At 36.4% G+C, this 144,179-nt stretch overlaps 1 protein-coding gene across 1 annotated transcript; it reads right to left on the reverse strand.

The window, feature by feature from the left end:
- Positions 1–35,658: 35,658 nt before the first annotated feature.
- On the reverse strand, positions 35,659–36,528 carry LOC121139842 (ubiquitin-conjugating enzyme E2 2-like). The gene is made up of 2 exons (XM_040743848.1): positions 36,338–36,528; positions 35,659–36,210 (listed from the first exon to the last, which is right to left on the reverse strand). Exon 2 carries the CDS (start codon positions 36,160–36,162, stop codon positions 35,710–35,712), a length of 453 nt encoding a protein of 150 aa, XP_040599782.1. The 5' UTR covers positions 36,163–36,210; positions 36,338–36,528; the 3' UTR covers positions 35,659–35,709.
- Positions 36,529–144,179: the final 107,651 nt, after the last annotated feature.

The raw sequence follows: 144,179 nt of genomic DNA on the forward strand, positions 1-144,179 counted from the left end.
GGAAGGATATACATTTATAAGATGAAAATGAAATTTTTCAACACTGTTGTAGAATTGCTCACTATTGCACCAAGCAGATATATGGTGGAAAAAAATAAGCCATGAATACTGGAAATCAGATTTAAAAGATTTATATGTCTTTTTCTCATAAAATAAATATGTAGATATTAAAAATAGTGATTATTATTCCTTCAAGTGGAGCCTTACTACACTGAAGTTTGTTTTTCAATGTTGCTTTTAAAATGTTTGTCAGATTTCTAGATACTTCTGAAGTACTATTTCAAAAACTGTAATTCTCTATATCAGTAAATACAGAGAACCAGAGCAAGTAAATACAAAATTCTGAAATTTGTGTACTGATAACTGAATTACTTAACAAAATAGTAAAGTTTAAAAGAATTAATAGGCTATAATATGTTCATGTACTGAAAATAATTTTAACTTTCCTCCTACTCCCCTAAATATAACCAGAAGACACAAGTAAAGTAAGATTGGGGGTTGGGGCAGAGATAGAAACAAAGGCAAAAAGAGAAAGAGAAACAAAGAAGTGATCCTTCTAAGTAGTTCACTTAACTTGGTAATGATTTGCCTTTTACCTATGTTGACAAAGAGCCCTTGAATATTTTTGGTCACTTAGTAGATCAAAGAGCAGAAAGACAACACAGAAACTCAAATGTCAAATGTCTGATTTTCTCTTCACATATGTATTTCAAAATAAAAACAGGCTTTCCAAGTAGAGGAATTTGGTGAGTTTCATGTGTGCTGCAGCTCCACTGTTTTAAGCTTTTGTTTAGATTGGATCCAAATGCTTCATTGACAGACAAGGGGCACATCCAAATAGTTACTTCTGGATAAAGTTATTTACACTGAAGTTTGACCCACAAGGGCAACAGAACAGGAAAGTTCCTTGGATAATACTAGCAGACAGCTAACTCTATTTTGCTCCAGATCATTTAGATTAAAAACAAAAAACAAAACGAACTTTATGAAAACTTCAAAGCCTCTTTCCCTCAGCATGTATGCTAATTTCCATGAAATAGGAATCTGAAGCCTACACTTTTTAATCTTAAAAGGTGAGGATACAATCTAAGCATTTAGTCTTTATCTCAGAGGCCTTCAATAAATCCCAACATACCATTATCTATAATAGGCAAAAAGGATCACCTAGTGGGAAGAAACTGAACCACTACTATATCCTAAGGTCAGTTTTTACAAGTTGAATTTTGAGGTTAGAATGAAAGGAGGACTGATTATGTTTAGTCAGCCATCAACATACTCATAAAATATGAATATGTGCCTATAACAGGTATATTCAAGCTAGTGCTTATTCCCATTCCCTTGCATCCTACAGTTCAGAAAGTGTTCAGATTGTAAGAACATTTTCTTGTTTCCCCCTTCTTCAAATTAGAAACAAATTGAGTTTACTACATGTTTTAAAGCAAAATATTTAACGAAATTTTTGGAAGATATGGTACTTTATATTTATGTACCCTCAGGTATATAATTGTTTTTACTCCTTGGTGCAATATGGGATTTTTAGAAGAAAGCAGCACTAAGCATGGGATATAAAATGAAATATCATTGTAGACTGTATCTTAATAAAATAGAGTGTCAGCTAAGCTAGAGCCCATTTGAGAGGGACAAATTTCTTTAAAATGATTTTCAATACAATGATTTCCTTGTACATGAAAAGAATTACCATCTTGTAACTGAGTATCATCTCATAAATTGTAACATAACCTTTCTGTGTATATATCCTATGTCTCCCTTTAAAGAAGTAGAATTTTCCTTATTCAAGTGAAAAAAAACACACAGAATTTTGAAGGACAGACCTCCCTAAAACACATTGCACATGATCTCTCATACCGCTGCAGTTAATAAACACTGCTTTTTGTGTCATATACGTGATTCAAATCTTTGTAAAAAGTAAGTGTATTTTAACAGTTGTCAATAATTCTAATGAGTACCTCCTTACTGAACACAAACCTATAATTTGGTAGTAGGAGATATGCTAATATTGTAAGCCATAGTGTTCCTTTTCTTTACCTGTGGCAGCAACAACCTTTGAATTGCAGCTGTGCCATTAATCTGGATCATTGCTCATTTTAGCAAGAAAATTATTATTTATAGACAGAAAGGGACATAATACTAATATGAAGTTCAATCAGAGACAAATAAATCTTATTAAATAGGGTAATTTGACAGTAACTTTCTTTGTGAAGATATAAGGTGTAAAGAAAGTGTAATATATATCTGAAGCAAGAGGAAGTGGGAAAGCAGAATATGGCAAGTGGTTGTAAGTTCATTGCCTTTTCCTTACAGTGTAGTTCTCGGACAAGTGTTCCTGGAAAATGACGTAGGAGTGAGTATGAACACTATTGCTTGAACATGTACTACATGATTTTATTTTTTTTACTTAAAGTCAAATGAGAATGTTCAACTAAGCCAGTACAGATGATGTATTGGAGACAACAAAGTCTTTAGGAAGAATGAATTACCAATCTGTATTCACTTGAGAAATTCAACTTTCCTTTCTGTTCTTCCCTCAAAACATCCTATTGGCCATTTGAAGTATCTCTGGGAAATCTATCAAAATTTGAGATTATTTTTCTCTTTCTTAAGGGAGTTTAAAATAAACAAAGAAGTTATATCTAAACGCTTTGTACATTAAAAAAGGACACACAACTTGCTGCCATTTTCCCTCTTTATATCAGTTTCATTTTAGTGATATGAAGCATAGTAGACTGGGGTTGCAGAGTAGAGAATGGGGAAGTAAAAAGTATCAACTAGAAGAAATTATATTTAAAATTGCCATAATGGAACTTAGCGCTTTTTATGCTAATGAGCACATAAAGCATAAGGCATAATGAAGGTATTGGATTTCATTTATTTACAAAGATAGGAGAGTATATTAATTTAAATTCTAGTTGCAAATGCAAGGTTTTCACTATATAAAAATCACAAAAAGCAAACATATAAAGAGAAATAATTTGCTTACTTAGAATAAAACAGATTTCTGAGTGCTTTTTGCCTAAAGTAAAATTAAAAGCAAAACTTCTTAGAATGCTAGTCATCAAAATATCAACATTGAGTTTACTCTTTATGGTTGACACTTGAATTTTCTGAATATTGTACAACATATCAGTAAAAGAAAACAATCACTTTTAAATCCTGATTCTATTATTATATATTCATTTGGTTGTAGGAGACAGGCTAATATTGCAAACCAGAGCATTCATTTCCTTTACCTGTGGCAGCAATAACCTTTGAATTATAGCCGTGTTGTTAGACTGGATCATAATTCATTTTACCATGAAAATTATTATCTATAGGCGCAAAGGAGAGAAATATAAATTCATTTATTTATTTGAAAAAATGTTTTTGGATATTCACCTGTGCATGCTACTATTTAGGTGTTATGTGCAACTTGAAGTTGAAAATAGCATAGTTTTTTAACTTGAAGACCCCAAAACATTTCTAAATGCTTTAAAAACAAAAAGCAAAACAAACAAAAAAAGAACTGCCATACATTGATATATGTGATGAGATGGTTTGGTATGATAAATACAATGGTACACAAACTGTGGATGTTACAAGAAAAAAAGTTTAATTTTTATTTTCTAAGTATAGAGAAGAAATGGAAAATTCCTTTCCTCTTTTCTTTTTTAATGAGAGTTCTGATCAAAATACTGTGCTTACAAAGATTCAGTTTCTTGCCCTATTTGTGGCACTGCATTAAACTAGCCAGGAGTCTGAAAGCAAACAGGCCACTTAGGAAGTAATTGTCATGTGAGGCATCAGAATGACAATGGTGCTGCCAGTGTACAAACACTGAGAAAGGAAAGTCAGCCAATTCCAGTGACTGCTGCAGCTGCCTCTTGAAACTGGAGCAAGGAAAGTATGCAGTGTTAGCTGGCCACGGAGGGAAGTGAAAGGAAGCATTTTCTGAAGTTAACGTTAAAGCTGGTAATATTGTCTTTGATAATAGCGGCAGAAAAATTGAGTGTCTCTCTAGATGCATTGGTGCTAGTGTTGAGTTTCAGTTTTAGTAGGAAAGTTTAGGAGAAAGAAAAAAATCCCCAGATTTCAGAATTTCTGTAATTTGGCTATGCGTTTTGACAAAGGAACCTAGGGATTAGAGGCCCCTAGCCATATTTTGAGACCTATCACCAGCCACTTCTCTGTGCCTCCTTTTCTCTGTCAGCAGGCTGAGTGCAACCATATTTGTCTCCCAGGGATATTCTCTGTGAGGTGGGGCAAGTGATTAGGCCTCCGGGGAAGGAAGTGGACATAGAAATCCTAGCTTCATTATGTTCTGCTCAATAATAACCGACTCACAGGGAAACAACAGCAATGGTTGAAACATCTTAGAAGCTGTGCCTAGAAGAAACACAATAAGACACTTTTGTGATGAAAACAAAATTGGTCTTTTGAGGAGAGAGGGAAGACTAAAATAGAAAGTGCTCCTTAGTACCTTTTTGGTCATTTTGAGGTCTGAAACAATGAATGCGTGCCTTTAAGTACGCCCTTTCCCTTTCATTCTTTAAGCTCATTAGAACATAGAGTATGAGTGAAAGCATATTCTGAGGGGTACCTGGAACAGAGGAAATGAAAAGGGGCAAAATTTAATTAGATGATCTTTCACTTTTGCAAAGTCTGCTTGCATTTTCCCCTGGAACACAATTGTACTAACCTTGCTCTCTAGAATTCTAGAGAATTCTGTTTTTAATTTTCTTAAAGTGATACAAAGGAAAAAAAAGTATTTGCTTTTAGACTACTATCTTAACTTTACATTAAATTTCCTGTGGGAAACAATAATATTTTTTAAACACTGAAAGGAATTGCTCATGTTGGAGTTTTTCCCACTTTCCTTTTAGCACTCTTTCTCTCTCTCTCTCTCTCTCTCTCTCTCTCTATATATATATATATATATATATATATATATATATATATGCTGATTTTTACAAAAGAAAAATAAACACAAAAATCATACATTCAATCAAGAGAATAAATATATTTACAGTTATGATCCAAAAGATCATCTAGTGCTTTAACTGAAGTATTTATTCCTTTTTCAAAGAGATTACATAATTAAACATATCCAGTCCCTTCCAACAGATCTCCATAAAGCACATCAATCCATTCAGACTGGTTCCAGTTTCCCAAGACGCCTAAAAGACCATGATTTCTGAATATGTGTTGTCATGTGAAAGCAACTGAAAAACCCAGATCAATTCTCTCTCCTCCGCGCGTCTCCTCTGGTACAGAGGAGAAAACAAGAAGGCGGCAAGTTATACTTTCATAACTAGTTTATCAGGTCACGTCACAGTTTAAAACCCAAAGGAAATCCACAACAGAAATTGCAGAACGCTAAAGCACAGTCACATTAAAAAGCAAAGGAATTGAGGGTCTATAATAATGAAAGTGAAAAGGGAGTGCGACTGAAGATCCCATATGAGGAGGTATATCAGAAACTTTACGACTGGAAGCATTAATATTATAACTTGCACCAAAGATCTAGACAGTGAAAATAGACCAAATTTTTGAAAGTGTTAAATATATGAAAATATTGAGGTAGAAACTTTTCAACAACAATAAAAATGTCTCTAGATACTGCATCAAGTTTTGCTTTTTTTTGAAGTCAGCAATAAAAGTAAACAAACTCATCCTAATAAATGCAAAACAGGAAGGCTGAGATCAGCTTTCAGAAGAGAACTTTAATCCAGTCGATTGGACTAGAGTTTAAGAACAAAAAGTCATTCAGACCTTTGCTGTTCGGGTTGTGAACTGATTTTATAAATTAAATGAAAATGCCTCAAAATTCAAAAGGAAAATGAAATGTATATCTGAGATGTATGTGATCATGGTCAAAGTCATTTCTCTAGCTACAACCTCGCTCTCACCAAAATATGCCTTATTTTATTTTTCTGAGAGAGCATCACACATGCAGTTGACAATAAGTAGCTTTTTGTGTGTTGTTATTTTGTAGTTAACTGGTCACAATGAGTTCTGATTACAGGGCTACAATGGTTAAGCAGCCATGGTGTCAGTTTTGGAGACTTGGGAAGTGAGACTCACCTATTACAATCACACTGTGCTCTCTATCTATAAATAACTTCCAGGGTTGAAGCTATTTAGTGGTATTCCAAAATCACTTCCTTTCCTTTATTCTTTCACTTAACAAACCATAAAATTAATACAACCAGTTTTAAAAGTGACCAAGTTGTCTAATGTTCTAGACTTTTTAGCTTTGATTTAAAAGTATCATAGGATTTCTGGAGTTTACCATCCTAGTGCCTCTGTTTCTGAAGTAGCAGAGTGTTAAATAGAATGCTTGTGGTCATGAAATAACTGAAGTCTGCAGCTGAAGACTGTTTATTTTAGAAAGCGAGATGATTCTGTGTAGAGCAAAGTAGCTCTACATTGTTGTATCAGAATGGACTTACTTTGGAGATATTTTACTTAAGCCAGGGGAATGTGGTCCAGTTCCTTACAAATAGTTTTCACAGACTCCCTGGCATTTGAAATCCTGAGCATGTGCCTAAACACACACATGACTGTGCATACATTTGTGCATTTGGTAATGCAGCAGAGTATGCTGAGGAAAAACAATCTAGGTTCAACTGGGAGCCAGAAAATCCTTCGGTAATACCGAGAATTAAGGACAAATGACACACACACTCCCATTTACAGTCCAGAGGTCTCTACTGACTTATCAACATTGTTCCAGCCAAGAACCAGGTACAGCAAAGGGGCTACTCATTTGAGAGCTTTATTTATCTTACTTTGGCAAGTTATAGGACACACAGGGCAGAGCTCCACTAGGGCAGGGATGTGTGACAACATTTTATAAAACACATTGCACGGGGATCCTTTGCTCACATTTGGCTAGTTCCTACAGAACCTTATTTCTTCCCTATAATCTATGCTTCTTATTTCCAGTTGCTTCTCCAATAATTGCGGTTAACAGTTACTTTTCCTAAGGACATATTGGTTATTAAGCAGGGTTTCTGCAGAAGATAATGTGAACATGGCAGCACTGCAACTCTAAAACCCTCAGGTATTTGTTCTGTAGCTGTTATTCACGCGTGCTTTTGCTCATAGCACACACTCCATAAATATAGCCTGTCTAATGGCTGATCATGACTCGAGGCTGTTTCTGTTTAGCACAGTTTTTCTTAACCAAAGCAGATTGCCACACTCGTGGAGTAAAGAAGATCTCAACATATTCCTGACAGCTTGAGGTGACTTGGTGACAAAGCTAATTTAAGCTCCCATAGATTAGTTGTAAGGTGGTAGTCATGTCACTGCAGGTACAATTTCTACTAAAAGATATCATACAATACACATGGCTCCAAATTTATGCTTGGTTTCCTATTTGACATGTTTCTAACACAGGGCACTTATTCAGCGATTTAATCTTTATGCGTTTGACCAGCAAGTCTAGCAAAGCAAAATGACTTCTATTAACTTTTATTCTCTGCTGCATTGGGCCTTATCTAATAATATTGGTTGAAATTTTCCTAATTTCATCTTTCCTATCTAAGATTTTAAAAATCCAAAGTATGGATACGTTAAAAGTAAGTATACACAGGCCAGAACTATTGCTTGGTGAATAGGGGTGCTTAATAGCAAACTTGATGATATGAATTTAGTCCCTGAACTCCATAAAAAGGAATAAGGGAACCAATTCCTTCACATTCTCCTCTGATCTCCACACCCCCACGATCTCTCTCTCTCTCTCTCTCTCTCTCTCTCTCTCTCTCTCTCTCTCTCTCTCTCACACACACACACACACACACACACACACACACAAACACACACACAGATAACAAATTAAGAAATGAATCTAGGATTGGCACTGTAGCACAGTGGCTAATGATTTGCCCAGCATTTATGAGTCCCAGGGTCAAAGTTTCCAGAATTACAAGAATTTTAGAGAAAGCTGAAGACACCCGCAAAACAAATTGTTCTACCTATGTTCTGACATCTATCCATTCATCCATCCATCCATCTAGTGTAGTATCTATCACCCAATCCCAGGTGTTAGACAGCAGTATAAGATGCTTCAAATGATCCTTCTATGTTCTAGGAAGTAAGTTAGCTCTGATCTTTTCAAAAAGAGTTGTCTTATATTACTATCAAAGAGGGTACCTGATGAAATCATTCTGTACCTCCATGACAGCTCAATTATCATGTATCCAGAAGGAATGTGAAATAAAAAGCACAAGGACATGTATGTGGAAGCCTCAAGCCATCTGAGAATTTCTGTGTACACAAGAACTATATTTGATACAAACAGATTCCTCACAAGGGCATTAGACCAGATCATAAAATATCATTGTATAGATTTTGAGGGAGTGCTGAAAAAGTAAAGGCCACACTGATAGATGGGATGAAACACAATAAATAATTTATTTAACTGTCATTAGAATAGGTTATATGTTCAGGGAATATGATTTCATCCAAATAGAAGAGGCTTGGCTTGGACTCCTGACTGCCTGTATTTAGTCATTTTCTTCTTGGGCACACAAGGGGTAGTCAATCCAAATTACCCTTCCTATACAACTCTCTCCTTGTCTACTGCTTTTTGTTTGCCTATTCATTCCTTGTACAAAGCCTAGCCTATAGAAGGAGTGGCTTGGGGGCGCCCCGAGGCATCTCACAACAATGGCTTTGAGTCCTCCATTTAACTCTTCAACTGATTAATATTCTGTGTAGCCAGAAGCCAGCCTGACTCAGGGCCTTGGCTTAAAGAGCAGATGGATTATGGCCACTGCTCCTCAATTGATTCATTATTTAGGCCATTAATTTTCTTCTCACCAAAAACATCTGGCGTCTGATGCTTGGGGATAAACTGATATTAGCTGCAAGCAAGTTTAATAACAGGTTCATCATCTATGATTGCAGGTTAAAACCACAGACAAGTTCAGAAAGCATGTATTTCAAAGGAAAGGACACTGTATAAACTACTTCATTTGGGGGCAATATAAGAGAAGGAATTCAGTTTATGCTGTTATTTTTTTGTAATATTCTGTCTACTCTTTGGCATTTTGACATTGTGGGTCATTGTGTCTGAAAACTTAGACATGTAATAGAAATGTAAAGTTGATTAGTAAACTGTCACTCCTACCTTAAATCCCCCCCTAGGACCATGTGATAAAATAATAGACAAATACAATCACTTTAGGTTACAGGATTGTTAAGGATAATTTGAATAGGACTTATATTTGTATCTCATGATTTCCATGTTTATTAGCCATATGTCTCCACTTTCAGATATTAGTAACTCACATTTTTTTTACCAACCAAATTCTTGCCAAATACTTAAGTGGATGCCCATTGAAAATATATTAGCCTCTCTTTAACGTCCTCTGAAACGAAAACTTCTATTTTTAAATGTATGTTTCCAACAGCTTTATCCCACCAAAAACCTACTTAAGGGAAAGAGTTCTACTATTCATCATTTACAGCTTTAAAATAAATGTGTCCTGTCTCCAATAAGAAATTTGCTGCCACACGCTAATATTTCACTGGGAGATGAAATGTTTCTGGCAAAGGTGTTATTAAAGGTATACAATATGCACACAGTGTGTCGGATACATACACATGTATATGTATGTATTTTCTGTCACCGGATACTTCCTGCCACCCCTGAGAACTTACGTACATGGGTGGCTGGCTACTCTGCTTCTGTGTCTTTCAGCAGGCAGGTGTTTGGCACCAATCTATAAGAAGGCAAATGCCCAGATTGGTTGCCAAAAACAAACAGTTGTGTGGGTGGGCCTAGCATGACATTCACAACAGGCATCTGGCTTGGACCATCCCTGTGGGCTATAGCTTCAACATGTTTTCTCCCACTACTCCTCTGTCCCATGCAATGCTTGCTGGAAAGCTGCCCAAAGGTGAATTTTCCAAGAGGGGTGAATGAGCCTGCATGGATCAGCCTCAGGTTTGTAAACCAGCACGCCCTCCAACTCCTAATTCATCAGAAGCTAGGCGGCGGTGACAAGAGCCATTTACTAAGCTCGTGAAGTCTGTATAGAAATGACTGGTTATTTTAACGTGTCTGAAACCCAAGCACATAGAAAATTTATTTAAATGTATTCTAAAGCAAATAAACTCTTCTCTCAATTTTCTTTGAACCATCCTTAAAGGGATCCTGCCTCTTCTCTCTTTATATTTCTCTTCCTCTCTTCTCGGCAATGTTGTTATATATGGGTTTTCTTTGCAAGGAAGAAAAAACAGCATCTGATTACGTATAACACAGAAAAATGGGCAAGAGCAGGGAAGGAAGGAAACCAAGCCAATCTTTCATGACTACAGTTCAAAACAAACCAAAACCACTTTATGAGGCATTTTATTAATTGGGATGGTCAAGGTAATTTCTGAGGTAAAAGTTCAGTTAGCACCTCATCCACACATTCAGGGACTGTTGCTAATGTTGCAGAGTTGATAAACCGCCCTAGAGCTGTAGGGAAGTGCAGTTTTTGGCATTGTAATTTCACAGACTAGTCCAGCTACAATAAAATATCTTTTTTTTACAAAGGAAGGTTGTTATTTCTTTATTCTGCCAAATAATTTAATGACATCTTTTAATAGCTTAACTTGGTACAACAAAGATTATTTTAGCTCCAAATTAAGACATAATGGCGATAGTTTCAGAAGGAAAAATCTGTTTACTGGTATACTATTAGTCATTTCATTGTTCTTATTTTCTGTGGCACACATACCCAGTACAGGCATGAGGAACTTCTGGCACATACATTATCTGAATTTTGAAGAATACCACAGGAAACCTCTGTCCCAAAGTTTATGTCTCTCTTTAGGGTCTTTTATTAAGGACTCAATTCTTGGTGCCTCCAATAAGCACACTGCTTTTAAAAATATTTTTATCATGTATAAGCATATTTACCACCCCTTCTCCAAATCCCCCATAACCATTTTCTTATCCCTTCCTATAATTTGGAGATTTCTTTTTTTCTTTCCCTGTGGAGTCAGGCTAGTTTTGGGAGCAGAGCTGGTCCTATACATAGGATCAACTTCACCAGGGTCACATCATTAAAACAAGATGGCTCTCCCTTTCCCAGAAGCTATCGAACATCAGTGGCTTCTCAGCTGGTAGTGGGAATTTTTTGCACACCCTATGCTAGATTTTTGTCGGGTTAGACTTTTCACAGATCTTGTACATGATGTCACAACTGCTCTGAGTTCATTCACACAAGTGCTGTGTTATATGTAGAAAATACTGTATGTTTGGTGGTATTGACTCAACTCTGGCTCTTACAATCTTTCTGCTTCCTTCTGCTTTCATGAAGCCCACATGAGACAGGCATAAAATTCCTTCAAAGTCAGCAAATTTTACTTGACAATTGAGGAAAAATTGAAGAAGTACCAGTTGTAGATAAAGGTGGCTATAACCAGCCTCAGAATATTGAACATAGTCTTATAGAAGAAAACCTTTAAGCCTTTCCATGCTCCAGCTAAATTTATTGGGCTTTAACATCCTCAGTTATATTCTAAGGATTATGGATGGGCTACTAATTTCCAAGTGCAATGGTAAGCAGATTGTTTTAAATGCTATCTTCTCTCTGAAGTGAAACTTAACATAGAAATGAACATATTAGTCACATCAATATTGCTAGTTAAAATACTAACCATTCTGTAGTATTATTTGCTAAATATGACAAATTTAGTAGTATGTCAATATATTAAAGAATGTACACTTCAGTATCTGACAGATTCTGCTTCAAACTGTAGTTATGACATGCAATAGTTACAAAACCTTGGTAAAATCACTAACGTTTCTCAGGCTGTGTGTTTAACTATAAATGTAGATGGTGATGTTTAGATCACTGAGCTGTCTAAAAACCTGTTAGGTCATCCATGTCAATTGATTAGTCTAAATCACAAAATGTTGTTAATGTTTGCCTTTTGGAGAGCTGTCATTATGCGCAAGTTAGGACCCTCGACTTTGCCTAAGTTTCTGAAGTTAAATTAGTGAAGGAATAATTTCCTCTTGAAAGGAGCTTTCCTCTGACATTGGAGGTCTACAAATAATTATAGATTTGCAAATGTAATGTGTATTTGTACATTGCTCATTTACAGCCCCAGTGATCTATCTCTTCTCATCCTGTCATCAAGCGTTTACTATATGAGATTTCAGAATCACTTAAGGTTCTGTGAGCTTTAATTTCTCTAAACTGTAGTGTAGCTCTCCCTTATACATCCATAACATTTCGTAGGTCCCCATCACCACTTGTACCAGTCAATCAGGGCTGCCATAATATATATCACAGAGTGATACCACAGGCAATTCAGACGAATTCATTTTCTCAAATTTCTGGATTCTAGAAGTCCAATAACAAGGTTTCCCAAGGTTGGTTGCTCTTGAATCCTCTCTTTTTGACTTGCAGACCCCATTGTGTTCTCCCTCCGAACCTAATATGCAAAAACAAAATAAGACTCAAAGTCTCAGGAATTTCAGTCCATGATTAGCTAATTGATTACTGTTTAGGATATAGCAAGAGAGAATATTATGATATCGAGTATGTACATTAGCAAGCCATTTACCTCATGGCAACCAATAAACAGAGACAGCGTTATAAAGCAAATCTCATGACACCCCCCTTTGACACACTTTCTCCAACTAGATGCCAACTCCTACTTTCTACCACCTCACAGTAATGACATTAAACGATGAATGCATCAATGGTTAATAAATTCACATTCTGAGGTATAGAGTGTTTGGATATTAACATAAGAATTGAAAGATGATAAAAATCACCACATATTAATCACCCAAATTATAAAGCACTGATATATGCTTCCCATTGCTCAGAAGAGCAGTGCATAATTTAGAGGTAAAAGAAGGTTTTTCAACTTTTTTGGTTTTGAAAAAAAATAGTTGTTGTCTCTCCAAATACAATACCTTTATCCTTGAATAAAAAGCTGGGATTGACATGTGAAACAAGCTTGTTTGTAATTTAAATTAAAAAAATTCTAATGTTGCAAAAATATAATCTAAGGCTAAAGAAACCACATTGGATTTGTTCTAGGATGTCATTAACCAAGTCATGTATTCTTACTCTTATTTAAAATTAATTCTACTGTCAGAGTTGTTTAAGTTACAAAAAGTAGATTGGAAGCCAGAAAGTTCCCATGGCATGCATATATTCATAGATAGAAATTTCATCTCCATCCCCCCATATCTTCTCTTGTTCCTATTCTTCACTTTATTCCATTAACCTCTGGGAAATCAATGATATTTTTTTACTCTCTCCATTGTTTTGACTACTCAATAGTTGGAGTCAGTCAGTATGTATCCTATTCATATTAGCTACTTTCATTTAATAACATTTAATTTACCTTCACATTGTTTCACAATTTGACAAGACTTAACTTCTTTTAAATGTTGAATAGCAGCTCACCACCAGAATGTAGTACATTTTGTCTAACCAATAGCCTACTGAGATAACTTATGGCTGTTTCCAAGTTTTGAAGAATAAATACCGCAGAGAGTAATTATTGGCTCATATGACAAAACTATTCTTAGTTATGTATAAGAAATTGAAAAATGTTTGTCATATAAAATTATTTTATAATTAATAAATAATTGGAATAGAAAGATAACATGAAATTAAAAGCACTATATTCAAGATGTATATATGACATATTACTCTGTAGTATGAAATCATTGTTTTAAACAGTGGCAGGGCAAAACATTATATCCATGTCATATAGGCATATAATACAACAAATAGTCTTTTATTTGCCTAATAAAAAGCCCTTATAATAATTACAGGTATGACAAGGTAATAAATTTTTTTGTGAGAAAGTAAGTTAAAAATTAAATTTATATTGACGTGAGTTAGCTATTTTTTTACTGTTTTTCAATATAGTAATATAATTATATCACTTTCTCCTTCCTTTTGCTCACTCCAAACCTTCCTATATACTCTTATCCTCTTTCTAGCTCTCTTTCAAATTCATGGCATCTTTTAACATTAAATGTTGTTGCATGCATGTATAACCTGATCAATCTGTTCAATGTTACTTTTATATATTATATTTTTGGGGATGACCACTTGATAATGGATAACCAATTGGGGTGTTCGTCCAACTTAGTTTTGTGGGCTTTACCTATCTGCTTTAGTATGGGTATCATCACTGTTTAGCTAAAGTTGATGCAGCCATGTTGGTGAGACATTACCAGTGTAGTTTCTGACATAAATAGGAGACACAGTCTGTCAGCAAAACCCTTTATTTATCCTTTGTTTTTTTAATTATTTTAATTTTAAATAACTTGTTTTATATGTAAATCCCAGTTCCCTCTTCCTCCCCTCCTCCCGCACCCTCCCACCATCCCCCCAGCCTCCCACCCTATTGCCAATTCCTTCCACATAGGGGAAAAATCCTTTGTTTTTTTTAAAAAGTCTTTCTACTCCCTCTTTTATAAAGTTCCCTGACCCTTGAGTGTGGGAAGTTGTTTTGTTGATGTATCCACTTGGGCTGTGTTTCACAACTCTGCATTTTAACTGGTTTTGACTTTCTGCAATAATTTCCACATATTAAAAAGAGAAGTTTCTTTTATGAGGTGTGAGGATTTCCCTTATCTGTGGGTATAAGGACAAATATTTACAGCGTAGTTAGAGAATATGTTGCTTTGTTAAGGTGGTAGTTGTAGGTTCTCCCCCAAGATCTATGAGTGCACTAGCCTTAGGTAATTAACTAGGTTTTTCCAGTAACAAGAATAATTTCCCTCTTGTGGAATGAGTCTTAAATTCAATCAGATTGCTGTTGTTTAGTGCCAAGGTATACCTGTCACTACTGCACCCTTTTGTTGTGGCTCATAGGCATTCTGGCTCGCTTAGGACTGTTGGTTGGTCCCCTCCTTTGGAAATTTGCATGACACCTCCTGCTGGCATGAAAGATGTCAATTTTAATTAGCCATGTAAAAATATTTTCAAGCTAATTAAAAAATATGTAAATACTTTTAATTTTTAGTTTTACACAAATGAAGTCACTTTACTAAGGTAGTACTTTATTTTGAGACTAAAGTGGGACTGACTATGAGACCTTTGTCACTCCATTTTATCTTGTGTCAAAGGTAACTTGTGATTTTACTATTATGAGAGAACTCAATTACCAAGAATTAAGAGACTTAGCAGATGCTCATATTCTAAATTAATACAAGTTTTAGAAAAGGTGTGGGAATATGATTTCCCATGGATTTCGCCCCTAAGGAAACTCAAATATATCCCTAAAACTTGCCTTACTTACTTTTGTAGAAAATTGAATTATTTTATGCAAAACACAAAGGAGCAGTGATACTTTAATTTGATGTAAAATTTTATTCACTACTGTGCTTGGTGTCTCTGTCAGAGTTTTCAGTGTATGATTGAAACACTATAAATAATATCAGTTTTAAACTCAGAAAAACAAAAGGCTTGTAGTAGCAATATTTTGTGAACTGAATTCTTTCTTTAAAATTTCTAGTTCTTTATGAGAAGATTCCTATTAGAGACATTAATTAGCATATCAATTTTCCCAGATAAAATATTTAGAGCAAACTGGAATTAGATCACCATTGGGAAAATAATGGTGGTCCTAGCATTTTTATTATTGATATAAAATAGGCCACAATGATGACCTAACTAGATGATAAAGCAATTATCATTAGTTGACTATCACCTGTGTGAAGGATGTGCCATTGAATATTTACAATCATTTGTTAATGAAACCGATACATGTATCCATTCAGTGCATAGGTAAAGGGCATAAATATTGTTTTTCACCTCAAAATGCTGTTTTTTATTTGTTTTTGAGCAAACACACATGTGGATGCACACGTACCATACAGTCAGAAATACTCACAAACATTCATACTGTCACACAGACACATCATTAAAGAATTTATGTATTTAGCTCTAAAACACTGACTATAGTGGAAAAAAGCCAGCTACTTAATAGTCTATAGCTTCTGAAATATTGAATCAAAAATATATAAGTACATGAAATTCTGTCTAATCTGTTATTGTTGGAATAGGGTACATGCGAGCACTAAAACAATCTAAATTTCTACCACTTGGCTCAAACCTGGTCAAAAGTACCAACCAATACTTATCAATAGCTTTGGAATCATAACTGACTATGTTTGTCAAAACAACCAAAGCAGTTATGTGTTTTACATTAGCTAGTTGCCATTATTTTAACCCCGTCTTATGTTTTTCAAAATTTTATTTAATTATTTTCATGTGTGCCGGTGCTTTGTTTGCATGTATGTACATGTACCACATGTGTGCCTGACTTCTGCAGAGGTAACAAAAAAAAGCATTGGTATTGGATCCCCTTGAACTATTCCAAGCTACAGATGCTCATGAGCTTCCCTTTGGGTGCTTGGAATAGAACTCAGTTCCTCTAGAAGACTAGCCACTGCACTTAACCACTGAACCAGCTCTTCAGGCCCTAATGCCATTTTCTTAATTGGTGAAATTAGAGATAATTTGCAAAAATTAATGATCCTTCATTATTTTGCTTTACCTTGAGCAAGAATTTCTGTCTAGGTAATATTTTTCTATGGAACCTGTCTTACTCAGCAGTGATGCAGAAAAAGAAACTGAATTAAGGAATAGCTGTAATTTTTCCTCTCAATTCTAAAATTTACATAATATCTTATTTTTCCAAGTCACTGGATCTATTTCCTCTTCTATACACACTACTTATTGTAATAATTCCAAGCCCACGGGGCCATTGTAAGTGGATGAATAAAGATTTATCTTTCTGACAAAGTTTCTGAGCCGCATTTGAACTAACTTCTAAATTAGGTTTAGTGTTTTATCAGATCAATTAAATTCAGAATTAATAACAGGCTTGTAACAATTTACAAGTCTACAGAGGGGCCTAGAACATTGACTCATATTTTCCAGTTTAATAATTTCTTTTACTCATTGCTGCTTTCTTCTTTCACCAAGCATTAACATTATACATATTACTCAGCATCATGCAGAACTTGTAATCTCTTGGAGTACATACCCGTCGAATACAAATTAAAAGGCTGGAAGTTTAATTGTATAAAATTTCTCATTCCTGCCTTTCTCCTTAAATTATATTGACCACTGCTCTGTTTGAATAGGGACTAGATATGAGCTCCAGGTCTCATTAATCCTACTGTCTGTGACCCTGGAAAATCCATGAGATGTTAGTTTCTTCATCCATACAGTCTACAATTCTATCACTTATTTCAATCATGCATGTGTGCACATATGTAGACACAGTTTTCATTTTTCTGTTTGTAATTTTATGTTTCGAATTAAAGTTAAACACTTAGATACACTTAGGAAATAATAAGAAGCCTTTAGGCAAGTAAAGTGAAATGTACCTTTGGACACTGCTCATTAGCTAACAAATGAGTGCCCACTTTGACCCTCCAGGTCTGGATAAGCTCGTTTCAGATTTAGAAAAATAAGTGAAATTTTTGAGCTAAAAATTGGTCCTCTCATAGTTGTCTATTGCAAAGCCTCCTGAAGATCAAAGATCAACATTTTAGTTTTTGTTTCATTAAGGGCAACATGCACTGTTTGACTTTTTACTTTAATAATAACTAGTCTCATTTCCCTCAGACATCATTATTGTGAAAGGTTCTGTAGAAAACAGAAAGCTCTAACAAAGCTTCCATTAAATCAAACAGCAATAAACAAACAGAACCAATTGACACGTCAGAGCTATGGAATGTGTTTTATCTCTTACAATTTTCTCCTGTGTGCCTGCACTAGTGCAGTACTTAGGTACAAACCAATTGATCAGCAGGGAGCTGTTACCTTAATTATAAAACGAAACAACTTTGCTAATGTAGCCTAAAAGCCTTGTTAGTTCATATTCCATACGTGTAGCTCTGAATGAGCTCCAAATACAAATCATTATAGGGCTACTGTCGCCTGCTTGTGATTTGATGGCTTGAAACAGACCATACTTATTTAAGCATTCTGGTTTTATTCCTTCATTTTATTTATTTATTTGGAACCTCTGCCTTTGCCCTTGGGGTGGAGAGAGAGTGCTAACAAACCCTGGGTCCCAAGCAGCATGCACTTCTGAATAGTTCATTCATGGGGAACCATTTGTTTGAGGAGGCCTTTTGTCTGATTATTGGCCCTCACCGTTAGGGCTCAGGCAGAGATGTGATGAGCCTTGCAGGAAAAATTAAAGAAGATGTAAACAGTAAATGCAGACATTTTGCAACATAGCTAAAAATAAATTGCACTACAGGCAATTATGCAAGTTTTACTGGATACATTAAAAAGACATTAAATGCACAGCTGTTTTAAGTGTCTTTTAAGCTGATAAATTAACTGTCTAATAAATTGTAAGATTTGTCAGCTAATAATGCTATTTTATCTGCTTTAACATATGCCTTCCTAGTTCATGAAGCATTATTGTAAGTGCCAAAAGGAGATAATGTGCATTTTACAGTGTTATGTCTTAAGTGGAATGGATCATTGGCCATGAAGAAGTGTGTTAATAAATCTCCTAGGCTTTGTTAATTGCACTCAATGAAGTGTCACTGTTAAAACACAAAAGATGTGATAGAGAAAGCTGAACATAATGTCTTTTAGTTTTACAATTAACAGTTCACTAGGCAAATCGACCAAAAAGACCATAATTTGTTGAAGCCTTATTAACTTACATTTTCCTAGTCAAGGTCATAATTGTGGATGGCTTAAAGCTATCTTTTAATGCTTATTGTGAAGAGTAACCTTGCTGGGGAGAAGAGATGTTTTTCTTCTGAATGGCACAAGATGCTGGCCAGGTTCAAGAAAAAGTAATGCAGCATTCTGTTAAGCAATCGTCTTTCAAAATCATTCATCACTAAGCATCTATATTTATCTTACCCTTATGAAAATATTATTTTGAATTATTTGTCTCAAAATTATAAGCGGAGGAGAGTATATCCTTTATTATAAAATCAAAAGACACTACATTCAAGGTCATTAAAAATTCAAGGAACAATGATAATGGAATAATTTCTGGTCTGTGAACTTGACTTAACTTTTTCTCTGTTAAACACACCCAGCAGCCCCTAGTATACACAACACGAGAACTAAACATTAAAATCTCTTTCCATTAACTTTTGGGAAACTTACAATGAGAGACAGATTGTTTTTATATCAGAACAACAACTATTCCCTTTCCCTTTATTGCTATAAATACATACCCTTGATCAAATGCCAGTCATCTTGCAAGTCTACCCTTATAGAAGCATGAGTTGCATCTTTACTAAAAAATATCTCAACAAAACCCTGCAAAACTACATTTTTTACTGAATGATACTTCAATTTAGGGGCAAGTATTTGATTCTTTGTGTTTGTGTTTATATAAAATTCACCAAAGTCTTAAGTTTGGGGCAATTCAAGAATCTCAACAATAGACTCTGCTTTACTCAATTTAAGTAGCTGGAAATTGAAACAATAAGATCTTTCACACTATGTAATGATAATAAGAGTCAAAGAGGTAATTCGTGAGAAAGTGCTTTAAAATAGTAAATTACCACAGTTACTTTTACTTATGTGTTGTATAAATCATATAGTCTGTGTATACAAAGTATTTTTACACCTTCCTTCTCCATATCCACAACAATCTTTGAGAAAGACATAGCAGGTAGCTCAGAGAAAATATATTGCCTTCGATTTTAGAAATGGTAATTCTGTAACAACATATGATAGAGCTTTTCCACTGGTTATTTGTTATATGGTTATATAATCACGGTGGAAATACAATAGAGACAACTAAGCTCACAGAAGTCAAGGCCACTCAACAAGTCCAGGTGGAAAACCACTATTCCAAAGATATATGTCATAGAGAATAATAAAATAAAAATCCCTTTTTGAATGTGAAACTGTCTTCCATCAGTCTAAATGTTAATTCACATAATCACACTACTTCCTTTACATCATACAGAAAGAAACTCAGAATGAAACAGGTCAAATGTTAGAGACAATTGTAAGATTTTTAACAGCCATGTTGATGTTTCAGCTAGGAGGGATGAAACAACTTTAGTGAAAGAGGTTCAACTCTTTTGTGCCACATTCAGTGTACTATTTAAACAGCTCTGCCTCTGATAGCTTCGTTTTATGGCTGGACCACCCCAAAGAAGTGGGAAGTCCCAATTATCCTCACCACCAGTCTTTTCTTTGACAGAGCATGAATGGGATGATTTGATCTTAAGTGGAGATTATGCACTAGGCAATGCTGAGTAGTCTTCAAATGAGCCTCATTAAGGAAAACCAGACTGTTTGACAGATTTTTTTTCCTTAAAAACTTTTAGACCAGAGTTACTTCTGAATCACTGTTTCTACCTGGCATTAGAAACTGCAAGGAAAGAAATATTATTAACTCTCTTATTGTTGTCTTTCTATGCCTATGTAAGAAAAGAAAAATATACATGAATAGTGTCCAATTTATGTGAGATTTCTATGTTCGAAACTGTTGGACATACAACTATAAAAATTAGAAGTGCTTGAAATTGTAGAAATAGTAAAGCAAATTTAAAAAGTAGTTAGAATGTTGGTACCAAAATAAGAATTTTTAAGAAATTAAATAAAAGAGGAAATGAAAGAGGAGGAAAAAAGGAATGGAAAATTATAGCATCTAATTTAGAGAAATAAGAAATGTAGCAATTTAGACACCATCTATATGACTGGGATTCTAATAAACCATGTAACTTTCATAGTAAATGATTTTAAATTCCCAAGACTTTTTTTTTCATCATCATCATCAGAAGAAGTGGCAGTAGCAGCAGTAGAGGACATAATAAGTAGTAGGTGCTAATCTAAGCATTTGTTTGTATCAGCTTATTTAATCTTGACAGTAACCTAATTATCAAATTATGTATCATTCCACATAATAAAATGAAAAATGAAGTACAGTGAAAGTTTAAGTACCTTCTAGATCATAAAGCCAATGATTTTCAGAGATAGGTTCTTTTACAGTAGAGCTCAAGATCTTACTGCACAACATATTATCATACTGCTGTCTTCCAACGGGAGATTGAAATTTTCTGTCCTCAATTTGAGTATTTTGATTGCTTACTCAAGTTCTTATTGCAATAAAAGTTGAATTATTACATGAAAGAGGTAGCATGGCTAATTTTAGTGGAATGGACCAAAGAGGATCAAAACCTCAAGGAAATATATCAACAGTATAATCCAGAAAGGAAAACAATATGATTTGACTTTGAAGAAATATACTTGCCCTTAACAGACAGAAATATTCCAGAAAAAAGTAAGTAAAATGCTACTCTACTCAGACTAATCCTGGAGGGTAAATGGGTAAGAAATCCTGTTAGAAAAAAATGATAGATGTTAGATTATGGAGAAATATAAGTGCTTTGAATTCTGTTTTCAGATAGTGGAAGAAATCTCATGTGAAGTATCAATAAGACCGATAATACTATGTAGGTCAACTGACAGACCTTGGAATTGATCTCCTGGTAATTTAGTGTGTTTCTTTTAATAAAATGTTTTTATTAATTCTTTGGCAATTTCATACATTCATGTATTATATTTTGATCAAATATTCACCTATTCTTCCCCCTAACTTTTCCCAGATCCGCACCTAAACTCTTCTTGTATGTTCTTTGCTAATGAAAGTATATTAGCAAAGACTAAGAAAAATGTAGAGAAGACTCTTGTTTAAGAAGCTCAATAATCATCTCAAAATAGCTCTTCTTTTGAGTCTATTCATAACTTCATTGGGCTCAGACACTCACAGATGGTTGGCTGTGTTTTAGGCAAATCGTGAATATAATCTTCTTTGTTTGCTATTTCCATTGATGAGACATCCTACCAATACATCTATTTGCCAAGCCAACCTCATCTACCATTCCTTTATTACTAAGAACTGGAATACACTTGTAGACATTATGTTTCAGTCTTTTGATCTTTGTTTCCTGATCTTTTATTCTCATGTTCTCTAATGTTTCAGGAAATTAGATATTAATCCAGGAATTGCAGATACAATGGATAAGTGATTTCACCCTATTTCGTCTATATACTAAATGGTTCAAGGGATGGAAGGTGACTCAGAATGGAATAAAATATCTCTGCTTATTTGAAGTCCTGGAAAGGAAAGTGAGTTGTGTTATAAGGAGACTTTTTTTCATATATTTCTTCAAGCATATTCCCTAAACCAATGAATCCTAAACATGGTAAGTCCACAGGAAAAGTGAAAATAGGAAGGAAAATTTTGTGAAATCTTCTTTATCAATAGGAATATATAAGATAGCATAACTTAATCTTTCTGGGATATTAATATCTTTATAAATTGATGATAGCTAAATTACTTTCATCTGAATAATATCACAGGAAAGTTTTCCCCAAAATTTTCTACAGTGTGGTGAAATAGGAATGATTATTATTATTTTTTAAACGGGAAAATAATTTAAAGTCCCAATTTTTTAAATAAGTGATCTTATATCTTATATACTTTGGGTTAGGGATAAAATCATAGGGGAAATAAAACAAAGAAGGTCATATATTATACTCAGACTCACCTTTAAATGGTGTTTTATAAAAATAATTTTAAATTATAAATGGATATTTACACAATTACTGCTAACAGTCAGTTCCATGCTAGGCAATTTATACATGCAATCTTCTAAAATCATTTGAAAAATAACTATTAGGAGGGAGTTATCACCCAAGTATTATGGATATAGGAACTAAGACTCTTATTAGAGATTACTGATTTGAATCAGATGGCATCATCAGGAAACTGTAGAGGTATGATGTTAGGGGAAATTTATTTGAATATAGTTTTCTCATGAAAGTCATCATCTGAATGTCATACTAGTCCTATACAATGATCTATTTGCTTTTAAGTTCTGTATTTTATAATGATTTTCTCTTTTCAAACATTTGTTAAATTTATGTGTAACATTCACTTATTGATTCAAATGTTCAGTTACGTAAGCTGCAACATAGATAAATTTGTGTTAAAAGAGATAAGTTGCATAATGTGTAGCTAAATATGTTACTTGATGTATAACATATATGATGCAAATCAAAGAACACAAAAGGGACTTAAATTAAAGACAAGTCTCTTGTTTGTTAAAGACTGCCATGCCTGGGCTCATTGGCATTTCAAAGACATTCAAAATGAAATCAGCTCGTCATCACTCATCTAAATGATACTCTCTTATTTTATTCATACAGCTGTATGTATAGATGTAAATATATACATGTATACATATACATATGACTATATAATAAGTTTGTGTATTCTTTTAAGTCTATATAGATATGAAAATTTTCATTACTATAAATTTAACTATAAATAGGTAATGTGATACAATGTATATGAATACATTAAAGTAGCTATGACAGAAGGCAAAGTTCCTAGAAATGTGATTTACAGGACTTGCGTTATAGGCATTTTGTTATTTTGGTAGATAGTATTAAATTGTTCTGTTCTCAAAATATTTGTATGCCACATCAAAATACCTGCTTCACCACAATATTTTTAACATAACATGTAATAAAAAGTTTTAAATAACGACAGTATCTTAGGGGAAATGAGCTCTACTTAATGTATTTTTTGTTATTTCTCTGTTTTTTGAGACAAGGTTTCTCTGTGTATCCCTGGCTACCCTGCAAATCGCTCTGTAGGCCAAGTTGGTCTTGAACTCAGGGATTCTTCCTTCTCTTCCTCCCAAGTGCTGAGATTAAGGGTGTATGCCACCACACCTGGATATTCTCTCCCAATTTTGATTTGTACATATATTGATATTAGTGATACTGTACCTCATTTCATATGTTATATACTAATTTTAATTTTTCTGTACACAATCTATAAATATGATTTGCATATTCTATTTTTCTCTTTAATTTTTTATTTTGATTTTTATAATTCTTCTTGAGTAGGAAATCATTGTCTTTTGTAGGTATTCTATATTTACTTGTAATTTTTATTTTCTCTTTAGTCTGTTAATTTTCAGTATAGATTATTGTTAAAAAGTTTTATAAAGTCACAGTTACCTCATACTAAATGTTTATTGTTTTTTAAGTTATTTCAGTACTTGTAATCACTCCAAAATATAAGTATTGTGTTTCCTTCTAGGAACATTATATATCTTGAAAAAGACAAGTTCTTGGATGAACTATGACAAAATCACAAACTTGGATGTGGGAGAATTATTATCTGAGTTATTTCAAACCTTCAGCAAAGAATTTAAGAAGACAATTATAAAAAGGCATTCATGATAGATCAAACCTACTTTAGTCACTTATCAAAGACACGATTAATATTTGATAACATAGAACCACAGGGTAGACAAAGCAACCTTAGATTCAAGTCATGAACATGAAAATAGAGTGACAAAGAAAATGCAAGTGTACACATATAATCAGGAATATTGATATAATAAGTTAAAGCGTGTATTAACTGAGAATGTCCTTTGTGGTGTGGGATTCTGTATGGACACTGGACAAAGAGTATCAGATGGTGGAGTTTCTGTCATGCTCAAACCAGTTTAGTTCCTCATAAAGAAGTTCACCTCCCTGAAAGAACTGTTTTTCAGAGATAAAAGATGTAGGCTTTCATATTAAATGATTATTACAGGAAAAAATGCATTTTTTCCTTCTGTTAAACCCTAAAGGGCTTGGCTGTGTTTGCAGAAATGACCAATTATGACTTAAACAGATATCCATCTGTAATACAATGAATGAATGAGAGATTGAAATTGACTAAGTGATGTTCAACATTTTTGCCAAACAAAAGGCTTTGATAAAACATAGATGCATCTTTATTTATCTGGGAAATTGAAATATTACTTTCAGTAGATGAACACAAACCAATTTTCAGGCAATGCAATTGGTCCACAAGAGATTCAATTTCAGGAATGTGAGGAATGCTGCTTTATTTGGAATGCCAGGTGGTTCCTCTAAAAGCTCTTTTGTTAAGGATGGTAAATGACACACATTTCTTTCTTTTTTCCCCCATCTTATTAGGATTAAGATGAAAGCTCCTGTTTACCTATACAATTTGCCTTGTTACCAGACATTTTGAGGATTCTTTTCATGGTCACCAGATGATACCAAAGGACCTGAGGTATTCTCTTGGGCTTCTTAGTCCTAATAGTAAAATAATTTTAAAATGGACTCAAGCAGAACCTGAAAGGCAATCTTATTAAAGTGTAAAGAAAAACCCAGAGCAGAAAAGCTGTAAAAATCAGTATATAGCAAGAGGTAGAGAATGAAAAATAAACAGGGAATAAAGCTATGATGTTTAAGAAGAGTAAGGAAGTTCAAAGGACTAGAAAAACAGTTAAGTAGTGGCCAGCATCTGAATGGAGAGAGAGGAAATATTGCTCAGATGGGCAGACCCAATAAGTCTCATTGCTGCTCTGTCTGCTTTTAGGGACTGCATTGGCGAGCATGACTTCTGGAAAGAAGAATGGTTAGCTCATTCAAGGGATAATTATTGGATTTATCCATTCTGTTTGGATGAAGGTGAACCTGCTTACCTTGGAGTTGATACTGCCTTCCTGAGAAATGATCTCTAGACAATGTGATTGGCTCAGCCAGGCCAGAGATTTTATCATTTACATAACTAGTTTTACCCATAAGGTCTTTACTGTAGCCATACCAATTTCAGTGGTGATGATGGTCAGCAAATATGAATGATGTAGATAGTAACTACTAGAAAAAATCTGAATTATCTGAAAACTGAAATTCTAATTGATAACATATTTGCAATCCCTTTTTCTCATTGGTTAAAAACCTGTTTGACTTTAAATTAGTCATAGGAAAGTAATTGGACCACACACGAACAATAATAACAGATAAATCAATGGCTAATATATGTTATAATGGCTATTTTTCTTTAAATCTAGGAACCTAGGCAATGTTAGCTAAGCACTTTGCTGCTTGCCTCAAGATATGTTGTCACTCTTGTGTTCTACAAATATTTATTACTATTGTTTTGATTAGTAAGTTGCAGTGAAGTAGACTCCTAATTGAACAAAATTGCTGAGTTAATGACACTCTTGGTAATTGAATAGTGTATGTAGACTAGACTGGCCTTGAACTCACAGAGATCTTTTTGTCTGTGTCTCCCGAGTGCTAGGATTGAAGGCATGTGCCACTACCAACCGGCAAGTTTCTAAATTTTTCTGATGCACTATATTCCTCATTTGTTGATTAACTATACCTAATTCATGGAGATTTTCAATGTATTTAATGTGAAAATATAGGAAAATTGCCAAAATTACTCATGTGCATTCAGCAAATGCTATGCATTATTATGTTTATTATTTCATCAATGATATGAAGTGAGCATGTTTATCCCTGTGATTAACATGCAGCAGAAATATTGCTGATAGGAAGAAAAAATTAAGTTATGGAAAGTCTTTCAGTAGTCATCCAGTTTTAAAAACTTAAAATCAGAAAGTCCATGTGATTAAGAGAACTAACTATTAAGAATGAAATATACTCATTTCTAGCTCTGTAAACTTGGAAAAGTCACTTATAGTTTTTGAACATAATACATTGTATGAAATAAAAGATATTTAAAAAAGATTTTTGACACTTAGGTTTGAATTTAAAAGTACTCTGTTATTATCAAGATACAACTTGGTCTTTGTATCTTGTCATTGTGTAATCTTTGTAAATGCCCTTAAGTGCAAAACACATAATTCTGTAATATTATCAGCCTTCTATAAAAGGGTCTTCTTGAAATGGTTGATCAGTCCCTGTAATGTCAGTCCATGGCCTGTATCAATTTTAACACATATATTAGGGATTATTATTCCTGGAGCACTGTTTACCTAAAGATGTACTTCATAAAATATCTGAAATTCTTTACAAAGAACTTTGTAATATTTAAGTTATAGTAAATCACTTTCCTGATAACTACCATGGAGTAAAATATCTTAAACTGTCACATAATATTTTCACATATTTATGGGGTACAATATGATAACTCATTTCAGTCATAAAATGTATGATAGTCAAAATAATTAATATTTTTATTTCTTCAAATATTTATTATTTATATAGATTATAAATATTCATATTCTTCTGGGTCTTTTAAATACTTAGCATGCATTATTGTAGACTATTGTTATTCTACTTTGATGTGGCTCTGTAAAAGAATAGGCATTTTTAAAAGCAACTCAAAGTATATACAGATACTCCTTGTAGCCCAAGATTCCTTCACAAGATCCATAGAACTTCCAATGAAAATCAAAAGCCAAAAATATTCCACCACCTTTAAAAAGATCACTAATCCAGTAATAACATGCCATCAATCTTAATAATCTAGTGTTCAGTACCTATCTGTTCTTTATAACAGAGAATTTGTTTCATACTTGTCTCTGCATTCTTTCTACCATTTTGTAAAGGTTTTATTTCTTAAAGATAAAAAACACTAAGTTGTTTGTAACAAAATCTGTAATGTTAATAGTCACAAGTTTTGCAAAAACTGTAAACAATCATCTCTCTTTTAGTAAGACTGTCTTTGTGTGGTGTGCCTTGTGGTGTTGTTTGGACATATTATGTTAACTTTGATTCCATGTATACACTTTAGTGTAATATTGTGTCAGAAACTTTTTGGAATTGCTAATAACATATTCTTTTAAATTATTCACCACTGATACCACAAATGAGATACCAATAAGTGAGAGTACTTGGAGAATGTTGGAAAATGATGCTCAAATAAGTTAAGCAAGCCCTATCCAAGAAGGAGCTTGCATGTATTTCAAAAGTTTAGACTATCTTCTAAGTGACAAGGAGCCACTAAATGAATTTTGTAAAGACAGTGGAATGTCATTTACTATTTTCTTTAAAAAATTGAGGATTTTTGGGTAGTAGATCAGTATTATCCCTGGCATACAAATTGAATTTGGATGCTCATCCCACAATGAGGGATGCTTTCTCTGCCTGGACACTTGGGGGAGGGTCTAAGCCCTGCCCTGGATGAAATGACAGACTCTGGAGATACTCCATGGAGGGCCTCACCCTCCATGGGGAATGGAGTGGGGATTGGGTGGGGGTATAGGGGGACTGGTGGGTGGGCAGAGGAGGACAGGAGGGAGAGGGAGCTGGGATTGACATGTTAAATTTTTTGAGGATGAAATGACGAAAGAAGCTGTTTGAGATTAAGATATCCAAAAATTTTCATGAAAGACAACTTCTTTTGCCTATCTTCAAACCTGAAGATGATTATTGTGTAGATTTGTGAGATCTGTTGATAAAACATCTGTCTTTATGAACAATTAAATAGAAACATAAGTAATTCATAAATCATTGAAGTATTAAAATAAAATATTGCTTTTCTTGCCTCTTCCAAAATCCTGAGTTTCATACTTTATATTCTATTGATTCTATGTTACATGTATCATTAAAATTTCTAATTAGATTTTCATTAATTTCAAGAGAAACCACTCATAGTTGAAACAATAACCAGCATTGTAAAAGTAGCTATGAGTTTTCAAGTAGTAGATTGAAGTGAACCATTGTTTTCTTTTTTTAATTTTTATTATTTATTTTTAAGTTTAAATTTAGATTAGAAACAAGGTTGCTTCACAAGTAGTTCCAGGTCCCTCTCCGTTTCCCTCCCCTCCTCCTGTGCCCATCCCCCAACCCCCCCAATATCCCCTCATTTCCTCAGGAAGGGTGAGGTCCTCTTTGGGGGTGTCCACAGTCTGTCATTTCATCCAGGGCAGGGCCTAGACCCTCCCCCAAGAATTCAGGGTGAGAGTGCATCTCACATTGTTGCATGGGAGTCCAAAGTCCATGTGTATACTCTGGTTGAATACTCATCTACTGCCCAAGGCTCAATAGATTACCTAGGCCTCCTCACTGACACCCACAGTCAGGGGATCTTGATCAGTCCCATGCTGGATTCCCAGGCATCAGCCTGGGATTCAAGAGTTCATTGTTGTCTTTTATATAATAAAATTATAGTGAATAAGATATCAGTAGGTTAATTGTCTCAGAAATGTATAGTATATGAATTTTTACTATGGTAAGTTGATGATATGAGTTATATAGTTTTATGAGCACTCTTTTTAAATCATTAGCAGTCATGTGTTTCATAAATTAGAACCAGATATTTAGTTGAATTGTATATGATATAATAAGGTTATTGTGGGCCTTATAAAATATACCATGTAATTAGATGAATCTTTATACCTTATAATGTGATTTTCATCTAACAAATGGAATATTTTATAATTTAAGAAATGAATGCTAACATATGATGAAAATGAAAGTAACATGATGTTGTTCGAATGTATTCTCATCAAGAATACAGAGTTGGAGATGTGCCTTAGTGGCCACACACATGCTGAGTCTATGTAGGACATTCACATTGCTTGACCAAGAGTGAACACAAAATAATCTTTACAAAATAGATTGGATCATATTTACAGATGGAATTTTTATTTTAAATATATATTTTTATTTAGAAGCACTCCTATTTGCATATACATCCCCCCATTCCCTCACCCTCCCATCCTCCCATGCTCCCTACTAGCCCCCCAACCCACTCCCCAACCTACTCCCCAGGGATGGTGAGGCCCTCCATGGGGGATCATCAAAATCCTTCACATCATTTGGGGGAGGGCCCAGGCCCTCTTTCTTGTATCTGGGCTGCAATAGTATCCCTCTACAGGGAATGGGCTCCTAAAGTCCATTTATTCTCTAGGAATAAACATTGATTCCACTGTTTGAAATTGTATAGAATGCCCTGGTCTCCCAGCTGGATGGAATGTTTTTACGATTATTAAATGTTTTTCTTTTTGTAATGTGATTATTCTTATAAGATTACTTTTAAAAGTTTTATTGTTTGAGAATTTCATATACACATATGTGTTTGAAATAAATTCACCCCAGTTTCCTCCTCTCCAACTCCTTCTATATCCAAAGTAATATTTTTCCTACCCAGCTTCATTTACTCCTTTCCTATACTCAAGGAGTTCACTTAGTGCTGACAGTATATGCATGGGCATAATGGCCATCCACTGGAGAATGGGAAACCTGCCAAGGATCATATATGAAGAAAATGGACTTTCCCACCTCAAGCAACAATGAAGTGCCAATAGTTCTTCATCTAAAGATAGTACCTGATGACTCTTTTCCCCATTAATATTTGTATTTTGACTGGGTTGATCCTGTGTAGGTGTTGTAAATATAACACAGGCATTTTAAGTACATGTAGCATTGTCCCTGTCATGTCTGGAAAACATTGTTTACATAAGTTCTGTACTATTTATATCTCTTAAAAATTTCTGCCTTTTCTTTAGTGATAATTCCTGGTCATTGAGGGGAATAGGTATGTTATAGACATCCCATTTAGAGATGAATATTCTGAATTCTCTTATTCTATACACTTTGACTAATCTGAATCTCTGGATTAATTACCATCTATGGCTAAAAGATATTTCTCAAGGTTGAGAGTGGTGGTAACCTATGTGTAGAATGTCTCTTTTAGTGAAGTCCATTTAAATTAGGAGAAAATATTTTCTTTATTTGAAAATATTTAGTATGTTTAAATATTAAATAATCAGAACAATTTTCATAATATTATTAGTAAAAGCAGTTTAATGCAAATAAGAATGGACAAAATAAAAACTTAATTTCATTTTCCACAAAAGTTCATGGATTATAGGCTGGAGTGATGGCTCAGTGCTTAAGAATATTGATCTTCCCATGGATTGATTCCCAGTACTCAAATGGCAGTTAGTAACCCCCTGTAACTCCATTTCTAAGGAGATCTGACAGATCTGGTCTCCATGGTGTACTATACACACATGGTACACAGATACACATCAGACAAAACACTCTTACCTATAAATTTTTAAAGTCTATAAATTGTGTTTTATTTAAATATTTTCTGTTGTTTCTTTACTTTTGTATTGAATTTTATGTGTTGTCAAAAATTAAACAAAAATTTACCAGAATATAGTTGGAATTGATATAATGTATAAGAATTAAGCTAAAATGAATATGCTCTATGAAGCACCTCTTATAGGAGGCCTAGAAATTAGTGTGTTTAAGTTCTCATTTCTCTAAGTGACCATTTACTGTAATTTCTAAGGAAACTGGGGTTGTTTCTTGAGGTTATTATCCTAGCTAATAAAAGAATTTGGTAATATAGTTAGAAGTAAGTCAATGGCAATTTTATTAGAATTTAAAAGAAAAATTCCAAAGTGGCAAGATATAAATTTTGGCAGATACCTGGAGGAGGAAGATGGCAAAAATAAAGACTAAGAGTTATAGAAATTTGAATTAAGCTGTCATGAGGGTCATTCATGTGGGGAACAAACTGAATGACAGGGAGGAAATCTTTAGAGAAAGAGTGAAGCCCAAAGTGTTAGGAAACAGATGTTTAGAAAGAAGATGGATAGATGAAAAAAATCATGTCTCTGAATCATTTAATAAAGTAAACAAATTTACTGTGATGGTATAATGTCATTCATAGACTTATGTATTGAATACTTATTCTCCAATCGATGGTTTTGTTTTTGAAGCTTATGGGATTGATGTGAAGCCTTGCCAAAGGAAGCACCTGTCTGGGGGTAGGATTTCAGGGATTATGGCCTCACTCCACTTTGATTCTCTCTTCTTTCTGTTTACAGTTGAACATGTGATATCTTGGCTAACAAATTTAGCCAACAGCCTCCATGCTTTCACCACCATTATAAACTCTTGCTCTGGTACCATAAAGCCAAAATAGATTCTTTGTTTTGTAAGTTGTTTTTGGTCATGGACTTTCACCAAAAACAGAAAAGTGCCTAATACAGACCTTGGTACCAGAAGTGGGTGTTGCTGTGAAGAACCCAACCATGCTGTGTTTGGAAGGAATGTGGAAGATTTTTGGAAATTAATTGAAGGTTTTAAACAGAATTTAAAGTGCCATTCTACTAGAAACTTGGAAGTCAGGAGTGCTGAGAGCAATGCGGAAAGTAGATACCTATCTAAAGGAGATTCAGAGGGAAGAAAGGACTGTAACAGCAGCTGGGTAGAGGCTGCTTCATTGTTATTTTGGCAATAAATCTGGCTGCCTTAGGTTGCTGTCCTAAGATATTGACTGAGACTAAATTTAAAACCGGTATTAAATATGAAATTTACATTTTATTTAAATTTCTCTGTGGAGGAAATTTCAAGACAGTATGACATTGAAAAATTGGTGTGACAATTACTAATAATTCTTATGCAGGACTATAATGAAAAAGAACAATTGGGGCAGAAAGAAACAGAAAATTTACACTTTGGAGAGAAAAGAGTACTGCTGGAAAGTTTAATGATATATTCAAGGCTTGTAAAAGAAAGCCTATAATTGTTAAGGGGATTACCCCATTAAGGGACAGTCTCCTGCTTTGTACTGGAACAATAAGAAGGATACTGTTAAGAGCTCTTCAGGGAGTCTGGATCAGTCCCATGCTGGCCTCTCAGCCATCAGTTTGGGGTCCAAGATCTCCCCCTTGTTCAGGTCAGCTGTTTCTCTGGGTTTCACCAGCCCAGTCTTGATCCCTTTGCTCATCACTCCTCCTTTGTCCCTGGGTTCCAGGAGTTCAGTTCAGAGTTTAGCTGTGGGTGTCTGCCTCTGTTCCATCTGTCATTGGATGGAGGTTCTAGGATGGTATGTAAGGTAGTCGTAAAAGTCATTATCAGTGAGGTGCATTTAAAGTAGTCTCCCCCCTGTTGCTTAGTTTGCTAGTTGGTGTCATCCTTGTAGATCTCTGGAGATCTCACTAGTGCCAGATCTCCCCTCAAACCTAGAATGACTCCCTCAATTATAGTATTTCACAACCTGCTGTCCTCTTTACTTCCCCCAACTCAAACTTCCTGCTCCCCCATGTCCTACTCTCTGCTCCTCTTCTCCCCCTCACTTCTTCCTGGCTCCCTCTCCCCTCCCCCATGCTCCCAATTAGCTCAGGAGATCTTGCCTCATTCCACCTTCTCTGGAGTGCCATGCATATCTCTCTTAGGGAGCTTCCTGCATCCCAGGCTCTCTGGCAGTGGGATTGTGGGCTGGGACTCCCCTGATCCATGTCTAAAATCCATATATGAGTGAATACATACCTTGTTTATCTTTTTGTGACTGGGTTACCTCACTCACAATGGTTTCTTCTAGTGCCATCCATTTGCCAGCAAATTTCAAGATTCTATTGTTTTATTTTCTGCTGAATAGTACTCCTTTTCGTAAATGTACAACATTGTTTCTATCCGCTCATCAGTTGAGGAGCATCTAGGTTGCTTCCAGGTTCTGGCTACTACAAATATGGCTGCTATAAAAACAGTGGAACAGATGTCCTTGTTGTATTAATGTGCATCTTTTGGGTATTTGCCTAAGTGTAGAATTGCTGGGTATTTTGGTAGACTGTTTCCCATTTCCTGAGGAAGCTCGATACTGATTTCCATAGTGACTTTATGAGATGGCACTCCCACCAGCTGTGGAGGAGCGTTCTCCTTTCTCCACATACTCTCCAGCATAAGCTGTTATTGGTGGTTTTGATTTTAGCCATTCTGACAGAAATAAGATGGTATCTTAGAGTTGTTTTGATTTGCATTTCCCTGATTGCTAGGGATGTTGAGCATTTTCTTAAGTGTCTCTCTGCCATTTTAGAATCCACTAAGAATTCTCTATTTAGTTCTGTTGACCACTATTTAATTGGATGCTTTGGTGCTTTGGAGACTTGCTTCTTGAGTTCTTTGTAGATTTTGGAGAACAACCCTCTGTTAGAAGTGGTGTTAATGAATATCTTTCCCGTTCTGTGGCCTGCCTTTTTGTCTTGTTGACTGAGTTCTTTACCTTACAGAAGTTTCTCAGTTTCAGGAGGTCCCATTTACTATCAATCTCCATTTCTGTGCTACTGGTGTTATTTTCAGGAAGCAGTCTCCTGTACTAATTCATTAACAGGTGCCCCCCCTTTCTCTTCAAAGAGTTTCAATGTGACTAGATTTATGTTGAGGTCTTTAATCCATTTGGAATTAAGTGTTGTGCATGGACATAGACATAGATCTATCTGCAGTTCTCTACTTGCCAGCATCCAATTATGCTAGCACCAATTGTTGAAGATGCCTTCTTTCATCCATTGTATAATTTTAGCTTCTTTGTCAAATCCAAGAGTTCATACTTGTGTGAGTTAATATTGGGGTTTTCGATTCTATTCCATTTGTCTATTTGTCTATATTTGTACCAACACCAAGCTGTTTTCAGAACTATAGCTCTATAATAGAGCTTGAAGTCAAGGATGGTGATGCCTCAGGATGTTGCCTTGTTGAACAGGGATGTTTTGGCTATACTGGTTGCATTTGTTTTTCCATATAAATTTTAGAATTGTTCTTTGGAAGTCTGTGAAGAGTTGTGCTGGGATTTCAATGGAGATTGCATTGAATCTGTAGATTTCTCTTGGCAAGACTGCCAATTTTACTATGTTGATCCTGCCTATCCAAGAGCATGGGAGATCTTTGCAATTTCTAGTGTCTTCTATAATTTCTTTCTTTAAAGACTCAAAGTTCTTGCAATACATGTGTTTCACTTGTTTGGTTAGGGTGACCCAAGGCATTCTATGTTGTTTGTGGCAATTGTAAAGGGTGATGTTTCTCCGATTTCTTTCTCAGACCTTTTAACATCTGTACACAGTAGAGCTATTGATTCTCTTGAGTTGATCTAGTATCCTGCCACTTTGTTGAGGTATTTATCAGCTCTAGGAATTCCCTGGTACAGTTTTTAGTGTCACTTAAGTAAACTGTAATATCATCTGGAAATAGTGAAAGTTTAACCTCTTCCTTTCCAATTTTTATCCCCTTGATCTCCTTTTGTTGTCTTAGTGCTCTGGCCAGAAATTCAAGTACAATATTGAAGAGGTATGAAGAGAGTGTACAGCCTTGTCTTGTTCCTGATCTTAGAGGAATCACATTGAGTTTCTGTCCATTTAGTTTGATGATGGCTTTTGGTTGCTATATATAACTTTTATAATATATAAGTATATTCCTATTATCCCAGTCTCTCCAAGACCTTCATTATGAAGTGGTGTTGGGTTTTGTCAAATATTTCCCAGCATCTGGTGAGATGATCATGTATTTTTTGTTTCTCTACTTGTTTATATTGTGGATTACATTGACGGAATTTCGTATTTTGAACCATTCCTGCATCCCTGGGATGAAATCTACTTGATTATGGTGGATAAGTTTTCTCAAAACGAAAACAAAAAAAAAAAACTTTCCTCCATTAGTGGTTGGTGGTACTGCTTGCCATTAGATCTTAATGTCAGCACAGTTTTGTCTTGCTTTAATTCCCAGATCTAATTTAAAGATTGTTTAGGAAAATCTAACCTGAAACTGATCTGATACTTTTCCCAGATCCTCAACTCTCATGCTCTCCAGCATGTTGCAGCAAGCCCTTCTTACTCGCAGCCCGCCTTCCCACATTTCATCCATCTTTCCTCCTCACCCTCATTCCCAAACTCCCGTCCATTTATCCTTCCTCACTTTCCAAGTCCCCCAAACCCAATCCATGAGCCATTCAACCTTCCCCACATCCAGCCCACCTGCAAACCCCACTCCTAGTTTCCCTAGTCTGGAAACTGTACAGTGTTCATCTAGAAAAGACTGTAGAGGGATACTTCAATCAAAGTAATAAATAAAACACAACAGATAAAGAAAACCACAAGGTTTATTATTATGATTATGGAGTTACATGTTGAAATTACATGGCATATCTTTGGGTCCACTCCCGAGCTAATTTATTATACTCCTCTAAATCTGTGTGGTAAACTGTCGCAACTTCGGGATCCAGAGGATCGTCTGGGTTTGGATCGCATAGTAGAGAGCAAATAGAAAGTAGTACATTGGAAATTGTGAGTGCTGGTGACCACTTAGAATTCAAGATGTCGAGGCAGATGCTCCCCTTTTTGCTTATGTTGGGGTGAAAGATTCGGGTAATGAAAGAAATTTGGGGGGGCTGGTAGGGGTAATTGAATGGGAAGTGGATTGAGAGGAAAAATACCCCTCCCTCGTAGGGGCTGTCTTCTGGACCCATTATAGTTGCTTGCCAATGGAGAAGGTCATCTGCAACCGGCCCTGCAGAACACTGGGCCGGGGGATCTTGATTCATGGCAGACAACTCCTTCCGAATTCTCTTAAGTGCAACCTTCTCCATAGTAGGTTGAACTATCTTCTGTGGCAGCTTGTGACGACTCTGTGGAGCCTAGGATAGAGAGAGAGATGAGAAGATGATATATGATTAGGCTGAGTCAAGTTATTAAGGCATAATTCAGAGACGGAAGAGGCAGGCGGAGAGCCAAGGGCTGGAGACCTTAGCTCCTCAATTCTACCTGAAGATTTTGGGTCAGGATCTGGAAAATCCGGTGGAGTTGCTGGGAGGCTGTGATCCCAGGCGGCAGAACAACCTCTAGGAGGCACAACTCCGCAGAGCATTCAAGAACAGGAGCACTCAGCGGCCTCCTGCTGGCGATATTGCGGGAGAACAGACTTGAATGTCTGGATAGCTGTCCCAGAGTACACTGTGAGGTCATAAAGAACCAAATGATGAGTGATAGACACGTGGGGTCAGCGTGGGGTCAACGTGGGGTCATGTGGGTGGAGCTTGGATGGTCAATAAAGAGTCACTATTGGGTCAGCATGGGTGTTAACTTTAGAAAATTTGCTAGAGGAGCATAAGCAAGCAAGTAAAAATGACTGAAGCTGGCAGTGCCTCAGGGCCTCTCTCAGCTTTTCCTCTTTGAGCTGATAAATAGAGTCACAGTGAATGTCTTCAACTCATTCAGAATAAATCAATCAATTCCCCCCGACTCATTACAATGGCTTTTTAATTTTTATATTTAAGTTGAACACACTATGGTCCCTAATTTTATATATTTTCTAAGGATGGTACTCTCTAGTGTAAAGAGCTTTGGGGAATTTAATATTGAGATAACCCTTTATGAAGTAACTATTGGTTATATTTTTATAAATTTTAATATAAATTAAAGTCCACAAAAATTCAGCTTTGAAATTCAAAACATAAGTTTCAATGAAAGTTTGACAGCAAAGGGAGAGGGAAAAATAAGGTAATGCTTTTAATAGCATTTGAAAGCAATGAATTTAATGCCAATATAGTTATAACTAATAATATAACACTGCATCTCAATTATAAATAATTGAATGATTAATATCTCTTAATTTTTATAAAGTCTTCCTGTAAAGGGTCTATTATAGGGCATATTCGTTTATGTACTCTTTTTGATTCTGGAATATTCTCATATTTGTCTGATTGCCTTCCACTGGTACTTATGAAGAGTGCATTGCAATCCCGTAACTAGTTACTTCTCAGTTGTAAGGACATTGGCATTGATAATGAACTAAGACAATTTGGAAATGAGGAATCAGTTCAGTGTTTAGCTGTAGGTGACTGCCTCTGCTTCCATCTGTCACTGTATGGAGGTTCTAGGATGGTATATGAGATAGTTGTAAAAATCATTATCAGGGAGGGGAATTTAAGGTAGTCTCTCCACTATTGCTTAGTTTGCCAGTGGTGTCATCCTTGTAGATCACTGGAAATCTCACTAGTGCCAGATCTCCCCTCAAACCTAGAATGACTCCCTCAATTATAGTATCTCTCAACCTGCTGTCCTCTTTACTTCCCCCAACTCAAACTTCCAGCTCCCCCATGTCCTCCTCTCTGCTCCTCTTCTCCCCCTCTCTTCTTCCTGGCTCCCTCTCCCCTCCCCCATGCTCCCAATTAGCTCAGGAGATCTTGCCTCATTCCACCTTCTCTGGAGTGCCATGCATATCTCTCTTAGGGAGCTTCCTGCATCCCAGGCTCTCTGGCAGTGGGATTGTGGGCGGGGACTACCCTGATCCATGTCTAAAATCCATATATGAGTGAGTACATACCGTGTTTGTCTTTTTGTGACTAGGTTACCTCACTCAGGATGGTTACTTCTAATGCCATCCATTTGCCAGCAAATTTCAAGATTCCATTGTTTTTTTCCGCTGAGTAGTACTCCATTTTCTCTATCCACTCTTCAGTTGAGGAGCATCTAGGTTGCTTCCAGGTTCTGGCTACTACAAATATGGCTGCTATAAAAATAGTGGAACAGACGTCCTTGTTGTATAAATGTGCATCTTGAATGTGGGTGTCAGTGAGGAGACCTAGGCAATCCGTGGGTCTTTGGGTAGTAGGTAAGTATTTATCACTGGCACACAAATGGATTTTGGGTGCCCGTCCCACAATGAGGGATGCTCTCTCAATCTGGACACTTGAAGGATGCCCTGGGCCCTCCCCAGAATGAAATCTTAGACTCTATAGATCACCCATGGAGGGCCTTGCCTTCTCTGGGGAATGGCATGGGGATTGGGTGGGGGACTGGTGGGGCTGGAAGTAGAGTGGGCATGGAGGGGAGGGAGAGGGAGCTGAGACTGACATGGGAAACAAGTTTGTTTCTAATTTAAATATATAATAAAAATGTTTTTTAAAAAAGAGCCCTTCAAAGACCCCACCAAGGTAAACCTCCGGCACTGGAGAGAGAGCCTAAGAAGTTCTCCTGTTCATAATAAATCAAACAAACTTGACACATGTGTGATTTAAAGGGGTGGCAGCCATATTTGGCAACTCGCACAGAACTTGATTGTACAGTGAAAAAATGAAGAGATTTCATTGAGTCTTAGAAGAAAATATGGACTTTTAAACGGTGTTGAAAATGTTAATGATTATGAGGACTTTTAAATTTGAACTAAGTTCTATCCATGTGGTACTGGCTTTTGAGACATGAGAACTGTAATGTTGAGGTGATCATGGATTCTTCCTTCATGGTTTCAAAGAACCACCAAGACCAAGGAACACATGTGAAGAGTGTATATGTGTGAAGGATCTTAGAGGGTCAGTGATGGAGAGAGGTCATTGTGTGAAGCTTTGAAAGTGAAGTGAAGGTTTTAGCAAAGAATCCAAGATTTTGGGGATGTCTGATCTGAGAGACATCTGACTAGGGGGGCTGTTTATTTGGGGTAAAACTCTTTCAAGAGAGGGATATATGCTGAAGACAGCAAAGCTGGAAGGGATGAACCATCTATGCTCTTTGAAAATAAAATTCTAGACATTGAAAATATAGTTACACTTACACCAAATACTGTATGTAGCTACATAGTTAATGGGATGCCCCCATTTCTTCCCTTTTGGAATGGGATTGATACTATTGACATTGCATTGTGAAAGCATGGAACTTGGTTTTACAAGGGGACAAAATTAGATTTCCTTGAGTCTTAGACCAGAATATGTACTTTTAAATGATGCTGATGAAAATGTTAAATATTTTGGAGACTTTTACAACTGAGTAAAATGGATTTTACATAAGCTTATGGTAGCCAGGCAGTTGAATGCACTAGCTTGACTAAGAAAATATCCCTTTAGGTTCAGGCATTTGAACACCTGGTCCCACCATTTGATAGTTGTCTTAGTTATGGTTTCTATTTATGTGAAGATACACCATGAACACAAGAACTCTTGGAAAGGGAAACATTTAATTGTGATGGCTCACTTACAGATCAGAGGTTTAGTGCATTATCATCATGGCAAGAAGCATGGCCGCATGCAAGAAGACATGGCCCTGGAGCCAAAAACCCCTACATCTTGATCCAAAGACAACAAGAAGCAAACTGACATTGGGTGTAGCTTTGGCATATGTGAGACTTCGATGTCTACCTCCATAGTGACACACTTCCTCCAACAAGGCTACATCTTCAAATAGTGCTATTCCCTTTGGGGGACATTTTCTTTCAAACCACCACAATGACACTGTCTAGGTAGGATATAGGTAGGTGCATCCTTTCTGGCAAAAGAATGTTAATGGGAACAGTTTTAAGAGTTAATAGACTCACCTGACTTCTGGTTCTCTCTTGACTTCATGTTTGCTGTTGGATATGATCTCTCTACTTCCTGCTACAACTTCCTGGCACCATGCCACCCCGGCCATTATAGAAACATAAGTTGTGTTATTTCTTTAACTAGAATTTTAAGTACCATATTGAATAAGTATAAAAAGTGTAGACATTCTTGTATTTTCCTGATCTTAGTGAAAATCAGTTGACTTTCTCTCAATTTAAATTAATGTTGGCTGTGGAGTTACTGGAAATCACTTTTATTATGTTGAGGTATGCTCCTTGCATCCCTAGTCTCTCCAGTACTTTTATTATGAATGGATGTTGGATTTTGCCAAAGGTTTTTTTATGTGTATAATGAGATGATCATGGGGTTTTGTCTTTCAGTCTGTTTTTGTGGTACATTACATATTTATTGTATTACTTATGTTGTATCATCTCTACATCTTTGTGATGACACCTAGTTAATATTGCAGATGATTTTCTTTGATATATTCTGTCATTTGGTTTGGAAGTATTATTGCGGATTTTTCCATCTAGGTCCATAAGAGGCATTGGTCTATTATTTTTTTGTTCCATTGGGTGTTTGTGTTGTATCAGGGTAATTTATTTATATAAACTCTACTTTCTATAAGTTTTTTTTGGTCATGGTGTTTTGTTACAGTAGCTGAAAATCAACTAATTAATTTAATGAAGCTGTGTAACCATGAGTCTGTAAGCAATTATACAGAGAGCATGCAATCTGCATAGAAAAATCCCATTATTTCATTAAGTGAATATCTACTACTCCTATGTCTTTAGCATGGCCTAAGGTGGAGCTGTCTTCCTGAGGGGCATCCCTTATCTAGGTGACTGACCTCCCTAAAAAGTAAATACAACCTGTGCTCTTTACGCAACAGAAATGCATTACTTGAGACTTTGCCGCCCATATTGTATCTCATAAACATTTAACACATCAGTATCAGTAACAATCCTTTAAGTTGGTATCTAAAATTAAAGCTTTATACTTTTCCTTTATCATACAAAATTAAAGTGTGAACAATACAAATATTAATTATATTTCAACTGACATAATATTATAGTGATATGAAAACCAAAAATTGTGTGTGTGAATTCAAGTGTAGTATTTATATAAATATATACTGTATAATAAAATGTCAGCTTCTAAAACATCAAACACCCTTGTTCTACAACTAAATAAATTATTCTTTGATACATTTGTATAAATATTTAGTTTTTCAATCATATATGTGATGTATAAATTTATTGTTCACTAATTTAAACATTTCATTTTCAGTTTCTCAACATAATGATTATTTATTTTAATAAACATTCTCCATTTTACATTCATCAAGAAATTTCAAAATAATATATAAAAATATAATTGTAATTTTTTTGCTATTTTCTATGACACAAACTAAACATTGAACACATTTTAATAATGAGCTTGACGACTACCTTATAAGCCATCCTAGAACCTTCATCCAGTGGCTGATGGAAGCAGAGTCAGACACCCACAGCTAAACACTGAACTGAACCCATGGAACCCAGTTGCAGAAAGTGAGGAGTGATAACCAAAGGGGTCAAGACTGTGCTGATGAAATCCACAGACAGCTGACCCAATAAGGGGGAGCTCTTGGGCCCCAGACTGATGGTTGAGAGGCCATCATGGGACTGATCCAGACCCCCTGAATGTGTGTGTCAGTGAGGAGGCCTAGGCAATATATGGGTCCTTGGGTAGTAGACCAGTGTTTTTCCCTGGCATACAAATGGACTTTGGGTTCCCATCCCACACTGAGAGATGCTATCTCAGCCTGGACACATGGGGGAGGGCCTAGACCCTGCCCTGGATGAAATTACAGACTCTGAAGATCCCTCATGGAGGGCCACATCCTCCCTGGGAAATAGAGAGGGGATTGGGGGGTGGCTGGGATAGTTGGTGGGAGTGTGGGGGAGGGGAGGGAGAGAGAGCTGGGATTGATATGTGAAGCAAGCTTGTTTCTAATTTAAATAAAAATTGTTTCTAAAAAGAAATTGATGGCAACATTATTTTTTCTTTTTATTAAAAATAGTTTTCTCATATAATATATCCTAATTACAATTTCTCCTCCCTCTACTACTCCCTTCCTTCCACCACCTAGATCCACTCTTAATCTGTGTTTCATTAGTAAACATATAGGCCTACTATTTGGCTGTGGGTCTCTGTATCTGCTCCCATCAGTCGCTGGAGGAAGCCTCTATGATGACAATTGAGCTAGACATCTATCGGCAGAAGAGTGGGCGGGAGGATAGGAGGAGTCAGAACAGTTGAGGACACCAGGAAAACATGGCCCACAGAATCAAATAAGAAAGGCTTGGAGGGGCTCACAGAGCCTGAAGTGGCAACTACAGAACCAGCATGGGTCAGCTCTAGGCCTTCTGCATACATACACTTCTAAAATTCATTTCATTTTAGTACTTATATGTATATGAAATCATGTTGTCTGTGTGGGTGACTCAGATCCACCTACCTTCCTTCAGCTGGGTTTATGTGAGGTTGTGAGGAACTGGCGTTGGTGCTGTAAATCAAATTCTGATGTTCTGGAAGAGCAGTAGGCATTTTTAAAACCAAGACATCTCTCTAGTCCCTATTTACTGCCCTTTGTTCAACCATTTTCATCTTAGTTCCAGGGGTTGTATATATATATACAAGTGTCATTTTGTGTTATTTTAATTGAATTCTTACTTTCTCAGTCATAATATCTTTCTTAGCCCAAGATGATATTGAGGATTGGTTGTAAAACATGCAGTAAAAATGACAAAATACATTGGTTTTTAATATAGACTACAAAATTAATTTAGTATAGATTGTTCTTCATTTGAATGATTCTTGGTGCAAAATGAAAGGTTATACTGATACTTTCTTCTGAGTGGGAGAAGATGTAGCATTATTTAAATTGGGATTATGTTTCTGGAAACTTCCTAGTGCTATAATAGGATATGATAGTGATTTTACTGGACTACTGTAGAATACTAAAGACTTGAGGATTTCTTTAGCAATTTTATTTTTCACATTCAGTTTTGGAATTTCATGAATGGAATTTTCTTCATTTTTTTCATGGCCATGCTGCTGATCTGATTATTGTACATGATTGTTTCCATATTGACTACTTAGATCTCTAATTCATTGTTCACATATAAATTACGATGTAAGAGTTTCATCTGAACTATTCGAACTGTGAAATTGATAAAAAATAATGTCACCATTCAATTTCTTTGTTTTGGTCAAAATTTATATTAAATAAAATTCTGTTGTGTCTTATCTTATTAATGTATACATTGTATACAATTTGACATAATTTGAGGGAAATCGTATATTTAAGTAAATAAGCAAACAGAATTAAAATCTCTGAACATGATTATGAATTCTTAAATATTTGTTAAATATACAAAGAAAAATATACTTTATTATTTATGACAACCAATGTTATTCATTCAAAATTATTTACATAAGGTTGAATTATGTAATATCCTAAAAATTCATTTTGACTTTTAAGTAAATATCTTTGCATTTGAATATTCTTATATTTAGCTACTCAAAAGGATCAACCTTTTGGATCATGAAAAAAATACATTCAATACCATAAAGTAATTGATACCATTTTATGTAAAAAAGTCTGTAACATTCATAACATCTGTGAAAAATGATGTGAAAAGCTATTCAACTTACCCTATCACTATCAGAGAAAATTTGTAGGAATCGTCCCCACAGGTCCAAAATGATAGCCATCTCAACAATGATACAAAATGGGGAGGTTGTTTCACATGGAACTATTTTTTCTTTATTTAATCACCAAGGATCATTTTATCTATGTGCTCTGAAACAGATTTCCTCTCAGATATTATTGGTCACAAAATAATGCTATGACTATTCACTCACTTTTTTGTTCATAGTAGTTTTCATTTTTTTTCTTTGCAAGAGAAATGATATCTTCTCTTAAACACTCTGCCCTCCACCCCAGAAGAAATGTTATACATTAAGCATCAAGGTTCTATTACAAAGGATAATTATGAAAACTAAACCATTGCTGTTATATGATCAATCATGTCTATTATTGATAATTCTAAAGTGGGTCCCCAAAATGGCAGTGCTGTTGACATTGTTCTAAACAAAAGGGACTCTTACAGGATAATCAGATGGATTATTATTGTGTAAACAGAAGCCTAAATTCAGCATTCATTAGGATTCTTGTAAGACAGTTGTGCTGGTTTAAATAAGAATAGCCTCTATAGGCTCATATATATGAATACTTAGTTATCATGAAATGCTACTATTTGAAAAGTATTAAAAGGATTAGGAGGTGTGGCCTTCTTGAAGGAAGTATATCCTTGGAGGTGGGCTTTCAGGTTTCAAAAGCCCATGAAAGACCCAGCATTGCTTACTCTCTTGGGCTCATTCTCTGCCTGTAGATATAGCTCTCAGATTTGCCTGAATGTCACCATGCTCCCCACCATGATGATGATATACTATACTTCTGAAGCAGTAAGTAAACACCAATTAAATGTTTTCCTTTATAAGGTGGCATATGTCTTTATTCCCAGCTTCAGGAGAGAATTTCCTTGGTCATGGTGTCTCTTCACAGCAATAGAAAAGTGACTAAGTTAGTGCCTTTCTGTTTTACTCAACTTTAATCCTTCCAAAAGGAAAACAACAACCATATGCATGGAAAGGGCATCTAGTTCCAGTCTGTCTGAACAGCCTATACCAGCTCAAATACTTCATTTTTAATGATGGTCATACAACATCTGCTGGCTTTTAAGCCAGTTTGCCTTTTTATTCCCCTTCTCTGATGTTAGATAACCTTGGCAGTTTGATCTTTAATAAATCTTTCTACAGTCCAATTCTGTGGTTTCATTGTCCCCTTTCTTACATTTGGTCCTAGCGCTAGAGAGCTATTAGCCTTCACTAGAGCAATCTCCTTAGTATGAGACAAAACCATCAATATATACCCAGATTCTAAATTTGAATTTCACATCCTAAACCAGCATGCTGCTACTTGGAAGAGGTGCTTCCTCACCATCAAAGGTATATCTATTATTAATGGGCCTCTAATTCTAAAGCTTCTAGAAGCATCATATCTTATCAAGCAGGCAGAAGTTGTTCATTGTCAATCAGGCCCCTATTAATGACATAGCTTTGGAAACTGTTTTTGATGATATGACTGCTAAGGTCATCTAATACCTCTACCCTTCTTCCTCTGTTATCCTCTTGTTCCTTCAAGCTTAACTCCTACCTATTCTGTGTCCCAATGACAGGCTTTCCAAACTATAGGAACTTTTACAGGCCTTCGGGGCTACCTTTTTCTGAAGTACAGGTACTGTCTCCCTGATGCTCAAGCAAAGCTCTTCCTGATGGCCTTTCACATTGGTTCTCAACCTATATACTGCTTCTTTGAACTTCTCTTCTTCTACGTGAGATTTTCTAACTTTCTTAAAGCTATCACCCAGGGAGATTCCATCTGCACTCAAAACTCAGTATAGTGGATCTTGCAACCCCTCCTTCTTTGTATCTACACCAATTGTGGTATAATCTGGGGGAAGACTGACAGATAAACTTCACACAAATGCCTCTAAAGGAGAAATACAAATGTCTTCTTACTATGTCAGACAATTTCTTAGAATGGGCAGAATCTTCTGCTACTATGGCCAAGATTGTAGAAGTGGTCTATTCCCATCTCATTAATGTTGTTTTACCAAGATTGGGACTTCCTAGACTCACACAATTGGATAATGGTCCATCATTCATCTCTAAAGTCACTCTATAAGCAGATAATTTTTTCCTCAGGACTTCTGGCCCCAAAATAAACACATGGAGACTGAATATTAATTATAAGTGCTCAGTCAGTAGCTCAGGCTTGTTAATAGCTAACTCTTACCTTTTAAATTAACCAAGCAATATTAATCTACATTCTGTCATGTGGCATTACCTCTGTTTCATCTTACACCTCCTGCTTCCTATCTATGTCTGGCTGGTGACTCCTGTGACTCTGCCTTCCTTCTTTCCAGCATTCTTTCTGCACTGAAAATTCTGATTATCCATAGGCCAATCATTTTTTATTAACAATAACAGCAATACTTATTTACAGTCTGCAAAGATTGTTCCACAGCATTTAAATCCTTTTTGTCTAATTAAATAGGATAGTTTTAACTTTAGCATCATAAAATTATATAAAACAAAAAGAATTATCAAGTAAGAATTACAGTTACAAAATCTATTCCATTTGTATTTGGCAAAATTAGAGAAAATACTCTATTATCTATATTATTTTTGTAAATCTAATGTTTTATACCTAATTTACCTTTTATCACAATCAAAGAAATCTGTAAGTGCAATTATTTAGTCTTTAATTCTCTCAAAGCCCCCAGAAGTGTGTAATGTTACCTAATGACAGGGACATCTGACTGACTAGACAGTCACCCAAAGTTCTTCTGTAACACTGGAGCACCCACCTTTGTTTTATCAATAAATCAAAATCCATACCCATTTAAAATATTTTGAGATCAATGGTTGAGTTTTGGATTAAAGTAGATTCAATAATCTACACTTTTATTTAGTCATATCTATATCATACTCCCTTTTTTCCTTTAGAAAGAGATCTTTGAATTTAACTCTTTTGATTAGCCTTTTAAAAAATATGACCAATAGCAGCTTGCAATCAACCTTTCTTAGGTGATAATAAACATCCACAACCCATCTTTTAGGAATCATCTTATCGAGCATCACTTCTGCTTTAAGGTATTTCTAATCTTTCAAATAATGATGGGAGGCAATTTCTAACAAACCAAGCCCAAATTAAGCAACGCTAAGAATAGTCTGTTGTATCTGATGGAATGTCTTAAGCAAATCAATATTTATAGACCACTAATGTATATGTTTTCAATTAAACATTTATATCATTGTCTCCAAAGCTTTTCTACTTTTAAATTACTTTAAAGAATAACAATGCATGTCAGTATATGCTACTAATCTTAAAAAGTATTTATTTCAATAGAATAAAAATATACTGAACTAATTTTCAATCATATTTATGTTATGCTATGTGTTTTTGCAGCTTACATAAACTTATAACACACTTTCAAAGTTGTGACTGGAAAAAACCTTCTCAGTTATTTTCTCCTAGATGTTTCTACATTTTCCTTATCTCTCTGTATTAGATAAAAACCAGAGATATATGGAGAAAGGGGATTTTCTGAATTTTCCGTGTAGACTAATTTCAGTAAGTATCAAAGTGAAAAGAGGAATTTTGGAAATTCAACACCAAATTAATGCAAATCATTTTCTGCATTAACAAAATAAAATGTAGTGATTTCTTCACATTAGATTTGTACTTGAAGAGGATCAGGTTTTTATATTACAAGATAGGAAAACACATATGGTTATATATCTAAGCATGACATGTCCATATACACACAACACAGAGAAACATATTTCTGCAGAGTATATGTAAAATGACTAAATTAAATTTTTATTTATTATTATTTGAGAGGACACATGCCACTGTATGTATGCAGAGGTCAGAATGCAATTTTTAGGAGTCATTTCTGTTATATCCTTTAAATTTTCTGTTGTTTCTTTCAGTTATGTGGCTTGAGCTGGTGGTCATTACGCATGTAAAAGCCTTTATTTGCTGACTTGTCTCACTGTCCCCAAATACCTAAATTTCAAATAAAGTCAATTTAATATCTGATAGAATGTCCAGGTTTTTTTCTGATTTTACTCTAGAAACAATCTTCCAAAACATCTGCTCATCAAATAGTTGTAAATACTAGTACACAAGTTATTTTTACTTAAAAGAAACTAGTCTAAACTTCAGCATGACTCTTGGTAAGAAAAAAGAAAAAGTAAAGTCTTTCTTAAAAGAAAAAAATCCTACAAATTATTCATTGATACAGGAATAACATGTAAATCATGAGAAGAATGAACAGTGATTTCCCTAAAACTTCTGGGGGAAATTTCTAATAAATTTTAGCTCATGCAATAGCATTTTTGAAAAGAAAAATCCGTGACACCCTTTCTATATTCTGTAAAAATGAAACATGTATGCTTGAACCCATCTTTTAAAAATGGATATTATTTTCCTCAATTCCAGAACAGTGTGTTAATGGAATTGATTTTCAACTGTATTCTGAGTGAAGGAAAATGAAAGTATAGATAAGAGTACCATGTCAGGGATTCAATGTGATAACATAACAAGTACAAACATACTGTTTAGTGCCTAGTCAATACATCATTCTTTTGTTTCACTTGTAAGCTTGCTTTAGTTGAGAAGAGTTTATTTTACAAAATTATCAGCAGTTATTTAGCCACTAAGTGAATGAATGGAAGGAGCATATAACCTGAAATTTTATTAGCAGAGTTGTGCAAAGAGAGCCAAGATAATTCTTTTGAAGGCCAAGATATATATTATTTTCTCTCCACCTGCCCTCTATGCTGCTAGCATCTTTAAAATTCAGACAGTTTCCCACAGGAGGTAAAGTTGTTTCTTTTAACTGCACTAGAACATGTCAGAGATTCCCTAAATCAGGCATCATTAAATCCACTTAAGGAATTCAGAAACCCTAGATTCTTCAATTGGAAAAAATGGGTATCATGACTGTGTTTCTCCAGTAAGGAAGAGGAATAAAGATTCCTTGTTTGTTCCTTTGTTTTAATGATTATTACAAACTGCAAGGCACTATAAGGTACCCACAGATCACAGTCGTCTGTGTTTGGAGGTCTTCTTGGAGCATTTGCCCTCTCTATGTCATTAAAGGGAAATACTTTTCTAATTTTTTCCTTTCTTTTTTACTATTTCACACACACACACACACACACACATACACACACACAATTTTGTGACTGTATTCACCCTACCCCCCATTATCCTCTTGTATCACCTTCTCTCTAAGTTTCTTCTTTCCTCTTCCTCTTCCTCCTCCTCTTCCTCTTCCTCTTCCTCCTCCTCCTCCTTCTTCTTCTTCCCAATTTGCCCCCAAGTGGCTACATCCTTTAAGCAAACCACAACAAAAATGAATGATCAATAGATTCTTAGCATGGAATAGTACCTCATAACACCTTCTCTATCTATGGTGGAATCTTGAAGAACCAATCTTATGTAGGTGTCCATAGGTTCTTTGTGTTTGTGATTGAAACAGGTAGATTATATCTCTATTGTCTCTAACGTTTAACATTAAGAACTACTTACCACATAAGTCGATAAAAGGCTTAGTTTAAAATCAAGCCTCTGGCAAAAAAATTGTCTCTGATCAAATAACTTGAAAGCTACTGAGGACACAAAGAACTAACTTCACATTAAATCATTTTTATGTATACCTGTAATATAAAAGTATACTGACATGATTGCACCTTTAGATAGGCTTCCATAAGGATGTTAATTTAAAAATAATATTTTTGGATAACTAACATTATCCTCACAGACACTCTTGTAAAAGAAACTAAATGTATTGGCAGTATATATTTCCTTCTCCTGCTTTATCTTCTGTGAAAAATATGTAGGTGAAACTCGTTTAAAGAAAAGCAGAGTTATCTAGTTTCTGTGCCATATTATACGAGTTTAACTCTAATACTTTTGCTTATTTTAAAGCCTGCAACATGTTAATTGAGTAACTTATTGTCAAATTAGGAATAGGGAATAATAAAATCGGCTCATTAAAATAATTTCAAAATGTAGAAAATTGTGGCAATCCCTGGTCATGATAAACCATCATTCAACTTACCCCTGGTGTCCTTGTCTTAGTCTACACTTGCTCCTCCCTAACTCTTCTTCCAAAACAGGAATCCTGCAGCTATTGATGACAACTTTATCATTTACTTTTCTTTAGACACAGAGTCATCCTCCCTCTTGACTGCTATTGTAACCACTTAGCATTCTGAACCACTTCATGGCCTGAAGTCAAATTTCTGCCAAAAATTCTTCTATGATCAAATCGTTTCACATAGTCTTTTCTCTAAATTCATGTAGTAATGATCATCTCAATTCTATTTTCACTTTTAATACAATATCATGCTTTGAAGTACTGGTTTATATTCATGAATTTCTCAGTAGTGTTAATATATATTTGTCGTGTTCAGCCATATGTGGCTTTAAGTGCATTAGGATTTGTGCTTGTATTTGTAAGTTTCTCTGTGTTCAGCATTACCTATCTCAGGACCTGGGGTCTGAATGCAGTAAATTTGTCATAAATGGTTATGCAAAAATTCTTATGTTTTAATACATAAAGATGCTTAAGTGCCTTGATTTTTATATAATAACATTTTAGCTAATATAAATGTTACTTTTTGTAATTTTTCAACTTCTTTCAGCAGTGATGTTGGTAGAAAATCTATATGCAACTTGCCAGAGAGTATTTACAATCTATTTATTCACATATGTTCTTGTATATTACCCCAGAAGTGTTGACACTGGAGAACTTGAAATACATATTTCTACTGCACATTCTAATTTACCTAAGCAGGAGCATATGTAAAAATATAACATATGGTGGTTATGAACTAGAAGAATTTTTGCTTACAGTTCCATTGTTTTCTTATTCCACTGGGAATTTAAGAAAATATTATATGGTTTCATATAAATCAAAGATTTCCTCACAATTGGCATTCCCTGCTTATCCTCAGTTTTAACTAACACAATGAGCTCTTCTTCCTGGCGTGCTGTGCCTAAACTATAGAATTTTGGGACTTAGAAAGAAGCAATCATGTCCAAGCTTTTGTAAGAATGCATAATAGAAGACACCAAACCATCTGTGGTAGCTGCTTCCTAAAGATTTCTTCAGACTATGCACTGCATCCCAGTATGCTGAATTCCTTTGGATAACTTATAATGGCAATACAACTCATGATGAATTTAATTCTATTAAAACATTGATGGAATTATTTTCCACTGTGCAATTAATGGAAATCAACCATGAAAGTAAAATGTGAATCTTTTGAAATATTTCTTTGTGTTGGAAGCTAATTAACTGACAAAAGTTTTAGGGGATAGTAGATGAGACTGTGAGAATCACTTGTAAAATGGCTGATATATAAGACTTCTTTCCCTGTTGTATTATTCTTAGCTCTGCTCTAAGATATCAGTTTGAGTGAGAAGGGGAAATTGCATGTTAAAACTTATCAGTTTATACAAGCTTTCTAAAGTATTCTAAACATTCACTTCAGCCCTGTGTGTCTAGCCTCTTGTTCACAGATCATAGTAGCATCCTTCCAAAATTCCCATGGTGGAATAAACACATTTACTCTTTCTGTACATTTATTATTTTGTTAATTAGAAAAATACTAACAAGCTAATTCACATTATGGAAATATTTAACTAGGGTAATATATTGTGGAGTATGAAAAGACCATTTTCAAAATAAATATTTACATAGAATATATGAGAAAAGAAGCTTGAAAAAGGAAAATAGCCCATGTGCACATAATTCTATGTTATTCTGTTTTTTATTTGTCTTGTTTTATTATTGATTATTATTAATTGTTACTGTTTCACTTATATGTTATGTTTCATGATAGTTAAATACAAATAAGATGACCATAGAATCAACAGAATAAGGCACTAAAAGTGAAAGTGGAATTAAATTATGTAAAATTGAGCAAAGTTTTGGAACTGAAGAAATATAAGAAGTCATTTGTAATGACTTAATTTATCAAAATTTCAAAAACCTTTCTAAAACTCTTGTATTTTTTATCTTCACAAAAGACTTATAATTACAACAGGAGTCATGGTTGAATACAATCTGTACACAAAAAGTATTTTAAACAAAATATGGCAGTATGATGTAAGCATAATAAGATAAATGGTGCTCTTGATTAGGCATCTGCTTTACTTGCCCATATCCAATGCATATGTTCTTGATATTCTTGAATCTCACCTGTCTTCCTTGCAAAACAAGGATATTAATCACTAAATTTTTATAGGACCTACAACTTGATAGGAGAACAATAAAGGATAATTATTGCTAGCTACTTGCAACTAGAAGAGTGAACTCCTTCCTTTTCTCCCATGATGTTCTGTTATTATTTTATTGGTAGACTTATCATTTTTATACTTATCAGATATTTTCCCCTCTTAAAGATAATCTAGTGCTTCATTTATATTTCTAGCCTGCAGCATATCACTTGGCATATTGGGATGTCCAGTAAAGATTTTTTTACCAATATAATATTTTTATTGATTGATTGGAAATTTCACATAATTCACCCTGATCACATTCATTTCCCAGTCCTCCCAGGTCCAACCCCCTACTCTTGTGATATTCTCCAAAACAAAATCAGAAGGAGAAGGAAACGAGAAGAAGAAGAAGAAGAAGAAGAAGAAGAAGAAGAAGAAGAAGAAGAAGAAGAAGAAGAAGAAGAAGAAGAAATGCCAAGTCAACGTTTACAGAAATGCAAATGCAAGAATTATTCCCAAGTACTTCCAGAATATGTCTGTTCATACTTAGCCTTGGAACTGTAGTCTGGTATATTGGATGTCAAGTCACAAAAATTTGGGTACAAATAGACAGTAATAGAAAAAATATTGTATTATCCATATGGTTAAAATTGCAGGAAACTGTAAGTATTTTATGTTATACCTAAATTGTGCTAAAATAAATTAAAAAACACAAAGAAAAACCGTCAGACTAGGTTCCCAGAGAGGGTGCTCACATTCTGCGCACTGCTAAGTTATTTAGGACAAAGTACGAGGGAAAGAGAGATAATTTATGTAAAGTATTTTAGCAGAATTCGTGAGTCATACCAAGGTTTCCATAAATATTGCCAGAGCAAGGGAAGGGAAGTGGGAGAAAAGGGGAAAGGGAGGGGCATTGGGTGAAGGAGAGAGAGAGAGAGAGAGAGAGAGAGAGAGAGAGAGAGAGAGAGAGAGAGAGAGAGAGAGAGAGAGAGAGAGAGGGAGAGAACTAGAGCAAGCTAGGAATTTTATAACAGTGGCAGTAGGAGTTCAATCCCAATTGGTTCCTGGGGGGTGTCATTGCTAATTCTTTCTAGCTCTGTCTTCCTTAAAGGAATTCTAACAGAAAGTGGAAAAAACACATTATAATATGGAGAATAATCATTATTAAAATAATGATCGTGATCATCAGTTATTGAGGATTCATCAACTTTTGAGTTGATGATGAAAGTCTTTCATCTGGGAGAGGCTCCAGCTAGCCCTGGATTCTTGAACTCCTGATTCTCATGTACCTGCAAATCCAACTGACAATGAGTTTTAGAAAAGCTAGCAAATTGACTAATTTTTATTAATTAAATACAGTTAGGAAATACGTACTTTGGGAATTTTTACAGTTTGAAGACGATGAGGTATAATTCTGCAAGGAAATATGTCAACAGTCTCAGAAGTGTTTTCACATAAACATAATTTTAAAAACACAAGTCTCACATTGAGAGTGAGCTTTTGTACTGTGTGTAAAAATATGATCATTACCCAATTCATATTTTTATTCTTTATTTTTAGTTTTCATCTTTTTCAAGGAAGCATTCTCTTGAAAGAGACAATGTTGAAGATAATTTGTGGTAGCTGGCTCTTAAATTGCACCCTAGCTTAATATTTCTTTTTATGGAACTATATTCTTTAGCATCCACAAGAGAAAAAACTAGAAAATTCTAACAAAATCGCAATTGTAGTCCAGTGTATATGAAAAAATGAAATGATCATTTAATATAATTTTCAACCATAAAATCAAATTAAACACCTTTCAGTTATGAGGTATTCATTCTTTATTCATGAAGTACATAACTGCAATTGATTACTTCTCTGTGTAATTCTGTAGATGTTCACAACAGTAAAATCTTAACATCAGGCCTATTCGTATAAGTGACTTCTGCCTCCCTCTCTATCTTTTCTTAACACAGTTATTTAATTCCTAAATAGTTTGCAAAGCATCTTAAACTCATTCTTAGGTTTATCTTTATTGTCTTTCAAGAAAATATAAGAACATGCTAAACACTGTGTGGCAAAAGAGGCAACCTGACTTTTGGAAGGAATATTGTTGAAACTCTGAATTCACATAGTACTTTCACATTCTGCTAGAGGTCTATTGAGGTTGGATCTCTCTTTTGCTTTGATATGCAAATGGAGATATTACTTTCTCCCGGGGGACCCTGAAGATTTGCCAAAACACATAAGAGTAGATGCCCTTCAGGGTGGAAGCCAAGCTTTCTCGAAGAGCAGTCAAAGCCAAGTTTGTTTTGTGACTGCACAAAAAATACTTCTATTAATAGTTTTTATTTCCAATATAAATGTTTATATATTTACTCAGTTACTCATCTTGGTTAGCCAATAGTTAGAAAACAATTCTTTTCCTGTTTTTTTTTCTGGTTAATATATTATAAACTTACAGCCTGCTTCAAAGATGCTGTTGATGTTTCTTCTGACATATTTCATAAAACAACACCTGTTCCTTAATTAAAGGTGACTTTAGCAACTACATACATATTTGTACATACATATATATGTACACACACACATATATATTATTTTAAATTATGTGTATGTGTGAGTTCATTTATGTGAGAGTGCATGGCTGTGGAAGCCTAAAATTGATGTCAGATCCCCTGGAGCTGAAGCTACAGGCAGCTGTGAGCTGCCCTACATGGGTGTTGGAGAATGAACTCAGGTCGTCTGAAAGAGCAGAATATTCTCTTACCTGCCAAGCCATCTCTGTAGCTCCAATATATACATGTTTTCTCTTCTGGATTAATTTGTAGTTCTTCCTGCTTACATGGTACACAACATATAAAGGTGCTAGTATATAGTTCCAGTGCTTTTATTATTGTCTTATGTCAATGCTATCTGTTTTTTAACTTGATAGCTCCTATTGTAGATTAAATTCTATTTGCTTAGTGGTTTTGATGATTAATTGATGTTTACTTAATTATTTAATTGGCGATATTGATAACTTTATTAATAGTTTTTACTTCCGTGAGAAATGTAAATATATATATATATACATATATATCTTTTTGTAGAAATAAAAACTAAAAGTATCCATTGCTTATCCCTTTTCCTTCCTAGTTTCTTTCCCTATTTATGTCTTTTTTCCCTCTTCTCCTTTATTCATTTTCATTTCATTTCATATGCTTCCTTTTCTCTCTTGGTCTTTCAGCTTTTGATAATTTTCTCCATTGTTTGAATTATAAAAGCCACTTTTGATTTGTGCAATCATTTTGCTCAAAAAATACAATGCTCACAGACGTTCAAAAAGTACACTCATAAAGTCATGAAACAATGCAGATAACATTTCAGACCTAAATATATTTTGCTTACAACGCTTTGAAGAAATAAACAACCCTTTGTTGATTAGATAGTGGTATTATCAAAATTAGAAAAAAAATAGGGCAAATGCTATTCCCTTAGATTTATTTCTTTTCTTTCTTTTTTCAAAGTTTTATTTCATAAATGAAGCCTATAACTTAAAAATGTCCTTTAAACAAGGGAAAACATTGTATTTTCGCTAGAATACCTTCTCAAATATAACACAAGGTAATTCAAAACTTATTATGCAAAATTATGAAATATGTTAGCTTATAAAATGTATATTAATAGTCTATAAGAGTGTCACACAGCATTACCTGGCTTATGCCAATTGATAGCCAGGTGAGTTCATCTCTAGACATTAATAAGCAATGAAAAGTTAACTGAAAAATAGAGGCTTGAAGGATAACAGACAGAAACTTATTTGTCTAGCATTATTTTCTGTTGCCTCCTTTCTCCTCTTTCAATTACAAAGGCTGAGCTTCAGTGTCATGAGAATAATTGCTTTAACATACTGATTGAAAAAGGTAAGTGTTTGTTTATAAAAATTACAAATCAAAAGCAAATTGCAAGTACTTAAAATATATAGACTTTAGGAAAGTACAAAGATTCTTGCTGAGAGGAGTTGGCATCCAGAAACATCTGGAAATTTAGATTTGGGGTTCATTTCCACAAGCACAACATTTTCTGTGGCTCAATTTCATTTATGTTTATTTTTTTAAATAAATTCAGACTCTTGGGAGTTTGCCAAATGTTCTATGGCTTTGAAAAATAAAGTAGCTGTATTACAAGAAATGGTAATTTATTCTATATTAGCATATAAGGACTCACAAGTAAGACAATATTAAAATAAAACTTTAACGTTGGAAAAATGTATTTTATACCAAATTTCAGTAACTATAAGAGTTATAAATACTATCAAAGCTAAGAAAATGAACTTGTCAAATAGATGCAATAAAATCTAGCAATGAATGGGGAAAAGTAACTTTTTATATTTCTGAAATGTTTATTCTTATATTAAACATACTAAAACATTAACTGTCACATTTGTGAGATAATCATTTAGACTGAATGTGTCTTTTCAACAGTATCTACATGGTATTCTAAACTCTTCCAATCATGTGTAAGCATTCAGTATCTTGTTTCTTCTCTACATTCTAGTTCCCAGTGCCAAGGATTTAAAAAATAAAAGCCACTTTTATGCATTATAGGTTTTATATTGGAATCATCACACACTGAATTTGATTGCTACCACATTAATTTCCAATCACATGCTCCATTCATTTAAAGTGTCAGGGGATTTTAAAATGTGCTTTCTATGGATTAGTTTACTTACATTGCTGCCTAGAGAGGATTCATTAATTTAACAAATACATTCCTTATATATTTATTGAGCACCAGACACTAGCCATTGAAACCATATTTAAATAGATATACAAAATATTATATAAAAATTCCAAGATCTTAGCAAATCATTAGAATTATCTCTTCGATATTTAAACATGTTTTTTACACAATATATTACAATAAGTGATTCTCCTCAGGGATTTAGTTTTATTATTTTTGTTACTTGAGGGGCTGAATAAGAACTGTGTTTCTGAAAAGTAAACATTCACCCAATAGTGGGTCTTAAAGTGAATTTCAGGAAAAAAGATTGGCATTTTCATGAAGTAGAATACAATAGAAAATGGAACAGTGATACTTAAGAATATGTAGGTTTGTGAGACAATTATTATTTTCTCTATGAAAAACTGATACAGATGAGACATACAGCCAATCTTTTTGTAGAATTTTGGGAATTCTCTACAGTTATTTCCATACTGGCTGCATTGGTTTTCAATCCCACCAGAAGTGAATAAATATAGTGTCCCCACACACTCACCAGTATTATTGTCAGTTATTTTTTTGATCTTTGCCATTTTGACTAAAATGAAACCAAATCTCCCCAAAATTTTAATTTGCATTTCAGTAATACCTAATACTTTTAGCTACTTTTATATTTTATTTGAAAATTCTCTGTTTAGATCCCTAGCCCATTTTTAAATGAGTCATTTGTTTCTTAATTTCTATTGTTTGAATGTTAGTCCTCTACAGGTATATACCTGGGAAAAATTCTCTTCCACTTTGCTAGTTTTCTTCTTCTTCTTCTTCTTCTTCTTCTTCTTCTTCTTCTTCTTCTTCTTCTTCTTCTTCTTCTTCTTCTTCTTCTTCTTCTTCTTCTTCTTCTTCTCCTTCTTCTTCTTCTTCTCCTCCTCCTCTTCCTCCTTTTTCTAGCATAAATGCATTGCTGTTTTGATTTCTTACCTCTGTCATGTCATACTCATATGGCAATGTATTATTAAGAATATAATAAATATTTATTGCCTACAAGAAAAACAATTTCCAAGTGTGACATTAACAGTTTGGTCAGTCAGGAGGGATGGGGTTGCAGATTTATTTTTATTGTATTTTAATTTCAAATTTTCTCCTTTCCCTTTTCTTCCTCCAAACCCTTCTATACACCCCTCCTTGATTTCTTTCAAACTCATGGTCTATTTTTCTATCAATTGTTTTGTATGTATAAATGTTTTTGTGTACATACATGTATATATTTCTAAATAAAACCCATAGAATGTATATAATATGAGCTGTGTGTATGTTTTTAGGACTGGCCATTTTGGCATTGGACAAAATAAATTGATGTATTCTTCCCCGGGAAAGGCCACTTCTCCTGTTCCCAGTCAACTTTCAGTTAACAGTAGTCTTTTGTGTAGGGTTGAGGTCTCATGGGCATTTCCTACTCCAGTTTGTCATCTTCATCTGGGTCCTTCTTGTTCAGTAAGATTTTTTGTTACTTCATTGTTTTCTTAGATGTACAAATACTTTTTAGATTTATGAGGTTGCATTTGTGAATTGTTGAACTTAATTCCTGGGAAAATAGAGCCCAATTTAAAGTATCCTTTCCTACACTTATCTGTCTTTTGTAATGTACTGACTTTTTTCTCTTCTTGCAATTTCTGTGTTTTAGCATTCATATTGAGGACATTTATCCATGGAGTTATTTGGTGTGTAGAGTGATAGATATGGGTCTGATTGTATTCTTCTACATATCAAGCACTATCTTGAAAAGCAGTGGGGATAGTAGATATATCTGTCTTGTATCTGATTTTAATGGTATTGTTTTGTTTAACTCCATTTAAGATGATTCTGACTGTGAGTTTGTCATATAGAGCCTTCATTATGTTTAGATACGTTTCCTCCAGTCCTATTCATTCAGGATTTTTTATTATGAAAGTTGGAATTTTTAAAGGTCTTTTTATATCTATTGAGATTATGATGTGAATTTTGCCTTTGAGTCCATGTGGATCATCTTTTTATGTATATCTGTATTTGTTTTGCAAGTAATATTTTATTGAAAAAATAAGTCTATGTTCATCAGGTATATTGGCCTTAGTTTCCCTTTTTTTGTAGGTATGTTTTTACCTGGTTTTAGTATTAGAGTAATACTGGATTTATAGAAGAACATTAGGTGTTCTTCTGTTTCTAATTCTTAGAACAATTTAAGAAGGGGCAAAAGTACATCTTCTTGGAAAATATGGTAGAATTGTGCTCTCAATTTATCTGGGCATGAGAAGTTTTTAGTTAGAAGGCTTGTTTAAATAGCCATTTAAGAATCCAGTATTCTCCGTAAGGATGGTTTAGAGGACATGAATTCTTCTAGCTTGTTTGTAGTATGGGGCATTTTCCTTTCTTCTTCAACTATGGGACATAGTTTGGCTGGGTACAGTTGTCTAGGTTGGCACCTGTGGTACTTTAGAATTTGAAGTACAGGACTCCACATTCTTCAGGATTTCACAATTTACAGAGAGAAATAATCTGCTGTTCTTGTAGTGTTTTCTTTACATGTGACTTGTGACTTCCCTCTTGCACCCTTTCATTCTGTATATTTAGTGTTTTTTTTTTTGGTTTTACGAGACAGGGTTTCTCTGTTTTGGAGGCTGTCAGTCCAGCCTGGCCTCGAACTCACAGAGATCCGCCTGCCTCTGCCTCCTGAGTGCTGGGATTAAAGGCGTGCGCCACCAACGCCCGGCTATTTAGTGTTTTAACAATTATTATATGCCATATATCTTTTTTTCCTAGCCCACTCTGTTTGGTGTAAGTTTCTTACATCTGTATAGGTATGGCTTTTCTCAATTTGGAGTTTTCTTCCCAAGGAAAGCCAAAACTAGGGATGTTGTGGCTATGGAGACCTTCCATAGAAAGTAGTGTACAAGCTGCATGTCTGCAGCTAGGACTGGAAGCATAGTGATGGTACTGTTAGTCCTAAGAGATTCAACAAGGAAAGCAGGTGGATGATCTACGCCTCTAGAGCTTGACTAAACTTTCTAAATTTGACTAACTTATTATTTTCTCTATACCTCAGTCTTTAATTATGGACAAAAGTTTGAATAAAAGATTAGGAGAACTGGTAAACTATAGATAAAAAGCCATTGAGTTGGAAGGTGCAAGTTAGATTTTGCATAGCCCATAGCTCTTAATATTAATTTATAGTTTTCCAATTTACCTAATTTAAGTGTTTAAGTACTTTTAAAAATCAGGGAAATGACAGACTCTAGATATCCCCTATGTGGAATGAATTGGCAATAGGGTGGGATGCTGGGGGTGATAGGGAGTGCGGGAGTAGGGGAGGGAGAGGGAACTGGGATTGACATGTAAAACAAGCTATTTAAAATTAAAATAAAAAGTGATAATAAAAAATCATAGCCAAGAATTTTAATCAACATGAATTTAAGTCATTATATTTTGAAAGTTTAAAAAATCCCATTTTATTGGCTAGAGCTAATGTTCTTTCTTTAATCACAACTTTGTTTTCTTAAGCTAATACTGTCAGTGGTTGCTTTCTTGGTAGACAGAGTAGTCCTTAAGAGTGGAGGAAAAGTAAGCCTTTAGTTTGTTTTAGAAAATAACAGTACTTTTATGGCAGGACATAATAGAAGGAAAGAGTTGTTGAGTGCAGACTGAGGTGAAGTTAATCCATACAGCTAAAAGATGTGTGTGAGGGTAAATTTCCCAGTGAAACATTACTGTGTGTGGAATAATTGACTATTTCATAAAATTAAGAACATCTCTAGTGTTTGGTTGCTCCTATTTGGAAATATTCATTAGAGCACCATGGGCTCACAATTAGTTTACAAATGGGAATTATAGGGTCCTCCCAGAATTTTAAATTTTCTAATAGATCGACAAAAGGTAGTATGGTCCCAGGAGCCCCTTTCCCACTGATAGGTAGCCATTATGAGGGCTTAAAAGATGATCTTGACTATTGTGTGCCAAGTATCAGTTGTCATGGCTACGTGAACTTAGAAGATTATATTTCATAGACCTTCTTATTCGCTTCCTGCTTTTACATTATTTCTGATTTTCTGTAATTTTCCTGGGCTTTGAATGGTGTGGTATAAATATTTTGTTTAGAACTGATCTCTCAGTCACCCTTTATTCTCAGTGTTTTATACAGTTGTGTGTCCCTGAATTCACCAATGTTCACTGCAAAGAAAAGCTACTCTGAATACAATTGTTTGTGGATATAAACACAGACATTCGAAGGCAGTTTAATATTATGGCAAATTGCATAATCAGCTGTATTATATTCACCTCTATGACCTACATCTCTTTAGACCTGTGTTTTGGACCATTTTTGTGAATTATTCCATTCAATTACTGCCTTCCTATTAAATCTGAATTAGTAATCTTCTCTTTCTCTTGTACTGGCATTAGAACTGTTGATATTCCTGGTTCTGAAATATTAGTCTAAAATTAAATAATCATATCAGCAGTTTATGTCCCTGAATTGTGCACAGCATACCATGAGTCATGTTAGTCTTTGTAACAGTGTAAGTCTGTGTGTTAGTGTATGTTTGTGTTTTCCGTTGTTTCTATTTCTCCAAAAAATCCCAAGGAAACATTCTTGATAGTTGTGCATAAAAGTATTTTCTAAGGCAAAGGATGAATTCTTTCATTTGCCTTATTCTACATTTAAAAGGGGAGATAAGTCAAATAGATTACTCTGTATTTGGGAGGCAATAATATTATCATATAAATGGATTAGTCCAACTAATTTAACAGAAGATGGAGAAAATCCACAGTTTTAGTGAAGCAAAGGACAAGAGTGTACTCTGCAATGAGTTTAGACTTCTGTGCAAGCTAATCTTTGTACTCAGCCATAAAATTTACCACATCCAACGGCCCTTAAAGTGTCCTTTGGAAAAAGACAAGCTATTTTTTGAATCACAGAAAAAATCTTTAGTTTAGCAGTATCATTATTCATGTGAATTTCTACCATCCTTGACAGATAATTATTCTTCACTTGAGTAAAAGATTCAAGGTGATATACAGTCTTCAGAGAAATTGAATGCATAACTATGAGCAATCCCATTGCTATAAGATCTTAGGGTTTTTTGTTCCATGAACAGAGTATTTTTGATACACAAAAGCATAAAATTTGACACAGTAACACTTCATCATCAAACACAAGTGGTATACACAAACTCAGGTTCAATGTGTCTTCACAGGAAGAAATAAATGATACTGCAAATTTATACAAATACAGTCTTATCTCTCTTGCAATATCACAATCTTTTCTAATTCACCTGTACACCTTCATGGAGTGTCCCTTATGATGAGCAAACTTAGAAAGAAAAACATCATATGTGGTTTCATGTTTGCTTTTTGCTTTACTTTTGTGGGACATATATATATTTCTCATATTGTTAACTTTCATAGGGACACGTTAAATAAATATATAATGCACATTGACATTGTGGGACATATATTCATTTCTCATGTTACTAACATTCATAGGGACATTTCAAATAAATATATAATGTACATTGGCCTTGTTTTGCCTATACGTTTTCTACTTTCATTTTTCTCTCCCTGATGTATCCCCGTTAGACCACTTTTTCAATTACTAATCATGTACAATTTGCAGTTCTCCAAGACCACTAAGACAAAACTAGGACAAAATCATATGTTTATTTATAATATAATGAGATTCAGTTTTGTAAATGTCTGTTGCTTATGCGGCTCTTTTGAAAATGTATTAATGCATAATGCATAATGATACTGCAAATTTATACAAATACAGTCTTATCTGTCTTGCAATATCACAATCCTTTCTAGTTCACCTGTACAGCTTCATGGAGTGTTCCTTATGATGAGCAAACTTAGAAAGAAAAACATCAGACTGCATACTCATACACAAAGACACTCACACACACACACATACATACACATTGTGGGTGCACTTGTGTGTGGGCGCATGTCTGCACCTGCACATGTATGCATGTGGAAGTCAGAGGACAGTTTCTAAGCATCAGTTCCTCTTCCCGCCAAACTCTGGTTTTAAGGTTCTGAGGAAATCAACTGCATCAGCTTCTTTATCTTCTGTTGTCACTTGTGTGATTCTTGAATACAAACTTACAGATAACTATATGCTATAATGTCAAATGTTTGGACAGACCTCTAGACAGTTTCATCTGTTTTCACATCAGGTATACACATGTGGTTCATAAAATAATATATTTCAAAAATAAGATAAAACATTTGTCTTTTGGTGTTAGATTTAATTCACCTAATATGGTAATCTCTGGTTGCATAATATTTTCTATAATCAATACAATTTTATTCTTCTTTATTGCTGAAACACAGACATTCATATAACCTTTCCCTTATAGATTTATCTGTTGTTGAATAAGTTGATTCATAATTTAGCTATTGTCTGTTTGTGGTTTAGAGACAGGATCTTAATAGGTAGCTTTGAGTGTCCCGGAACTCACTATGTAGACTAGGCTAGCCTTGAACTCACAAAGATCCTCCTGCCTCTGCCTCCTGAGTGCTGGGGTTAAAGCTTTTCACACCAGCATACACAGCAATTAGCTAATGTCAATAGTGTGAAAATAAATAAGGATATGGCAGTGTCTCTGTGATATTGTGACTTGAAGTCTTTTTGACAGGTACTTAATAGTAGCATTTCTGATCAAATGGTATATATTTTTGGAAGAACCTTTGTGCTAATTGCTATGGTGACTGAATTAATTTGTAGCCTAACCAACAGTCTAAGCGTTGTATTTTCTCCACATCCTTTCTAACATTTGCTGTTACATGTTTGCTGAATGATGCTACTTTTCTGATTTTTGTTTTATAGGCCTGGCAGGCCTCCTCGTTCTCAGCCTCACATTTGCTGAGGTAACAGGCATGAGCTACCACATCTTAAGTACATATACCTGTGAAATGGACCAGGAAAGCAATATGATGATCAATTTTGTCAGCTTACCTAGGTGATAGCAACTAGTTGTTCAATTATGTATTTCATGTTGAAGTTATTCTGACAATGCTGATAGCCTACAGGCAAATTAACTTTAAAGGAGATAATCCTCATTACAATATTAATACAAGCAATTAATATCCTTTAAATTGAAAGTACTTAAGAACAAAACTAAAGTTGTTTTGTTTTTCTAATTACGATTGTATCAAACTCAGGTCTTATGATTGCTAGTTTAGCACACTGTCATTAAGCAACATACCACCTCCCAGTTGAAATTTCTCAGAGAGGAAATTCTCTTTCAGGTATACAATATAAATTCTTATTTGCTCCACAAATGGCAATTTTTAATTTTTATTAATATAAATTATGTCTTAGAAACATACATGTATGTCACATGTCAATCCCAGGTCCCTCTCCCAATCCTCCTCTCTTGTCCATCCACCAGACCTCCCCCAGGTCCCCACCCAATCCTCACATCATTCCTCAGGGAGGTTGAGGTCCTCCTTGGGGGGATCTCCATAGCCTGTTATTTCATTCAGTGTCTTCCCCATGTGTCCAGGCTGAGAGAGCATCCCTCCATGTGGAATGAACTCCCAAAGTTCATTCCTTCACCATGGTAAACACTGATCTACTACACAAGACCCCAGAGATTTCTGAGGTCTCCTCACTGACACTACATTCATGGAGTCTGGATTAGTCCCCTGTTGGTCTCTCAGCCATCAGTCTGGGGTTCAAGAGCTCCTCCTTATCTGGTTAGCTGTCTTTGTGGGTTTCACCAGCACTGTCTTGATGCCATTGCTCACCACTCCTCCATGTCTGTCACTGGGTTCCAGGAGTTCACTTCAGTGTTCAGCTGTGAGTATCTGTCTCTGCTTCCATCAGTTACTGGAAGAAGGTTCTAAGATGGAGGGGCTGTTAATGTAGCCTCTGCACTACTGCTTAGTTTGCCAGTTGGTGTTATCCTTGTAGATCTCTGGAAATCTCACTAGTGTCAGCTCTCTCCTCAAACCTATAATGATCTATTATGGTATCTCTCATCTAGCTCTCCTCTATTCTTACCTCGACTCAACCTTCCTGTATCCCCATGCCTTCTTCTACCCTCCTCTTTGTTTTTCTTTTTTTATTATTTATTTTTAAGTTTAAATTTAGATTAGAAACCAGGTTGCTTCACAAGTCAGTTCCAGGTCCCTCTCCCTTTCCCTCCCCTCCAGTGTCTTACCCCCAACTCCACTCCCATTATCCCCTCATTTCCCCAGAGAGGGTGAGGCCCTCCATGGGGGTGTCCATAGTCTGTCATTTCATCCAGGACAGAACCTAGACCTTCCCCCAAGAGTTCAGGGTGAGAGTGCATCTCACATTGTTAGATGGGAGTCCAAAGTCCATGTGTATACTCTGGATGAATACTGATCTACTGCCCAAGTCTCAATAGATTACCTAGGCCTCCTCACTGACACCCCCATTCATGCTGGATTCCCAGGCATCAGTTAACCCTTTTCAGGTCAGCTGTTTCTGGGGTTAAACCAGGCCAGTCTTATTCGCTTGGTCATCAGTAATCCCTCTCTGTTACTGGCTTTCTTGAGTTCAGCTCAGTGCTTAGCCATGGGAGTCTGTCTCTTCTTCAATCAGCTTGAGGTCAGGGATGGTGATGCCTCCGGGCATTGCCTTGTTGAACAGGGTTGTTTTGGCTATCCTGGGTCTTTCGTTTTTTCATACAAAGTTGATTATTGTTCTTTCAAGGTCTGTGAAGAATTGTGCTGGGATTTTAATGGGGATTGTATTGAATCTGTAGATTGCTTTTTGGCAGGATTGCCATTTTTACTACATTAATCCTTCGTATCCAAGAGCATGGGAGATCTTTCCAGTTTCTGAGGGCTTCTTTAATTTCTTTCTTTAAAGACTCAAATTTCTTGCAATACAGGTCTTTCACTTGTTTGGTTAGTGTTACCCCAAGGTATTTCATGTTGTTTGTGGCAATTGTAAAGTTTCATGTTTCTCTGATTTCTTTCTCAGCCCTTTTATCATCTGTATATAGTAGGGCTACTGATTTTCTTGAGTTGATCTTGTAGCCTGCCACTTTGCTGAAGGTGTTAATCAGCTGTAAGAGTTCCCTGGTAGAGTTCTTTGGGTCATTGATGTAAACTATCATATGGTCTGCAAACAGTGAAAGTTTGACCTCTTCCTTCCCAATTTGTATCCCCTTGATCCCCCTTTGTTGTCGTATGGCAATAGCTAGAACTTCAAGTACAATGTTGAAAAGGTATGGAGAGAGTGGAAAGCCTTGTTTTGTTCCTGATTTTAGAGGAATTGCATTGAGTTTCTGTCCATTTAGTTTGATGTTGGCTGTTGGTTTACTGTATATAGTTGTTATTATGTTTAAGTTTGTTCCTGTTATCCCAGATCTCTCCAAGACCTTTATCATGAAGGGGTGTTAGATTTTTGTCAAAGGCTTTTTCAGCATCTAGTGAGATGATCATGTGATTTTTGTTTTTCAGCTTGTTTATATGGTGGATTACGTTGATGGATTTTCATATGTTGAAACCATCCCTGCATCCCTGGGATGAAACCTACTTCATCTTGGTGAATGATTGTTTGATGTGTTCTTGGATCTGATTTGCCAGTATTTTATTGAGTATTTTTGCATCAATGTTCATGAGGGATATTGGCCTTAAGTTCTCTTTCTTAGTTGTGTCTTTGTGTGGCTTGGGGATCCAGGTTATTGAAGCCTCATAGAAAGAGTTTGGCAAAGACCCTTCTGCTTCTATTATGTGGAATACTTTGAGAAAAATTGGTATAAGCTGCTCTTTGAATTTCTGGTAGAATTCTGCACTGAGGCTATCTGGACCTGGGCTTTTTTTGGTTGGGAGGCTTTTGATGACTGCTTCTATTTCCATAGGGGTTATAGGTCTATTTAAATTGTTTATCTGTTCTTGATTTAATTTTGGCAAGTGTTAGTTATCCAGGAAGTCGTCCATTTCCTTCAAATTTTTGAATTTTGTGGAGTACAGGTTTCAAAGTATGACCTGATGATTCTCTGAATTTCCTCAGTGTCCGTTGTTATGTCCCCCTTTTCGTTTCTGATAGACAAAGGGTCTATCTTGTTGATTTTCTCAAAGAACCAACTCTTCGTTGCATTGATTCTTTGTATTGTTTTCCTAGTTTCTACTTTATTGATTACAGCCCTCAATTTGATTATTTCCTGGCATCTACTCCTCCTGGGGGAGTTTGCTTCTTTGTGTTCTAGAGCTTTCAGCTGGGCTGTTAATTCTCTAGTATAACTATTCTCTAGTTTCTTCATGTGGGCACTTAGTGCTATGAACTTCCCCGTAGCACTGCTTTCAAAGTGTCCCATAGGTTTGGGTATGTTGTGTCTTCATTCTCATTGAATTCTAGGAAGTCTTTAATTTCTTTTTTATTTCTTCTTTGACCCACGAATGGTGTAGTTGTGCATTATTCAATTTCCATGAGTTTGTAGGTTTTCTGCAATTAGTGTTGTTGAATTCTACCTTTAAAGCATGGTGGTCTGATAAGATACATGGAGTTTTTTCCAATTGTTTTGTACCTGTTGAGGTTTGCTATGTTGCCAAGTATGTGTTCGATTTTTGAGAAGATTCCACGTGGCACTGAGAGGACTGTATATTCTTTTGTGTTTGGGTGGAGTTTTCTATAGATGTTTGTTAAACACAATTGTGTCATAACTTCTATTAGGTCCTTTGTTTCCTTGTTTAATTTCTGTCTTGTGGTCCTGTCTATTGGTGAGTGCGGGTGGTGAAGTCTCCTACTGCAGGTGTGTGAGATTTTATATGGCTTTGTATTTGGGCCATAGACGCTCAGAATTGAGACATCATCTTGGTGGATTTCTCCTGTGATGAGTATGAAGTGACTTCTTTCTTCTCTTTTGATTGATTGTAGTTTAAAGTCTAATTTCTTAGGATCACTACCCCCGCTTGTTTCTTGGGTCCATTTGATTGGAAAATCTTTTCCCAACCCTTAACTCTGAAGTTTCTTCTGTCTTTGAAGCTGCGGTGTGTTTCTTGTATGCAGCAGAAGGATGGATTCTGCCTTCAAATCCATTCTGTTAGCCTGTGTCTTTTTATAGATGAGTTAAGACCATTAATATTGAGGGATATTAATGATCATTGATTGCTCATCCTTGTTTGTTTTGTAATAGTTGATGGTCGTGTAATTATATGTTGGTTTCCACCTCTTTTCTTTTGGCTGTTGGTAAAGTGGGATTATCTATTGCCTATGTTTTTCTGGTTATAGTTAACTTCCTTGGGTTGGAGTTTTCCTTCCAGAATTTTCTGTAGGGCCTTGGATAATGGATATGTATTGTTTAAATCTGTTTTTACATGAAATATCTTGTTTTCTCCATCTATATTGATTGAAAGCTTTGCTGGGTATAGCAGTCTTGACTGGTATCTGTGATCTCTTAATGTTGGTAGAATATCTATCCAGGTCCTTCTGGCTTTCAGAGTTTCCATGGAGAAGTCAGGTGTAATTCTGATGGGTTTGCCTTTATATATTACCAGGCCTTTTCCCCTAGCTTCTCTTAATTTCTTTCTTTATTCTGTATGTTTGGAGTCTGATTATTATGTGTCAAGGGGAGTTTTTTGTGGTCTGCTCTATTTGGTGCTCTGTAAGCTTCTTGTGTCTTCAATGGCATGTGTTTCTTTAGGTTAGGAAAGTTTTCTATGATTTTGTTGAATATGTTTTCTGCTCCTTTGAGGTGGGTTTCTTCACCTTATTCTATATCTATTATTCTTCTGTTTGGTCTTTTCATGGTGTCCCATATTTCCTGGATATTTTGTGTTAGGGATATGTTGGACTTAAGATATTCTTTGGTAGATGAATCTAATTCTCCTAGTATATATTCAACACCTGAGATTCTCTCTTCCATCTCTTGTATTCTGTTGGTTATACTTGGATCTGTAATACCTGACAATTTTCCCAGCTTTTCTATTTCCATAATTCTTTCATTGTGTGTTTTTTTAGTTTCTATTTCAGATTTCAGCCCCCTTGAAGTGTTTGAATTGTTTCTTACAATTTTTGCTTTGTCTTTTTTTCCATTTGTTGCATTTTTGGATTGTTTTTTCTTCCATCTCTTTAAGGGATATTCTCATATCCTCTTTGAGGGCCTCTTTCATTTTCATGAATTTGTTTGTAAATGCCATTCTCTTCTGCTTCATTTGTGTTGGCGTGTTCCAGTCTTGCTGGTGTAGGATCTCTGGACTCTGGCGTTGTCATTGGTTTTTCTGTTGCTCCTTGTGTATGTATATTGTTTGCTTCCCATCTGTTCTTGCAGTGGGTTTCAGAAGGTGCCTCTTCCTCTCCTGGTGGGTGTGGGACCAGGGTTCCTTTCTGGTGGGTGTAGGCAAGTCCAGTGCTCTGGTAGCTCTCTACTTCGGGTCTTGTGGGTGGAGAACTGGACTAGGATGCTGGGGTACTTTAGAATTATTAACACTAAGTGGTCTTGAACTGGCACCAACTCTTAATACACAATGTTACAGACATACACTGTTACAGACTTCTTGTTTTTTGGTTTTGGTGTTTAGAGATAGGGTTCCTCTCAACAGCCCTGGATACCTTGGAACTAACTGTTTATACCAGGCTGGCCTTGAACTCAGAGATTCACCTGCATCTGTCTCCTGAGTGCTAGCATGAAAGGCATGCGTTGCTACTGCTTAGCTAGTAGTCTTTGTGAAACGGTTAAGGGGATGGACTAGAAATCCATTGGCGTCTCCCCAGGTAGGTTTAGATCCTGCTGACTATGAAAGGCTATATTCTGTAAAAGGAGTCCTTAATTAGTCTAGATAATAAAAGACTGGAATCAGATATAAAGGGAAATGCTGAGAGATCAGAGAGAAGGAGCAAGCCACGGCACACCTTACCTCCTAAGCATCTCCACAGAGAAGAGAACAATTTCCTGTTTGTGCCTGATTATATTCTGATTGTTCCCAGCTACATCACTTCCTGCCTGTCTGTACAGACTTCCAGACCGCTATGGTTAGCTAGTGGCAGTTTCTGTCCAGCTATCTCACTTCCTGGAATCTCATGACTACTCCTCTCTGCGTATACTTCCTAGATTTCTCATCATATTCCTAGTCCCACCTATCTTGCTGCTCTATTGGCCACAGTGCTTTACTCATCAACCAATAAGACAGACATATACACAGATAAACATTTCCCATCATCTCTTCTTTTCTGTCTAAATAAAAAGGTTTTAACTTTAACATAGTAAAATTATATATAACAAAACATTTATCAAATAAGAACTATAGTACACAATATTTAGTCCATTAACATTTAGCAAGATTTAAAGAAAATATTCCATCATCTAGCCTGTCTTTTTGAGTCTAAAGTCTTATATGTAACTTATCTTTCATCATAACCAAGGAAAACTATAACCTCAATTATATGACTTCAACTCCATCAAAGACCACACAAGGATAATATATAAAGTCTATAATTGACAGAGACATCTTGCTACCTGGCCATTCATCCGAAGTTGTTCTGTAATGTCAGGGCATCCATCATTAGCCTACAGGCCTAGTGTGTCTGGCAGACTTCTCAACAAAGCAGGAAATTTTAAACTGTCTTCTCGCATTGGCAATTTGTCAGTCATTTTTCTCTGTGTCCTGCAGAATGTCTGGCAGACTGTTCCATGAAGCAGGAACCCTTCATGACTGTTCATCTTGTTTTGCAAGTTCAGCAGTCACTTTCTTGTGGGTCCTATATGTCCACTTTGTACAGCATACAGTGAAACAGTCTAGGTAAGAGTGGCTTCTTTTCCAAATGGCTAGTCTCTTAGTATCGAAAACAAATTCCGTAATGAGTTTCTTTGATGCCCATCTTTCTCTCAGACATAATTGGTGTTTCCAGGAACAGCTGTGTCTCACTGTCTTGAAAAAACCCCAAATAAGTTTAAATGCTATATTCTGTAGGTCTTTTAAAGGTTTGAAACTTATGTATCCATCTCAAATGCATCTCTGTATAGCTAGTGGAAGTTTCTGTCCAGCTATATCACTTCCTAGGATCACATGACAACTCCTCTCTGCCTACACTTTTCAGAATCTGCCTGATACACCAGTCCCACCTATCATGCTGCCCTATTGGCCACAGTGCTTCATTCATCAGCCAATAACACAAACTTATACACAGAAAAATCATTCCCCATCATTCTTCAGACTTTATTTTTTAAATAGCCAATTCCTACACTTTTTGCCCCTATTCCAGCTTGAAATACAGTGAGATGATATTTGAGTGTTATTTGTAGTAATTGATCCATGACAATTTCAAAATTCAAATGGTTTTTTACTGGTACACTTTTGAAGACACCAAGTAGTCAAAACTACACAAATTATTTTTTCTTCTTATTTTCTTTTTTCATCTCTCTTTTTTATTTAAATGAGAAAAAAGCTTGCTTCGCATATCAATTCCAGCTCCCTCTCCCTCCCTCCTCCCCGACCTCTACCAACCCTCCCAATCCCCCACCCAAACCACACTCCAAACCCCAAGGTGTGTAAAGCCCTCCATGGGGGATCTCCAGAGTCTGGTGTATCATGCAGGGCAGAGCCTAGGCCCTCCCCCATGTGTCCAAGCTGAGACAGCATTCTTCGATGTGGAATGGGCTCCCAAAGTGAATTCATATGCCAGGGATAAATACTGATTTACTACCCATGGTTCCATAGATTGCCGAGGCTCCTCAATGACACCCAAATATAGGGGGTCTGGGTCAGTCCCATGCTGGTCTCTCAGCCATCAGTTCGGGATCCATAGTTCCCCATTGTTAAGGTTAGCTGTTTCTTTGGGATTCACCAGTCCAGTCTTGACCCCTTTGCTCATCACTCCACCCTCTCTGCAACTGGGTTCCAGGAGTTCAGCTCAGTTTTTAAATTGTCTGTGTCTGCCTCTACTTCCATCAGCCACTGGATGGAGCTTCTAGGATGGCATATAAGGTAGTCATCAATCTCAGTACTGGGCAGTGGTAATTAAGGTAGTCTTTCCACTATTGCTTACATTGCCAACTGGTGTCATCCTTGTAGATCTCTGGACATTTCCCTAGTGCTAGATTTTTCTTTACACCTATATTTTCTCCCTCTATTTTGTTATCTCTTGTCTTGCTCTCCTGTATTCTTCCCCTGACTCAACCTTCCTGCTCCCTCATGTCCTCCTCTCCCTTTGTCTTCTCCTATTCTCTTTCTCCTAGTTCCCTCTGCCCTGACCACATGCTACCAGTTTGCTCAGGAGATCTTGTCACTTTCCCCTTCCCCAGGGGACCATGTATGTTTATCTTAGGTCCTCGTTTCCTAGCTTCTCTTCTGTATTGTAAGATGGTAATCCTTTGCTCGATGTCTAAAATCCATATATGAGTGAGTACATACCATGTTTGTGTTTTTGTTACTGGTATACCTCACTCAGGATGATTTCTTCTAGTTCCATCCATTTGCCTATGAATTTTAAGATGAGCATTGTGACAACAAAGATATCTGTTCCACTATGTTCATAGCAGCATTATTTTTAATAGCCAGAACCTGGAAGCAACCTAGATACCCCTCAACTGAAGAATGGAAAAAGAAAATGTGGTACATTTATACAGTGGAGTATTACTCAGCAGAAAAAAACGATGGAATCTTGAAATTCATAGACAAATGGATGGATCTAGAAGAAACCATCCTGAGCAAGGGATCCCAGTCGATTTTAGAGAAGGTCCCCTGTGGTGCTGAGAAGAAGGCATATTCTTTTGTGTTTAGATGGAATGTTCTATAGATGTCTGTTAAAACCAAATTTGTCATAACTTCTGTTAATTCCTTTGTTTATTTGTTAGGTTTCTGTCTGGTGGTCCTGTCTAGTGGTAAGAGGGGGTGTTAAAATCTCCCACTATAACTGTGTGAGAATTTATATGTGACTTGAGTTTTAGTAATGTTTCTTTTATGAATGTGGTTCCTTTGCATTTGGGGCATAGTTGTTCAGAACTGAGACTTCTTCCTGATGGATTTTTCCTGTGATGAATATGAAATTACCTCATTCATCTCTTTTGATTGATTTTAGTTTGAGGTCTAATTTGTTAGATATTAGAATTGCTACACCAGCTTGTTTCTTGGGTCCATTTGATTGGAAAATCTTATCCCGACCCTATATTCTGAGGTAATTTCTGTCTTTGAATTTGACATGTGTTTCTTGTGTGAAGCAGAAGGGTGGATTCTGTCTTTGTATCCATTCTGTTAGCCTGTGTCTTTTTATAGGCAAATTAAGATCATTAATATTGAAGGAGATTAAGGACTATTGAGTGCTAATTGTTTTTGTGTTTGATTTGTTGGTGGTGGTGTTATTGTTTATGGATTTACCCTGCTTTTTCTTTTGGCTTTTGGTAAATTTGGATTGTCCTTTGCCTATGTTTTTGTGAGCATAATTACCTTCCTTAGGTTGAAGTTTTCCTTCCAGTACTTTCTGTAGGGCTGGATTAGTGAATATGTATTGTTTAAATCTGGTTTTGTCATGGAATATCTTGTTTTCTCCATCTATATTGACTGAAAGCTTTGATGCTTATGGTAGTCTGGGCTGGCATCCATGTTCTCTTAGTGTTGGTATAATATCTATCCAGGACTTTCTGACATTCAGAGTTTTCATGGAGAAGTCATGTGTGATTTTGATTGGTTCGCCTTTGTATGTTACATGTCCTTTTTCCTTTGCTGCTTTTAATATTCTTTCTTTACTCTGCATATTTGGGGTTTTAATTATTATGTGCCGAGGGAACTTTTTTTGTGGTCCACTGTATTTGGTGTTCTGTAGGCTTATTATACTTTCATTGGCATGTCTTTCTTTAGGTTGGAACAGTTTTCTTCTATGACTTTGTTGAGTGTTTTCTGCACTTTTGAGCTAGTTTTCTCCATGTTCTTCTATACCTATTATTCTTGGGTTTGACCTTTTCACAGTGTCCCATATTTCCTCTATATTTTGTGTTAACGATTTGTTGGACTTAACATTTTCTTTGGTAGATGAATCTATTTCTCCTAGTGTATCTTCAACACCTGAGATTCTCTCTTCCAACTCTTGCATTCTGTTGTTTATGTGTTGTTTATGCTTGCATCTGTAGTTCCTGATTACTTACCCACCTTTTCTAATTCCAGAATTCCTTTAGACTGTGTTTTTTAATTGTCTCTATTCCAGTCTTCAAACCTTGCACTGTTTGAAATGTTTCTTGCAATTTTTTTCCATTTCTTTAAAGGATTTTCTCATTTCCTCTTTTAGGGTTTCTATCATCTTCATGAAGTTGTTTTTAAGGTCGTTATCTTCTGCTTCATCTGTGTTAGGATATTCAGGTCTTCCTGGAGTAGAGTCCCTAGACTCTAGTGGCATCATATTGGTTTTTCTGTTGTTGAATATGTTCTTATTTTTTATATTGTCATATTCCCATCCCTTCTTCCAGTGGGTACAGGTGGGGTCTCTTCCTCTCCTGGTGGTTATGTGTCCAAGTTTCTCTTCCAGTGAATGCAAGCAGGTTCAATACTCCGATGGGTCTCATGGAGGATATATCTGACACACTCCCTCTCCCAGAGGGTCAGTTGTGAGGAGCCGCCCTCGCTATCGCTATTGCCGTTAGAAGATGGCGCTGACATCCACTGTCAGTTGGAGTTAACTGTCGCTGTCAGTTGGAGTTAACTGTCGCTGTCAGTTGGAGTTAACTGTCGCTGTCAGTTGGAGTTAACTGTCGCTGTCAGTTGGAGTTAACTGTCGCTGTCAGTTAGAGTTAACTGTCGCTGTCAGTTGGAGTTAACTGTCGCTGTCAGTTGGAGTTAACCGTTTAAACTGTGCCTCTCCCGTGACGTCATCTGGGGTGATGTGCAAACCACCAATCCCGGCTCTACACATCTCACTCGGAGCTCCTAGGCTTATATAAGGGGCTGGGTTTCTTAGCTTGGGGTCTCCCTCTAAGAAGCTGATCATCTATCTCTCAAGATGCATTAAAGCTTTACTGCAGAAGGATCCGAGTGTTCTGCGTCGTTCTTGCTGGCGAGACGGTAGCGCGGGACATCTGGTGCCGAAACCCGGGAACTCTTCAACATCGCCGGCGCCGCGGGAGACCCCTCGGAAAACGGGGCGGATTCAGAACTGCAGGGACGTAGGTTCAGAGAGGTATGCTTTATCCTGAACAACCCTTTTCTCGACTTTGGCCTTAGTTTGTCATCACCGTGGGACGGGTCAGTGGAGGCTTTGGTGCTAGTCCTGTTTGTCCTTCTCCTTCATCGTGGCTGGTGCTGACAGAACGGCGCTGTCCGTCTGGCGCTGTCCATCTGGCGCTGTCCATCTGGCGCTGTCAGTCTGGTGCTGTCAGTCTGGTGCTGTCAGTCTGGTGCTGTCAGTCTGGTAACGGAGTTGAGCGCGTTTTTAGATAAGCTGTCAGCGCGATGGGGTCGTCACAGTCAGTGGTTACAGCCTTACAGACTGTGCTAAAACAAAGAGATCTTAAAATTGCACCACGAACACTTCAAAATTTTGTGAAGGAGGTAGATAGAGTGGCACCATGGTATGCTTGTTCCGGGTCCCTCACTGTGGCCTCATGGAACAAGCTAGGTAAAGAACTAGACAGGAAGCATGCAGAAGGAGATCTCTGCTTAGGTACCAAAGCCATTTGGAAGCTAGTTAAAAACTGCTTGGAGGATGAGGCCTGTCACCCTGCTATAATAGAAAGTCAGGGAACCTTAGAGGAAGTTCAGGATAGCATGTCAGAAACTGAACGGAGTGAGAGAATGGGAGCTCGCAAAAGAAAAGACATGTCTAAGAAAAAAGGCCCTCCCAGGAAGTTAAGAAAGGGGAGAGAAAGAAGGGAGTTATCATTCACCCCTTAACAAATCTAAGAAAAAGAAAAAGCCAGAATCTAGTCTATACCCTGCAGTAGAGCTAGAAGCCTTGGAGCTAGATAATTCTGATTCTGACACTCTGGATTCTAGCGAAGAAGGTGGTCTAGAGGAGGAGGTGGCACGGTATGAGGAAAAAGATATCACCCTGATAGACACCGGCCACTGAAAACAAAAATGAATGTGAGGCCACCGCCTATAAATCCGGCGGGCTCACGCCCCTCAGCGCCTCCGCCATATGAGCTTCGGCTGAATACTGGTACTGACTCCTTTTTACCTTTAGAGGAACGGAGAAAAATACAAATGGCTTTTCCAGTATTCGAGAATGTGGAAGGCGGAAGAGTACATACCCCGTAGATTACAATCAAATTAAAGAATTGGCCGAATCCGTTCGTAATTATGGGGTCAATGCTAACTTTACCACATTACAGGTGGAAAGGCTTGCTAATTTTGCCATGACTCCCACTGACTGGCAAACGACAGTGAAAGCAGTGCTTCCCAACATGGGACAATACATGGAATGGAAGGCTCTCTGGTATGATGCAGCCCAGGCACAAGCTAGAGTTAATGCCACGGCTGAAGATGAGAATCAGAGGCAGTGGACATTTGAAATGCTGACAGGTCAGGGTCAACATGCCCTTAATCAAACCAACTACATCTGGGGCGTCTATGGTCAGGTGTCGGCCGCCGCTATTAAAGCATGGAAGGCCCTCACAAAAGGGGAGAGTCCAGTGGACACCTTACAAAGATTGTCCAAGGACCCCAAGAGCCATTTTCAGACTTTGTGGCCAGAATGACAGAGGCCGCCAGTCGCATCTTTGGTGATTCAGAACAAGCTATGCCCCTGATTGAGCAACTTGTCTATGAACAAGCAACCCAGGAATGTCGAGCGGCTATCGCCCCTCGCAAAAGCAAAGGTTTACAAGATTGGCTCAGAGTGTGCAGGGAGCTGGGGGACCCCTAACCAATGCAGGACTAGCTGCCGCCATTTTACAAACGCACAGGTATAGAGATTTATCTAATCGAAAAGCTTGTTTTAATTGTGGGAGAATGGGGCACCTTAAGAAAGATTGTCAAGCCCCTGAAAGAACAAGAGAATCGAAGCTTTGCTATCGTTGTGGTAAAGGTTATCATAGGGCTAGCGAATGCAGGTCAGTCCGGGATGTAAAAGGGAGGCTTCTGCCCCCTATTGAAGAATCCAAGGTACCCCAATCAAAAAACGGGTCACGGGGCCCATGGTCCCAGGGCCCTCAGAAATATGGGAACCAATTTCAGAAAAGCAATCAAGAGGAAGTAGAGGTTTCCGAGGAACCTCCGGAATGGACTTGCGTGCCGCCTCCGACTTCTTACTCATGCCCCAAATGAATGTTCAACCGGTCCCAGTCCATTCCCCTGGACCTTTGCCCCTGCCACCATTGGGCTTATTCTGGGCCGTGGCTCCTTAACTTTACAGGGACTCATTATATATCCTGGGATTGTTGACCCATATCATAAAGAGGAGATTCAAGTTCTCTGTTCTAGCCCTCGGGGTGTATTTTCTATAAAGCAGGGAGATAGAATTGCACAACTGGTGTTGCTGCCCTCCCTCGGGGATGGAGAAACCTACACTTTACAAAAAAGGGCTATGGGATCTTCTGGAAGTGATTCAGCCTATCTGGCTATACCCCTAAATGAGAGACCTACAATAAAATTGTTAATTAATGGAAAAGAATTTGAAGGGATAATGGATTCGGGAGCAGACAAAAGCATTATTTCACTCCATTGGTGGCCGAAGTCTTGGCCCACTGTTGTTTCATCTCATTCTCTACAAGGTCTTGGATACCAGTCCTCTCCTGCCATCAGTGCCTCAGCCTTAACCTGGCGGGATGCTGAAGGCAAACAGGGATGTTTTACCCCCTATGTGTTGCCACTCCCTGTAAATTTATGGGGACGAGATGTGTTACAAGCCATGGGCATGACCCTAACTAATGAATACTCCCCCAGGCATCAGCCATTATGGCAAAGATGGGGTATACAAATGGTAGAGGCTTGGGTAGGCAAGAACAAGGCAGAATAAAACCCATTACACAACACGGAAATCGGGGTAGAAAAGGACTGGGTTTTATTTAGGGGCCGTTGAGGCTTCACGACCCATACCATGGAAAACAGAGGAGCCGTTATGGGTCTCTCAATGGCCTCTATCCTCTGAAAAATTAGAGGCTGTCACAAGATTAGTGCAAGAACAGGAACGGCTGGGGCATCTAGAGCCTTCTACCTCCCCATGGAATACACCAATTTTTGTTATTAAGAAGAAATCTGGGAAGTGGAGATTACTCCACGACCTGCGGGCCATTAACAATCAGATGCATCTTTTTGGCCCTGTTCAAAGAGGCCTTCCTTTGCTTTCTGCACTTCCTCAAGATTGGAAGCTTATTATTATAGATATTAAGGATTGTTTCTTCTCTATTCCACTTTACCCACGGGATAGACCAAGGTTTGCCTTCACTATCCCTTCTCTTAATCATATGGAACCAGACAAGAGATTTCAGTGGAAGGTACTGCCGCAAGGCATGGCCAATAGCCCAACAATATGTCAGCTATATGTGCAGGAGGCTTTGGAGCCAATTAGGAAGCAATTTACATCTTTAATCGTTATCCATTATATGGACGATATTCTTATTTGTCACAAAGAGTTAGATGTTTTACAAAAGGCTTTTCCCATGCTGGTGGCTGAATTAAAACAGTGGGGATTAGAGATTGCCTCAGAAAAGGTTCAAATTGCAGATACAGGCCTCTTTTTGGGCTCAAAGATTACTCCCAAAAATATAGTTCCTCAGAAAATAGAAATTCGCAAAGACCACTTACAAACATTAAATGATTTTCAGAAACTTCTGGGAGATATAAATTGGTTGAGGCCCTTTTTAAAAATTCCATCTGCTGATCTAAAACCCCTCTTCGATCTCCTGGAGGGTGAGCCTCATATCTCCTCACCCAGAAAATTTACCCCTGCCGCCCACCGAGCCTTACAGATGGTGGAAGAGGCCTTACAGGAAGCACAATTACAACGAATTGAGGAGTCACTACCTTTTAATCTGTGTGTTTTTAAGACAGCTCAATTGCCAACTGCAGTCCTGTGGCAACATGGACCATTACTTTGGATTCATCCAAATGCTTCCCCTGCTAAGATTATTGACTGGTACCCTGATGCTGTTGCACAGCTCGCGCTTCGCGGAATAAAAGCAGCTGTTACACATTTTGGCAGGGATCCTGATTCCTTGATTGTGCCTTATACTGCTGCACAAGTTCAGACCTTGGCAGCCACATCTAGTGATTGGGCAGTTTTAGTTACTTCCTTTTCAGGACAAATTGATAATCATTTTCCAAAGCATCCAATTTTACAGTTTGCCCTAAACCAGGCTATAGTGTTTCCACAAGTGACAGCTAAAGACCCACTCCCAGATGGGACTGTGGTGTACACTGATGGATCAAAAACTGGTATGGGAGCTTATGTGGTCAAGGATAGGGTTATATCTAAACAATATAATGAAACTTCACCTCAAGTTGTAGAATGTCTGATAGTACTGGAGGTTCTTGAGGCTTTTCCAGGACCCCTCAATATTGTATCAGATTCCTCTTATGTGGTTAATGCAGTTAATCTCCTTGAGATAGCTGGAATAATAAGATCCTCCAGCAGAGTTGCTAACATCTTTCAAAAGATACAAGCTGCCTTGTTAAATAGGAGATTTCCTGTTTTCATTACCCATGTCCGAGCACATTCTGGACTCCCAGGTCCCATGTCCTTAGGGAATGACTTAGCGGACAAGGCTACAAAGCTGGTGGCCGCTGCCTTGTCTACCCATGCACAAGCAGCAAAAGAATTCCATAAGCGCTTTCATGTGACGGCTGAGACCTTGCGCCGTCGTTTTGCTCTATCCAGGAAAGAGGCTAGGGAAATTGTTACTCAATGCCAGAATTGCTGCGAATTCTTACCTACTCCCCACATGGGAATAAACCCACGTGGCATTAGACCATTGCAGATGTGGCAGATGGATGTTACTCATATTCCCTCTTTTGGAAGGCTTCAATATGTTCATGTTTCTGTTGACACCTGTTCTGGCGTAATGTTTGCCACACCCCTAACAGGGGAAAAGGCCTCATATGTGATTCAACATTGCCTTGAGGCCTGGAGTGCTTGGGGAAAACCCAGAATTTTAAAAACAGACAATGGACCAGCATATACCTCTCAAAAATTCCGACAGTTTTGTCGGCAAATGGATGTTACCCATCTAACTGGCCTACCTTATAACCCTCAAGGACAGGGCATTGTGGAACGTGCCCATCGTACACTCAAATCATATCTGATTAAACAAAAGGGGAGTATTGAGGATGTTCTACCCTCGGTACCAAGAGTTGCTGTATCCATGGCACTTTTTACCCTTAATTTCTTGAACTGTGATGCCCAAGGCCACACTGCGGCTGATCGCCACAGTTTAGAGCCTGATAGGCCAAAAGAAATGGTAAAATGGAAAGATGTCTTGACTGATCTCTGGAAAGGCCCGGATCCTATTCTTATAAGATCCAGGGGAGCTGTGTGTGTTTTTCCACAGGAGGAAGAAAACCCCCTGTGGATCCCTGAAAGACTCACTCGAAGAGCTCCTTCACAACTCCAGAATAAGAAGGATGGAGGCCAAGTGGGTGATGAAGACTCTCCTACTCGGGATGATGGTTCCTAGTATGATGGGAGAGTTACGGTGGGCCATCATGTCTACCTTCCCCCTACCGATGCCAGTGATGCAGAATGCCCAGGTGTTCCCTAGATTTTTCACAAATAATAGAGAGTTGGGGCTTGCCTTTTTGCCTTTAGATCCTCAGATACAGAGTTTTCAGGATGAGAGAACCTTGTCATTAGTAGGAAGCTTGTGCTTTACTGTGATTTCTTCATTAAAGGATAATTTTATTCATATGGATCCAGAAAGATCTAATGCTAATCCTTTTGAATTAATGGAAGCTGTACTGATCTTTCTCCTATGATAGTGAGAAGGGACAGATTACTTTTGATTGGAAAGGGGCATTAGGCAACAGTCTGAGTGAGGGACAGAGCTCTGGATCATCTGATTGGTCCTCCTCCAATGTTAAGTATACCCCTTTTAAGAGAACTAATTATTCAGCTGCCCTTTATTTGGGTTGTGAGTAATGATACCTTAGGTAAGAATCAGAAAGAAATAAATTGTTCTGCTTAGAATTGTTTTTATGCATTATGCTGGGATGCTATTAAGCACCCTTTTGCTTTGGTAATGCGCATGCCTCGATTTATTCCAGCTCCTGTTGAGGCGCCAAGTAATTTGAGTTTGTTTAGGGAAAAGCGAGATTTTTGGGATCTCTGCTATTATTGTGGGCCTGATAGCCACCGCCGCGGTTACTGCTTCGGTTACCGCCTCGGCCCTTGCACTTTCTGCCACTGTGCAGACAACTCAAACCATTAATGAACTATAGGCCACTGTGACCATGGTCCTAGATAAACAGGCCACTGCCAATTCTCAGATACAAGGAGGCCTGATGTTGGTAAACCAACAGATTAATTTGGTTCAGGAACAATTGGATATATTGTGGCAGATGGCCAAATTGGGATGTGAACAAAGTTGCCTGGCCTTTGTGTCACTTAGTACAATATGAGAATTTTACAAGAGCAGCTAACCTGTCAAAAGCTCTGTCTCAACATTTATTACAGAATTGGACTTTTGAGTTTGAGCAGACACTCCGTGAGTTGAGAATGGCGATCCTGCAAGTGAATTCGACGCATCTGGATCTTTCTCTGATGGAAGACCTCTCCCCCTGGATTTCATCTGCATTTTCTTATTTTAAGGAATGGGTGGGGGTAGGATCATTTAGCCTAGTTCTCTGCTGTGGAATAGTGTTGATGCTTTGGATGGTGTGTACGCTCAGAGCCCAAACAAAAGGAGAAAGTGGTGGTGGCACAAGCACTTGCTGCCTTAGAACACGGAGCATCCCCTGACATTTGGTTAACCATGTTAAAGCAATAGGTCGCTGGCCTCCCAGCTCTTGCACCCCACGAGGCTAGTCTCATTGCACGGGATAGAGTGGGTAGGCTTCAGCAGCCCAAGGAGTTGCAAGGCTAAGCACTGCACAGGAGAGGTCTGCGGTATAACGACTTTCTCCTGGGAGATAAGTCATCTTGCATGAAGGTTCTATGTCATGATCTCCTTCCCCCAGAAAAAAGACATCGGACTGGTCAGGACTTCCTCTGGGGATAAGACCCTGGAGAGGAGCTTTGTACATGTTCCGAATTTGCACATGGGGATTTGACCTCTATCTCCACTCCAAAGTTGTGGGTGTCCTATTGCTTCAAAAATAAATGAATAGGGGGAGATGTGAGGAGCCGCCCTCGCTATCGCTATTGCCGTTAGAAGATGGCGCTGACATCCACTGTCAGTTGGAGTTAACTGTCGCTGTCAGTTGGAGTTAACTGTCGCTGTCAGTTGGAGTTAACTGTCGCTGTCAGTTGGAGTTAACTGTCGCTGTCAGTTGGAGTTAACTGTCGCTGTCAGTTGGAGTTAACCGTTTAAACTGTGCCTCTCCCGTGACGTCATCTGGGGTGATGTGCAAACCACCAATCCCGGCTCTACACATCTCACTCGGAGCTCCTAGGCTTATATAAGGGGCTGGGTTTCTTAGCTTGGGGTCTCCCTCTAAGAAGCTGATCATCTATCTCTCAAGATGCATTAAAGCTTTACTGCAGAAGGATCCGAGTGTTCTGCGTCGTTCTTGCTGGCGAGACGGTAGCGCGGGACAGTCAGTGTTGAATTAGCACAGTGCTTTCAGCAGAGTGGTGTTTGCTTGGTGAGACAGGGGTGAGTTGATCTTCCTGCAGTTCCCAGGCCAGCAGATCCCAGAGTGGACAAGTGGAAGTCAGGCAAGGCAGGAACTGGAGCTCACCTCTGCCCTGAGTCGGGGCGGTAGGGGCCCACCAATCTCAGCAGGCTCCTGTTGCTTGGTCAGTGGGGGCTAATTGACCTGCCTGCAGTCAGTCCATAGGCCAGCAGATCCCAGATTGTGAAAGCAGAAGTCGGGCCCCGAGGCAGGGGTCAGAGCTCACCTCTGCCCTGAGTGGGGGTTGGAGTAGACCAGCACACTCAGTTGGTTCCTCAAACTATTTTTTACATGACTAACATATGTGAATATTTTCTTCCAATTCTTTGTTCATTACTGACTCACCTTCTCACAGTTGTAGAAATTTGTGTTATTTCCTCATGCTTTTGAGAAGATACCTTTTATTGAATATTTTGCAATTGAAATTCTCAGTCGAGTGTGACTTCAGGTATTTCTTTGTGTTTATGGGGACTGGCATATAGCTATCTTTTAAAATTTGCTCTTTTCTGTCTTCTCTGGCCTTGATGGTACTTTATTTAAATATCCACCAACAATGTTACAACAGAACCAACGAAAGAATCTGGACTCTATATTATGGGCTGCTTGGCCAAAGCCATTTTTTCAGTTTTTTTTATTCATCTTCCACTTGTATCTTCATCAATGTCCAACTCAATTTAAATAGGTTCATATATACAACAGATGCCAGTGGCTCAGTTTGTGATTTTTTTTTCTTTTTTCTGACATCATTTATGTTCTGGAAATGGAGCTATGTTTTCTTTGTTTCTGAATTGGAGAGCTTCAAGAATGGTGAGATATTTTCTTCGAACTTTATCACTTCATTGGCTTCTTCTCCTTGCATGATTAATTTTGTATTACATGCACACATAATTAATTGATGAAGTTCATTTTACCAACAACAACTCTTCTGGATTTTTGACAGTCTACTTGACACAACCTAAAATAATCATGGAAGAAAGCAGTGCATATTTTGCTGCTAATGCTCAGTCATAAAGCCTCTCTTAAAGGAGCTGTGAGCCTCTGCTTGCCTCTACCAAACAGTGCCCATCTAATAAAAGGCTGATAACAAGAAGCCCTGCTTAATTGTGTTCTTTTGCTTTTAGAATCCCTTTTTAAGCTCCTGTGAGGTTTTATGTAGAAATTCTTGCCCAAAGTTGGTGGTGCTGTTTTGTGGCCTGTGAACCAGGGGAGTCAAGGTCATGATGGGAAAACCCACAGAGACATCTGACTTGAGCTCATGGACTCTGTACTTACAGTTAAGGAACATGCATGGGACCTACATAGGCCATCTTCATGTGTATAACAGTTGTGTAGCTTGGCCTTTTTGTAAGGCTACTGGCAGTGAAATCAGGACCTGTCCCTGGTGCTTAGCTACCTTTTGGGGACCTGTTACTCATACTGGATTACCTACTTAGAGGAGCTTATTTCCTGCCTGGACTTGATGTGCCATGCTTTGTTCAAGTCCATAAGAGGCCTGACACTTTCTGAGTGGAGATAGAGAAGGAGTATACACATAGGGAGAAGGGATAGATGGAAGTGTGGGGAGGGAACAGGAGGAGAGGAGGGAATTAAAACTGTGGCCAGTATGTAAAAAAGTGAAAATGCTAATTAAAGAAGGCTCTTAGATTACAAGCAGTGGATGTCCCTCACTGTTTCCCAGACTATCAAGTCATCTTCACTGGCCCCCATTTTCATTGACTAGATCATTATCTCAGTGGCTTACCCAAGTGGTGCTTCAGTAACAGACACTCAAATTTCAGTGACATTCTATATTAAAAAGGTACATTTTCACATCACACTGTAGGTTGTCTTAGAGGTTATGCTACAAGCCTTTCTTGAGAGACCCATGTTCTTCTATATCATCGCTTCATCCATTTTGAGTATTACCTAGGACATTCAAAGACTAGAAGTCACCCAGGCAGTGGTGGTGCGTGCCTTTATTCCCAGCACTCGGGAGACAGAGTCAGGCAGATCTCTGAGTTTGAGACCAGCTAGTTCCAGGGCAACCTCCAATGCCACAGAGAAACCCTGTCTTGAAAAACCAAAATAAAATAAAATCCTTGCAAACAAAGACTAGAAGTCATATTCACTGCAGCAGTCTACCTACTAAGGATGTATTAAATAATGTAATCTTGCACTATAACAGGAAACAATATTGGCTTTCTCTGGCATTCATTGACATCCGACTCTTAAGACATTGGTACCCTCTGTCCTTACTATTGTGACTAGAATGACCATGAACACAGATGGGCAGACACCTTCATAATGGGAAAGAAACCCTTTCGGAATATATCAACAATTGATATAGCTGGATTATAGGATAATTTCATTTATATAATGGTGAAAAGCTTTCTCAATGATTTCCATAGTGACTATAGCAGTGTACACTTTTACCAACAGTGCGCAAGAGTTCCATGTGATAAATACCAATCCTATGGAAAAAATATTAGCATACAGGCACAAGAAGTTAAATATCTACTTGTAATCTAGGGATGTAAGAAAAATATATCCTTTTCTTCTCTGATCATCTTTTGATCAAAATGTTGCAATGCAACAACAGAAAGTAAACTACAAAATGTGGGTGTGGTTCATAAAATAATAAATGGAACTATGAAAAGAGGTATACAGGAGGGATGGTAGGGTACATGTAATACGGAAGCATAACAAAGGATACTCTTGGAGGAAAGAGATCAGTGGAGATGGGAGAAAGCAATGGGAAGAAAGATCAGCAAAGACAATATATATGTGATGTTCCCAGAGTGAAACTCGTTGCTTTGTATCTTTTAAATTATTTTTAACACTTTGAGAACTTCATATATATGAGTACTATTTTCTTAGACCAGTAGAGCCACCACCTGAGAACATTACTTCAAGAATTTCAGTGTTGAAACTTCAGAAATCCATTTTTGGATAGTACTGACAGAAATACTTTCACAAAAAGGTTTTGTTAATTAAGATCATAAAAACGTGAATGCTTCATTGGTCCATGTCTTTTACTCTTTTGAGAAATATTAAATTCATATTCTCCCTATATAAGGCTAGCTCTTAGAATACTACTTTTGTTTTGTTGAAACATTGATAATTCTTATTTCTTTTATTAGATAAAACTCTTGCTGACAAAATAGATATTTTGATAATGTTTGACCAAAAAATCATCAGTATTTTACTGGTGGTTAAATATCATCATCTTTCTTGCAATACACATTTTAACATTTCCCTATTTTCATAGATTTTGCATTGTGGCAATAAAACATGCTGAAACAATAAAAGAAACTAATTTTACAAATTCATCCCAGCTATTAGGAACCTCAAAGCTCTAGGAAGAACATTTAATAAAAACAGTATTTTTCTATTTCTGAGCTTTCATTTAGTCTCGATGCTTTTGAAATCTCTGAGCACATGGTTCTAGTAAGTTGGGATTTCTTTGTGTCTGAAGTTCACATGTAAAATATCATTTTATTTTTTTCTTTGTCTTTTCCTGTGCCCAGATGCTAAGTGCTTCATACTTTAAGAGCATAAAGGTAATTACATGCTGTTATGCCCATCCATGTATTTGAGCATTTATTTTGCATTGGGCATTGTTACTCTTTGCTGTTAATGAGGCCATATCAGTCTTACACTCATACTATTTGTGATCCTCTTATGACCAAGATTTACAAAATTTAATTATAAGCAAAATACTAGACGTTTTAATGGTTTAGTTTCTAATGAATCAACCTAATTTTCCAAAAGGAAAGGTCTCCATCAGTGCATAAACACACATACAAAACTCTGTATATTAAACCAATAACAATCATTACCTACTCATAATTGTAGACTATATACAGCAATCAGATAGCCTAAGTTATTTCTTCATATAGCTTTAGCTAGTTCAATTCTCTAATGTAGACTCTTAGACAGTTCTTAAATATGTTGTATTTCATGTGAAAAAGATGGAATGGTTAGGTGCTTTCTTGGACTCTTTCCTTCCTTGCAACATTTAATCATTAAAGCCTGCTCCTTTATTTTCTCACAATTGTTTCCTTCCTGAAGACAAAAAACAATAACAACAAGGTTTTTTAAAGGTTAGGCTCAGAACTGGTATGGAATAACTTCCCAATTCTTTGGTCCAATGGAAGTCAAAATCCAACATCAAACACAGAAATAGATCCAATTCATGGATTAGAAATGGCATTACAATATTTAAAATTAAGATATTTTAAATATTTTCTGCAAAAATTCTATTATACTGACTTTTTTGAGGGGAAAATTCAAACTTTAATCTAGAATTATTTAATTCTAATATCAAGAAAGTCAACAAAGATAATTAGAGAAAATACTTCGTAGGCAATGAAAATTATATAAACAAGATTTTTAAAAAAGTAATCTATCTCAATTCACAATGGTTTTCATCAGATCTTAATAAATGTATGAAACAAACAAAAATCATTAAGAAACAGCTGGGATTACACAACATCTTAAATCTTCTTAAGGCTGTTGTTTTAAATCTCTGATAAATACTATAGTAAGAATGGTTGTTTTATAATATTATAATGTTTGTCAATTTTATGTCTATTCTCATCTTGAGATACTTATTATTTTGCCAGAAATCAATAATCTTAGGACATTCTTATATAAATATAATTTCAACTATAGCAGGAACTCTAGGCAAATTTTCTGTCACCTGATGAGCTCTTGGCAATGTTTACATTTTATTTTCATAGGTTGTCTTAGCGTTTCTTTTGCTGCTATGAAATAATATGATCAAAGAGCTTGTTGGAGAGAAAAGGGTTTATTTGACTTTACACTTCCAGATTATAGTCCATCACTGAAGGTAGCAAGGACAGGAACTCAAATAGGGCAAGAACCTGAAGGCAGAATTGATTCAGAAGCTATGGAAGTGCACTGCTTACTAGCTTGCTTCCCCTGGCTTGTTCAGCCTGCTTTCTTATACAACATTCCCAGGACCACCAGCCAAGGGATGGAAACACCCACTATGCGTTGAACCCTCCAGCATCAATCAGTAATTGAGAAAATGCTTTACAGTGCTTATTAACTAGCTGACTTGGGGAAACACAGGCCTTCTTTACAAATGATGTTCTCTGGCAGGCAACAGAAATTTATTTTTGCTGTCATAAACAGAAAATGATTGGGAGGTTGAAAACGAACTACACTTGGGAGAATAGGCAGGTGCCAAATTAAGCCAAATGACAGGACCTACAAAGTAGGCCACATCAACTTATGCTTTTTGATTAGATGTCAGTGTTATTGCTTCTAAATTCAGAACATGGATGTCAAACCACTGAAATGAATTATCAGTTGTCTTTATTTTTCTGTGTCGCTCACTTTAGTTTCTCAAATTGGGTTTATATTGTTAGAATAATCTTGAAGCAACCCCTTCTACTGGGCATGATTCCAAGGAGAGGACTACATGATAATACTTGGATTCTAACCATACTTCTTCCTGAATTTGACCAGTCTCAGCAATTATCTGATTTATTTATAATCAGATATGATCATTTGACCTATACCGTAGCACCCATAGTGCCTGCTTATTACTCCAGTGACACAGGAAGCATGGAATATATTGGTGAAAATTGCCCTCTTAAAATTTTGTGACATCATTACTATGAGCAATGGTGGAAGATTTCCTTCCCTAAGCACTTAAATATTTTTGAAAACTTACAATTATTAGCAATTTATTGAAGCATTTTCCTACAGCAGAATTTTTACCATTCTATGGAAAAAATGTGACAGCTACCACATTTGCAGTTCTTACTTCTTATCTAAAAACTCCATTACTCAGAAAGAAAAACAACCTTTACCATTAAGCCATGCAGTAACCATTCTCCCTTTCCATGAATTATTAAAAAATAACATGCATTCTCAATATCTATGTATTTATCTATCCCAAACATTTCATAAAAATTCAGTGATACAAAGCATGGCAATTTTCTTCATGCTTCTAACTCTGTGTATTTTTTGTAGGTGACATCATTATTTAACTTACTCATATAGGTAAATAATATTCCATTATATTTAAAACCTAATTTTTATTATTCCTTTGGTGAGAATTTATAAGTTTTCTTTTGACTGTTGTCTATAACATTGCTATTAACATACATTTATATATTTCATACATATCCTCAAATTTTTGGTACATATATAAGGCAGAGGAATTATTTGATTCTATGTCATCTTTATGTTCATATTTTGAGCAAATTAGCACATCATTTCTCACCACAGTGATGAGATAGACATAAATTTCCATTCACAATTTCTGAACATACCACACTTGTCATTTTGCATTTTTAGTCATCTTAGTGTGAATAATGAGGTGTCTACTTGATAGTTTGAAGTATTTCCCAGTGAAAAATATCTAGTCTTTTTTTCATATTTCACAGAACACATCAGTCAAAATAGAAATATGAAAAATATGGTTTGGAGATATAAGAGAGTTCCAGTTTCAATTCAGTACTCTGTTATTGGCCTGTTAAGATTTTTCCATTCTTTAATTTTGGTAAACTGGTTTTAGAAATTTGTCTGTTTTATTCAGTCTGTTCATATTCAGATTATCATTTTTGTGCTCTTAGATATTTTAATAATTCTTTTTTCTATAAGGTCAATAATAATGTAATCACTATTCTTCCAGACTTTAGTTTGCACATTCTCTCCAGGAGTTGTTGATGTTTTTCAGATAATTAAATAATTTGAGATTTTTTTTACATTTTTTTCTCAATATATGTTTTTATTTAAATTAGAAACATGCATGCTTCACATGTCAATCCCAGCTCCCTCTCCCACCCCTCCTCCCTTGTCACTCCACCAGCCCCACCAGCCTCCCATCCAATCCCAACACCATTCCCCATGGAGGTTCCGTGAAGCCCTCCATGGGGGGATCTCCAGAGTCTGTTATTTCATTCAGGGCAGGACCTAGGCCCTTCCCCATATGTCCAGGCTGAGAGAGCATCCTTCAATATGGAGTGGACTCCCAAAGTTCATTAGTATGCCATGGTGAGGCTTCTTCACTGACACTACATTCAGGGAGTCTGGATAAGTCCTCTGCTGGCCTCTCAGTCATCAGTCTGGGTTTCAAGAACTCCCCCCTTGTCTGGTCAGCTGTCTTTGTGTGCATCCTGAGTGAGGTAACCCAGTCACAAAAACAAAAACATGAACCTTCATTCAGTGACTGATGGAACCAGAGGCAGATACCCACAGCTAAACACTGAACTGAACTCCTGGAACCCAGTGACAGATGGAGGAGTGATGAACAAAGTAGTCAAGACGATGCTGGTGATTTTTTCCATTATTTATTTAAATTAGAAACAAGCTTCTTTTACATGTCAATCCCAGTTACCTTTCCCTCCCCTCTTCCCCTGCCCCCCACTGGCCCCCTATCCCCATTCCCTTTCTGCTCCCCAGGGAGGATGAGGCCTCCCATGGGGGATCTTCACTGCCTGTCATATCATTTGGAGCATGGCCTAGGCCTTCCTCTGTGTGTCTAGGCTGAAAGAGTATCCCTCTATGTGGAGTGGGCTTCCAAAGTCCATTTGTGTACTAGGGATAAATACTGATCTACTACTAGAGGCCCCATAGATTGACCAGACCTCCAAACTGACATCCTTGTTCAGGGGGGTCTGGAACACTCCTATGCTGGTTTCCCATATGTCCATTTGGTACTTGAAAAACAAATCCTCTCAGAATTAATTAATTCACTTTTTTCTGCCATGGATTTATTACCTCATCTCCATAGTGACCACAGTGCTTTCTCTGTGTCTCATGGTATCTCCTCCATTCTCCCCGTTGTCTTCTATGCCTGTAAATCCTGCCTAGCTTCTGGCCATTTAGCTTTATATTAAAGGAATTACAGTGACATATCTTTACACAGTGTAATCAAATATCTCGCAACAGGTGTGGCACTATTCTGTGTGATGGGATCCCAAACTGAATGAAAATGAAAAAGCAAGTTGAATCCTTGCATCCATTGCTGTTTGTTTTCTGACTGTAGAAGCAATGTGATGAGCAACCTTTTGCTCCTGCCACGAAGATTTCCCTTCCATTATGAACCGTATCTTCAAAACCTTATCTTCCTTCTTAAAATTTCTTTGATCAGATATTTATTTGAATAATAAAGAAAGTAACTAATACAATCCGTCAATGAGACATTTGGAAACCCATACTTGTTGTTTTAACACTTTCCAGAGTAGCTAAGATATAGACTCTGCCTGGGTGTACATATATAGATGAATTTTATATAAAACTATGATATATTTAATAAATAGAATATTATTTAGCCATAAAGGATGGAATGTTGCCAATTAAAAAATAATGGATAAATATTAATGACATCATAAAAGTACAATAATCATAGTTTGTAAGACAACACCATTAGGATTATGTTTATTTTGAAATCTAAAACAAGAAGTGGTCCCATTAAAATTAAAAACTAAACCAAACCAATCTAAAATTTTGGCTAATAGAGGAGGGAAACATGGAGAGGGTAAGAATGAGAAGATCAACAAAACTACAAAGGTCCATGTGATATAAGTGAATTCTGGGTTAGGTTGCATATTAAACTTGACATAAGTAACAATAATATATGTTTTGCTACTCTAAATCAAGGATTTGAGTACTTTCACAGCAAAAAAAATGTAATCGACTTGCTAATTATTCAGATTTGATTGCTGTGTCATACTGTACCCTATAAATATATGAAAAGTAACAAAGGTTACCATAATACTCAAAAATAAATGCCATATTCTAAGAAATTATATAAATTCGAGAGGGTTAGCAGAAGTTTTGTTTCTAGCAACCATTTTTAAAGGTTTTAAGTTTTCTATAAAATTCAATATGGAACCAGGATTGGAAAACTGACTAGTTTAGAGAATATTTGTGTAATTAAACTGCTATAGTGATTCAAAGTCCAGCCATATATGTGTCATATTATGCATCTCACCACCTTTAATTTGTAGGTAGAAGATATAAGTTATAGAGCACAGCAAAGAGGTTATGTTTGGCAGCTCCAGATACAGAATCAAATATAGGAACATATGTTAATGCTACAAAAGATTAAGTAAAAAATAAGACTTGATGTCATTGTGTAGATTGTCATGGTATAAATAAGAATGCCCCGCAACAGGCTCATATATTTGAATGCTTAATAACAAGGAAGTGTCAATATTTGAAAGAACTACAAGAATTAGGAGATGTGGTCTTGTTGGAGGAAGTTTGTCACTGGGGTTGGGCTTTTAGGTTTCAAAGGCCCCTGTTAAGCCTAAAGTCTCTCTTTTTGCCTATGGAACTGAATGTAGGGCTCTCAGCTACTGTTCCAGAACCCTTCTTGCTACCATGCTCCTGCCATGATCATAATGAACAGAGTTCTCAGGAGTGGTCTTAGTGCATGGCTTCTTTGTGAAGACATGATCTCTTATAAGAAAGAGGGGTGGTCTCTCTAGCTCTCTTGTGTGGTGGTTGGAGATCTGATTGCAGCTTCCATTGACCCCCAAGGCAGAAGAATGTGGAGGCTCTCTATATTATTTTTATTCATGAGTGTACCCCAATGAATGTTTGGTATCCCTTTATTTTATGCTCTTGTGGACTCATTTACCCTTATTTACAGACTAAGCCTCTGAAACTGTAAGCAAGCACCCAATTACAATTTTTTCATTCATAGTAGTTGCCTTGGTCATGGTGCTGCTTCATGTAAACAGAACAGTGACTAAAAAGAGTGTATATTGGGTATTTCCCATAACCTAAGTGTGAAGGGCTTCTTTTCTAGCTTATAACATTATTGGGATTTGAAGAAATTGTTAATATATGAAGCTTAGTGAAACCAAGTTATGTCATTGATTGGATGCATTTCAAGGGAACACTGTGTCTCTGACTTCTTGCATTATTGCTTTGCTTCTCTACTATTATAAGCAGTGTCCATTTGCATGATTTCCACCATGATGTATTGCTTTCCACAGGTCCAAAGGCAAAAGAGCCAGCTGACCATGAACTGAATCCTCTGTAACTCTAACCAAAATAAATTTTCAACCTGCAGAATTAATTATCTCAGGTATTTTATTATGATAATTAAAATGTATACTGTAAAAGCAAGACATAGAGGAAAATTAATAAAGTGGAAATAATTTCAATAAAATTTTAAATGCAGATAATGACTAACTTAAATAAGACTGATACAAGAGTAAAAGAAATAAAGATCCTTATTGCAATAAGTTTTACTGGAGCATGCACCACTGGTCATTCTGTAAAGGAATTCAACAAGAATAAACATGGTATTATAGCCCTTAGAATTATAATATAGATAAATTATAGGACCACATTTACAAAGTCTTACAGATGAACAATGCCATAGCCTTGTCTGTTCTCTTGCTTTCATGTAGCCTTTCTGGCATTGAATTGGAAAGTTATGACTGTTTTCTATTAAAAATAAATAGATGGCCGGGTGGTGGTGGCACACACCTTTAATCCCAGCACTCGGGAGGCAGAGGCAGGCGGATCTCTGTGAGTTCGAGGCCAGGCTGCACCGACAGCCTCCAAAACAATACAGAGAAACCTTGTCTCGTAAAACCAACAAAAATAGATGAAAAATAAGTAATAAATATAGTATTATTTAATAAGGAAAAAATCAATCCTTTTTGCAATACTCAGGCAATGGTTCATGGAGGAAAGGATGAAGTTAACCTTTACAGAAAAATGTATTTCAAAATTATTGCCAATGACAATATAACAAATATGGCAAAAATACTGAAAATGTTTCAAGCAATAAAGAAAGGAAATAAAGAGCAAATATGCACAGAATATAAATGTATTTAAGTACTTTTCTTTTGGCTGTGACATTATTCCTGACAAAAAGTATGTGAGGAAGGAAGAATTTATTGTGTCTTACAGTTTAAGAATGGATGCAATCTATAGCAGCAGGGAAATCATGGGGACAATAGTATTAGATGGCTAGTCACATTGTATATATAGCTGTGAAGTAAACAGTATGCAGGAAGTATGGCCAAGTTATAAAACCTGAAGGTCTTCCACTAATGAACCACTTCCTCCAGTGAATTTCTACCACATAAAATCACCACAAACTTCCAAAATAGAGCCATCATGTTGATACCAGTTACTCAGATAAATGAACCAGTGATAGACATTTCACTTTCAAACCAAGGAGTTATACACAAGGAATTATAACATATATGTTTGGTATAGATAAAATTGACTGATTGGGACACACAATTTATTTGGGAATCAGGAAGAAAAAAATTGCTGTGATTACATTATAGGAAGACATAATGGTATTCAACAGAACATTGGATTGTGAGGGTAGGCACTGGTTATTAATGACAATTTAATAGGCTTTTTGTCTAGTAAAATTGAAACCATAGAGTTATCATAGAATCATTTATTGTATACTCTGACACAGATTCAAAGAGAATTAGTGTATGAAAAATAAATAGTGCATAATGTAGTAGTTCAGGAAGGTTTCACACAGAAAGAAATGAGGTTAGGAGGATTTTATTATATAGCTTCTCTATTGGTCTGTACTAAAAGAAATAAGTTTTTATGGAGTAATCATAATTCATAATTTCAATACCTAACTAATATTACATTGTCATGTAAAGGATTATTGTTAATTATCATACTGGTACTTTTGAGAACTAGACCATTCTTAAAAGGGTCACTGCTGTCAAGGAGCTTTTAAGACTGTAGTAATACATATTTAGAAATGAAGGCTTATATACAGCAACAAGTGACTAATTTGGTAGCCTCCTCACTTTTTATGTTACATCACTTTCTGAAGGTCAGTAAACCTCCATTTAAGTATTTAGGACAGTTGTTAAAAGACTAATACTCCCATCGAGATGTTTTCTTGAACCTTAAGTTAGGTACAGAAATTTGAAGGCAGGAACATTGGGAAATTACTAAATTATACGGCACTGGAGAGATATTACAAGGAAATTCTGATATTTCACTGCAAAATATTGCCAATTATGGTAGCTGTCAATTTAACAATAGGCTTATTCACTATGGTGTTTGATTAATGTGAAATTATTCAGTTGGCTACCTTGTAGTTGGCCTATTTTTGTGTCCAATTAGTATGCTAATAATGGTAATTATGTTCTATACTGCATGTCTCATCACCTAGAGGGTTTTTAAAATGATAAAATAATGAGAATAAACAAGCTGATGCTGACATTCAGTGGGCCATTCTAATTACTTACTGAGAGCACGCTGGGGAATCAACACTCAACCAGAGAAAATGATTCTTGCTTACTTTGTTAAAACTACTCTTTCCAAAGAGCGGTAAGAGTTTGCTGCTGTTCCTGTTATCATTGAGCTATTTTATTCCCCTCTTCTTTCTTACTTTCTATGTTTATTTTCTGTAGTCAATTTTTAAAATATAATCCAGTTACAGTCAGTCTTTGTGATCAGTGGCAGAAAACAAGGAATGGTAAACAATTCAATTGTATGGATTTGACCCCAACATGTATAATTTCATTTCTATTTTTTATAAAATAATAAATGCACAGAAAAACAACACTTCCTATGACAGCTATTTTTATACTTAAATATGTGAAAATTATTTGTAAAAACCTTCAAAAAGATAGCTCAACATGCTTATATACCGGAAAGACATATTTCTTAAAATATACATATAAAATTCTATTTTAAAATATCACGCTTTGGTTGCCAGTAGGATGACTCAGTGTATAAAGGCACTTCCCACCAATCCTGATGACCTCCTGTAAACCCTCTTCTGACTTCCAAATGGGCCCTTAACCACATACACATCCTTGTCAAATAAATGGATATAAAAGTAATTATAAAAATCCAGCTTTTAGATAGCTACATAAATTGTAGTGGTCAATCTGATAGCCTTATATATTACAGTCATTGTAAAACTATTTGTACATTTCAAATTGTGATGTATAAGTATTAAATGAGTAATTTATAATTCATACTAGTAAGATTATCCTTTACACCATTTGTCTTTTAACAAAGATCTTAAATGGAGCAAGGGACTTAGTTGTTCATTCTTTGAATTGCTTAAATGTAAATGTGCCGTTTGGATAGCCACAAAAATAATATTTGGAAGACTTTACAGTTTAATTTAATTGCTTTTATCTGTAAATCAAACAGGATTTTATTTCTAGGGAGCTTCATGAAGAAATCCAGCACTCATACAATGGGTGACTGTATCAGAGTTTACATAGTAATTATGTTGCTTGAGTTTTAGTTATTTCAATTACAAAATAGAATGTTGAGTTGTTCTAGAGCTTCTTGTATGTTGTGTCAATTAAATCCAAAATACTGTAAGAATTTTATCAATATTGCTTTTGTGGTTAGATTTTGGAAATATTGAATTAAGTCAGCATAAGATTTTTATTTTTAAAGAGGGCTTCTAAGATTGCTTGATATGCTAAAATGTTCTATGAATTCTCAGTTTTGAGTGATATGCATTATCTGTCAATTTGTATTAGTCAGAGGAATTCATTAACAGTGTATTACTACATAATAGGACAGTTATAATATTTTAAAGAATGATTTGGAGGTGCTGAAGAAAAGGCATAGTGGCTAGGAGCACACACTGCCTGTGCTGGATAGTTTTATGTCAAGCTGACACAAACTAAAGTTATCTAAGAAGGAACCTGAAGTAAGAAATGCCTCCCTAAGATTTGGTTGTAGACATTTATACCTAGTGTATGAATGGACATTGGAGCCCATGATATTCTCTCAGCCTAGACACATAGGGGAGGGCCTAGACCCTGCCCCAAATGATATGACAGACTTTGATGATCCCCCATAGAAGGCCTCACCTTTTCTATGCAGCAGAAGGATGGGATGGGAGTCGATGGGGAGCATAGAAGAATGGGAGGGAGAGGGGAACTGTGATTGATATATAAAATAAGATTGTTTCTAATTTGAATAAAAATGGAAAAAGATTTGGTTATAGGCAAGTTTTTAAGGCATTTTCTTAATTAATTATTGATCGGATTGGGCTCAACCTCTTGTGGGTGGTATCATCCCTCGGGCTGGTGCTTCCAGGTTCTATAAGAATGTAGGCAGAACAAGTTATGGGGAGCAAGCCAACAAGCAGCATCCCTCTGTGGCCTCTGTAGCAGTTCCTGCCTCCAGGTTTCTATCCTGTTTGAGTTCCTGTCCTGACTTTTCTTCATGATGGACTAGTATGTGTAAGTGTAGGCCAAATAAACTATTTCTTCTCCAGCTTGCTCCTGGTAATGGTGTTTTGTCAAAGTAATAGAAAGTGTAACTAATACATGCTCTTCCAAGGGAGCTAAGTTAAATTCCCAGGAGCCATATAGCAGCTAACAACTATTTGAAGCTTTAGTTCCAAGGTGATCTGATGTTCTCTTCTGGTCTCTGTTGGCACTGCGTGAACATGATACATAGAAATAAATGTAGGTAAAACACTCAAACACACAAAATAAAAAAAATATTAGAAATTAGAGGACTGAAAGAACTTTAAGGTACTAACAAATAATTTTCTTCCCTTGACAACAAATTGTCTGATAGTAGATAGTATCTATTTGTGTTATTGTTATGGAGTTGTCTTAGTTTTGTTTCTGTCACTAAGGTAAGAGAACATGACTAATCAACTCAGGATAGGAAGGATTTATGTACCTCAAAACTTCAGGTAACCGTTCATAACATCAGAGATGCAACAATGGCAGGAACAGTAGGGATCTGATCATATCACATCCATAATTAGAAACTCAGACCAATGAATGGGTATGTGATTTGTTGCAGGAATGGAATACTCACAGTAACAATCCTCCAATAAATTAACATTATGTTTCTAGGACAATATTAAAAGTTATTATAAAGAAAAGTCACCAACCATTAAAGTTGTATAAGAACCATGCACAATAGCTGTAGATCTTGCAAAGGCTCCAAAATCTGTAACTTTAAATTGGTTGATGAAAAAAAACAGTATGGGCTGAACAATAGTTTTTAACAACAGAAAAACTGCAGGTCTTAGAACAACAGGTACAGGAGCAGCTAATCGCTCTGCATATTGAAGAGTCAACCAGTCCTTTTAATTCTCCTGTATTTGTTATTAAAAAGAAACCTGGAAAATAGAGAATGGCATCAGATCTATGAGCCATTAATAAGGTGAATGAGCTATTGGGCTCTATAGAATCTGGAATTCCTTTGCCTTCTTTATTACCTAGAGAAGGGTCACATAGTTATCAATCTAAAAGAATGTTTTTTCATTATACCTTTACATGAAAATTACAGAGAAAAATTTGCTTTTATAATGTCTACTTATAATAATTTGCAGCCTGTTAGACATCTGTGGGAGGTTCCCCCACATAGAATGTTAAGTAGCCTCACCCTGTGCCAATATTTTGTACAGCAGCCTTTGGAAATGATATATAAGCAATTTCCCCAATCTATGGTTTACAATTACATGGATGACATCTTACTAGCTGATTCAAAGTAGATGAATGTTTTAAGAAGTAAAGAAAACTTTGTTCTGTTGGGGAATACAAATTGTTTCTGAAAAAGATAGCAAGAGGAGATTCTATCAATTATTTAGGGTGTAGGAGATTAGATTCAGAGTTCATGTTGTGAAAGGAAAAAAGGGGACTATAGATGTGATAGATTAATGGCAGATTGTTGAAACTACTCTGAAAGGAAATAAGGGGCCATATAGAAATAAAAGGTAGATTATTGAATCTATTTTAAACCAAATAACAACTATTCATTCTAAATATTTTTACCTTGGCTGGGATTTTTTGTATATTGTTACAAAGTTGAGATTATTTCTGTTAGAACATATTGTACATGTATTTCTAATCTTGTTCAAGATATGGTATCTATGCACCTTATTGCAAATTTTATCTCTTGAAAGTTATTATTAACAACTACTGAGATGAAAAGAAATGTAAGTAAATAGTTAGTCACCTGTCATAATTGAATGTTTAGTCATATTAGGAATGTTTTCATGGTCAGAATTATATTTTAGGTAGACAGGTAATCTTCAAAAATTTAAAAGATCTACAGATTATGGAATTTAAGATGTTTTTAATAATATAGGCTCTTTTTATGATCATCTGTATTGATATATTGTTTATGATTAATAAAGCCACCAGAGTTCAAAAATAACAAAGCAGCCTTACTAGTCATAGAAGTCAGGCAGTGGTGGCATGCACCTTTAAACCCAGAACTCAGGAGACACAGGCAGATGGATCTTTCTGAGTCCAGGTCCACCCAGGTCTACACAAGATTAAATCAGTCTAAAAGAGGAACAAAGCTTATACTTTTAATCCCCAGACTCATGGCAGATATTTAAGACAGGAACAGAGCTGACAGTGATTCTCCAGTCACATTGAGGATAGTAAAGCATTGATTCACCAGCCATGGTGAGAAGAGGCAGCAGTCTGAGGCTGGGTGAGAGCTTGTGGAGACAGGATCAGCCATTTTAGCCTGAGGTAGAGGTAAGTGCTAGTGGCTTGGCTGCTTTGATTCTCTGATCTTCAGCTTCAAGGTTGAAACCCAATATCTGTCTCTGGGTCTTTTAATTTTCATGCTACAGTAATGAGATGTTTGCTACTGAAAGCACCAATCTACTTCAGAAAAGATGATGTGCATCAAGGAAACTCCACATGGAGTTTACTTTCTTTGTGGCAAAAGTTAGTCACTGGGCAAGAAAATGTTCTTAGCTCAACAGCTTGCTCAGCCTTCAGGCCAAAGATGGATGACCCAACATTACAGAGGAATCTTGGGTGACTGTCCAGTCAGCTAGTTGTTTCTGTCATTTTTTCACATATTTTGGAAGTTGCTTGTTTGTAATTCCTGCTTAATTAGTTAATATTATTTCCTTCTCAAATCTCTAATGAAGTTGAAGACTTTATATTTATAATTATAGTTTCTTTGTTACTGTAGGGAAAAGGGACCAGTCAAAGAAACACACCCTGAGCAGAGCCAAAGAAACACACTTTGGCCCTGCAAACAGAACCAAAGTAATGTACCCTGACCCTAAAACCATTGCCTGTTTATATTGTATATATTTATTGTACTTATTGTATATAGTTTTCTTATATTAGGTATAACCTACACTCTTACAAATAAAGCTTGCCTGAAGATCAGAAGGCAGAGCTAGCCACAATTTATCCATAGAGTTCTGGAGGTCTACACAGATAGAAAGGAAGTGATATGACTGGGTGAAGAGAGGAAGTTAGTGAAGTAAGGTGTGCCTGTGGCTCGCTGTTTTATTTCTCTGATCTTTCATCATTTCCCTCTATATATGTCTCTGGGATTTTATTACTAACACCTATAATAACTCATGCTACACTTGTATATACTATCTTTGTGTATGATTGTTGGAATTCATATTTTGTAAGCACGCATGCATGTGCATGTACATTTGTGATTATGTCCTCCCAGACAACAATCTGTGGTATCATTTTAGAAAAACAGTCTATGATCTGTAATGATAATACCATAACAATTTCTTACTATGATTCTCTTGAGATTATACATGTCATATCAACCACCACAATACAATATAGGATACAGTTAATGGCATGCAATTAATTATGAATGAATCACAGGGCCTTGCAGAAGCTATGTAAGTACTTCACACAACTGAGAAATATCTCCATCCCCTCCTCTTCTTAATTTTTTAGATAAGATCTTACTAAGTTGTTCAGAAATTTACAGTTTGCTGTGAATTTATTCCTTTGCCCAAGTAGACCTTGAATTTTTAATCCTCCTGCCTTAGTCTTCTGAGTATTTGGGATTAAATATCTGCAACTCCATTAACTGTTCGACTTATATTCAGGGGGAAAACTATACAAAAAAATTCTACTCTTATTTTTACGAGGTCCTGATATGTGGTTTATGCCTCAACATTCCAATCTTCCCACTTGGTCTCCAGAGTGCTGGAATTAGAGGACTCTACTGCCACATCATCTTCTCTTTGCTCTTAGGAGAAGATTCAGTCAGCTCTGTTATGAAGCCTTTCATAAACTGTAATAAAAACATATCAGATACTCCAATGTTTCAATAAGAATAGACATTGAGAATGTAGTGGTAATAAGTATTAAGTTCTCCTCTAGGTTTTATTAACCCTCCAGCCACAAGTAATTGCCTAGGTTTATAATACCAAGCCTGAATTACCTTCAATTGAGCAGACATTCAGTCCAATTAAACAGCTTGTTGTTACCCCCATGATGATATTGTCACTATTGTACCATTGAGTATATCTTGCTTGGCATGCCATTTTTTTGTTGTTTATAGCCTTTATAGCTCAGTGAGACTATTACTTTTTTCCTTCATTAGCAGCTTGCATAGAACATTCCAGTACTAAAGGAATTCATCCTCAAAGAAGGGTTTCTAGGATAGATCCATGTGATTCTTCCAAGTTCGGGGTCCAAAGTGTGTGGTGCATTCAGCAATGGTGTTTTATCTTGAAGTTGTGTGAATCAAGCAAGGGCAATGGTAATAGATTGTATAGTCTTGGGACTCTCTTAGAACTCCCTGACTAAGAAGTCAAAGGACATTTCATATACTATAGTTACATGTACTCATGTACAAATAATCCTGTTGTGTTGATGTACATAGCTGTTTTTGTTACTATAGCTATGTAATATAACTTGAAATCTGATATGACAATCCTTTCCTTATTGCTATTTTTGGTGATGATTGCTTTGACTGTCCAGGATCTTTTATGTGTCCATATGGATTTTAGGATTTTTTCTATGTGAAGAATTTCTCAGGAATTTTGACACAGATGGCATTGAATCTGTAAATTGATTGCAGTAAGATCAATTAAGAGTTTTGAATTAGTTCATGTAGCATTCTAGAGATTTTTCACTCAATGACATAATTATGTCATTATTTAGGATCTTAGAGACTCAGAATCATGGTTTCCACTACAGACTTATTAAACTGTAAGTGGTATTTTAAAAAGATCTCTTGGTGGAAGTTTTATGCATTTTAAACCATGAGAAATACTGCCAGGGCTGAATTCCTCAACCTGTAGACCAAGGGACTCCTGGGAATTGTTCAGTGCTTCCAGGTGCCTTTGTTATGTCAAAGTTAATTTCACTATAATGCTAAGATTTTAGTTGCTATTAGTGTGCTGACAGTATAGATAGTGGAAATGCAAAGGAAGTACTGAGATATAATTGTCCTACCAGTCATTATGCTTTTCATATCCAAACCCTAACAGGAGAAAGCAATTTCATTTGAGAATAACCTTGGTGGTACAGAAAAAAAAATCCTGTTTCATCATACTCCTATTCTTGGAAATATCCATGCTGAGTGACCTTGTTTTACAATAAAATAAAATGCTTTTTTTTGTAAAAATTCACTATAATCACCTCAAAGAATGATACATTTCAAACTAGTTCCAAGCTAAAATAGCCACATTGGGAATTTGAAACATCATTTCTACTTGGAAATATTAGTGGAAAACTGGGAAATCATCTCCATCTTTGGATTAGATGACCAATTTTAGAGTTAATATCCCTAGAATAATTTTACCAAAGAACCATAAAAATACCAGAAGAAATATTGTTAAATCAGAATATGTGAAAAGAATAGTACTTTTCATGACAAAAGCATAGGGATTACTTTCTATGATATTCATGTTTGAGAGTATGCCATCCCCTTAAAATCCTTAACTCTGTGTTACCTCAACAAAAGATCAGTGCAACAATGCTTAGACATTTTCAGTCTCCCCCCCAATAAACTATAGTACCATTTGTAGAATAAAAATTGGAATGGGCTTTTCCAATGATAAAATTTGTGTTTCAATGGAAGACTAGAATTTTGGAAAATGAACAACAGCAAGGGAAGTATCTCAGTCTCCCTTTAAGTGAATTGTCTGATGAGGTTTATTGAACTGTAGAATCAAATATTCTATATCTACAAATTTCAATGAACCAATAATATCTAAATAACTCATGATCTGTGTTATGAAATCTTCCAGTGCTTGAAAGATCCACTCAAGTGCAACACAAAACAATGAATGTTAATGTGTTGTAATAGAAGCCATTCACTGATATGCTTTTAGATACATGTTCCAACTGATAAGCCAAAAAAAATCTTTCACCTTTTGCAGGGGCCTGCTATGGGGCCAGAAGCACCATTCTTCCATTTCTCGACAACTTTCTCTTTTTATTAGACATTACAATTTTATATCCCTTTAAAATTAACTAGAACTAGAAATAAGTATTCCTTATTATAGTAACTTACTAAAAATATTACTTACCAAGACATAATACCAGCTATAAATGCTTCTGCCTCTAGATTTTCTAATCCTTATAAAACTACTATTTCAATGAAAACATTCAGAACACTGGATTGGATCTAACATATTCTCCCTATTACAATGAATTTTAGATTAAATATTTTATTCTTTCGATTTTATAAATAGCTACAACCTATCACTTGTATTGGTAAGTTTCAGAGAACACCCATGGTTTTTAAGAAAGCCTAGTACACATACTCTTTTTAAACTTATTTCTTAATGTGAACCTGGTTATTTCAGCCAAAACAACTGATTATCTGATGAACAGAATGTTGAATAGATATGAAAATACACTTGTCTTCCTCTAAGATAGAAAATAAAGGAAATTTCAAAATGCAAAAATAAAGTAACGTTTCATATTAAGTAGCTAATTAAAATATGAAACTATACATATTTTTTACTATTTTAAGATAAATTAATAATTTTTTATTTTCTAAGTTTTCTAATGCTAGATGACTGACATTAAGCTTTTTCTGAGTATATTAATTGCCTAATGTGACCAAGATGTTTGAAAATTACTTCTTTGGAACACCTGTGTACAGTTGTTGATCCCTGTTGCAAGTCTATTCATTATATCTTTATTAACTAGCATATGAAAAGTTCTGAATAGTCCTAAAGTAGAGTATGCACAGATAAGTACAACACACCTAAAGATGCATTTTCTGAAGTATGTTTTTACATACTGAAGTATGTCTATATTTTTTGTGATGACTATTTCCTTAAAGATGTAAAGAAGTTAACTATTAAATTTGGTTTAATGGGCATTCAAGAAAACATGGGTTCTCTCTCCCTATCTGTGTGTGTGTGTGTGTGTGTGTGTGTGTGTGTGTGTGTCTATGTGTGTGTTTTATGTGGAATGTATGAATGATATGGTATACAGGTGTGCATATGAGTGGTACATGAATTTGCTAATGCGAGTGTATATAGATACATGTGCATATATGCACAAATTTGCATGAAATTCAGAATTCAGTATCACGTGTCTTCTTTCTTTGATTGTTCTCCACTTTTATTACAGGAACTATGATAACTCATAGATGTTTAACAACATTGATTTGAATGATGAGTAACCACATGATAAATCAGCGGGTTTTTTTAAAGTGCAGAATCAAATGGAAACGGTTACCAGAACATATATAAAAATGAGAAAAATATAAAGTATACAACTTCAGGAAGTACCTCAAGTTCTTACAAATATATAAAATATCTCATTACAAAATTACATAGAAGGAGTCAATACTGAATAGATGAGAAAGAAATGTAATAGGAACTAAAAGAAAAATACGTATATTGAATGAAACAGTGTGTTGATTCTTTGAAATTATACATGAGATTTAAGAATTATTAGTCAAATAATTGAAAAAAAAGTAAAAAAGACCCAAGCCAATAAAATTAGAAATAAAAAGAGATGTTTTTGCTGACTTACTATTGCTATGATAAAACATGATTTAAAAACAAGTTTGGGAGGAAAGGTTTTATTTATCTTATACCTTAAAATTACAATCCATCATTGAAGGGAGTTGGGACAGGAATTCAACTAGGGTAGCAACCTGGGGGCAAAATGTGGTGCAGAAGCCATGGAGGGGTGCTGCTTACTGGATTGCATTTCATGGCTTGATCAGCCTATTTTGTTACCAAATTCAAGACCACCAGCCCAGGGATGACTTCATCCACAATGGGCATGGCCCTTCCATATCAGTCATTAATTAAGAAAATGTCCTACAGATTTGCATGTAGGCTGATCAAATAGAGATAGTTTCACAATTGAGGGTTTCTTTGCTTTTTAAAATTTATGCCACCATTAAGTATATTTTTTTGATTTTTTTATTTTAATTTTAAATAGCTTGTTTTACATGTCAATCCCAGTTCCCTCTCCCTCCCCTCCTCCCGCACTCCCCTTCCACCCTCCCTCCCACCCTATTGCCAAATCCTTCCACATAGGGGATGTCTAGAGTCTATCATTTTACTCTTGGTAGGGTCAAGGCACTCCCCTAAGAGTCCAGGCTGAGAGAGCATCTCTCTTTGTGCTATAGGCACATGAAGACAGATTGCATACCAGGGATAGACACTGATCCACAGCTCAGAGCCCCATAGGTTGTCCAGGCCTTCTCACTGACACTCACATTTGGGGGGTCCAGATCAGTCCCATTCTGGCCTCCCCACTGTCGGTCTGGGGTCCAAGAGCACTCCCCTGTTCAGATCAGCTGTCTCTGCTGGTTTTGCCAGCCCATTCTTTGCCAATTTGCTCATCATTCCTCTCTCTCTGTCACTGGGTTCCTTGGGTTCAGTTCAGTGCTTAGTTGTGTGTTTGCCTCTGCTTCCATCAGTCCCAGGATGAAGGCTCCCGGATAGTTATAGACATCAAGTTCATTATCAGGAATGGGCATTCAAGGTGGTCCTTCCACTATTGCTTAGCTTGCCAATTGATGTTATACACTCGAGGTCACTCTGGTGCCTGATCTGTCTTCGATCCTATGATTCCCTCTTCCCCCTATTCTACCCCCACCCCCTCAACTTCCTGTTCCCCCAAGAAACAAGCGGGCGTAGCAATCCTAATATCTAACAAATTAGACTTCAAATTAAAATCAATCAAAAGAGATGAAGAAGGGCACTTCATATTCATCAAAGGAAAAATACATCAAGACGAAGTCTCGATTTTAAATATCTACGCCCCAAATACAAAGGCACCTACATTCGTGAAAGAAACATTACTAAAGCTCAAAATGCACATAAAATCTCACACACTAATAGTAGGAGACTTCAACACTCCGCTCTCACCGCTAGATAGGACCTCCAGACAGAAACTTAACAAAGAAACAAAAGAATTAATAGAAGTTATGACCCAACTGGGTTTAACAGACATCTATAGAACATTCCACCCAAATACAAAGGGATATACCTTCTTCTCGGCACCACATGGAACCTTCTCTAAAATTGACCACATAATAGGAAACATAGCAAATCTCCACAGATACAAAAAAATTGGAATAACCCCTGCATCTTATCAGACCACCATGCATTAACATTAGAATTCAACAATAACACAAATCGCAGAAACCCTACAAACTCATGGAGATTGAACAATGCACAATTGCACCATCCCTGGGTAAAGGAACAAATAAAAAAAGAAATTAAAGACTTCCTCGATTTCAATGAGAATGAAGACACAACATACACAAACTTATGGGACACTTTGAAAGCAGTGCTGAGAGGAAAGTTTATAGCACTAAGTGCCCACATGAAAAAACTGGAGAACAGTCATACTAGAGAATTAATAGCACAGCTGAATGTTCTAGAACAAAAAGAAGCAAACTCCCCAGGAGGAGCAGACGCCAGGAAATAATCAAATTGAGGGCTGAAATCAATCAAGTAGAAACCAGGAAAACATTGAGAAGAATCAATGAAACAAAGAGTTGGTTCTTTGAGAAAATCAACAAAATAGACAAACCTCTGTCCAAACTAACCAAAAGACAGAGAGAGAACATGCTAATTAACAAAATCAGGGATGAGAAAGGGGACATAACAACGGACTCTGAGGAAATCAAGAGAATCATCAGGGCATACTTTGAAAATCTGTACTCCACAAAATTTGAAAATTTAAAGGAAATGGACAATTTCCTGGATAGATATCACTTGCCAAAACTAAATCAAGAACAGATAAACAATCTAAACAGACCTATAACCCCTAATGAAATAGAAGCAGTCATCAAAAGTCTCCCAAACAAAAAAAGCCCAGGCCCAGATGGCTTCAGTGCAGAATTCTACCAGAAATTCAAAGAAGAGCTCATTCCAATACTCGTCAAAGTATTCCACACAATAGAAGCAGGAGGCTCACTGCCAAACTCTTTCTACGAGGCTACAATTACCTTGATACCCAAGCCACACAAAGACACAACTAAGAAAGAGAACTATAGACCAATTTCCCTCATGAACATTGATGCAAAAATACTCAATAAAATACTTGCAAACCGGATTCAAGAACACATCAGAAAAATCATCCACCATGATCAAGTAGGCTTCATTCCAGGAATGCAGGGATGGTTCAACATTAGAAAATCTATCAATGTAATCCACCATATTAACAATCTGCGAAAGAAAAACCACATGATCATCTCACTAGATGCTGAAAAAGCCTTTGACAAAATCCAGCACCCCTCCATTAAGTATATTTTAAAACCAGTAATAATTACAAGTAACTAAAAACAGACAATACAAGTATGGTATTTGTTGCTTGAAAATTCTTCCATGTATCCCAAGAGAAAGTTCCTAGGAGCTCCCAAGAAGCTTTTTCGAGACCTCTTGGAATATGCAACAGGACATCATACTCCAGGATATCCTCTCCTTCTGTCTGTTGGTCCTGTGGTTTCCATTTATCCTTTCAGCATCCTGCTGAAGTGAAGTTTATAAACACAAGTTTGGAAATGGATCAACACCAATACTGTCAAGTACCTAAGTCACCACTCTGAATCCTTCAGCCAGCTTCCACTTCCCAATCTGCAAATCATGCTACACCTCTGTATAGTGTGAGAACTTTCACAGTAGTGTAGTTTCTAGATGATCTCTAGACCCTACACATTGAGATGAGGAGTGAAGTGAATAGTCAGAAATCAAAGGCAATTAGACTATTTGTAAGCAAAAACAAATATAATAACAACTTGTTCCTATCAGCAAATGATTGACGCATGCTCTCTGACTTAACTCTTTGCATCCAAGTAAATATTACAGAATATAAATTTCTTTCAGTTTTTCCTCTCTTAAAAATATGACAATCCAAAATATTTAATATATATCTACCTCACATCACACAATTGAGGTTTTAACCATGTATTCTTGCTGCCAGTCTGGTCGCAAATCAACATCAGTCCCAAATGAACATGCAGGACACCATATTAATTATGAAGCCGTTGGCCATTTGCTTTGGTTTCTTAATGGCTAGCTCAGAATTAATTTCTAACCCATTATTACTAATATATATTTTTATAAGATCTTATTTTACCAGGAACCCCAGACTTGCACCCTCTCTTCATAGGACCACATGGCAACCCTCTTACCTTGATTGTGTTTCCCAGAATACTCCTCAACTCCTTGTCCCACCTATCTAGCTTCTCTATTGGCCAACAGTACTTTATGTAACATCCAATAAGACAACATACACACAGAAGGACTTCCCCCATAATCTCCTCTTTTCTGTCTAAATAAAAAGAAAAGTTTTAACTTTAACATAGTAAAATATATAACAAGGCAGTTATTAAGCAAGAACTATAAATACAATATTTAGTCCATTAACATTTAGCAAGATTTAAAGAAAATATCATGTATCATATCTTTGAGAGTCTAAAGTCTTATATGTAACATCTTTCATCTTTTATCATAACTAAGGAAAACTTTAATTATAACTATGTGTCTTCAACTCCATCAAAGACCACAGAAGAATAATATATAAACACTAGAATTGACAGAGACATCTTGCTACCTGAACCTTCACCCAAAAGTTCCTCTGTAATTTTGGGGGCATCCATCTTCAGCCCATAGGCTACAGTGTGTCTGGCAGACTTCTCAGAAAATCAGGAAAGTTTAAACTGTCTGTCTGCATCGGCAGTTTGTCAGTCATTCTTCTGTGTCCTACAGAATGTCTGGCATACTCTTCCATGAAGCAGGAACCCTTTAGAAATGTCCACCTTGTTTTGTAAGCTCAGCAGTCACTTTCCTGAGGGTCCAATTTCTTGTCCAAATGACTAATCTTCCCATGTTGAAAGCAAACTCCATAAGGAGTTTCTTCAATGCCCATCTTCCTCTCAGTCTTATTTGGTGTTTCAGGAGTAGCTGTGTCTCACTATCATGAAAAACACTAAACCATTTAAATGCCATTTTCTGAAGGTCTTTGAAAGGTTTGAAGACTAACTATCCATCTCAAATATATCTCTGTGTATCTAGAAAAACCTAACTAACCTAAGTTTTGACGATTATAGGTAACTATCTATAATCTGTACTTAATTATACATTTCACTTTTCAAAAGCTGTATAAACACAACATCTAAACAAGAGGAGAAATATATATATCACAAAAATGATCTTAATTTTGTATCAATAAATGAAAATCCATACTAATACAAAGTATTAATTTCTATATCATATTCCCTTTTTCCAATTTAGAAAGTGATTGACTGTGATCATTACCATTTATAAGCAACCCCATTTAAATGAAAACAAAATTTCATAAGTTATATTTGGGAATTTGGGCATTATTCATTCCAAACTGCTTCCTGCTGGTTGGGGGCACTGTCCATACCATGGAGATCATGGCAAAAGACAGAAACCTGACTAAGTCCCTGTTTTTTGTGGTCTGCAAGGCTGCATAATTTCAGCTGTTTTAGATGTTGGATCATCTGTGACATTGTTTCAGGGTGTCTTGCTTCCTCAAACCACAGACATCAGGAAGGAATCCGTAGCTTTTCATTTTCTGTAGAAACAAAAGCAAAAACTCTTTTCCCAAGTAACTTCTACTTATATTTAAATTTAGAAATCAAAGCATTTTTAAAATACTTAAGTTGGATTATTTAACAACATTCATAATCAAGTGTATATTAGCAGTCGTTGTTCCTTCCTTAGCAACTGAACAACTGAAAGATAACACAATAGCATACAGTATCCAGACTCTCTGTGTATTTTCCATCTTTACAAGGCTTTTTTATTCTTCTATATCTTTTAATTTTACTTTTTAGTTTTTTGAGGAAGGGTTTCTCTGTGTACTTTGGATGCCCTTGAGCTCTCTCTTTACACCAGGCTGCCTTGAAATCACAGAGATCTGCTTGCCTCTGCCTCCCAAGTGCTGGGATTAAAGGCATGTGCTACCACAATCAGCTATTCTCTTTGTTTCTTTTTGTTTAAAATACTAGGTTGTTTCTTTTTCTATCCCAAGCCTGCATACATTTTTAAACACACTATAAACATTTTAGAAGTTTTACTTCATCTGAATCTGACTTTACTTTTATGTTTTTCTGGTTACGTGTATTTTATCTGCTAAACAACATTGATAAAATTAAAGTCACGGCTGTTTTAACTGCTGTCTTTCCAAGATGGCTGGTGTAATTTTACTGCCAGCACTGGTTGTGCAAGTCTTTGCTTGTCTCTAGCAAAACAGAGTCCACCTGAGAAAATGCTATTACCAAGAAATCATGCTTCTTGATGTTCTTCTGTTTCTAAAATCCCTTTTAAGCTTTTGTCATTCTACGTGGAAATTCACTCAACGAATATTGGGTGCCATAGGTAACGTGTTTTCTTTCCTGCCAGCTGCCTGGGTCCTGCCATTGTCTCAGCCCCCAAATAACACACGAGTCACTATATTAATTATGAAGCTGTTGCCATTTGCTATGGTATATTAGTGGCTAGCTCTGACTTAATTATTAACCCATAACTACTAATATATACTTTTATAAGGGAGGTTTTCTCCTCTCAGATGACTACTGTACCTGTGTGAACTTGGCACAAAGCTCGTCAACATAGAGATATTATAGAGACTAGCTTATGCTGGAGAGGATGTGGAGAAAGAGAACACTTCTCCATTGCTGGTAGAAATGCAAACTTGTACAGACACTTTGGAAATCAGTATGGCAGTTCCTCAGGAAATAGCAATCAGTCTACCTCAAGGCCCAGAAATTTCAGTCTTAGGCATATACCCAAAGGATACACATTCATACCACAAGAACATCTGTTCAACTATGTTCATAAAAGCCTTATTTGGAATAGTCAGAACCTGGAAACAGTCAAGATGCCCTTCAATCAAAAAATGGATGAAGAAAATGTGGTATATTTACACAATTGAGTACTACTCAGTGGTAAAAAATAATGACATCTTGAAATTCACAGACAAATGGATGGAACTAGAAGAAAACATCATAAGTGAGGTAACCCAGACACAGAAAGACAAACATGTTATGTACTCATTCATAAGTGGATATTAGACCAAGAGCAAAGCATAATAGTCCACAACCCAAGAGAAGCAAGGAAACAAGGAGGAATCTAAGAAAAACATATATGGACCCCCTGAACATGGGAAAGGGATAAGATTTGAGTAAATTGGGAGCACAGGGGGAGGGTGGAGTGAGGTAGGAGAAAGAGGAGGGGAGAAGAGTAGTGGGAAGGAAAACATGAAGGATCATGAAAGTCTAGTTGGGGGAAGAACAGAGAAGGAGAACAAGGAAAGAAATAACTTAATAGAGGGAACCATTATAGGCTTAACTAGACATGTGGCACTAGAAAAATCTCCAGGAATCCACAAGGATGACCTCAGTTAAGATTCTAAGCAATAGTGGAGAGGCTACCTTAAATGCCCTTCCCCTATAATGAGATTGATGATGACATTAAATGTCATCATAGAGCATTCATCCAGTAGCTGATGGAAGCAGAAGTAGAGATTCACAGCTAACCACTGAGCTGAACTCCTGGAATCCAGTTGTAGAGAGGGAGGAGTGATGAGCAAAAGGGTCAAGACACGCTGAGGAAACCCACAGAATCATCTGACCTGAGCAAGCAGGAACTTACAAATTGAAGTCTGACAGCTGGGCAACCACCATAAGACCAAACCCCGTTCCCTGAACATGGGTGGGGGGATTGGGCAATATGTGGGGCTTCGACAGTGGAATCAATATTTATCTGCATTACACGAATAGGCTTTGGGAGCCTGTTCCCTATGGAGGGATACTTTCTCAGCCTAGATATGTGGGGAAGGGCCTAGGTCCTGCCCCAAATGATATGACAGACTTTGATGACCCCCTCAATGGTAGGCTTCACCCTCCCTGAGGAGTAGATGTGGGGTGAGATGGGGAATGATGGGAGTACTGGAAGGATGGGTTGGAGAGGACCTGGGATTGGTATGTAAAATAAGATTGTTTTGAATTTAAATATAAACATTGTTAAAAAAGCAAATGTTGAAATAATCAGAAAATTTTTAGATACATATGGCCTTTATTTCAACATATACACATTTATTTAAAAATTTTCATTTTTAATAAGCTTTTCTCATATATTTGTCTATTACTACTTGACTGATTTGTCACTGTTAATTATTTTATATCATTGTATTGTATCTCTGTTCCCTTGCTTGGATGTTGAGGTTTAGGCTATTAACCTTTTTAGAAACTGTTTAGAGTTGGGCTCTTGAATACGTACTACTTTTCCTTCAGTGTCTCGATATGATATCCTTGTCTTCAGTGTTCTCCTACATGATCTAGTCTGCGATATTGTCAGCTACTTCTCTTTTTAAATTTAATTTCCAGCATGTCTCTTTCTGTGTCTGTTTTATAGAATTTTAGTTTCCATATGCATTCCTCTCTGTGTTGCTGAATTACTGATGCAGATTCTGAATTGACTTCCTCCTACTTCCATCTGTGAATGTAAATCCTCTTTGAGAATGTTATTTAGAAAACTACAGTTTTGAATTATTTATCCAGCATTTAAACCATCTCAGTATTTTTAGATTCAATTATTGAGTTATAATATGTTTGGAGGAATGTCATTTCCTTCAATTTTCTAGTTTCTTTATTTTCTGTGCTTTGGTTTTCAGTCCACTTGGTTGGATACAACCTTTTTACCTGAAAACAATTTTTTCATAAAACATATTGTGACTAGTATTTTCCCTCCTCCATATTCTTCTGTATTCTTTCCACATCTTTGCCCATCCAGTGCCATACCTTCTTTCTGTATTCCAGACACTTTTGATTTGTAACTGGTATCCTTTTTAATGAGAAGACTTCTTTAGGGGCCAAAATTCTCACAGCTACCTAGAGAAGGGGAAGCAAGCAAAATTAAAATTACTAAGACATGCTTAAGTAAAACATAATGGGTATAACCATGGTTTAAAATCATAGTAAAAGAAAAACATAAACTTTGAGAAGTTTACCAATAAAACTAGACAATGAAGAATATATGGTGCTTACTGAATCAACGAGGGGATTAAAAATATCAAAGATAAATACATTTTGATAATGCTAGAAAAGCAGTATTGTGGTAAGAGAAAAAAGAGGTAAGAGGCATGATAAAAAACAATAGTGATTGTGATGAATAAATAACAATAAACCAAATGTAGGGAAAGACATAATAATAATGACAAGTATTTCATCATCATAAATAAATAAACCAAAGTTATTATTTTCTTCCTTCTTGAGGGAAAAGGAAATGAAGATGGTACATTTTCCCCCTAGACTTGTCTGGTCATCTATTTGCTGTGGGAGTTAATCGGGGTATTGAGCCACTTCACTTTCTCCTTTTAAACAAAACCAGTTAGACTAGAAAAGGATCTTTGAAAGCTGAACTCTGTCCTCCTTTTCCTGCCAACAGGATATTTTGCCAATTTATCTGCTGAATTCTTGTCAGTGTTTTTCCATATGATGGAGAGCCAACGTAGAGAAGCAACTGTCCCGAAATTGCACCCCGCAGCTGTACAGAGAAACCTCAAGTTGGATGCCTTCTTCCAACAGAAATATTCTGCCAGTGCAGGTTTAACATATAAAATTCTCAAAAAGAGGTTGCATTTTCCCTTCCCAGAACTCCCTGGCCATTTAAGAATACAAGAAACTGTCAAAACAAGGCCATTTGCACTGATTGGGACAAGGCACAGAACACTTAGTGCTCCTATGTCCCCCAGTCAGTCAATTTTCTAGTTTAACACTCCTACTTATAGTCATACACAGCTGATATCTCTTCTCATTCCAGGTGTCAAACTGGGTCACTTCTCTATGCTAATTTTCATCTACATAGTGACATGAACATTCACGTATGTAGAATTAAGTTTGAAATTCATGTCCAAGTCACAGCCAACTTCTTCTAAATACACTTATTCTCAAGATCATTGGTCACATAGCCAGTGGACAGATGGTTCTGAAATGTGAAGACAAAACTGTCTTGATCTAAAGGGTTTCACTGAGAGACACATCTTAAGATGATTATGCACTTAAGAATGGATAAGCAAGCTAGTACACATAACAAGCCACTTCTCCAAATTCTCCTCACTGTTCTAATCTCATTTTCCTTTTAAATTAAAATTTGAGGCATGCAAGCTTGGGAATCTGTAACAGTTGCCAAGGCACTCTTTCCTTTTGGCTTTGCACCTCCATTTATTTTGTTACAGTCACACCTGATATATTATTTCAAGAGTTTGCATAATTTCTCAATATTTCTTGAATTTTAGGCAATAAACTCATGTCTACATACTGAAACAACAGGTCATTACAGTTTGGATTTTATAAGCATTTTTTCAATGTACAACCAGTCCAGAAATTAGTGAAAAAGTCTTTGGTAAATGAAGCCATGTTAGTGCTAAGAGACTATCAAAACATAATGTATATTTCTTCCTTCTTGAGGGGAAAATGAAGATGGTACATTTTTTCCCTAGACTTGCTGACTTGCCATTTATTTGCTGTGGGAGTTCATGGGGATACTGAGCCACTTAGGGAGGAAGGTGATCTTTAAGCATTACAGTGGTAACTATGAGAAACATCTCAGGTTCAAATATTTTAAACCTTGTTCCTGGGCTGGTGTCCCTGTTAAGAGTAGTTATGAAATTTTAGGAGGTAGAGCCTTCCTTGAGGAAGTATGTCACAGGGGACAGATTTTGAGAGTTTATAGCCTTGTCCTATTTCCCCTTCACTCTGTAGTTGAAGATGTTATCTCTCAGGTTCCAGCTTCAACTACCTGCTATCATTACTCCCCTACCATTATACACTCTCTCTCTCTGGAATCACAAGTCAAAATAAACTCTTTCATAAGTAGATTTTGTATATTTCAAAAATTTAGTTTTCTTCCTTTTCTGTTGGAAGCATAACAGCTTTACTATGGGAGGCTAGTATAACATTTGAAGTAACAGTTATTAAAACATAGAACTCTGAAGGCTGGAGAGATGACTTAGCATTTAAGAACACTTGCTGTGCTATTAGAGGTTCTGATTTTAGTTCCTATCACCCAAATGGCACAACCATACCTAATTCCAGTTCCAAGGGATCTGATGCCCTTTCCTATCCTCCTTCCACAGGCAATGTTCACACGTGGTACACATATATTCATACACATAAAATAAAGTAAATAAATATAAAAAGTGTTTTTAAAGGTATAGATTTCCTCCTATTGGGAATTTTAAATTTTTGACCACATTATATTTTAAAAATTACAAACTAATGTGTTTCATTCAATTTCATTGGTTGTTGCTATAGGTAACTTTATCTGTTCATGCCCACTTGACTAAATTTGGTAAGGACTAGCTCATTTTGTCACTCCAAATTTCTGATGGTCCTAAGAAGCTCCCTAATTTTCAGTTTGCACATGTTATCCCTTAGGGTGGAAAGAAGACAATGATTTACAACTTCATTCCAAAACATTTCATAATCACTAATATGAGTTTTAATGACATTAAGTTGTATCATAACACTGTTTTTACCATTCCAAAGATACTTTATGTACCATAATTTATTTTCATTTGCTACAAATTGTTAAATGTCTAGTGTTATTCATTGGTTAAATTTGTCTCATTGTACATTTGAGTTAATTTAAATATATTTAGATATCTCAGACAATTATGAGACCATGCTTTATAGGACTTACATTCTTACAAACCTGTGGTTGTGTGTTTTATGCTATATAGTGTAGTCTAGTTGATCAACCTTCCATGTAAAATAAAAAATTGCGCATTCTGCTCTGTTAAATAGGGCGTGCTATAAACATTAACTAGAAACATAGGATTAATATTGACATTAAAATTTCCTGACTGTTTAAACTGTTAATTATTGACATAGAGAACCTAAGTCATCAAATGCATTAGCAGTTGTCTAGGCTACTTTCAGATCTGTAAGATATGCTTCATGTATTTGAACTCACTTTTGTTACAAGCTTTCATGGAGAGAAATGTTATGTTTTTGTTTTTAGCTTTACACCACTATTTCTGAGTACCTATCTGCTTCCTGAAGTCTGATTGTTTGAAATCACTACATCAATTCCAGATTTGTTATATTTTATTTTCTCATGAGTGCTTCTTTCAAGTAATTAAATATTGAAAGAAGTAGCTACATATGCAATGTTACCATTTCATCAAAAAATTAATGCCGAGATTCAGCTACTGAGACTAATTAAAGAATTATTCATCAGTGAAATGCTGTTTCATGATGATTTGCTTGAAATTAAACTACTCAATGTAATAATTAATATATAATTTGAAACATTAAAACTTTATGCCAAGTATGTTCAGATATGCTGTATTTTAAGTGTTTTTTATTTTAACCAAGAAAATGTATTTTCTCACTGTGTTTGATAAATGACAGCTTTATAGAAAACATTAAATGGTATTTGTTATAATCATTTCTTATTTCTATTTTTTAATTCAATGGTAAAATACTGTATTACTTTTGATTTTATTTACTGTAGTTTCCCATATTTCTTCATAAGAGAATGACAAGTTTTGACTTTCTAGTAAGACAACTGAAGAGTTGAGTAGGGCAAATATTTTCAACAAGTTGCTTATCATCTTTGTGACTTCCAGGGTCTATTTTTGTGCTTATATTTGTGTATTTCTGTGTGTAATGAGGGAGTTGTGTGTGTGTGTGTGTGTGTGCATGTGTGATCTCACTTAAAATACATATCTGAGTTTTTTGGGAAAGTGAAGTTTCCTTTTTCACACAGAATAGAATAAGGTCTCTAAAATTTAACTATAACAGTCTTTGTTCAGTTATGTTGAACTCATGCATTTTTAAAGTAATTGTTGATATGGTAGTGTGTCTAGGATGTTTTCATATTTTCTTTTTTTTGTTTTTCTTTTCTCTTTTCTTCATTTTTAAATTTAAGTTACAAACAAGCTTGTTTCACATGTCAATCCCAGCTCCCTCTCCCTCCCCTCCTCCTCTGCCCTGCCCCCCAGACCCCCCAGTCACACACCCAATCTCCACTCTGATTCCCAGGGAGAATGAGGCCATCCATGGAGGATCTCCAGAGTCTGTCATTTCATCCAGGGCATCCAAGAGTCCAGGCTGAGAAAGCATACCTCACTGTGGGATGGGCAGCCAAAGTCCGTTTGTATGCCAGGGATAAATACTACCAAGGCCTCATAGATTACCTAGGCCTCCTCACTGACACCCATATTCAGGAGGTCTGGATCAGCCTCAGGCTGTCCACCAAGCCATCATTCTGGGGTCCAAGAGCTCCCTGTTGTTCAGGTCAACAGTTTCTGTGGGTTACACCAGCCCAGTCTTAACCCCTTTGCTCATCAGTTCTCCCTTTCTGTCACTCAATTGTAAGAGTTCAGTGCAGTGTTTAGCTGTGGGTGTCTGCCTCTGCTTCCATCAGTTGCTGAAAGAAGGTTCTGTTTCCCAGACCCTCTGGTAGTGGGATTGTATGCTGGCACTCCCCTGATTCATGTCTAAAATCCATATATGAGTGAGTGCATACCATGTTTGTTTTTTTTGTGACTAGGTTACCTCACTCAGGATGTTTTTTCTAGTGCCTTCCATTTGCCTGCAAATTTCAAGATTCCGTTTTTTTTTTTTTTTGACTGAATAGTACTCCATTGTATAAATGTACCACATTTTCTCTATTCACTCTTTGGGTCAGGGGCATCTAGGTTGTTTCCTAGTTCTGGCTATTATAAATAATGCTGCTATGAACACAGTGGAACAGACATCTTTGTTGTATGAATGGGCATCTTTTGGATATATGCCTAAGAGTGGAGTTGCTGGGTCTTGTGGTAGGTTTATTCCCATTTTTCTGAGGAATCTCCATACTGATTTCCAAAGTGGCTGAACCAGTTGGCACTCCCACCAGCAGTTGAGGAGTGTTCCCCTTCACCACAACATCTCAAGCATAAATTGTTGTTGGTGTTTTTTATTTTAGCCCTACAATCCCATGGCTTTCTTGAGTTCAGCTCAGTACTTAACCAGCCACTAAATGGAGTTTCTGTTTCCCTACCCTCTGGCCATAGGATTGTAGGCTGGCACTCCCCAGATCTATGTCTAAAATCCATATATGAGAGAGTACATGCCATGTTTCTCTTTTTGTGACTGGGTTACCTCACTAAGGATGGTTTCTTCTAGTGTCATCCATTTGCCTGCGAATCTCATGATTCCATTATTTTTTTCTGCTGAATAGTACTCCATTGTGTAGATGTACCACATTTTCTCCATCGACTCTTCAGTTGAGGGGCAAATAGGTTGCTTCCAACTTCTGGCTACTACAAATAGTGCTGCTATGAACACAGTGGAACAGACATCCTTGTTTTATGAATGTGCATCTTTTGGGTATATGCCTAAGAAAGGAATTGCTGTGTCTCGTGGTAGACTGATTCCTATTTTCCTGTGGAACCTCCATACTGATTTCCAAAGGGGGTGCAAGAGTTGGTACTCCCATCAGCTGTAGAGGAGTGTTCCCCTTTCTTCAAATCCTCTCCATCATAAATTGTCGTTGGTGTTTTTGATTTTAGCCATTCTGACAGGAGTAAGGTGGCTAAGGATGTTCAGCCATTTTAGACTCCCTTACTGATAATTCTTTATTTAGTTCTGTACCCCATTTTTTAATTGGATCCTTTGGTGTATTGTAGACTTGCTTCTTGAGTTCTTTGCAAATTTTGGAGATCAGTTCTCTTTCAGATGTGGGGTTAATGAATATCTTTTCCTAATCTGTGGGTTGACTTTTTGTTTTGTAGACTGTGTCCTTTGCCTTACAGAAGCTTGTCAGTTTCTGGAGATCTCATTTATCAATTATTGATCTTAGTGTCTGTGCTACTGGAGTTACGTTCAGGAAGTGTTCTGTCGTACAAATTTGTTAAAGGGTACCTCCCACTTCGTCTTCTAAGAGGTTCAGTGTGAATGGATTTATGTTGAGGTCTTTGATCCATTTAGACTTAAGTTTTGTGCATGGCAATATAGATGAGTCTATGTGCAGTCTTCTACATGTCAGGCTCCAGTTATGCCAGCTCCATTTGCTGAAGATGTCTTCTTTTTTCCATTATATAATTTTAGCTTCATTGTCAAAGAACAGAGTTAATGTCGGGTTGTTCAATGTGATTCCGTTGATCTATCTGTCTATTTTTGTGCCAGTAACAAGCTGTTTTCAGGACAATAGCTCTGTCATACAGCTTTAAGTTAGGGATGGTGATGCCTCTGGATGTTGCCTTGTTGAACAGAGTTGTTTTTGCTATCCTGGGTCTTTTGTTTTTCTATATAAAGTTGATTGTTGTTCTTTCAAGGTCTGGAGAGAATTGTGCTGGCATCTTAATGGGGATTGCATTGAGTCTGTAGATTGCTTTTGGCAAGATTGCCAATTTTTACTATGTTGATTCTACCATAGCATGGGAGATCTTTCCATTTTCTGGTGTCTTCCTAAATTTCTTTCTTTAAAGACTCAAAGTTCTTATGATACAGGTCTTTCGCTTGTTTGGTTAGCATTGCCCCAAGGTATTTTATGTTGTTTGTGGCTATTGTAAAGGGCGATGTTTCTCTGATTTCTTTCTCAGTTCTTTTCTCGTGTAATCATTAGGGATACTGATTTTCTTGAGTTGATCTTGTTCCTTCCACTTTGCTGAAGGTATTTATCAGCTGTAGGAGTTCCCTTGTAGAGTTTTTTTGGATCCCTTATGTAAATGATCATGTCATCTGCAAAGAGTGAAAGTTTTGCCTCTTCCTTTCCAGTTTGTATCCCCTTGATCTCATTTTGTCATCTTATTGCTCTAGATAGAACTTCAAGGACAATATTGAAAAGGTATGGAGAGAGTGGACAGCCTTGTCTTGTTACTGATTTTATATTAATCCTGTTGAGGTTCTGTCCATTTATTTTGATGTTGGCTGTTAGTTTACTATATATAGCTTTTATTATGTTTAGCTAAGTTCCTGTTATTCCGGATCTCTCCAAGACCTTCATCATGAAAGGGTGTTGGATTTTGCCAAAGGCTTTTTCTGCATCTAGTTAGATGATCATGTGAGTTTTGTTTCTCAGCTTGCTTATATGGTGGATGACATTGATGGATTTTCATACGTTGAACCATCCCTGTATCCCTGGAATGATGCCTACTTGATAAAGGTGGATGAGTTTTCTGATGGGCTCTTGGATCCAATTTGCCAGTATTTTATTGAGTATTTTTGCATCAATGTTCATGAGGGACATTGGTCTGAAGTTCTCTTTCTTAGTTGTATCTTTGTGTGGCTTGGGTTTCAAGAGTATTAAAGCCTGGTAAAAAGAGTTTGGCAAAGACCCTTCTGTTTTTATTGCATGGAAAACTTTGAGGAGAGTTAGTATAAGCTGTTCTTTGAATTTCTGGTAGAATTCAGCATTGAGGGCATCTAGACTTGGGCTTCTTTTTGTTGGGAGACTTTTCATGACTGTTTCTGTTTCATCAGGTGTTATAGGTCTATTTACATTGTTTATCTGTTCTTGATTTAATTTTGGCAAGTGATATCTATCCAGAAAATTGTCCATTTCCTTTATAATTTCAGATTTTGTGGAGTACAGGTTTTAAAATTACGACCTGATGATTCTCTGGATTTCCTCAGTGTCTGTTGTTATGACCACCTTTTCATTTCTTACTTTGCTAATTTTCATGTTTACACTCTGCTGTTTGGTAAGTTTAAATAAAGGTTTGTCTATCTTGTTGTTTTCTCAAAGAACCAACTCTTCCTTAAATTAATTCTTTGGATTGTTTTCCTAGACTTTATTAATTTCAGCCTTCAATTTGATTATTTCCTGGCATCTGCTCCTCTGGGGTGAGTTTGCTTCTTTATGTTCTAGGGCTTTCAGCTGTGCTACTAATTCTCTAGTGTGACTATTCTCCAGTTTCTTCAAGTGGGCATTCAGTGCTATGAACTTTCCTCTTAGCACTGCTTTCAAAATGTCCAATAAGTTTGGGTTTGTCGTGTCTTCATTTTCATTGTATTTTAGGAAGTCTTTAATTTCTTTTTTATTTCTTCTTTGACCCAGGAATGGTGCAATTGCTCATTTTTCAATTTCCATGAGTTTGTAAGGTTTGTGAAATTTGTGTTGTTGCTGAATTCTAACTTTAGCACATGGTGGTCTGATAAGGTAAATGGAGCTATTCTAATTTTTTTGTACCTATTGAGGATTGATATGTTGCCAAGTATGTGGTCAATTTTTGAGAAGGTTCCACATGGAGCTGAGAAGAAGGTTTTTTTTTTATTTTTGGATGGAATTTTCTATATATGTCTGTTAAACCCAATAGGGTCATAACTTCTATTAGTTCATTTGCTTCTTTGTTAAATTTCTGTCTGGTGGTCCTGTCTAGTGGTGGGAGTGGAGTTTTGGCATCTCTCACTATAATTCTGTGAGGTTTTATGTATGATTTGAGTTTTATTAATGTTTCTTTTACGAATGTGGATTCCTTTGTATTTGTGGCATAGATGTTCAGAATTGATACTTAATCTTGGTGGATTTCTCCTGTGATAAGTATGAAATGACCTCCTTCATCTCTTTTGATTGATTTTATTTTAAAATCTAATTTGTTAGATATTACGATTGTTACTCCTGCTTGATTCTTGAGTTCATTTCATTGGAAAATATTTCCCAACCATTTACTCTGATGTAATATCTGTCTTTGAAGTTGATGTATGTTTCTAGTATGCAGCAGGAGGATGGATTCTGTCTTCGAAACCATTCTGTTAGCCTGTGTTTTTATTTGGGCAAATTAAGGCAATTAATATTGACGAATATTAAGGACCATTGAGTGTTAATTCTTTTTTGCTTTGGAGTTCTTGGTGGTGGTGGAATTTTCACCCCTATAAGTGGGATTTCGATTGCCTATGTTTTTCTGGTTGTACTTAACTTCCATGTGTTGGTGTTTTCCTTGCAGAACTTTCTGTAGGGTTAGATTAGTGGATACATATTGTATAAATCTGGTTTTGTAATGGAATATCTTGTTATCTCCATCTATAGTGATTGAAACCTTTTCTGGGTATAGCAGTCTGCACTGGCATTCGTGGTCTCTTAGTGTTGGTAGAATATCTATCTAGGACCTCCTGGCTTTCAGAGTTTCCATGGAGAAGTCAGGTGTAATTCTGATAGGTTTGCCTTTGTATGTAATTTGACATTTCTCTTTAGTTGCTCTTAATATTATTTCTTTATTCTGTATGTTTGGGGTCTTGATTATTATGTGGCTAGGGGATTTTTCTGTGGTCCACTCTATTTGGTGTTCTGTAAGCTTCTTGCACCTTCATTAGCATGTCTTTCTTTAAGTCGGGAAAGTTTTCCTCTATGATTTTGTTGAATATGTCTTCTGCCCATTTGAGGTGGATTTCTTTACCTTCTTCTATACCTATTATTCTTAGTTTTGGTCTTTTCATGGTGTTCATGGTGTCCCATATTTCCTGGATATTTTGTGTTATGGATTTGTTGGACTTAAGATTTTCTTTGGTTAATGAATTTATTTCCTCTAGTGTATCTTCAACGCCTGAGATTCTCTATTCCATCTCTTGTATTCTGTTTGCTATGCTTGCATCTGTAGTATCAGACCATTTGACCAGCTTTCCTATATCCAGAATTCCTGCTGACTGTGTTTTTTATTGTCTCTATTTCAGCTTTCAATCCTTGCACTGTTTGAACTTTTTCTTGCAATTTTTGCTTTGACTTTTCCTCTTTTTCTTGCATTTGTATGATTTATTTATTTTTCCTCCATTTCTTTCCTTTTTTGGTTTGTTTTTTCTTCTATTTCTTTAAGGATTTTTTCGTATCCTCTTTGAGGGCCTTTATCATTTTCATGAAGTTGTTTTTATGGTCTTTCTCATCTGCTTCATCTGCATTGGACTGTTCAGGTCCTGCGGGTGTAGAGTCTCTAGTCTCAGGTGGTGTCATATTGTTTTTTTTCTGTTCCTGGGTGTGTTTTTACATTGTCTCCTTCCCATCATTTCTTTCAGTGGGTGTAGAAGGAGTTTCTTCCTCTCCTGGTGGGTATGTGACCACAGTTCCTTTCCGGTGGGTGTGAGCAGGTATAATACTCTGGTGACTTTCCTCTTGCGTGGATGGAGGCAGTCCTAGTATCAGGGCCTTGACAATCTTTGGTTAGGCTGGACCCTGTCAGGGCACCAGAAGTTAGACTTGCCTGTCCAGTGTGTGGAGAATGGGACTTGGATGCTGGCAGTCTCCGGGTGGGTTGGCTCCTACCAGGATTGGAGCTGCAGTGTGCAGTACCCTGGCCTTAGCTAGTTGTGTGCAGATTACCAGAAGGTGGGCTGTAAACAGGCCCAGGCCTATCTAGCCCCATAGGTGGAAAAAGGGACTATGGTGTTGGCAGTCTTTGGGCGGGCTGAATCTCTTCTGGATGGGATCCTTAGTGTGCAGTGCCTATGTCCCCAGTGGTTCTGTTCAGTTTTCATATTTTCTATTCCTTGGATTATTTGACATTTATTGAAAATATTTTTTCACATCCTGTATCTGGATTATGGTTTACCTTCTGTCTATTCCTCCCAGTTCTTCCCCACCCCCCTCATAACCAGTTCCACTCCCTTTCTGTCTCTGATTATAAAACAAGCTTCTGTGGAATAATAATGACATAAAATAAGATAAAACAAAAATTGATACTTCAGGATTGGACAAAACAAACAGAAGGAAAAGAGCCCAAAAGAAGACACAAGAAACAGAGACCCACTCATTTACACACTCAGAAATTCCATTAAAACACTAAACTTGAATCCGTAATAGAATATTCAAGGATCTATTGTATAAAAGGAGAGAAGTATATATATATATAGATAAAATTACATATAAAATAAAAATGTATATCCCCGACATGACATTATGAGACAAGGAACATCTTGGCCATCTAATGCTAGACATGTAGACTGCTACCCTTAAGAGTAGTTTGATTCTTCAATGAGAATTTCTTGGATGAAACTAAAATTTCATTTGCAAGTGGATATCAATTGGAGACGGTTTTTGGGCTAGGGATGATGGGGCAACTGTTCTTTTCAGTTCTAGGAACACAGTTGGCACAAACCCTTGTAAACTAGATGTATGCCGCCCCAGTCTTTGGGAGTTCGTGTTACCTTTGATCATGCTGATTTAGAGTTCCTTGTTTCATTGGTGTCCTCTGTCCCCTCTGGATCTTATAGTCTTTCTGCTTCCTCTGCTGAAGGCTTCCTGAACCTAGAAGGGAGGGATTTATTGTAGATACCCCAATATGACTGAGTGTTCCAAGGTCTCCCACTCTCTGCATGTCTGTCTATGGGTCTCTGTAACTGTTCTGATCTACTGCAGGAAGAAGCTTCCCAGATGAATGTTAAGCAAGGCCCTGATATATAAGTATAGTAGAATATTATTATGAGTCATTTCATTTCTATGTTTTATATTTTGTAAAGTAGTATTTGGTTTTACCCTAAGTTCCTGGGGCATGTAGTCTGGTTCTTTGGTTCTTAGCCATCCAAGAAGTATTGGGTACAAGTTCCATCTCATGGAATGAGTCTTAAATCAAATCAGATGTTGAATTTTACCCCCACACTTTGTCACGATTGCATTAGCCTACTATGAATACAGAACACAATTGTAGGTCAAAGCATTTGCAGCTGCTTTTGTGTTTCTACTTTAGTAGCATGCAAAGTACCTAACATCTTTTGCCAAAGACATTAACATGTAGGAGTGAAGGCTCTATGTAGGCAACACCTTATTTCTCCATGATCAATGAGTTCTGTATTTGTTGTCTTCAGCCATGGGGCTTTCTGTCAGTTTGTATAGAGCAACCTACAGTTGTGGCAACAGCTTGGGCTGTTTGGGGTTCAATTAATTCTGGGACTGGAAGCTATATTTGATAACAAGAGATGACAAGTTGGGGCTTTGACTCCCCCATTATTGGGTGATTTGATTTAGGTCACTTTTGTATTTGTACATGTTTTAGGAAGTTTCTAGTGTATTAGGGTTCCATACTAATGCTCAAATAATCTTAAATTTTAGCTATCTTTCTCTGAATTCCTTAACCTTTTCCCCCTTTCTCCTTACATTTCCACTTGATATTCCCAGTCTCTCCTCATCCTTTCATACTTACCTAATCTATTTTCTATTCCTGGAAGGTCTATCTGCTCCGCCCACAAGTACCTTACTTTCTACCTAAACTCTGTGGTTCTAAGAACTGGAGGTTGGCTTGTCACTGACTTGATAGCTAATAGCTGAATATAAGCAAATACATATCAAATTTGTCTTTCTGTGTCTTGGTTAAATCACACAGGATGAATATTTTTCTAGTTACATTGACTTACCTAAAAATTTCATTTTTTCTAATGACTGAGCTAACTTTATTGTGTAGATGTACCACTATTTCCCTATTCTTCTTTTGAGGGACATTTAAGTTGCTTCCAATCTGTTTATTATGAACACAGCAGCAATGGACATGATTGAGCAAGTGTCACTGTGATATTATTAGGCAGTTTTGGGGGATATTCTCAGGAGTAGTATAGATGGATCTTGAGGTAGATGGGTTCCCATTTTCCCGAGGAACTGCTATACTGATTTCCATAATGGCTGTGTGAGTTTGCAGTCTCACATGAAACAAAAGAGTCAAAGACAGTCCCTGTTTCCACTGTTAGGAGTCCCACAAGAAGACCCAGCTATAAAAGTGTCACATACATGCAGAGGGCCTAGATCAGTCCCATGCAGGCTCCCTGGTCGTTGGTTCAGGCTTTGGGAGCTCCTATGAGCTCAGATTAGTTGACTCTGTGGATTTTTGTGATGTCCTTGACCCTTGTAGCTCCTACAAAACTAGCCAAGGTTTGACTCTCAGCAGGCATGTTGTGATACCGTAGCCAGACTTCCCTCCATCAAGGCTGCTTTGGTCATTTAGATCCAAGGTGTTATAAATATCTGTCATCATTTAAATGGGTTGGTTACAAAATATTATATGTTAAGATAAGAAAAAACTACAGCTAGTCTCAGATGTTTCATGATGGTACAGTCTTGTAAATTTAAAGTTATTGGACCATATTATGTTAATTCTGGTTGAAAAGTTTTGTTTGCCTTGTTGAAAAGTTTTGTCTATTTCTCAAGAAAGAATGTATGTTTGTCTTGTTGGAAAGTTTTGTCTGTATTTTCTGGTGTGTTTATAAGTTTTGTTGCAAGCATGGAGCTTTAACAAGAATGGTTTGGCTATTTTTGCTGACAGCAACCTATCACCACCCACAACTTCTGTGTCTACATTTATGATCACGGCTCAGAATTTATCTCTGAGCTCTGGTCACTGAATTTGGGTTATCAGGAGTTCAGATGTCTTTTTGATATAGGTGACATTTAAACTGTTTTATGCTGTTCCATATTGGAAAGCTGGGTCTAGAGTTGGATTATGGCTCTTCCTTCACTAGATTCAGTCATACTATTTAAAGGTTTTCTCTATGCCACTCTGTCAGTCTGAGCCCCTGACATAGTGACAGGGAGAAGAAAACAAAACAGAACAGATAAAAAATTGATACTTGGTTTATGTGAACATTCTCTACTTTAAAATTTGTAACTTTATTTTGTTAGATATGGTTTAAAATCTGTTAAAATTAAAACTGGTTAAAAAGTTAAAACTAATAACACTGAAAATTGATACTTTAAAATCTATGCATGGCTATTTTAAAGGAACATGTGATATGATTCCTATTTGGATTGCCACCATTTTTTAGTAAGTCATATGGCTGGTTGTCAATTTTCTGGGGTTAAAATGATGAATGTCACAGGATTTCATCACCATCTTTATTAGAGGTGACCACGTGAAATGGGCCTAACTGGGAGACATCAACAGATCTCCAAGAAAGTTTTTATTGGTATAGATTTTTAGATGATAGCTCGCATACTGTCCTAAAAGAAGGTTTATGGAAAAAATAAGCTTAAAAATATTAAAGCTGAACCTCAATGCTTTTATACACAAGAGTGTACCATGCTCTGCCAGCTAAACTTTGTAATTTCAAAGTTTCCCAAGTAATAATGCTTTGAAGGACATAAAGGGGTCATAGGGAACAGGTGAGGTTTGTAAATGTGTGGTAGGGCTAGAGTCCAGTTACACAAGGATTGACCTTAACAGTTTTAGAAATGACAGTGTCAGGTGATAGTTACCAGAAGCACCAGTTAGAGTGAAATAGAGCAAGCTGAGATTTAAAATGCAGGCTATATATATGCTGTCAAGGGTGGGGGCCAAAAAGGTGATCCAAGTCTTTTTTAAAAAATGGCACTCTATTTCTAATATTGCAGGAAGAATATATTTCAGAGAGTTAAAAATTTTCAAGAATAGTTTTTAAAAAATATTTGAATATATAAGGCTATGGGATATTTATGCTTATAAAATGTTTTGTATTTGGACTTGAAATGAAAGAAAAAATAACATCATAGCCATAAGCACCAAATGCTAACCAGAAACTGGGATGTTCATTTTCTCATGGTGCAGAAAAGTAATGACTTAAGCAGTCTAACCCCATAGGTCTCAATCATTTGGGGGTTAAAAAACCTTCTTGCAGAGGTAGCCTAGGACCACCTGAATGTCAGATGCTTGTGTTGATAATGGAGGGCCACCACAACATGGGGAACTATTTTAAAGGGTCAAAGTATTAAAAACCAATGACTTAAAAAATGTTTCTCCTTACTGAAGATCTGTCTATTTGGGCTTAAAGTATGTTTAGTCTCCTTGTCCTTGCTAAATTTGCTAAGCTTAAGCTATTTGGATAAACTGAGTCATATAGATGTTTTAGGTTTCCCGAAAAAGAGCTTCAATTCAAAATCACTATTTTTAAACCAGATATAAATGTAATATAAAGTCCTGTTCTACAGAAGTTACTAACATATTATAGAATATATGGAATTAAGGAATACAAGTTAATAGCTATCCTTATAAATGATCAAGTTCATTAATTGTAGCCCTGCTAAATACTACTGATACAAGTAATTACAGGGACAAACCTTACTTAGTCACCTGTATATGTTTTCAAAAGTTAAACTTAAAACAAGTAACTAAAAACAAAGTTGTCTATTCAGATATACCTGGGCAGCCCCAAATACTTCAGAGATCTGCAGAATATGCCATTTAAAATGCTGATTAAAAACCTTATTATATAAGACAGACTGCCAGATCCTAGTAGTGACCCAAGATCTCAAAAGAAGATTACGGGGTACTATGATGTCTACACCTGGATTATGATCATGCTGACTGCTGGGTTAGTTAGTTGATTCGGTGAGTTTTCTTGTGGTGTCCTTGACCCTTCTTGCTCCTACAATCATTTCTCTTGCTCTTCTGCAGGATTCCCTGAGTTATATCTAACGTTTGACAGTGTGTCTGTATCTGTTTCCATCAGTTATGGGTGAAGACTCTCTGATGAAAATTAGGTTAGGCACCATTCTGGTCACAGGAGATGACCAGTTCAAGCTACCTATCTGCTATTGCTAGGAGTCTTAGCTGGGATCATCCTTGAAGTTTTCTGGGAGATTCCCTTGTGCCTGGTTTTTACCTGACCCTGAAATGTCCTGTTTCCAGTAGTCCATTAAAGCACCTCCAAACCTGATGACTCATGTTCCTGTACCCACCCATCCTTAATCCACTCACAAAATCTCTTCCAGCGAGATCCAGGAATCCCTCTATGAAACCTACTTGTTTTTATTTGAACTCTCTGTTGTTAAGAGTTTAGAATAGCTACACCAGGTTGTGTCTTAGGTCAATTTGCTTAAACTATTTTTACATCCATTTACCCTGAGAACCTGAATGTTGTCTATATCTGATAATACGTTGTGTTTCTTGGTTGGATTCAGCAGAAAGGTGAATCCTGTTTTCATATCCATTGTGTTAGTCTTGGTCTTTCATTAGGGAATTGAGTCCATTGATGCTGAGAAATACCAATGAGTAGGGTTTGTTTATTATTGTTATTTAGTCCTTGTGGTGTGTGTGTGTGTGTGTGTGTGTGTGTGTTTCAAATCTTCATTTTTGGGATTATTTACTTGGGAGGTGGCTAACATTTCTAGATTGAACATTTCCTTCTAGGACTTTCTGTAGGGCTAGATTTGTAGATAATTACTGCTCAACACTGTGCTTTAACATGGAAAGTCTTATTTTCTCCATCTATTGTAATCAAAAGTTTTACAGAACATAGTAGTTTGGGCTAGAATATGTGGCCTTGTATAGTCTGTAAAACATCTGTCTAGGACCTTCTGACTTTTAAAGCCTTTGTTGAGAAGTCAGGTGCTTTTCTAATAGGTCTGCCTTATATGTTACTTTGTCTTTCTTCTATTGTTCTTTCTTATTTCCATATGTTTAATATTTTCATTATTATGTGCTATAGGGAATTTCTTTTTTGGTCTAGTCTATTTTACATTCTGTATGATTTATGTAACTTGATAGATAACTCCTTTTTTAGATTACTGAAATTTTACTGTATGATACTGTTTTGAAAATATTTTCTTGCCTTTGATCTAGGTTTCCTCTCCTTCCTCTATCTTTATTATTCTTAGATTTGGTCTTTTCATACTAATCCAGATATCTTGTATTTTTGCCATAATTTACTTAATATTTTCTTTGATTGAGGTATCAATTTCTTCTCTCATCTTCATTGCCCAAGATTCTCTCTTCTATCTCTTATATTCTGGTGGCGAGGCTTGTTTCCGAGGTTCCTGCTGAAGTTCTTAATTTTTTTAGACTTCCCTCAGTTTGGAATTTATTGATTGATTCTATTTCTACTTTTGGGGTTATGAACTGTTTTATTCATTTCCTTCTACCCTTTTCTTGCAGCTTCATAGATTTATTTAAGTGTTTAATTCAATTCTTCTTTAAACACTTCTATTATATTCATAAAGGTTATAATGAGGTCTTTATCTTGTGTGTCATCTATGTTCCTACACTCAGAGAATTCTGTGAGAGGGTTTCTGGCCTCTGATGGTAAGAGTGTTCTGCTATTACTGATTCTGTTTTTACATTGGTGTCTAGGCACTCCAGTTAAGGAAGACTATAATTCTAGGTGCTGATTTTATTATCTTTTTGGGTGGGTGTTTTGTTGTAACACAATAAATAAAAGACCCAGAGAGAGATATTCAGATTCAAGTTGAAGATCAGGGAAGCAAAGCAGTTAAGCTACCAGAGAGTTTCTACATCTATCAGGGCTAGGGCTATTTTCAATGTGTCTGGAGAATGAATGCTTCCTATGCTCAATGTGTCTGAAGAATGAATACCTGATACTGAGGACTTGTTCCTGTCTTATGTAACTCCCTAATCCTGGGATTAAGGACCTGTTATTCCAGGTGCTGAGATCATCTTTGTGTGAACTGTTTCTCTTTAGGACTGGATCAATCTTATATAGATCTAGGTGGTCTTAGACTCATAGAAATCTGTAAACCTCTTAATTCGGAGTCCTAGGATTAAAGGTATGTACCGCCACTTCCTAGTTTCTGGCTTCTGGAATTAAAGGTGTATGCCTGGATTCTATGGCTTATGAATGATGTTTTCTTTCTGAATCCTCAGGCAAGCTTTATTAAATCATAAATAATATATCACCACATTTTGTTCCTTGGTTTCTGCTGATCTCTCTGGTTCTTAGAAGACTGTTGCTGCTGTGAGTTGCCTAGTAGTAAATTCTTCTGGGATTCTGATAGTTGTTGCCACTGAGAGTTCAGAGTAAAATGTGTTCCTAGGTTTGGGAAACTGACACTTAAGAGTGGGGATGGGTTTGGAGGGAGAATGACTTTGTTCCCAGGAGGAAAGAAAGCAGGGTTTTCTATCAGGCTCTGCTTAGTCTCATGGTAATGAGGGCAGGTAAGGGGTGGGAATCACAACAGGTAGTCTGCCTCAGAATTCAGAATGAGAGAGAGGTATTGGATTTGGAGGAAAGGAGAGTAAATATCTGAAGCTCACTTACCTGCTTTGCTTGCCTTTTTGCTTCTCTGTCGGGCTTGGCTGACAGATTCCCAAAGAAAACATGTTAGAGTTGAGACCTGGAAGAAAAGTATGGGTGTGAGGAATTTTGGAAAAGATCTGTATGATCCCCTGGAAATGGGAAGAGGATAGTGAAGCAGCAGTATGTAGTCTGCTACAGAAATGGGGGAGAAACTTAAGGGTTGGAATTTGAAGAGTAGAAGGAGAGTTGTAGATATATACAGATATGCATTTAGTTTATCTGCTTCCATATCCTGAGTAGCCTTTGGGTTACCAGAATCATGAATTTGGTGTGTGTGTGTGTCCATCTTGTTTTTTTTCTGGTCATAATTAAAGAATGAGGGAAGCTGAATACATTACATAAAAGACGTATTTGGTAGGATTTCATCTTCCTCCGTCACTGTTCAAATTATTTAGGGGTCACTTTGACGATTGTGACACACATTTTAAAATGTAGAGATTAATCTTCAAACATAATTATACCATTTCTATGAGTTGTGCATGTATCATGTAGGATGGTTTATGCAAATGCTTTCTATTATCATTGGTCTGTCTCTAATTTCTTGTATTTTTCATAAGTTATAATTACTCCAAATGTTACTGTTAAGTGTATTTATTTTAAAAAGTAGATATATATTTAAATATATCATTAATTAAAATAAGACTATTTTATCCTTATTATTTTTGATGTGCTGCATTTATATATGAAATTCTTTTTTACATTTCTTTTATTATTTTAATTTTAAATAGCTTGCTTTACATGTTAATCCCAGTTCCCTCTCCCTCCCCTACTCCCGCACCCCCCCACCATCCCCCCAGCCTCCCACCCTATTGCCAATTCCTTCCACAAAGGGGATATCTAGAGTCTGTCATTTCACTCAGGGTAGGGTCCAGGCACTCCCCTAAGAGCCCAGGCTGAGAGAGCATCCCTCTTGTGTTATTGACACATGATGTCTGTTTGTATTCCAGAGATAAACACTGATCCACTGCTCAGGGCCCCATAGGTTGACCAGGCTTCCTCACTGACTCTCACATTCAGGGGGTCTGGATCAGCGGTCGGTCTGGGGTCCAAGAGCTCTCCCCCTGTTCAGATCAGCTGTCTCTGCTGGTTTTGCCAGCACATTCTTTGCCAATTTGCTCATCGCTCCTCTCTGTCACTGGGTTCCGTGGGTTTAGTTCAGTGGTTAACTGTGGGTGTTTGCCTCAGCTTCCATCAGTCACTGGATGAAGGCTCCAGGATGGTTACAGACATCAAGTTCATTATCAGGATTGGGCATTCGAGGTGGTCTCTACACTACTGCTTAGCTTGCCAATTGGTGTCATCCCTTTAGATCACTAGAGGTCACACTGGTGCCTGATCTGTCTTCTAACCTATGATTCCCTCTTCCCCCTATTCTACCCCCCCCACCTCAACCGTCCTGTTCTCCCATGACCTACTCTCTCTTCCTCTTCTCCCCCTCTCTTCTTCCCAGCTCCCACTCCCCTCCACCCCTCGCCGTGTTCCCCATCTGTTCAGAGGATCTTGCCTCATTCCTTTTCTTTTGGGTACCATGCATATCTCTTAGGTTCTTTCCTGTTTTCCCCACTCTCTGTCAGTGGAAGTGCAGACTGGCACTATCCTGATCCATGTCTAAAATCCATATATGAGCGAGTACATACCATGTTTGTCTTTTTGTGACTGGGTTACCTCACTCTGGATGGTTTCTTCTAGTGCTATCCATTTACCTGTGAATTTCAAGATTCCATTTTTTTTTCTGCTGAGTAATACTCCATTGTGTAAATGTACCACATTTTCTCTATCCACTCTTCAGTTGAGGGGCATGTAGGTTGCTTCCAGGTTATGGCTATTACAAATAATGCTGCTATGAACATAGTGGAGCAGATGCCCTTGTTGTATGAATTTGCCTCTTTTGTGATATATGCCTAAGATTGGAATTGCTGGGTCTTGTGGTAGCTTGATTCCCATTTTCCTGAGGAATCTCCATACTGATTTCCAAAGTGGCTGTACGAGTTGGCAATCCCACCAGCAGTGGAGGAGTGTTCCCCTCTCTCCACATCCTCTCCAGCATAAATTGTCTTTGGTGTTTTTGATTTTAGCCATTCTGACAGGAGTAAGATGGTATCTCAGAGTTGTTTTGATTTGCATTTCCCTGATGGCTAAGGATGTTGAGCACTTTCTTAAGTGTCTCTTGGCCATTTTAGCCTTCTCTATTGAGCATTCTCTACTTAGTTCTGTACCCCACCTTTTAATTGTATCCTTTGGTGTTTTGGAGACTTGCTTCTTGAGTTCTTTGTAAATTTTGGAGATTTGCCCTCTGTCAGATATGGGGTTAGTGAATATCTTTTCCCATTCTGTGGACTGCCTTTTTGTATTGTTGACTGTGTCCTTTTCCTTACAGAAGCTTTTTAGTTTCATGAGGTCCCATTTGTTAATTGTCGATCTCAGTGTCTGTGCCACTGGTGTTATGTTCAGGAAGTGGTCTCCTGTACCAACTCGTTGAAGAGTATCCCCCAATTTCTCTTCTAAAATTTTCATTTTGGCAGGATTTATGTTGAGATCTTTGATCCAATTGGACTTAAGTTTTGTACAAGGTGATAAACATGGATCTATCTGCAGTTTTATGCATACCAGTACCCAGTTATGCCAGCACCATTTGTTGAAGATGCTTTATTTTTTCCATTATATAGTTTTAGCTTCTTTGTCAAAAATCAAGTGTTCATAGGTGTGTGGGTTAAAATTGGGGTTTTCAATTAGATTCCGTTGGTCTACCTGCCTAATTTTGTGCCAATACCAAGCTGTTTTCAGGACTATAGCTCTGTAATAGAGCTTGAAGTCAAGTATGGCCTCCTGAAGTTCCTTTATTGTATAGGGTTGTTATAGCTATCCTGGGCCTTTTGTTTTTCCATGTAAAGTTGATTATTTTTCTTTCCAGGTCTGTGAAGAATTGTGCCGCAATTTTGATAGGGATTACATTGAATCTGTAGATTGCTTTTGGGAAGATTGCCATTTTTATTATGTTGATCCTACCAATACAAGAGCATGGGAGATCTTTCCATTTTCTGGTTTTCTCTTTGATTTCTTTAAAGACTCAGTTCGTGATATACAGGTCTTTCACTTCCTTGGTTAACATTATCCCCAGATATTTGATGCTGTTTATGGCTATTGTAAAGGGTGATGTTTCTCTGATTTCTTTCTCAGTTACTTCATCATCTGTATATAATAAGGCCACTGATTTTTTTGAGTTTACCTTGTATCCTGCTATAGGAGTTCCCTTGCAGAGTTTTTTGGATCACTTATGTAAACTATCATAGCATCTGCAAATAGTGAAAGCTTGACTTCTTTTCCTATTTGTATCCCCTTGATCTCCTTTTGTTGTCTTATTGCTGTAGCTAGAACTTCAAGTACAATATTGAAGAGATATGGAGAGAATGGACAGCCTTGTCTTGTTCCTGATTTTGGATGAATTGCATTGAGTTTCTCTCCATTTAGTTTGATGTTAGCTGTTGGTTTACTGTATATTGGTTTTATTATATTCATGTATGTTCCTGTTATCCCTGATCTCTCTAGGACCTTTATCATGAAGGGGTGCTGGATTTTGTCAAAGGCTTTCTTACTTTTAAACATCTTTTGTTTTCCTTCTGTTTGAAAGCAATGTTTTTATACTACTTACAGAATTAATTGTCTAAGACCATCTGTTTCCTTTTTATTTTTTAAGGGTGGTTTTTCCATACAGAAAATTATTTAAAGATTTTACTACAGTATTTTGATGTTTGTGTCATTTCCGGTATGGTGTCTATTACAATTTTGTTAACCTTATTTATTTTTCAGTCAATATATTTTCTTGTATTTTTGAGCCTTCATAGTATTTGGTTTTCAGGGATCTACAGATTGATAACTATTATTGAATTTGGAAAATCTTTACTGTTATTAATTCAATTTTCACTCACTTTTCTTCTATTGGTGTTAAAATTATTTGAATTACAGATTTTGATTATCAACTCAAATTTGGGATTTTCTGTCCTCTTTTACTTAATTTTACTCTTTTCCTATTTAAGAAAGCTTGTTGACTTTATCACAAATTGTAATAGAGGGATTTATGCTTCATTTGACTATATTTCACTAGTGTCTTAAACATCCACTTAGGTTAAATTTAAAGATAGTATATTAAATATTTTTGTTAGAGGATATTTCAAAACAGCATAATGTTCAGGGTATAGAATAGAGATCTCTGTTTGATCTCAGCCTGGTTTACAGTGAATAGTTAGATTAAAAAGTAAAGCAATACGCTTGTATGTGTGAGCTTATTTAAAACTGTTGACAAAATATATATGCTTATAAGTCACTATAATTGTTTTAGTTACTGCCACTAAAACAAATAATTTAGTCTTCTGTGGTTTTGGGATGCTATATTGATGACTCTGTGGTGTGAGAAGTACAAACTCATTTGAAAAAGCAGTTTACTTAAAGTCATTGAAGAGATTGGGCTGAAGTTGTACAGTTTTCTGTAAAGAGAAGCCTTCCTGACAGCCTGGTTCCAGAGCCACATCAGTCCCAAATAAACACACAGGAGGCTATATTAATTATGAAGCTGTTGGCCTTGCTTGTTTCTTACTAGCTAGCTGTGACTTAAATAATTACCCCATAATTGTTAATCTAAGTATTTCTCTTACCAGAGAGGTTCCTGGGCTTCCTACCCCATGGCGTTACATCTTGACTCCTGTGTTTCTCCTTCTCAGAGTCCTCCTGGACTCATAGTCCCACCTATCTTTGTTCCCTATTGGCCAACAGTGCTTTATTTACATGTACACAGGACTTCCCCCATCAGTTTTCCAAAAGGCCAACTAATATTTTCTAGTCTCAGCCATGAAGACATTCAGAAGTCACTACAGCTATAGTACAAAATCCATATTGCTCTGGCAATAGAACTTGTTATGCATGTAGTGCTAGCTTTGTAGGCATACTGAATGCAAGAATCATGGTGTTATGGATGCTTCTGCAAAAGTGCCAGAAAATAGTCTATGGGTTCCATTGTCAGACTACCTGCAGAAATTTTTGGGGGGGAGATATTGATACATGGCTCCATAAAGAAGTTTAAGTTTTGATAAAATCCTCTCCAATGAGATGACAGGAATGTGGAACTTATGCCAAGAGTAGGTACTGGTATCAAGTTGAGCCGGCTCAAGAAAGAGGCACTATAGTGACTAATGTTTGCAATACTAGGCTTCAGCTTTGCTTTGATCAGATCTGTCCTTGTACTGCTTCTATTCATTTTTCAATAGAACTGTTAACTCTATGCCTCAATATATTAGTAGTATAACACCTTTTTCCTATTAGAAGGATCATGTTTAAAATTTTTCTTTTTTCTTTTATTATTTTAATTTTAAATGGCTTGCTTCACATGTCAATCCCAGTTCCCTCTCCCTCTCCTCCCATGTTTAAATTTTTTAACCTTAGAAGAAGTATTGTTGAGATTTTTGAAGCAGCATTGGGACTGTTTCTACTGTGGGGAAACTGGAAGCTGGACTGAATACACTTCACATCATGAGATGATTATGAGCAAAGAACTGAATAGTATAGTTTCAATTGCAATGACCTCCACTGTCTTATGTGATTGGACATTTGTTTCCATTTAATGGTAATGTTTTTCGAGGTTTTGGAGTCTTTGAGATGTTGTGCCCACCTGGCAAATAAAGGATGACCTTTGGAAGTATAGCAAAGCAATTTTAAAGTCTACCACTTTCTAATGTATGATCTAGGAAGATTAGAGAAGGGGATGGATGCAAGTTTTTGGACTGAATAGATCTATGATTTCATCCTTATCTTAGTTAATTTTCTGTTGATATGGTAGAATTACAGCAAAAAGAGTTTGAGGGAGAAAGAATTTACTATGGATCACGGTTGAAGAACAGTACATCATGGTAGTGAAGCCAAAGGTTGAGACTTGTTGCAGCTGGTTACTATGTGTTCTATAGTCAGGAAGCAGGGAATGTTTTGTGGTTCAATTTAGCCTTCTTCTTCCTTTATATCCAGCCCAGGATTCAACCCAGGGAATAGTGCTGATAGTATTTGGGTGGGTCTTCCCACATGAGTTAACATAATCGAGCTAATCACTCATGCACATAGGCAGAGGCATCTTTACTATGGAGTTCTTGACCTTGTCACACTGATAAAACTACCCATCAAATATTCCATGATGAACTGAAACAATGAGCCAAAGTAAATATGTTCTTCCTTTCCTTCTGTGATTTATAATAAAATGTGGCAGTAAAAGCAACTATATCTAATATATTCCCCATGATTATCTTATAGCATGTTAAAATGATTTGAATATTTTCCCTTCTAAACAAATCTTAAAATTCCACTTTAAATACAATAGTGTTAACATATGGGATACACATGGACTTTGGACTCCCACCCAACAATAAGAGATGCACTCTCACCCTGAACTCTTGGGGGAGGGTCTAGGCCCTGCCCTGGATGAAATTACAGACTATGGACACCCCCAAGGAGGGCCTCACCCTCCCTGGGGAAATGAGGGGATATGGGGGAGTTGGGGGAGGGCACGGGAAGAGGGGAGGGAAACAGAGAGGGACCTGGAAGTGACTTGTGAAGCAACCTTGTTTCTAATCTAAATTTAAATTTAAAAATAAAAAATATACCTGAAAAAAAGATGTTTAGGTCATTGAAATTCAATATTTTGAACAAATTAATACTATTAGTGCAGGAGTTTCCTCTTTATACCACTGTCTCTTACTATGTTTTCACTCTCTTGCTCCTTCTCTGACTTCTTCTATCATGTCTTCTGAAAAAGGATGTCAAGAAAGCAATTTCCTTCTTCTCAGCCTTCAGAAATATAAGTCAAACTTCTTGTCATAGTAGATTACCTGTGGTGTAGTCTACTATAGTAATGCAGTATGTCCTAATGTATGTTTCAGTAATCTGAACTGAAAAGTATGTCTTTTTATTTTATTATTTTAATTTTAAATAGCTTACTTCACATGTCAATCCCAGTTCCCTCTCCCTCCTCTCCTCCTGCACCCCCATCATACCCCCCAGCCTCCCACACTATCCCCACTTCCTTCCACATAGGGGATATCTAGAGTCTGTCATTTCACTCATGGCAGGGTCCAGGCACTCCCCTAAGATTCCAGGCTGAGAGAGCATCCGTCTTTGTGTTATGGACACACGAAGTCTGTTTGTATGAAAAGTATGTCTTTAACATAACTACTCTCCTGCCAGTTCAAAGACAGAGAACTGGCTCCAAAGCAAATAAACAGTTTATACCAAGTCATATAAGAGTGACCAAGCTCCAGAAGTATGGCTGCAACTCAACCTGAGTAACATACTCAATTATGGAAAAGTTATCAAGAACTTTTACAACTAAGGGAAAAAATCAAGTCACAAATCAGTTCATTTGCCATGTATATCAGTGAGGGTGTCATGTAGGCTAAGAAGGAAAATGTCTGCATATATTATAATTTTCTAGGATTTAGGATAAATAAAATAAAATTTAAAAAGCCAGGGTTTACTGGACTGAAGAATATACTCCAATAGTTTTATCTAGTTGTGACGGAGTTGTTAGGTCAGTTACAGAAGCTAATAACCAATGGCTATTAAAATGGAGTAATAATAGCCCATACACTTTCAGTTCTCCATAAAAATTCCATTTCGCCACAATTATGATGTTGTAGTCAGCTATTGAAAACCATCAGGATGTGTAGGAAAGATGTGGATTCTTCAGAACTTAAGTTTACAAGGCCAGTAATTTTTCACATTGAGGAAAGTCCTTACGCAACTTTCAGTGAGTCATTAACATTGGTGTGTTAGTATTCTTAGCGATTTCTGCTTGAGGTAAACCAGTTTTGTTTTTTTGTGTATCTCTCTGGGTATTTTCCTTGCTAAACTTGAAGGTGATGATATACCCTGTTCTCTGTTCTCTGACTGTTCAGAAAATGGTCATTCTTTTCAGCAAACCTGTTTTTCTTTTGTTCTAATAATAATAATGACAACTTCCAAAATTATCACATGCCAGACTTCAAACTGGAAGTTAGAAGAAGCAGTTTGAAACTGTGCTTCTGCTTCATGTAGCCAAATATTGTGATGTTTGATTTCTAATTATTTAAATTTGCTTCATGTGGAAATGAAACATAAGTAACATTACTCATCTTTCTTTATCATGACAAGCACCATGTCTACAAAATATCTGCCTATTTTCTACTCTCCAGTAATTATTTTGATAATACCTAACATATAGTCTATCTTGTAGCATTTTTCATCTCTCATAATAAATATTCATATATTTCTTTTAAATACTCATATATTTATTATAAATATTCTTCATTTTTAATCTCTCATAGTAAATACTCATATATTTCTTTTAAATACTCATATATTTATTATAAATATTTTTCATTAACTAACAAATTATACTAGGAGCATAAAATTCCTCCTTCACATAAATTCTGTATGTCACATGAACTTTACAGGTTAGTTAAGAATTTATCAATATATATGAAATAAATTGAACAAACTTTTGTGGCCTACATGTTATAAGTAGGAACTGGAGAGATTTGGCTCACTGGTTAAAAACATTGACATATCTACCAGAGGTCTTTATTTCAATTCCCAGCAAACACATGGTGTTTAACAACCATCTGTAATATGATCTGATGTCTCTTCTGGCATTCAGGTATATATGCAGATAGAACATCATATACATAGTATAAGTGAATCTTAAAAATTAGAAAGTAAGTTATAAGTAATAGTAATGAGGTAAGGCCATGATAAAAAATACATCTAAGCTAGTAATTTTGCTGTTTGGCCAAGTCCACATGATACTTGACTAACACCATTCGTTAATTTCTGCAGTCCACTTATATCAAGATGAAGAGAAATGCTAATGCTTTATCATTCACTGAACAACAATGGAGCACTAATATACTTGTTTCTAGACTACCTACATGTTTATACATTATTTGTGTCAGTCTAAATTCTCCAGAGTGGGTCCACCAGTGAATTATAATTTTCTTGTTTCTTATGCCATAGGTTATGTAATACTTATGGTACACTACATTGACAATACATCTTGTTCTGAGTTGAATGAGTGAGAAATCCTGCCACTGCAGAATTAAATATAGCCTCTGGATTCCTAGTTATTGAAATCCACATCTCATAATGGCTTTATGGAACATGTTGAAAGGAAACTATTTATAAAATGAAAAATTATTTGTTAAAAATAATAATCCCAATTAATCATGGGATTATATTTCCAAAACTGTGACCCACTACATGTAGTCCAGGTTGGTCTTGAATTTACTATGTAGCTGAGGATTGTCTTGAATTCCTGATATTTCCATTTCTTTGACATTGATGATATAAGTATGCAGTACTACAGCTGGCTAAAGTTTTGTCTTTCTATGTTAACTGTTTCAGAAATTTCACTACATTAATGGAAAGATGACTAGTGACATAGAAAATTGGTACCAGAAGTGAGGATAGTTATTGTAGTTATACCTGATGATGTAGAACAGCTTGCAGAAATTGTTTGTGGGAAGAGCTTGAAAAATCTAACTAAAAAAGTCTAAAATGCTATAAATAAAGCATACTAGGTGGTTCTGGTCAGAGTTAAAAATACCTATGTAATATACACAGAAACTAATCATGATGATAGATTTCCAACTGAGTAAGACCTTCATTGTAAATCAAGTTAAATTCCACTTATGTTAAATTAGTTTACATGATGGACTAGTATCATAGGGGAAATTTCAAAGCAATAACTCATCCAGAATATTATATGATAATTACTAGATATTTCACTCAAAATGTGATGAAAATCAGGAGCAAAGAGACAGAATTTCATGTTTTCATTTTTCCAAGAACCAAACCGTTACAAAAATGTAGTCCAGTAGAATATAATTGCAAGTACAGATTGAAAGATAGATATGTACAAAAATAAGTGTTTTGGACACCTGAGAAATCTGCAATACTACCCCATCAAACACAGGCCTAATATTGTAGAAATAAAAATGAAATATCTACTCAAATATAAATCTTCTTGCTACCCTAAAGTAGTAAATTATTCAAATCTGAGAAAGAAATCTAAGATCAGAAGGCATTGTTAAAATAAACAGCACAATTTCTTATATGCTCATTACTACCAAAACAACTAGGGTTACTCAGGAGACAAGCTTTCCTTTAATAACACCAATTTCATGAAACTCAGCTGTGCTCATACGAAGTTATATTGTGAGATCTCAGCATATGTATAACTGCTGTTTCATACTATGACTAGTAAATTTTAGGTGTAAAAGTTAATATTCATTATGATTTTTCTGAGAAAGAAACTAATAGCATTTTTCATTAAGATTTAAGCAGTGTCCCTCCACTTAAAATTAGCTTTGTATGCAATGCTACTAACGTTCAGTATAATAACATATTACCATGACAGTGCCAACATTAAGAAAGTAACACATGGAATTTTCTGTTTCCATATGAAAAATTGGAGACTTTGTGGTTAATGTTTTAAGTCATATTTAAATGGAGACTTGTTTTACACGTAATATATTTATAATAAATCCATTCATTTTACATAAATGATGATGCATTGAGGACAAGCAATAGTGAGCACAAGAGTATTTTGTTATTCTCTTTTTGAACAAAAGTTATAGGCAAATACCTATGATCCTTAATAGCTATTAATAGGAGGGCTTCAATGGCAGACTCAACAACATGAAAAAAAGAACTAAAAACTTGAAGATAAGTGAGTTGAAATTAGCCAAGTAGATGAATACAAACAAACAAGGGTGAATGTTATGAAGTAGCCATAAAGTAAACCTGAGACAGGAGATATAATCACGCACATGAATATATGACACAGGAGTGTTTCAGAAAAGAGATGCCAGAGGGAGTGACAGAAGGAAAGGCAGAAAGAGAGTAGCTTATATAAGAATATTAGATAGAAATATAAAAATATTGAAAGAGATAAACATCCATATTCATGAATCTCAGTGGATCTCAAGTAAATACAATTTAAAGACTACATGGAGACACATTTTAATAAAATTGTCAAAAGTTAATAACAAAGAAATGGAATTCACAGCATCAAGAGGATAAAGGCTCACTAATTCCAAGTGAAATTTTATAATTCAGCACATTTGTCAGCAAAAACTTTGCAGACTAAGTGAAAGAAAGTTAAGATATTCAGTTTGAATTTTAAAAGGTCATTTTAAAATATTATATTGAAAGCTTGAAGAAAAGAAAAAGTAACACAGTTTCCCAGACAAGAAAAAGCAGAGTTTTTTCCCTTAGACCAGTGTGACAATTACAAGGGGAAGACCTTTTAATGGAAGCAAAATGAAGATAATTTATGTCAGGAAAACATAGGAAGTACAAAAACCACAGGTAATAATAATCTAATAAAGAGAATAATCAATTAATGTAATTATAATAGGAAAATCAACAATATTTTTGTATAAAATAAATCAATATAATCATGAGTAATGACACAGTAATTTTTCATAAGCATGTAATTTCAAATAGATGTCAAAGACTCTTTGTTTCAACGATTTTTTGTGTCATTCTCTTTCCATTTCACTGTGACCTGAACTTTATCATTTCCTTCAACCTACTGATACTGAATGTGGTTTGTTCATTTTTTTAACTCTAAGAACTTGAGGTTTCTTTTTGTTACTTATTTGAGATTATTATGGCTCTTAAAATTCATTTACACTTGTGTATGCGTTCATGTGTGTGTGTGTGTGTGTGTGTGTGTGCACACGCACGCATGTGTGCCCACGCCGTAGCACACATATGGTGGTGTGCAAACCAATTTGTTGTGGTCTTTGATCTCCATCTACAATTTGGATCCCAGGGATTAAACTCAGGTTGTAAGATTTGGTAAGTGTCATTCTTTATGTGTTGAACCACACTCTTGTTCCTACTCTGATTTTCAACATAAGCAATTGTAACTATAACATTCTTTCTTAGAACAACTTTCATCATATTCTGAAAATTCTAAGATGAAAGCTCTCCTATGTTTATATTCAATTATTGGGTTTTCCTTCCTCACTTACTTGGTAACCAATTCACTATTTAATGTTGTTTACTTAGATTCCCCAAGTGTTTGTATACTTTCTGTAGTTCTTCCTGTTCATTTTATTTTATTTCATTATAATAAGACAGAATACAGGGAAATATTTCACTTTGCTTGAATTTACTAAGATTTTCTTTGTGCCTCAGAATGGCAACCAACTTAGAAGGAGTTCCATGGACTGCTGAGATGAGGGTATATCCTGCAAATTAAGGATGGAGTATTCTGTAACTGTCTATTAAGATGATTTTACCCCACTCATGCATAGTCTAATAAGATTCATATATACTTTCAGAGGATTGTATGAATGCAAGGATTGTAACTATCCTGCACACTAGATATACTAGACTTTCCTTTGAAATGACAGCCGAATCCACCATGATCCCTTAAGTCTTGCATCCTACAGGTATAGATGGTTCTGAAGACTGCCAGAAATACAAACTGTACTGATACCTATTGGAACAGTTTCTCTAAGGAAAATTATTATACTAATGATTCCAACAGAAAACAGTTTTAGGAAAAATGGAAATAAAAATGACTTCCTAGATTAACCAGGAAGAGAAGGGTGCCTCAGGGCTCTCCTCTCAATTTTATGAGGCCTGGAGAGGAGACTTAGAAGTTAAAAGTGCATGCAGATCTTACAGAAAATTTGAGTTTGATTCCCATAACCTATGCTGATTGGTTAAAGACCACCGTTGTGGTGATATATTGTTTATGACCTAGTAAAGCTAGCCTGGAGATCAGAATGCAAAGCCAAACACAGCCATAGAGGCCAGGCAGTGGCAGTACACAACTTTAATCCCAGTAGCCAAATTAGTTAGGCATAGAAGCTGGGTAGTGGTGGTGCACACGTTTAATCCCAGCACTATAGAGGTTTATAAGACAGGAGAAGGATCTCAGTGCAGGTAATTAGTCGCCAGGGTCTTAGACCTGGTAATTAATCTCCAGATCCATTAAGGACAGGATTGCCGCAGCCTGGGCAGTGGTAAGAGCTCTCTGGTGACTTGGGTGCTTTGCTTCTCTGATCTTTAGCTTCAACCCCAATATCTGTCTCTGGCTTTATATAATTCATGCTACAACCTGTCGCTTTATTTCCTGAGGAATCTGATACTTTTGGCCTACAATGGCACCTATATACTCATGAACACAAAAATTCTCACACACATATGCACATAATTAAAATAAAATAAGTACTCAATTTTTTCTATTTAGGTATGTCTTTGAGGCAAATTTTCACATTTATACATTTATTTTTTGTTAATTTTATTGTAATTGAAAATAGAGTATTTCTAAAATGCTACAGCTAAAGCAGTTTTCTTTTCCCCCATTCCTTCTGTCTCACCCAGATTCCTTGTTTTCATTTGCTTTCAGAAAAGAGCAAGTTTCCAATTGACAATGACGAAACATGACAAAACAAGGTACAGTAAGACAAGGTAAGTACCCTGATGTAGAGGCTGGACAAGAGAATTCAATAGATGGAAAAGAGTCCCAAGACAAGGCAAGAGTCAGAGACACACCCATTGTTAGGGAATCCCACAAAAACAAAAAGCTGAACAACTACCACATGTATGCAGAGGAACTGGTGTAGGCCCATGCAGGCTCCATTATTGCCATTTCAGTCTCTGTGTCCCCAGGTGAGGCCTGCTTAGTTAATTTAGTGGGTCGTGTTCTCTTAGTGTCCTATACCACCTCTGACTCCTACAATTTTTTTGCTCTGTCCCCTCCACAGGATTCCCTGAGCTCCATGGAGATCTGGTGGAAAACTCCAATTTGGACTCCCTCTGCAGT

The sequence above is a fragment of the Mesocricetus auratus genome, unplaced genomic scaffold, assembly GCF_017639785.1.
Source record: "Mesocricetus auratus isolate SY011 unplaced genomic scaffold, BCM_Maur_2.0 Super-Scaffold_100003, whole genome shotgun sequence".
Taxonomy (NCBI): domain Eukaryota; kingdom Metazoa; phylum Chordata; class Mammalia; order Rodentia; family Cricetidae; genus Mesocricetus; species Mesocricetus auratus.

Bases quoted from the DNA above. Each gene is read 5' to 3' on its own strand.
- LOC121139842 (XM_040743848.1), bottom strand. From the start codon at position 36,162: ATGGAGAAGGTTGCACTTAAGAGAATTCGGAAGGAGTTGTCTGCCATG.